Source organism: Cibotium barometz, chromosome 51, assembly GCF_041138505.1.
Source record: "Cibotium barometz isolate CiBa-2024 chromosome 51, ASM4113850v1, whole genome shotgun sequence".
Classification (NCBI taxonomy): Eukaryota; Viridiplantae; Streptophyta; class Polypodiopsida; order Cyatheales; family Cibotiaceae; genus Cibotium; species Cibotium barometz.
Genome location: NC_141096.1, coordinates 33,230,563 through 33,374,741, shown reverse-complemented (window position 1 = coordinate 33,374,741; position 144,179 = coordinate 33,230,563). Strand labels below are relative to the sequence as shown.

At 41.8% G+C, this 144,179-nt stretch overlaps 1 protein-coding gene across 8 annotated transcripts; it reads left to right on the top strand.

Moving 5' to 3' along the window:
* The first annotated feature begins 89,738 nt into the window (after positions 1-89,738).
* LOC147609554 (heparanase-like protein 3) lies at positions 89,739-134,254 on the top strand. 8 transcript variants are annotated; one of them, XM_086787546.1, is made up of 9 exons: positions 89,739-90,309; positions 93,212-93,248; positions 103,362-103,542; positions 103,645-103,790; positions 130,384-130,617; positions 130,709-130,898; positions 131,920-132,045; positions 132,151-132,250; positions 133,829-134,254. In XM_086787546.1, the coding sequence occupies exons 1-9, from the start codon at positions 90,076-90,078 to the stop codon at positions 134,216-134,218; spliced, it is 1,638 nt and encodes a 545-aa protein (XP_086643672.1). In that variant the 5' UTR covers positions 89,739-90,075; the 3' UTR covers positions 134,219-134,254. The 8 variants fall into 8 exon arrangements, with proteins under 8 accessions (XP_086643672.1, XP_086643676.1, XP_086643671.1 ...); XM_086787550.1 differs by having other exon boundaries at positions 89,865-90,309; positions 130,384-130,485; positions 131,911-132,045; XM_086787545.1 differs by having other exon boundaries at positions 89,865-90,309; positions 131,911-132,045.
* Positions 134,255-144,179: the final 9,925 nt, after the last annotated feature.

Sequence of the window (144,179 nt, the reverse complement as noted above, 5' to 3'; positions counted from 1 at the left end):
GCCTCCACTACGGCTTTTGATCCATTGTTACCAATAGAGATCTCCATTTGCTAAAATCTAAATTGAAAATCTTTAAACTTTGCAAAATCTCTTTATATCTTAGTCAAGATGTTTCATAACCCTGTATACCAACCATTGGGAATTTCTTTCAAGCACATTTCTCTGCTGTTTAATAGTTAATATAGTCAAGGTATTAAAATAATTTTTGTTTGATTATCCTCTTAGGTCATATATTCTGTCTATAGAGCTTACTCTACAATTAAAAAAATAATATAACAAATGTGGAACATGTTGAGAGATAAAGAAAGTAAGAGCCACAGAATAAAAAAGAAAGGGAGATATAAAGACTTCGAGAAAAAGGAAGTGGTCTAACAAAGAAAAAGTTTATAGTTTAAATTTCACTTATGTGCACACACAAAACTATTAAACGTGGCAAAGATTGTAATTACGTAAACATTTACCATAAAAATCATCAATATCAAAACACCCATAAGATAGAAAGAGATATAGAAAGTATTTTAATGTGCAGTATATCACCAAGCATCTTAACTCCAACTTCACAAATAGATAGAGACAGAAGTGTAACAATAAAACTAATCTCAAGTTGAGGAGAGAATGGTATTCGAAACCACCAACTTTGATGCTATCGTCCTTGTGCTTGCCTGTACACAATCACACACAAACATCAAAGCCATTATAACTCTTATGGTCTCTCTATTTTTCTCACCCTGTCCTAGCTACATTTCACACCAAATACAAAAAAAAAAAGACAGAGTAGCTATATGTAGACATCAATCAATAATCTTCAAGATTATTACATTATCTTTATCAATTTCCTTAACGGAATGCACTTTAGTATTTCCCTAAAAATGAAGCACTTTTCCTCGGAGCTACTACATCTGCTATCCACAATGTAAAAGCCATCTACTAATCCCAATGCCTCTTTGATTAAGAGGAGCTTGAGATTGTCATCTAGCCTATATAAGGGGTCTAAGACTATATAAATATAGCGTGGATTGGGATCATCCCATCCATCAAATCCAAGAACTTCCCATTTTTGGCTAGGTTGGTATCCAAAAAAACCCAATTGTGGCATCTCCTCAAAGAAGATTGTATCTGACAATTTATTATTGTCATAGGTCAACTTTAGAATGTCTAATGCTATGATCTGCATAAAAAATAATCAAACTATACATTAATAACAATCATGAAAAGAATGAGACAAACAAACACAATATTTTATTTTAAAAAACATACATATATAAGTAAGTTGATGCATGACTACTATGTGCAAGTGTATGAATCATAATTGTAACTACTATATGCGTGTGCATGGGTGTAAGAATCATGATTGTAACTACTATATGCGTGTGCATGGGTGTAAGAATCATGATTGTAACTACTATATGCAGTCTTGTAATTGAGTTGTTGAGATATCGAGCTCAACTAGTGCTACCGTGGACATTGATGACCCACCTGGGTGATAGCTTTCGCATCTACACCACTAGCATGGTTGGTGAGATTATGGGTGATATGCGGCCAGTGGGATGACAAGCTGTGTGACAGCTATTTTGGATTACTAGAGACTGGCATAGTTATAGTGCCAGCTCATTTAGTAGGGTTCACATTATGGATCGACTATTGTATGTTTTAGTAGATGAGTACTAACCCATATAGTGTGTACTCTTATCTTTATGTTATGTTGGTTGAGTAGAGAAGAAGAAGATAGAAGAAAATTCATCCATCCATCTCTCTCGTGTCTTGCTCTCTCTTGTGTGTGTGTGTGTGTTTGCTTTCTAGGGTTTGAAGCTCTCCCTCTCCCCCACATTCTCTTTATGGTATCAGAGCCTGGTTCGTGTGAGAGCTGAGGAGGCAAGCAACAGGCAAGAACAAGTATGGAAAGGAAGCGGTACTACATGGGTAACAGCATCATCATCTCTTTCCCCTTCTTGGTTTAGGTACAACAGCCTCTCAATAGCACTGGGAGCTACACATCTCCAATTGAGGAGCTGTTTCCGTGGGAGCGGAGTTGCACAGGGCTCGTTTCGGACAGAATTTTTTTCGCCAGAATCATGTTTCGGGCGTGTTACGAGCCCCGTTTCGTCACTGCAAGGTATTTTCGGGTAGTTTTCTAGAAGTTCTGGTAGAGAACTGTTTCTGCTCGAAATCTGGTTATTGTAGTGCAGCAGTGCATTTTGGAAGTGCAGACAAGGTTTGCACATGTATTGTTGATACTGGGTGTATGTACATGTACTCTGGTCACATTTGGTGACACAGGTTGTGCTGAAGTACCGCTGCTATAGCAGTTACAGGAGATACTGCTGTATTACAGGTTGCATATAGAAGTTGTCTGTTTGCAGGTTATTTGATTGTTGTAAGAAAACATGTCTGACGAAAGTAATCAGATTGTTAGTGAGAGAAGCTGGATAAGAATAACTTCCATGCTTGGAAGTTCAGAATGACCAACTTCCTATGGGTAAAGGATTTTGGGATTATGAAGAAGGAGACAATGAGGAGCCTCTAGAGTTATCTGAGGAGAATGCCACTCGTACAGATATAAAGGCATTCAAGGATTGGAATCAGGGTGCAAGAAAAGTCATGTACTAGCTTTCAATTAGTGTTACAGAAACTATGATAGGACACATACAGGATGCAAACACTCCAGCAGTTGCATGGCAGAATCTGGTTTAGATGTTCCAAACTAACACAAAGGTAAGGAAGTTGTAGTTAAAGCAAGAGTTGCATACTGTGGAAAAGAAAAGCATGTTCATCAATGAATATGCCTTAAAGATCAAGGGCATTGTTGAATCCCTTGGGTCTATTAATGTATCAGTGGAGGATGATGATTTGGTGAGTGTCTGTTTGAATGGGCTTGGCAAAGAGTACAAGCCATTCAAGACCTCCATTGCAGTTAGGGAGAATATTCCCAACTTTTGTGACTTGATACCTATGTTGATCATAGAAGAAAAGGCTTTAAGTAAGGATTCTTCTTCACAAAGCAAGAACACAACAGGTCTTCTACTCTAATTTAGGTAAAGGTAGAGGTAGAGGCCGTGGTCGAGGCCAAGGTGGTGGCTGACAAGGAAATCAGAATTCTAGACAACAACAGTCCAATGATTCACAGCAACAATCATACACAGGTGGAAGAGGCCAATCTAGAGGCAGGGGGAGCCAAAGAGGCTGAGGTGGTTGGCAAAGAAATCAAAATGCAAATATAATAGAGTGCTATTACTGTGGCAAACCAAGACACATTGCAAAGAGCTGTTATAAAAAGCAGAATGACATTAAAAGTGGAAAGTTGCAATAAGGCAACTATGCATCATCTAGCAAACATGGAGGTGATGATAGAAGTGAGAAGCTGTTTGTGATGCAGCACATACTTAGTTCCATAACAGGGGACGTGTCAAGATCTCAAGATATATGGTATGTGTATTCTAACGTCTCTAACCACATCACCAGTCATGCTGAGTGGTTTAGAGATATGCAGAAAATTGAAAAACCAGGTTATGTAGAAACAGGTGATGATACTGCGCATCCCATTGCGCATGTTGGTAAAGTGTCATTGTCTATGCAAGATGGCAAAATGAAGTACTTGACTGATGTACTTCATGTTGTTCTAAATATTACAAAGAACTTGGTTTCTGTTGGACAGATGGTTGAGCAGGGTCTGAAAGTGAGGTTTAATCCTCAAGGATGTTTTGTGGAAGACTTCAAAAATGTCGCTTGGTTGCAAAGGGTAACAGAAATGGTAGGATGTTTACTTTGGATGTGAACATGCCTGAGATAAAGGCAGCCATGTTTGCACATGGAAAAGGTGTCATTGCAAATATTGACATATGGCACACAAGCGCATTGGTCATATGAATATACAGTGACTGAAGTCTATGCAAGCCCACAATATTGTTGCAGGTTTGCCAAAGTTTAAGATTGACGGTATGCATAAGGTATGTGAAGCATGCTAACTTGGTAAACAGGCCAAACATGCTTTCCCACATGAAAAGCACGTCAGTGCAAGGCCATTGGATGTCATACATTCAGATGTATGGGGATCGACCAAGACTGCAACAATTGCAGGTACTTTGTTACATTCATTGATGACCACACTAGGAAAGTGTGGGTTTTTTTCATGAAGGAGAAAAGTGAGGTGTTTGCTCACTTTCAGAGATTTAAAGCCTTGGTCGAGAAGGAAAAAGGCATGCAAATAAATTGCCTAATACCAGATGGTGGGGGAGAATATTTCTCCAATGAGTTCAACGATTTCCTGAGAAAGCAGGGAATCAAGAGGTAGTTTACGTGTAGGTACACTCCGCAACATAATGGTGTTGCAGAAAGGAAAAACAGGCACATTGCAGAAGTGGCACGTGCCTTGATGGCTAAAAAGAATATGCCACATTACTTTTGGGCAGAAGTAGTAGCAACTGCTGTGTACATTATAAATAGGACACCTACTGCAGCTATTCATGGTATGACTCCTGAACAGAAGTTTACAGACCGGATATGTCTCACTTGAAAGTATTTGGGTGTATTGCATATATACATGTTCTAGATGAAGTGAGAACAAAGTTAGATCTAAAGGCTGAGAAATATATCTTCATTGGTTATGCTATGGAGAAAAAAGGTTATAGATGCTATAACCCTACCACTCGTGAGATGCGAGTAAGCATAGATGTTATCTTCGATGAGATGAGTATTAGCTGGTATGCACGAGTAGTGAAGGCAACAGAAGATCCAGATGTAAGAAGTGGTGATGTTGCACCACATGTAGAGCAACAATCACAGGTGTTGAGTGGACATGGGGAGTCCTCGAGCAGTGGATCCAATGTTAGCCCATGGTAGGCAGGTTGAGGAATGATGCAGGTACACATGTATTACAAAAAGGGAAGGAAAAGGTAGATCAACCTTTTGTGCCTGATCTATCAGCAGGTTACTCATATGTGGATGGTGACTCTAGTGGCTCTAAGCAGAGCCTTGATTAGGAAATTCTAACTTTATGAATTTCATTCCTTCCTAACCACAATAGATTAAGAAATAGTTCTTACGAGATTATCAGGATTTTATAAAAATACTCTTCTTCCACTAATCCAATTTTGGGTAAATATCAATTTGGTGATTTATCCACATAAAAATATCTAAGAATATTCTTTCCACCAATTTAATTATCAACCCTAATTTTCTAGGTGAAATTATGGTGAAAATTCCTCTTTTCACAATTAATTTAAACCTTTTTCTACTTAAAATAACATAAAAATTCCTCTTTTAATTATATACAAATATCCATTTTTTTGAATATGCCAAAATTTCTCTTTTTGCATTTAAATGATTGAATTCCAAATGTCATGGGAATTCCACTTTTATCATTTCAAAACTCTTATACATAAAATAAATTTATCAAAAATTTATCTTTTTAAATTGAATAAACATATCCATTATTTTGAATATGCCAAAAATTTCTCTTTTTGTATTTAAATGATTGAATTCCAAATGTCATGGGAATTCCTCTTTTATCATTTAAAAATTCTTATACATAAAATAAATTTATCAAAAAATTATCTTTTTAAATTAAATAAAAATATCTATTATTTTAAATATGCCAAAAATTTCTTTTTTTGCATTTAAATGATTGAATTCTAAATGTCATGGAAATTCCTCTTTTATCCTTTAAAAAAAATTTATGCATAAAATAAATTTATCTAAAATTTCTCTTTTTCTTAAAAGTATTCTTTCCTAAATATGGTCAAAATCATTCTTTTTGCTTTAAATTTCTAAACCTACAATATGGTAGGAGTTCTTCTTTTAATATTATGCATAAAAATGAGATATGTATTTTTTTCAAAAAAATTTACCATAGCTTTGTTGCTATTATTGATAATTTTTAATTTTCCTAAAAGAATAAAACCTTGTAATGAAAATATGATAGAAGATCTACTTTTAAGCTTAAATCTAAACTATGAATTTAAATCATAATTTTAACCATAATCATAAACTTAATTATGATTATCCCACTAGATTAAGCTAATTCCATTATTCCTCTTTTTCCAATTTGATAGGATAATCTATTTCTCATTTAGAATCAATTAAAGTAGTTTTTAACTACTTATAAATAATCTAAAAGAAATAACCATTATTTTGTTAACACAAAATCATGAAAATACCATTTTCTTAATCTCTAGCTTATCAAGCCTAGAGTTTGGTTTTGAAATAAGAAATTATCAATAAGAAGCATTCTTTTGCTAAAGAATTAGCCATAGAGATGACTATTCTTTTTGAGAGAGAGATATCCATAAGAAAGCATTCTAAATAAACATAAAGATTAACTTTTTCTTGATTACACATTAAGATTCTTAGGAAAAGCTTGATTGGAATTAAAACAATCATTTAGAAAACTTCTCAAGCTTGAGAGGGGTTGAGAAGAGAAGTCATTTGAGGAAATTAACAAAAAACCATCAAAATCCATTCTTACCTCAAGGATTAGCTTGTTTCTTTCTCTAGAAGTGAAGCCCCCAACCAATCAATTGGTTAGCAAGAGGAGAAGAGATCTCCAAGAGAGAGAGAAGCTCCAAGCTCCCGAAAAGTAGAGGAAGATTAAGGGATAATAAAAAATAGCGTGGTATAGCTCAAAGATGAGAATACGAAGGAATGAGGGTCTATTTATAGGTGAGGGAGGTCCAACTCGACAGTAGCTGGTACAATAGGTTTGGGGGAGGCATACTTCAAAAACATCCAAATTGTATCAGCTCTGAAACTATATACATAGTTCGAGAGCTGAAGCTATCCTCTCATCTGCAATGAGATATGATGATTTAGAACACTTTGTACCAATATCAATTATTTTGAAGCTAAATGAAAATTATTTTTTCTTACAAGCTTTGACTGTCCTATCTCAAAATAGCTTGAAAGTATATATTTGGCACTGATCAGCACTCTCCAGCCGCCCCGCAGCTACTTGAATCATTTTGTTGTGGTGTCTGTACAGTTAGAAAGTTATGTTAGAAACTGTTAATATCTGAACAAAACAAAATTAATGACTTTCTACCTCTAAATCTAATGGCTCTATTGAATCCAAAAGATTAACATTAGGAGGATAGTGATCCAATGCATCTAGAAGCCTTCTAATACAACTGCAATACATATAATTCAGTTAGTGTGCATTAAATCAAAATAATGAAGTTTAAAGTTAAAAATAGCACACACATCTCTTACAATTTCAGCTCTCTGTGTGTGTTTTTAAGAGAGTTGAATAAAAAGCATTGCTTCTGCTGGATGTCAATAGAAGCAAAGCTCCAGTGGTCACTGCGTAAGGAAAAAAGCATTAAGAAATCAAAGGCTACAAGAGTTCTCAATCTTGAAGAAAAATCCCAAAAGAAGCAGTCACCCACATACTTGTTATAGTATGGAAGTAGCAAAATATCGACAACATCAAAATCGCAGTGTCTGAACCAATTGGAAATATCCATGGGAGTTTCCTTTGGATCTCTTAACTTGAAGGAAACGGCAGGATCAATAATATGAGCTGTATGCTGTACAGCGTGGTTAAGCCAGCTTCTCATCATGCTGCATTGGACCAAACAATAATTAGGGTAGGGTGTAAAGGAGGTACAAGAAGGATTGTTTTGCAAACAAATGTAAAATAAAAGACACTTACTAGAGCATTGCAAGAATGATAGTATCTGAGCAATACTCATTCTTATGAGCCAATGCTGCCAAGCATGGTTTTGTCAAGTCAAAATTATTCACTGAAGTTTCATCCTCAATATGGACAACTATGTTAGGGCCCAGCTCCTGCAACCTTCTCTGTATCTGCAGCTCCATCTGTACATTCTCCACATCTATAACAGATTTGGATTCTTTTATTTGCTGCTTCAGTGACTCCTCATAAGCAGCTTTCCCTCTGCTCATTGAGTGGGTTACTTCAACAGCCTTAACCTCATCTACCTTCAACTTTCTTGTAGGTGGAATTAATAATATGTCTCTCATTTTGATGTCCTGCTATTCCACAGGATGGACCAGCTTGTTATACCTCCATCTCACTCTGGACAAAGTGTTGAAGTCTTTGGCCATCAGAGTTACCCTGTGAGCATGGGCTGCTACCAACATTGCATCTTCAAAATATTTCTCCAAGTAATCCTCTGCCATTTCCTGTAAGGAAAGAATGGCAGTCCTGTTCCACCTGAAACCAAGGTGCCAACTATCACATATGTCTCTCACTAGTCTCTGAAAAGGTGCCTTGGGGATTGCAAAGCCTATAGCTTTTTGTTGCTTCCTGATCTCCTTTAGCACACCTGCACCATGTTTCAATCTCTTGGCCTTTTGCTGGAGCAAGCTCATTGGCTTCCCCTTCCTGCCATGTGCAACTCTTCCCTTTGGTGGAGGCACACTAGCTGCCCCAGCTGCTGCTGCTGCTGCAAGCCCTAGCCCCTTGCCAGCCCTCCTTGCAGTTGACTTGGTTCTTGCCATCACTCTGACAAGCTGCATACAAAGCAATGGAAAGAGATTATAGCCATGGAGCACATGGAATGATACAAGAAGGCAATGACAGGGGTGGATGAAGCAACATTTATAAATTTGCAACAAAACGCGATTTTGACAGTTTGAAATTCCTAACAGCTCACTCTTGCGTTTTCCTGCAAATACCTGAAGTAACATGCTATTACATTCCTACATTGATTTCTCTGTCTTTACAACTAAAAACAATATGGATTGAGTTTATACAAGGAGTGTACAGCCTTGGATAGCTTAGAAAGACACAAAATCACAATGATAGGGGTGGATGAAGCAACAATTTTATATTTGCAACAAAATGCGATTTGGGCTGTTTGAAGTTCCTAAAGCCTTCTCCTCGCGTTTTCCTGCAAATTCATGAGGCAGCATACTAGAACATGCCTTCAGTCATTTCACTGTATTTGCAACTTGGTGCAAGATGGATTGAGTCTATGGAAGGCAAGAAGTGATCAATCTCTCACTCAACCAGCCCAATTCAAAAGTCTTCCTGCTTGTGGTTGCAATGGAAAAAGCTAAGGAATGCATATAATATTTATCTTAATATCTAAGCTATATCACATCACTCAGTACCTTATCCTCATATACTATTAAACAGGAAGAAAAGGATATATAGAGTCTTACTGACCTGGAAGCTATCTGTAGGTGTGCTGTGCTGGTGATGAGTACCCTATGCTAGGGATGAATCTTTGCTGCTGGTCAGGATGCTGATGGTGCAGAGTAGGGAGGTAGAGAGGCAAGAGAGGGGAGGGCCTAGATAGGAGAGATTAAACAGGAGGGAAGAGATTAATACAAAATACAAACAAAGAAACTAATAAATACCACACGTGTGGAATGGAGTCGTTTTTCACACGTGTGGAATGGAGTCGTTTTTTCACACGTGTGGATGGGACCCAGATATCTTGGAGTTTGAAACTTGGCACGTGTGAATGGCACTTTTTGCCTTGGAACTTGTGCCAATCATGATTTCATAATCAGATCCATAAACACTCTTCCCTCCCCATCTTTCATCCCTGCCAGCACCCTCCCGTCATCCTTTTCCTTCTCCCTCTGATCCCTTCCTACCCAACACACTCCATCTAGACTGCAACCTGCCTGAAGACTACTACCACTGCTAGATCTCCAGGTTACCTAGGCTGTAGCTCAAGTTTGGAAGAGAGCAGAAGAATCACTAGTGCAACTCCAACAGCATGGAAAAGGAAAAGAAAGGTCAGAGATCTATATTCTTTTCAATGTTTTTTGATAGATATTTCTTCCATCCATAGAATTCTTGAATCTTACTGCCCAGGAATCTGGTACATCACCCTAGGATTTGATTGGAGATGGATATCAATAGGACCTAGAAGTTTGCAACAAAATGCGAGGAGAGTGCTTAACATTTTCCAAATGGCCCTATATCGCGTTTTCCTACAAATTCTTATATTAGTTTTGGTTTTCATTTCTTCCTCATTGTTTTGCTCTCTTCGACCCTGGGGAATTCTTCCTAGTATCATCTACTGTCCAGGACATTGTGAAATGATCCTAGCATTTGATTGGAGATGGATATCAATAGAAATGGAGAATTTGCAACAAAATGCGATGCGAGGAGAGTACTTGACATTTTCCAAATGGCCCTACATCGCGTTTTCTTGCAAATTCGTGTGTCCCTTTTGGTTTTCACTTCTTCCTCATTGTTTTGCTTTCTTTGGCCCTGGGGATTTCTTCCTTGATGATGAGAAAAGTTTTTGCTTTGGAACAGTTGATTCTCAGGCCCCTCCTTTCAAGAGGAAGCTAGACTTTTCTGCTGCTATACTTAGACCACAGCAATCACCAGGTGAGTCATGTGTGCTCATGAAGAGAGTTGTTTGGTGATATCCTATACATTCCCTGATTGCATATGTCAGCATATAGAATTAATGATATATAAATTTTTGTTCAGGCAAAAGCAAGAGACTGGAGCAGAAAGCTGAGTCTTCCCTTGCAAAACAAAAGGAACCAGAAGAGGACAAATCTCCAGATTTGCTCCTATTTGGCTTTCTTCACAAGTGCAAGGCTCAAAGGAACTTCCACATATACCACAATATTTTCAACAGGGAGTTCACTATGAGCTCTGTATTGGAGCATCACAAAGATTTTCTTTCAGACCATTGGGATACCTTCAAACAACTGATAGAGGCAGGAAGAATTGTGGAAGGTGAAAAGGTTTTTGTGCATATAAATCATATTGTCTCCAGTGATGATAGGCTGAGGTACCATGTGAATAGAAGATTTGACAGCCTGCCTGAGGGATATAAGCACCATGGCATTCCTTATGTACATTGTCTTCCATCAGCACTCTCTAGAAGAGCAAGGACAGGAGGCTGAAGAAGAAGACACATATGTAGCAGAGGAAAAAGAGGATGTTCCTGTGGCAACAGAAATGGCAGAGCAGGAAGAAGATATCAACCTCTAAGATGAGGGGCTGCAAGTGGCTGCTCTTGACCTTGTTCAACTGAGGACTGAAACTCTTAGGGCAGCATAGCCAGTTGAAGATTTTGATGTTCAGAGCAGCAACTATGTAGTGCCCATGCTATGAATCTCTCAGCACTATATAAGGGAAAGCTTAAAGAAGAGGCTGGACTGGAGGGGAGAGGAATAAATCTTTGGAAAGATGAACTTCTTGTTGCTGATGAAAATGAGAAGATATGATCTTGTTACTTCAAATCAAATACTTTATCTTGTGTTTAAATGCTTTGTAGTTGTGTATTATTGTCTCACTCCAATCTTTTGATATGTGGCAGCTACAAATTGAGGATGACACATTCCTCTAGAGAACAAGTGGAAGCAGGCCGGCTGGGTTTGGCAAAATGTCAAACCTAGCTCATTATATTCATGATCTAGGCAGTGCTAAGATCTTGATTTACCATAGGCAGTTGAGCAACAATGGAGAAGCCATTGTTTACTTCTTTAAATGTTTGTCTAGGGTTTTAGGTGGACATGATCTTTCATGGCAAAAGGAAAAGATCATTTTAATAGAGAGGTTGTCTGCCATAGATATATTTGGGGATTATGTGAATAAGCAGGCCTCTAGGGCCTCTTACTTTTTGTCTTACACTTCTTATGCATTAGCATGTGGTGTTAAGGAGCCCAAATGTCTGGAGGGCTATGGAAAACACAAGCTCATAAGGTTTCGAGAGCCACCCATGATTGCATCAGGCGACACAATCCAAGAAGAAGAACACGTGGAGATAGCTGAAGGATACCCCTCCCAGACAAGCAACAGAGGCAAGCATTGATAAACATACAGTCGACATCAAGCCAACAAGGAAGAAAAAGAGTCCAATCAAGATCAAAAAGAGAGTTCCGATTGGCAGGCTCTGGGAGTAATAGGATTTAGTCATCAAATATATCACAAACATTATGTTGAAGTTGAACTGATTTGTACAAAGTCTTTGATCCTCATCAGTTCCTTGTCCGTACGGACGATCGGTACCCTTTTGCATTTGTTCCATCACCGTACGACACTTCAGTAGAGTCTTCCCACACTCAGTAGCTTCTAAAAGCGTTTGACACTCAGTACCTTATTGGTAAGGATCAATAGTGTGTCTAGCATAATTAAGTAGTATTGATTGAATTTTTTGTGTGTAGCTCATGGATGTATTGATGCTTGTTAACATAGATCACATGTTTCACAAAAGAAATACTTTTGATGGAGTCTCAAAACATATAGGCACAACACCAAGAGTCACTTGTTCCACAAAATAAAAATCTATTGATTGAGTTTGAAAACATGTGGACATAACACCAATAAGTTACAAACTGCTATTCATGTTTACTTGTCCATTTATGGTTTCTAAATATCTTCGAATCCCTCCATTGTCTATGTCTCTCTGCTGCCATTGAATTGTCCAAAGTTTGTCTTCATCTTTGCTTTTGGGCTAGAATAAAAGCAAGCTTGACTTTGGAACTAGTAACTTTTCTTTTAGCATGCAGAATGCCTCGGTAAAACCATTGGAAGACTTCCTTCAGACTATTTGCCTTTTGACTCCCTCCGTAGTGTTGTGTGTGTCTGAAAAATGCATTACGTGCCATGTAGTGAGACTTCTCCATGCCTTGGGTAGACCAAATTGCTGGGCATCCATACTTTTTGACAAAATAGGGAAGGTGGTTGTAGATGATATGTTGTTTTCACAGAGACATAAGAATGCATAGTAAGTTATAAAAAAAAAGAGGATCACACTTAAGAAGACAGAACTTTACCATGTAGTGAGTTATATTGCAGGCTGTCCACGCGTCTTTCATTGACTTCCCAAAATGTTTAATTGTCTCTTCAAAGTTCTTGTTACATTGTCACAGAACATGAAGAGTTGATTAAGAGACCTCCACACCTCTGCCTTCACATTTCGTGCTTCCCCATCTGCTTCATGATCTTTCACGGCATTATGGACTTACTTCCACAATCCATAATTAATCCTTGAAATTGTTCTACCTTGCCTTACTTGCTTACTACTGTGTTTGGGTCGAGACAAGAATCTTCTTGCCTTAACACCACCAATAGAGGGCTTGATTGGTACCTCCTTGCCATTGGTAGACTTTTTAAAATCCTTTGTGATATGAACATCACCTCCATGCAGACCTATATCGGATAACACTTTTTCCAATGCTTGAAGAGCATCCTTTCTATTTTTTTCGGGACGGAGTTTCCAAGAAAATCCAATATACAAAAATACCAATTTCTCAATAATTCAACATAGAGCATGCAATGTGCATATGTGAACATTACATAGTGGAATGTCAAGAATGGCCTTGAAGTCAGGGTCAACTTTATCTCTATTAGGTGCTCTCTTCCACCATTTGGAATCCATTACTTGAGTTGATTCTTTGCAGTAAAGACAAGGAGACTTTGAGTTGCCGCCTTTACTAACGTTATACATGCACTTAAGTGTTTTAAGATCCCCCGCCATGTGCCACTCTACTTGAAAATCACCTTTTCTTGCAACATGGAGATTCTCTCCTTGCACTTGTCTTTTAATTATTCTTGGTATTTCTGTGTGGTGAAACACCCAATCTAGTGTTTCATGGCCTTCTGTCTTCACCTGTGATTATAGAAAACAAAAGTCTTACTATAAAAGATTTGAAAACAATGACTAAAATCAAGTACGAAACAAAAAATGATCATACTTGGAACGAGCCTAACCACCATATGTGTTTCTCCGACTGCACACTAAAATACTTCGAACTCGCTTCAGTCACCCCAATGATGTATCAAGTGCTCCATTCATCAATGTAATAGTAATCCTTTCCATTTTCTTTTCCTTTACAACCTCACACTCATCCACCAGTTTGATAACAAATTTCAAAATGCCTTTGCACTCCTCAAATGTTATTCCATAAAACTCGACCATTCTTCTTTGAAGTTGTTGTAGATCTACAAATATATTGTTCCAAGGGTCATACACAGTGGTTCCTTTACCACCATAAAATATTTCTTCAATATGGATATATTGCCCAATAAACTCATCTATACTTTCATTCAAATGACCTCTTATCCTCCACACGGTTGCTGGATTTGGTAGTAAAACTCGTTTAATCCTTTGATCTCTCAAAGTTGAGGATATCGCATGGAAAATCGAACTATATCCCTTCCTACTAACTCCACTAATATCAAGAGTCTCTTGGATTGTAGTGCCATCAACTTGATTATTGGATATAAAGTCCTCTACAACATTCTGTTTGATTGTTTTGTATTTTTTTTCTTCAATCAAACCTTTTGCTACACCACAAGAAAGCAATCCTTTCATTTGTTTAACAGGAAGAAGATTGGGATCCATATTTTCTTTTGCAGGCTCCAATAGTTTCCTATAGTAACAACACAATATGCCTATATTATTCAACACCTCCATTCTTGTTTTGCGTTAATGGTGGACAAAATAGATATAGTCATTTGAGAGCCTTTTTGAGTATAAAAAATGAAAAATTTCAAACTAGCCTTGCTTCCTGAATTCTTCGCTTGCATCCACCAGTTCCCAGCCTTCAAAATTGCAATGTTTTTAATCTTCCTGCTTCGTTGTCTGTCTCCAAGCACGCTTCTCTTCCTTCTTGCTCTTGTCAACTCTTTTTTACTCTTTGAATGCTCCTCAATTTTATTCTGCAACTGCTGCACCAATTTTGCACGAATGGCTATCTCTTGTATCCTGGCCCCCTTTTCTTGTAGGTACATCGTTTTATATGTTTCTGCAAATGCAGACTGCGCTGAAATATAACCAAGAAGTCCATTTTGTCCATCGCCTGTGCAAACCTCAGTAGTGTGGTTGGATTAACAAATGGAGGCATAGAGTTTTTTACTAGACATTTTGGATATATGCTTCCATCGCACCATAAGTCAATATGTTGAAGCCCTTCTCTTCTCATATTTTCCCGTGTTGTTGAGCATTCAGCACCGTATCCTTTCGTCTTTTTTGTGTAGGAGCTCGACGTATCACTATTAAGCCCATAGATCTGGTTCTCATTCATAGGATTCGCAACAACAAGGATGCATTTAATCTTAATGTCAACAATATGCTTTGAGAAGCTACCTTGTAATTGGATCTGTGTTTTTAGCTTAGGTTTGGTTGTAGATTGTAAGGAGCTTTGTTTCTGGTTATTGTTGCAGTAGACCTTCAAGTATTTGATAGCAGTGGCGTGCAAAATGGATCTAAATTTTGCCTAGCACTTGGTGTAATGCACTATCTATCGTGTATTTCATGGTTTCATAATGCTATATCTGATATGTGATATTCTATTTTGACCATGATTTGCATTGTGCGAATTTTTAAGTTTCCAAATTTGCAAGTAGTTTTGTTGAGGATGAATTCAAAATGCGCAATCACGTACACGTCGGTGATCAGTTGTACATGGGCCGATGCACTATATCTTTACTGTATTTTGTGGTTTGGCAATACTAAATCCGATATGCAAAATTCCATTTTACCCATGATTTATATTTTGTGAATTTTTAAGTTTCCAATGTCTCATGTAGCTTGGTTGACAATACATTTAATATGCAATTGCGCACACTCGTGGTGAATTTTTCTGTTATCAGTAAAGTATAATCTCGTTAATGCTTTTGACTTTCGAGAAAAAAGATTGAACCATCAGTTTTATAAATCAAAATCTGGTGAAACTTCACCCACATGCCGAGCATCATAAAAACTCATGGATAATAAAAAATTGGCCCCATTAGAAGCCTCTGGGACACCTGTCCGGAGGCTCGCGTCTAGGGCCCTGAATCCCCAGATTCAAGGCCTCAGACGTGGCGGCGAGCCTCCGGACAGGTGTCCCAGAGGCTTCTGATGGGTCCAATATTTTTTGGGGTGGTTGATGTGTCCTAGAGGAGTCCACAGGTAAAGTTTCAGGTCAATCGGATCACTGGTTATATTTTTTCAAAGCCTGGATACATTAATTCAAGTTTATGGATTTTTAAAAAGTTTGGCTATAAGTTGAAAGTTTCACCTCATTTTACACATTTGAGTTTTGAGTTTTGAGTTCTCACTCTTGGAAGACATGGCACGCACCAAGCAAGCGGCCGAAGATTCCCCCCTAGAAATCCCGTGCAGAGGCAACCTCCCCTAGCTCCACCACCACCACATCCACTGCCACCACCACCACACTAGCATCGCAAGCGTCGATGGAGGCCAGGCATAGTGGCTCTTCGAGAGATCCGCCATTACCAGAAGACCATGCACCTCCTAATACCAAAGGCTTTATTCCAAAAGCTAGTGCAGGAGATTATGGAGCGCATACTGATTAGGAACAGCAGGAGGAACTTCCCAGATAGATCACACGTGGAACAACCCGATCACTGGATTGCCCAGGCCCTCCTTGCACTACAAGAAGCTGCTGAAGCCTTCCTCATCGACTTGTTTGGAGACTCAGTGTATGCAACGGTGCATGCAAGGAGGGTCACCGTCTCACCGACAGGGATCTACGCATAGTGAGGTTCTTTCAGCGATGGTGGAGGGATAGTCCCGGTGGCGGAGATCAACTACGATAGGGGTGTACTACTTTGACATATGTGGAATGTAGCTTCTGAAGAGATTTTGTAAAACCCTTATTGTAATGGATCCCATGTACATTGCTATGAATATGAATACAAATTTTTTTGCGTGCGTCTTATTTTTGTTTAGTCGCTTGTTATTTATCTTATTTATTTCTTTGAGTTATCCTTACATGCGTTTGGACGAATACATGTTGCGTTTGGACGAATACATGTTGCGCATGAATTCGATAAAGCACTATGTATTAAATTTAGGGTACAAATCGTGTTGCGTATAAATTCGATAAATAAACATTACATTCAAATAAAAAACAATAATAAAGGACACGTATCACAAACTACATGGCACACAAATCCAAAAAACATCGATTTTCATTGCTTCAAGAGAAGATTACAAAGTGCATTACATCGGTAAAGAGATATCATCAGGCAATAAGTACATCTACTCTCTCCTAGGCTTCTTGGAGCTAGGCTCCCCATGGTCAGAGCTATTCTTAATCATAGGAATCAATACATTTTGCCCCTGTAGTTCCTGCCTAATTACAGTGGGGTCTTCAACACCAGCAACCATGCCACGGGCCACCATGGAGAAGACCTAGTATTTGTGAATAAGTAGAGCAGCTTCGAACGTCGAAGCAACACTACTTTTTCCAAGCTAGAGTTGGTCGGGATGGTCTTGAAGGGCCCAGCCTTTGTTAGTGCCCTCAACTTCAGGAAGTTCTCAGCAAAAGAAGGAGAGCATGTCTTATGAAATACAACAATGTCGCTGACAAGCTGCCCAATGTACTCCTTCAATGCCGAGTCGTCTTGCATCGTTCCTTGGCCACCAGATCGGCCACCTTGCCTGGATGAAAACTCATCTATATAGATAATGTCCTGCGTCGCACAAGTTCAGTATCAGACTCACTATGCATGGAGTGTGCTAAAGATATATACATCGATTTTTGATGCAACTTGACTAGCAGGGCCTCTAGGGCATTGGGACCCCCCCATCAAATTTTGCCGGCATCGGGCCCCCAGAGTAGCCCTGGCCGGAGGCTCGCGTCTGGGGGCCTGAATCTGCAGATTGAGGCCCCCAGACGTGAGCCTCCGCCGGGGCCCCAGGGGGGCTGCAGATTCAGGCCCCCAAACGCGAGCCTCTGACCAGGGCTGCTGCTCTGCAGATTCAGGCCCCCAGACGCGAGCCTCCGGCCAGCAGGGCTGCTCTGGGGGCCCGATGCCGATAAAATTTAATGGGGGGGTCCCAATGCCCTAGAGGCCCTATTGGTCAAGTTGCATCGAAAATCGAAAACATTACCTTCTTGTTGAAATTTGAGCAAAATGATGAGCTATGGTGGATCAAACACTAGAATCAACATAATTAACAAGGTGATTAGCAAGTGATTAAGATGTAATTAGTGAATAATTAGCACATAGATTAATGTAGGCATGGATACTCAAAAACCAGCAAATTCTCATTAGGGCTATGCCTCAATTTATAGAGTTTACATCAAGCATCAAATCCCATTGATTTCTCCATGATTCACTCCCAGAATATCTCCACCTTTTACCTGATTCTCTCCACCTCTTCTCTTTTCCCTGAATATCTCCCAGAATAACTCCACACTCCTAAATTCTCTCATGCTACCCTTTATTCTCTCCTAGTAGATTCTTCTCACCTTTTCACAAGTTCTTTCACAATTACATCTCCTCTTTTACAGCCTCTAACCAAGAGCTTGTTCCCACACACACCCTATTCACTTGTATATTTCAACACCTCCCCTCAAGTGAATAATCCTAGCACACCTGGACCCTGTATCAAGTTTCCCTCTTACTTGATAGCCCGCGACCAGTGCCTCAAGTCCCTAAACTCCATAGTCCTTGACACTCTCTCTCTCTATGTGTCCAAGGCTACTATAAGTGCCCGCGACCTTGACTAAAGTGCTCACACATACATCTACCACTTGGCCTACATCATCGATGACTCAAAGGTGGTTTTACTTTATTGGGGCAGGTTACATTGGGTTGTGGGTTCTCTCTCTCTCTCTCTCTCTCTCTCTCTCTCTCTCTCTCTCTCTCTCTCTCTCTCTCTCTCTCTCTCTCTTTCTCAGAAAAGATGATCCGACTCCACTTCCCTTGGAGCCTCCATGAAGTTTGCCGATGTCGTTCCTTCTTCACTGGGTTTGCTGTAGCAGTCTCTCGCCATGTGTCCTGGCTTACATGGTTTTTGTCTGCCATGTATAAAACTGTTCCCCATTAAATTTGGCTATTTCCTGTGCTGAATTCATGGTGATGTGAAGGGGGTCTTACCTCTTGATCCAAATTCAAGATTCAAGGGCAGTGTCTACCCTTTTACAACTCAATCTGGTGTTTAATAGATGATTACAATAATTTTATCAGCATAAAATCACCAGAAATTACATTAAATTAAGGGTAACCAATTTGTACGGGATGGTTGGAGTACCAAACCAACTCCGATTTGCAATCTGAAGCTTTAGGGATCTGTATCAGATACCTAATGGTTAATTTGAACCCTCAATTACACCAAAGTACAATGATTAGCTCACTGATTAGCAAATTAATGCTCTGGTTTGTGTGCAAAAAACAGAGTATGCGGGGAGCCCAGATCTGGTGCCTTCCACTTCAAATGAGCTCAAATGCTTTCAAAGGCATCAATAGCAATGAGTCTAGTAGAGGATTAAGCCAAGAAACACAAGATTTGACCAAATAATGAAAGCTTAATCTCTGTTTTACCAAAGTCACCTGCAGATTTGATGAAGAGCTTTGATCTCAAAGTAGACTTGATGAAATTGATTTCTGTCTTCACCAGCTTGTAGAGCATGCTTGATTACCCCTTGGGCTAGGAGGAATTGAAGCAATTTGACTTGATGAAGTAGCAATGGCAAAATCTGCAGAGAAAAAAGGCACCGGCAAAAAACGCGAAATCTCTTGAATCCTTCGGCAGTTTGCTGCGCCGTTTCGATGGGCTTGAAGCTAGATGTGTAGGCTAGCTTGTGTTAAAAGGGCAAGACCTAATGTTGACTGTGCATGGAGAATGGAGTCCTCCACTGGCTGGGGGTGAAGGGGAGAAGTGAAAACTCACTAAAAAACTTGATTTTTTTGCTAATTACCTACTAATCTTGATTAATCAACTAATGGGGTCATAAACCTGGTTGATTCTAGGCATGGCTCTAATACCATGTTGAAATTTGAGCAAAATGATGAGCTATGGTGGATCAAACACTAGAATCAACATAATTAACAAGGTGATTAGCAAGTGATTAAGACGTAATTAGTGAATAATTAGCACATAGATTAATGTAGGCATGGATACTCAAAAACCAGCAAATTCTCATTAGGGCTATGCCTCAATTTATAGAGTTTACATCAAGCATCAAATCCCATTGATTTCTCCATGATTCACTCCCAGAATATCTCCACCTTTTACCTGATTCTCTCCACCTCTTCTCTTTTCCCTGAATATCTCCCAGAATAACTCCACACTCCTAAATTCTCTCATGCTACCCTTTATTCTCTCCCAGTAGATTCTTCTCACCTTTTCACAAGTTCTTTCACAATTACATCTCCTCTTTTACAGCCTCTAACCAAGAGCTTGTTCCCACACACACCCTATTCACTTGTATATTTCAACACTTCTCTGCATCATCTATCTGCCGCTATAATGGAGCATCCAGGTCTGCTCCTGCAATCGGGCCGCCCTCGTCTCTCTCCTGGGAAGGTATTGTGTATTCGGATCGAGGACCAAAAAGGCTTTCTTGCAAGCATTCAAACTCCTCATCAGTGATGTCATACTCTGGCGAACGCAAGGATTCCACTATCTCAAGGATATGTGGAGAAGCACTTTGCTTACATGTCACGGATTGCTCACTACTACGAGTCCTGACTTTTCTATTATCTAACTTGAAATAGAAGTTTCACAGGGGCTCATTGGACATTAATTGGATTTCTTATCTCAGAAAAAAATGGGCCAATGACTCTCTACGCTGACTACAAAAGGACAAGATAACCACATCTATGAGAGCTGTATGTGTCTCATCTCGGGTATCTTGATCCAAGCTGATCCACTCCCCTCACAAAATGGGCCAATGACTCTCTGCGCTGACTACAAAAGGATTATGACCATTCCACAAGATAACCACATCTATGAGAGCTGTATGTGTCTCATCTCGGGTATCTTGATCCAAGCTGATCCACTCCCCTCACAAAAGTCGCCATCTTCTATATCGAAAGCGAACACACAGAGTTTGTCTAGCAATGAAATACCTATAATCAAAACAAAAATAATGGTAAGTAAATGTGACTAACACAATAGTTTATCTAAGCAATACCTATGTCAATTAAATCGAGGCATACAAAATAGTAAAAATGATTTACCTGAATGTAAGATCAGATTGGTTGACCCTGCACTCAATCGTCTCATCAAAATGTGTTCTTTTGACTCACCAAGACTCACCCAATAGCTGACTCACCCATTCCTCGGATGGACACTTGCATTGATAAGTAATCTTTGTTTTCTTCAGAACATCACATGAACCAAACAAATGTGCAAACAATGAGAATGGAATAAACCAACTAAGATGAACATCTCTGGAGCCTGTGGTGGGTTTCATAGCACTATTGATGTTAGATTTTATCTTAGGCTTACATGCTCCTAACAACTCCAAGCTACCAATCAACCATTCACCCCACTAGTAGTAGATAGTGGCGGTCGGCAATGGGATATGCTGCAATCTCTGGCTTTCTACTACATACAATGAATTATAAAAAAAGATATTTGAGTTGCAAGTTGACTTGCAGAGTTATTATCATAGATCAAAGAACCTATATCTTCATGCCAAACATGTATCGTGCCGCTCAAACATTCCACATTCTGCCATTCATGCAAAGTCAATGGATATAGAGCTGTCAATAAAACAATATTGTGTTAGAACAATGCAAAGATTTTTTAAAGACAACTTCGATGCAAAAGAACAAACAATGATAAAATTTAAAAACTTACTGTTTTGTTTAAAATTTGCAATGTAGTTCTCGTCGTGTACAGAGATTTGTTTGTGCATATAAACATGTTGGATCAACACTTCTGCTATTGTACTTGTTCCATTAAACACTTTTCTAAACTCTAAAATTCTACCTTTCCGGGGTCTGCAACATCCTTATGCTTGACCTTAAAACTCCCTTGAGTACTTGGGCACATCAAAATCTAATCCAACTTATAGTACTTATCACAAATCCAATTACTGCCACTATCTTTCTTGTTGAAGACCTCCACTACAAGTATGTTACTGATGTTTTTCCTCCGTGAAGACATCTATAATAACCAAATACAAAAGTTACCTATCAGCATGTTTTTATGTGATTTTATTATTACATGTAAGTAAATTTGTCCATATATAAAATCATTACTATAAACATATTATGTAATATAGCTCTGATACTATCTCATGCTATTTTATGGTTCCAGAATGTAAAAAAATTATCCTAACGAGATCATAAACTAACAAAATCTTTTCTTGTTCATAGCATTATAATTTTGGATTCTAAATACAAGAATGTATTAACCTTACAAACTTAATGTTCAAATCTACACTAGATATTTCTTTCCATCGATCCTACCTAGATGTTAACAACAATAATTCATTAAAAAAACTTACAAATGAAACAAAATTTCACATTTAATCCCTGTAGAGAGCAACGTACCTGAGAATCTTTGTAGCCCTCAATCATAAGGCTATAAGAAAAGAAACAGATTTCTAGATAATAGGTGTGTCTCACTGAGTTGGAGGCCTAAGATACAATAGTAATAGGTAGTTGAACTCAAAATGTGTGTAATTTGTGAATGTTCTCTCCAAATGAAATGAAATTTAACCATGGAGCAATTTTTAACAAAAAACATTGTACCTGTAATTCTTTTCACAAAGAAGCCCAGAGATGTTCAACAGGAAGTTGACTTATAACAAGACCATTGCTCTCCTTGACTGACAAATTCTTGGAGTACAAAAAAAAAAAGAAAAGAAATCTCAGGTCAAAGCATGCATATGACTTACATAGGCTTTGTCCAAATGAGTTGAAGGTTAACCATGGAGCAACATTAAAAAATGACAATATACCTGTGGCTTCTCTTTGCAGAGAAGCCCAAAGATGTTGAAGAAGTTGAGTTTTTAGAAAATCATTGTTCTTCACCCTCGAAGATTCTTGGAGTACAAGAACAAAAGAAAGCTCAGTATGCATATAACTTGCATACATTTTGTCCAAACGAGATGAAATTTAACTATGGAGCAACAAAAAAACAAGACAACATACCTATAACTTTATTTACAGAGAAACCCTAAGATGTTGAAGACGAAGTTGAGTGTTTAAAAGATCATTGTTCCTGACTGTAAGAGACTCATAGAGTACCAAAACAAAAGAAAGCACATGTCAAAGAATGCACATAACTTGCACAGGTTTTGTCCAAAAATGAGATAAAACTTTACCATAGAGCATCCATGGAAGAGAACAATATACCTGTAAAGTTTTGTGAAGAAAATCTTAGGGCTTTGGTAGAACAAGCTCTACTCTCATAAAACATGTGAAACTCACACTGTGTTTGTGTAGATGAAATGAAATTTCACAAGGTTACAGATAGGGCAAGCAACAATGAGGCTGAGAAGAAGCGGGGAAAGAGATATGATAAATTTGAGTTTCGCCTAAGAAAGAGGGGAAAACTGAAAAGGGGAGATTTGAAAAGTCAAACATAAAAAAATAAGAAAATGAAAATTCGAGTCACAAACTTAAGTTCAGTATATTTTTATTTGAAGAAAATCCTTAGGAATCAAAGCTAGAAGTAAACCAAATAATTTTGGTTAGACTTCGACTGTGAGAATGGCGGCGGCTAGTAAACTACTTGCCCATCTCTCAAATCCGAATTAAGCAAAAACCTCGAGACCAATTCCAAATTCTTGACACAAATAATAGACTACCGTTGAATTAGCGTAATTTTCCCTTAACCGAAATCACCAAGTATCTAGTTGGAAATTCAGTCAAATGATGGGTAGATTACCCTGATAAGAGATCAATGATTCTCATTAAGAAAATCTGGATTACGAGAAAAGGGTTTTGTGGAACCAATCTCGAACCAAGAACTCTACTTGCATAGAACCTCTATTTTCTTTTAAAGGACTGTTTTACGCCAGAATGCTGGAGGAAGCATTTGGTATGTGATTAGCTAAGGAGAGAGTCATTGCAACAGGTGGCAGGGAGTCGTCGAGGAATGTCGCTCGCGGAAAAGTGTGCCGAGGTCGTGAGCAGCCTCGATATGGTTAAAATGGTGCGCTGTACCGGTACGATGGGCGAGGACCGACGAAGCGGTCCCTCAGTGAAGTGCCAGGACACCTAAGTAGGATCCTAGAGGGTTCTAAATAGGTGATGCATGGGCTCGCAGTTGCTAGGACACCCATGCGTACGTCGAGGAAGATACGGATGAATTGAAAAGAATTACTTTTGTGAACTAAATTTTGATATTGGATCTCGTTGGTTGACCAGCTGGTCTTCAATGGAGAGTCCAGATAATATATTTTGTAAATCAATGGACTCAATATTTTGGAGGATTATGATCAGTAATACTATGATTTCATTGAAAGATTGTTTTAAAGACAATCGAATCTGTTAAAATGGCAATTTTATATTGGGTGTGTAAGTGGTATGACTACCTTGAATTTTGCTTAAAGCGCCAACTAGGTGGCCTGGGAACTCTTTTCCTTGGTACCCGGGCAGAACATAACCAAAATTTTATAAAGGAATCCCATCAATACAGTGGTTGGGCGGTTGGCTAACCCTGGATCGGCGGGGGATTCCAGCGATACAAATAGTTACGATTAAGTTACGTTAGTTAGATTAAGTCTTAGGAAGATCCTTGTTCTGTGGGAGGGAATCAACGGCTATGCTTCGCTAAAGGGGAAAAAAAGCGGTGATTCTATGGACCAAGTGCAAGTCTCTTCCTTGATCTGACCATGTGACTTTCGGGTTCGGTTGGATCAGTTTGGATAGTTAAGACTTTGACTCGTTAGATCAATTCTCCCGTTAGATGATTTTCCCAACGGAATCGCCCATGCCTTCCAAGCGAGGGAAGTTTTTCCGGGTTCGGTTTTGGAGGAACCGTCGAGCTAGTCTCTTATCCGGATATCCGTGGGAGCAAAGCCCCGAGTGTGCATCCCTGCCCCACGCGAGAGACTGACGTTGCTTCCGCCCGCCAGCACCCTCGAAGGGGGCATCGTGGAGGGGACGGGGATCTCACAGCTGGTATCAGAGCTTTGTTGAAAGCTAATAAGAAAAAATGAATTCTTATCAGAAATTTATAATAAAAACTCAAAAAGAGCATTTACCTATTGTATTTTCATTCCTTAAGCTTCATTAATGAAGATTTCTAATAAAAGAATTTGGTTTTTTAGATGGAAGTTCCATGCTTATTCGGTATTCCCGATCTCACTCAGTCACAGGATATGACTGCTTTCGCCTTCGAGCATATCATCTCCTCCGTTACTACGACTTGAACGAGCTGAGCCAGATGCGCAAGCCATTTCAAGGATTTATATTTTCCAGACCCAACGGAGAGACGGCAGCACAAGTGGTTTGTAGGGCAGTATGTCCACGCCTCTTGCGACTAGCGTGTGATGCTGAGGGAAAATATCTCGTTGGCCATGATTTTGATGAGCCTAAAAGTGATTCATGGTGAAAATTTTATATTACCCTACACCTCAAGATTTTAGACTTTCCTGCCATATCTATTCCAAAGAATAAGATAGTAGCCCCTTTGGAGGGAACATTTGTATCGGGGCATGTCTGTAGCCTAGTATCATCGTCATATATTTCCTGAGGAGGTTTTGACTTTCTAGAGCCGAGATGATCTATGTACATATTGCAACCTTTATATAAATGAAGAAATGTTTTGTGGAAAATTCCCTGTTATATAAGTGATTGTTTATGACGAATTGATGAAAGCAAGATCTGTTACTCAGACATATGTCATAAATCTCCAATAAGATCGTTTATTTTGTTTAAGTCTTAGGATCTCGTTGACGAAATCAAAATAAAAATTTAATAGTGTATCATTTTTGGCAGAATCATGAGGCGAGCAAACCGTGGTGGCCGACAGCCAGATCCTCTCACTGATGTGAGGAAGAGCTTGACCCCGATGTTCACAAGGACCTTCACAAAATTCAGCCAAGACCCTTCAAGGGTGAAGAGGAGAACTTGGGCGAGGCTATGGAGAAGTGGGTCAAAGCCATGGAGGAATATTTTGATGTCACTGGTGGATACAACGAGAGGAGCAAAATGGCTCTCGCTAGGTTGAAGATAGTGGAAACAGCTAGGGTGACATGGAGAAACCATTGCGATACCAACCATCTAGATAGGAACACCTAGTCCTGGAACGATCTCAAAGTATATCTAAGGAAGAGATTTTGTCCCCCCGAATTTTTAGAAACCAAGATGAATGAATTCTTAGAGCTAAACCAGCGGAGCAAAACTATTGAAGAATATCATCATCAAGCATTTGCTCTTCTCCTCAAGTACTCACCACTACTAGATGAAGAGCAACTTATGGCCAGGTTCATTCGGGGAATGAACGAACCTTTAGACACCCTGGTCAAGAATGCCAAGCCAGTTTCCATGGTTGAAGCTGTAAGAATGGCGAAGGACTTCGCTAAAGCCTTCATCGTTAAAGTCCCACTAGAGCCAGCTCCCTCATCCTTCAAGAGATTCAAAACACCGGGAAGTTCTTCCAACCTTCCGCCTCCAAAAGACACCAAGGTCCCAATAAGAATCTGGAGACAAGAAGTTTCAGAAATGAAGGAAGACCTTTTCCTCGAAGCTCTTTCTCAGGAACTCTGGCTCTTTCAAGAATGCAGAGGGAAGAGCTTCGAAGTGAGAATAGGTGTTTTGGTTGTCAGGGTTTTGGACACCAGCTCAAGGATTGCCCATCTCCTTTTGGGCCAAGGAAGCTAGGGTCCCAAAGTTCAGAGACAAACTCCTTCCTATCAGTCCAATCAGGGTCCCCCATGCCAAAATCAGGGTAATCCCAGAAGAGTGCCAGCTCAGCCCCTGTAGCCTCCATGCAAAGCAGCCTCCGAACTCCCTCCAAGAATTGAGGAAACCAAAGAGAGGGAGTTCCACCTCAAACTGTAGTCTCTAGAGTCGTCACTATAGCTGAGGAAGTGGAGGAAGAAAAAGGACAGATCTATGCGCCGCAACTGAGCATCAGCGAAAGAATCATGAATTTTCAGTCCTCTAGACTCCAACAGAGTACCAAGGTAATCAATTCAAGCTTTTGATTGATTCAGGCAGTACTCATTCTTTTATTTCCCCAGGATGTCTGCGTAAGTTAGTCATAAATCAAAAATCAAGGAAACCTATGCAAGTGGAATTGGCCAGTGGAAATATTCTTTTCACACACCTTGAGACAGACCTTATTTAGTTTAGTCTAGATGGGAATGCAACAGATTGCGAGTTGAGAGTCCTACCCTTGGGAATCTATGATGGAATCCTTGGAATGGATTGGCTCCATAAGAACTAGGCAGACATTCCTTGTTACAATGGAGCCATCTCTTTCCTTGACCTTAACGGGAATAAAGTTTAAGGAACTGGAATTTCTGGATCCCTTGTTTTGCAATTAGTCAAAGCTTCTAAATTGTTAAAAGGGCTCAGAAAGAGGCAAGTTGTTTATGTCGTTAAGATGAATCCGGTAGACATAAAATGCAAGGCTAAAGAATCAGAGTCGTTAAGTGAGTATGCAGATGTGTTCCCTGAAGAGCTGACTGAGATGCCTCCGACTCGTGAAGTAGATCATGAGATCGAGTTAACCCCCGGAGCTCAGCTAGTAGCCGAGCGTGCATACAAAATACCAGTCCCTGAAGCTATACAACTTAAGCAACAGTTAAGACAATTGTTAGAACATGGATTCGTCAGACCCAGTGTCTCACCTTGGGGTGCTCCCGTTCTCTTTCCCAGAAGAAGGAAGATGGAACTTTAAGACTCTGTAATGACTATACTGAGGATTGAATCAATTAACAATTAAGAATAAGTATCCTATCCCTAGGATCGATGAACTTCTAGATCGGTTAAGTGGAACCCAAATGTTCACAAAGATAGATCTCAAATCCGGGTACTACCGGATTAGAATCAAGGAACATGACATCCCGAAGACTACATTCAATAGTCGCTATGGGCATTATGAGTTCACAGTCATGCCGTTTGGATTGACTAATACCCCAACGACGCTTAATCGTCTTATGTAGGATATTCTCAGAGAATACTTGGATGATTTTGTTCTTGTCTTCTTTGATGACATCTTGGTATACTCAAAGAATGCTGCAGATCATGAAGATCATGTGCGCAAGGTCCTGGAAATCCTAAGGAAGCACCAACAATTTGAAAAAAAGAGCAAGTGTTCTTTCTCTGTTAACCAGTTCAAAATAAATTCTTCAATGTGCATAAGGAATCAATTAAAAATAATATAAGGGACCTTAGCCTAAGGGTCTAGATTTTTAGAAATTTTTGGATTATGGTCCAATTAAGTTTTCAATGGGCCAATAGGATTAATCCAAGTGTTGGGATGAGATAAATCCAAAGAATAAAAGAAAATACCCAAAAATAAGTAAATGCTCACATAAGATGAAGAGTTGACTGAACAAGGTTTACTAGTTAAAAATTAAAAGATAGTACTAAAAAAATGAGATATTTTGGAGAAATGATGAATTTTTGACACCTTGGTAAAGGAGAGGGGGACCTTTGAGGTAGGCACCTTTTTCACATGTGTGGAAGGGTTTTTAAATTCAAAAAATTGTGATATTTTTATCTCTCCTCTCTCTTGGATCAAACTGGATAAAAAAGGGAGCCAAACTGGTCCAAATCTTGTCCAAATTGAGTCAAACTGAAGCTGGAAAATTCTAGAACCTAGTTGGACTTAGTTAGTGGCCTCCCTCACCTGTAAATAGACCCTCATTCCATTGTATTTTTATCTTTGAGCTATACCATGCTAGTATTACATTAAAATAATCAGATTTTCTATTATCCCTCAATTTTCCTCTACTTTTCGGGAGCTTGGAGCTTCTATCTCTCTCTTCAACAACTCTTGGAGATCTCTTCTCCTCTTGCTAACCAATTGATTGGTTGGGGGCTTCACTTCTGAGAAAGAAACAAGCTAATCCTTGAGGTAAGAATGGATTTTTATGGTTTTTTGTAAATTTCCTCAAATGACTTCTCTTCTCAACTCCTCTCAAGCTTGAGAAAATTTCTAAATGATTGTTTTAATTCAAATCAAGATTTTTCTAAGAATCTTAATGTGTAATCAAGAAAAAGTTAATCTTTATACTTATTTAGAATGCTTTCTTATGTATATCTCTCTCTCAAAAAGATTAGTCATCTCGATGGCTAATTCTTTTGCAAAAGAATGCTTCTCATTGATAATTTCTTATTTCAAAACCAAACTCCAGGCGCTTGATAAGCTAGAGATTAAGAAAATGGTATTTTCATGATTTTGTGTTAACAAAATAATGGTTATTTCTTTTAGATCATTTATAAGTAGTTAAAAACTACTTTAATTGATTCTAAATGAGAAATAGATTATCCTATCAAATTAGAAAAAGAGGAATAATGGAATTAGCTTAATCTAGTGAAATAATCATAATTAAGTTTATAATTATGGTTAAAATTATGATTTGAATTCATAGTTTAGATTTAAGCTTAAAAGTAGATCTTCTATCATATTTTCATTACAAGGTTTTATTCTTTTAGGAAAATTAAAAATTATCAGTAATAAATAGCAGCGAAGCTATGGTAAATTTTTTTGAAAAAAATACATATCTTATTTTTATGCATAATACTAAAAGAAGAACTCCTACCATATTGTAGGTTTAGAAATTTAAAGCAAAAAGAATGATTTTGACCATATTTAGAAAAGAATACTTTTTGTAATTATGTATAATTATTTAATTAAGAAAAAGTGAAATTTTTGATAAATTTATTTTATGCATAAGAATTTTTGAAATGATAAAAGAGGAATTCCCATGACATTTAGAATTTAATCATTTAAATGCAAAAAGAGGAATTTTTGGTATATTCAAAATGATGGATATTTTTATTTAATTTAAAAAGAGAAATTTTTAATAAATTTATTTTATGTGTAAGAGTTTTTAAATGATAAATGGGAAATTTCCATGACATTTGGAATTCAATCATTTAAATAAAAAAAGAGGAATTTTTGGCATATTCAAAATAATGGATATTTCTATTTAATTAAAAAAGAGAAATTTTTGATAAATTTATTTTATGTATAAGAATTTTTAAATGATAAAAGAGGAATTCCCATGACATTTTAAATTCAATCATTTAAATGCAAAAAGTGGAATTTTGGCATATTCAAAAAAATGGATATTTGTATATAATTAAAAGAGGAATTTTTATGTTATTTTAAGTTGAAAAAGGTTTAAATTAATTTTGATGACAAAAGAGGAATTTTCACCATAATTTCACCTAGAAAATTAGGGTTGATAAATAAATTGGTGGAAAGAATATTATTAGATATTGTTGTGGATAAATCACCAAATTGATATTTACCCAAAATTGGATTAGTGTGGAAGAAGAGTATTTTTATAAAATCCTGGTATTCTCGTAAGAACTATTTCTTAATCTATTGTGGTTAGGAAGGAATGAAATTCATAAAGTTAGAATTTCCCTTACAGTTAGAATTTCCCTTACAGTTAGAAGTTCAGTATATTTTTATCTAAAAAGAAAATCCTTAGGAATCGAAGTTAGAAGTAAACCGAATAATTTTGGTTAGACCCCGACTGTGAGAATGGCGATGGCCAGTAAACTACTTGCCCATCTCTCGAATCTGAATCAAGCAAAAACCTCGAGACCAATTCCAAATTCTTGACACAAAGAATAGACTACTGTTGAATTGGCGTAATTTTTCCTTAACCGAAATCACCAAGAATCTAGTTGGAAATTCAATCAAATGATGGGTAGATTACCCTGATGAGAGATCAATGATTCTCATTAGAAAAATCAAGATTACGAGAAAAGGGTTTTGTGGAACCAATCTCGAATCGGGAACTCTACTTTCATAGAACCTCTGTTTTCTTTTAAAGGACTGTTTTACGCCAGAATGCTGGAGGAACCATTTGGTATGTGATTAAATAAGGAGAGACTCGTTGCAACAGCTGGTGGGCAGGGAGTCGTCGAGGGACGTCGCTCGCGCCAAAGCCTGTCGCGTTTTGACCAGCCGCGGTATGGTTAAAATGGTGTGCTTCCGTATGATGGGTGAGGACCGACGAAGCGATCCCTGAGTGAAGTGCTAGGACACCTAAGTAGGATTCTAGAGGGTTTTGACCAGGTGATGCATGGGCTCGCGGTTGCTAGGACACCCATGCATACGTCGAGAAAAATATGGATGAACTGAAAAGAATTACTTTTGTGAACTAAATTTTGATATTGGATCTCGTTTTGGTTGACCAGCTGGTCTTCAATGGAGAGTCCGGATGATATTTTGTAAATCAATGGACTCAATATTTTGGAGAATTATGATTAGTAATGCTATGATTTCATTGAAAGATTGTTTTAAAGACAACCAAATTTGTTAAAATGGCAATTTGCATTCTTTGAAACAATAGGAACTTTCTTGGATCTCAGTACCACCTATCACCCCAAAACGGATGGCCAGACCAAAAGAGTGAATCAGGTAATAGAAGATATCCTTCGGTCATGCTGTGTGGCAGGGAACCCAAGAAGTGGTTAAGCCATTTGCATTTGGTTGAATTTGCTTACAATGCTTCTTATTATCGAAGCATCGGGATGAGCCCTTTCAAAGCTCTGTATGGAGAAGATTGCCTTACACCATTGACTTGGTCCGACCCATTGACTTGGTCCGACCCATTGAATTTGCATCTGGTTGAATTTGCTTACAATGCTTCTTATCATCGAAGCATTGGGATGAGCCCTTTCAAAGCTTTGTATGGACAAGATTGCCTTATACCATTGACTTGGTCTGCCGACCCATTGATCAGAGTCAAAATGTCCAGACAAATGCTTGATGACATGGACCAGCAAATGCAATCAATCCATAAAGATATTAAGGTAGCCCAAATTGGGAAAAGTAGTATGCAGATAAAAAGAGATCAAAGAGAGAGTTTGAAGAATTAGATATGGTCTTCATTCGAGTACGACCAAAAAGAAGTTCCTTATCTTTAGGGAAGTACAAGAAGATCTCTTTGAGATACTGTGGACCGTATGCTGTTATAAAGAAAGTAGGCGATCTAGCTTATAAACTTCTTCTGCCTCCCCATCTCAAGGTACATAATGTATTCCACATCAGTTTGCTTAAGAAATATGTACCCAGCCCGAGTCACGTGCTTGATGATGAACAATTGATTTCTCCGACTCAAGGCGAACCTGAAGAAATCCTTGATGCTCAGGACAAGGTTCTTAGGAGCAGAGTCCTCAAAGAGTTTTTAGTCAAGTGGAAGTTCTTCCCTCTAGAAGATGCCACCTAGGAGAAAGAAGAAGAGATGGTAAAAGATTACCCCCACTTTGCGAGATGAGGACATCTCGCGTTTTTTAAGTGGGAGAGGATGTAAGATTCCTCCTCCTGAGCTTGAATAATGAATAAACTTTTACTTCAATCCCTTGTAATCATTCCCTATTTCAGAATGCAAGAAAATATTGTCTTTCCTTGTTTCTGCCTAGAGAGAAGAAAAATTATAGAGAGAGATAATTTAATATTGAGATATTTTTGGATATAAAAATTCTCCTAATATCTAAAATATATTTCCTTGAAACAAAAGTTCAAAATAAATTCTCCAATGTGCATTAGGAATCAATTAAAAATAATATAAGGGACCTTTATCTAAGGGTCTAGATTTTTAGAAATTTCTGGATTATGGTCTAATTAAGGTTCCAATGGGCCAATAGGATTAATCCAAGTGTTGGGATGAGATAAATCCAAAGAATAAAAAAAATACCCAAAAATGAGTAAATGCTCACATAAGATGAAGATTTGACTAAACAAGGTTTACTAGTTAAAAATTAAGAGATACTACTAAAAAAATGAGATATTTTGGAGAAATGATGAATTTTTTACACCTTGGTAAGGAGAGGGGGACCTTTGAGGTAGGTGCCTTTTTCACATGTGTGGAAGGGTTTTTTAATTCAAAAAATTGTGATATTCTAATCTCTCCTCTCTCCTAGATCAAACTGGATTAAAAACGGAGCCAAACTAGTCCAAATCTTATCCAAATTGAGTCAAACTAAAGCTAGAAAATTCTAGAACCCAGTTGGACTTAGTTAGTGGCCTCCCTCACCTATAAATAGACCCTCATTCCTTTGTATTCTCATCTTTGAGCTATACCATGCCAGTATTACATTAAAATAATCATATTTTCTATTATCCCTTAATTTTTCTCTACTTTTCGGGAGCTTGGAGCTTCTCTCTCTCTTCAACAACTCTTGGAGATCTCTTCTCCTCTTACTAACCAATTGATTGGTTGGGGGCTTCACTTTTGACAAAGAAACAAGCTAATCCTTTAGGTAAGAATGGATTTTTATGGTTTTTTTTTAATTTTCTCAAATGACTTCTCTTCTCAACCCCTCTCAAGCTTGAGAAGTTTTCTAAATGATTGTTTTAATTCAAATCAAGCTTTCCCCAAGAATCTTAATGTGTAATCAAGAAAAAGTTAATCTTTATGCTTATTTAGAATGCTTTCTTATGTATATATCTCTCTTAAAAAGAATAGTCATCTCTATGGCTAATTCTTTAGCAAAAGAATGCTTCTCATTGATAATTTCTTATTTCAAAACTAAACTCTAGGCTTGATAAGCTAGAGATTAAGAAAATGGTATTTTCATGATTTTGTGTTAACAAAATAATGGTTATTTCTTTTAGATTATTTATAAGTAGTTAAAAACTACTTTAATTGATTCTAAATGAGAAATAGATTATCCTATCAAATTGGAAAAAGAGGAATAATGGAATTAGCTTAATCTAGTGGGATAATCATAATTAAGTTTATGATTATGGTTAAAACTATGATTTAAATTCATAGTTTAGATTTAAGCTTAAAAGTAGATCTTCTATCATATTTTCATTGCAAGGTTTTATTCTTTTAGGAAAATTAAAAATTATCAGTAATAGCCAGTGAAGCTATGGCAAAAAGAAGAACTCCTACCATATTGTAGGTTTAGAAATTTAAAGCAAAAAGAATGATTTTGACCATATTTAGGAAAGAATACTTTTTTGTAATTATGTATAATTACGTAATTAAGAAAAAGAGAAATTTGTGATAAATTTATTTTATGTATAAGAACTTTTTAAATGATAAAAGAGAAATTCCCATGACATTTAGAATTTAATCATTTAAATGCAAAAAGAGGAATTTTCACCATAATTCCACCTAGAAAATTAGGGTTGATAATTAAATTGGTGGAAAGAATATTCTTAGATATTTTTATGTGGATAAATCACCAAATTGATATTTACCCAAAATTGGATTAGTGGAAGAAGAGTATTTTTATGAAATCCTGATATTCTCATAAGAACTATTTCTTAATCTATTGTGGTTAAGAAGGAATGAAATTCATAAAGTTAAAATTTCTCTTACAATTAGAAGTTCAGTATATTTTTATCTAAAGAAAATCCTTAGGAATCAAAGTTAGAAGTAAATCGAATAATTTTGGTTAGACCCCGATTGTGAGAATGGCAGCCAGTAAACTACTTGCCCATCTTTCGAATATGAATCAAGCAAAAACCTCAAGACGGATTCCAAATTCTTGACACAAAGAATAGACTACCGTTGAATTAGCATAATTTTCCCTTAACTGAAATCACCAAGAATCTAGTTGGAAATTCAGTCAAATGATGGGTAGATTACCCTGATGAGAGATCAATGATTCTCTCATTAAGAAAATCTAGATTATGAGAAAAGGGTTTTGTGAAACCAATCTCGAATCGAGAACTCTACTTGCATGGAACCTCTATTCTTTTTTAAAGGACTGTTTTACGCCAGAATGCTGGAGGAAGCATTTTGTATGTGATTAAATAAGGAGAGACTCCTTGAGAGCTGGCGGGGAGTTGTTGGAATTAGGGTTGCAGGAATGCACACACAACTTCAAGAAGATGAGGAAGCTTGAGCACAACACAGTAGTGTATTATGAGTGCCAAACATGAAAGATAACAAGCCCTAGAAGATAATGGGCGTATATACAATGCACGGGGGAAAAAACCTCCTAGTGAGGGAAAAAGTGCCCCGGCGGTCCTAAGTGTGTTCACACACATCACTACTATAATATGGTAACAAATCCCCCCTGGAGTGATGCGGTGAACAAGAGCTAGCACTCATGTATAGGGAAGTGTCTAGCTATGTGGACGAATCCACAAAAGGGAGTAAGCCCAAAGCTTTGCGAAAAGCTTCGAACTTCTCACGAGGCAGAGCCTTTGTGAAAAGGTCTGCAAGGTTATCCTGTGTTGGCACATAAGCCAAACTGATCTCTCCTGCAGAGAGTCTCTCCCTGACATAATGGTAGTGCACCTCAATGTGCTTCGTACGAGCATGGAACACTGGGTTCCGCGCAACTGCCAATGCGCTCTGACTGTCAGTGAAGATGGTGGTGGCAGATGGCTGCCCAACACCCAAATCAGCCATAAGGCGTCTGAGCCACACACACTCAACCGTAGCTGTGAAAGCTGCCCTGTACTCAGCTTCACAACTAGAAGTGGCCACAGTAGGCTGCTTCTTGCTCAACCATGATATGCATGAGCTTCCAAGCATGAAGCAAAAACCACTCGTGGACACGCGTGTGTCATAACAACCAGCCCAGTCAGAATCTGAAAAAGCATGTAAATCTGGCGGCAATGATCCCCCCTTGGGATAAAACAACCCAAGATGCCGAGTACCACTCAAATAGCGAAAGATACGCTTCACTGCCTGCCAATGCTTAATGCCTGGGCTATGCATAAATCTGCTCACCTGTGAGACTGCAAACTGAATGTCTGGCCTCGTAATGCATACATAAATGAGGCAACCAACAGCTGTCTGATAGAGTGTGACATCAAAGTGATCTCCAGCATCATGAAGACTCAACTTCAAACCTGTCTCCATTGGAGTAGCAATAGGCTTGTAGTCTTCAAGGCCAAATCTCCGCAACAATGTTTCAATATACTTTGTCTGACACAAAGCAATACCTCCATCACACTGCTTAAATTGTATCCCCAAATAATGATGCAAATGCCCCAAATCTGACATCTCAAAAGAGGCATTCAAATCAGCCTTAAAATCAGCAATATGACTCTTATTTGGTCCTGTGAGCAGCATGTCATCGACATAGAGAGCAATGATTAGATGTACACCATCCACACGTTTAACATACAAAGTGCTTTCTGTTGGACTATTCTGAAACCCATGTGCAGTCAAATATGCATGTATTTTTTCATACCAAGCTCGTGGAGCTTGCTTTAAACCATATAAAGCCTTTTTTAATTTGCACACTTTGTTTTCCTGCCCTCTTTGAACAAAACCACGAGGCTGCGATACATACACCTCCTCATGCAAATCTCCATTTAAGAACGCAGTCTTTATGTCCAGCTGATGTACATTCCAACCATTATGAGCTGCTAATGCACAGATGCTACGAACAGTGGTCATACGACATGTGGGAGCAAAAGTCTCATCAAAATCAATGCCCTTCTCTTGAGCATAACCTTTTGCAACAAGCCTAGCCTTATGGCGATCCACTGTGCCATCAGGCTTACGCTTCAATTTGTATACCCACTTAGTGCCAATGGCCTTCTTGCCAGGGGGCAAGTCACATAAAGACCATGTACCATTCTTCATAATAGCATCGTATTCTGCTTGCATAGCAGCCATCCAATTTTCTGAACTTTGTGCCTCATCAAATGAAACAGGCTCACTTTCATCGCACATACTAGAAACAGCCAATGCATAACAATCTGACGCATAAGAGGCACCATGAGAGCCAGAACGAGTGCGACTAGACAAAGGGGCATCCAACTTGCTGTCACGCAAAGTCTGCACCAGCCATCTAGGCATATTCCTAGAGCCCTCAATCTCTTGTCTCTCATCCTCAAGTGCATCATGCACATCTGCATCAGATATAGGCTGATCTGTGTCATCATTTAAAACCTGCATAGGCTGAAAAACTGCCTCATGAGGTATTGCACTTGACTGTGCACCACTGAAAAGAGGCAACAATGTATCATAGACATCACGTGAGCTGATATCTGTCTCCTTAGTACATGAAACCAAGGGCTGAACTGCATCTTCCACAAATACAACATCACGGCTAACCAAAATGCGCTTTGTCTGTGGATGATACAAACGATAGCCTTTGCTCTCAGCACTATATCCAACAAAAATACATTTGACAGCTTTGTCATCCAATTTTCTGCGATGTTGCACAGGCACTAATGCATATGCCAGGCAACCAAAAACACGTAAATGGCCAACAGATGGCTTGCGGCCATGCCAAGCCTCATATGGAGTGACAACCTGTAATGCTTTGGTGGGACACCTGTTTAGTACATAAGTGGCACACATGACAGCCTCAAGCCAAAAACCATGTGGTAGACTTTGACTCTTAACCATACATCTTGCCATTTCCATGAGAGATCTGTTTTTTCTCTCAGCCACACCATTTTGCTGTGGTGTATACGGCACTGTACATTGGTGTTTTATCCCACGCTCAGCCAGAAATGCATTAAATTCTGAAGACATATACTCCCCCCCTCGATCTGAACGGAGGGTGCCCATCTTACTTTCTGACACATTTTCAGCCATAACCAAAAACTGTTTGAAGCACAAAAACACTTCGGACTTTGCCTTCAAAGGATATACCCATGCATGCCTGGTAAAATCATCAATGAAAGTCACGAAGTAAAGGTAGTTTCCAAATGATGGAGTTTGCATGGGACCACAAACATCACTGTGAACAAGCTGCAATCTGCGTTCAGCTCTCACTGATCCATCTTTGGGAAAGGAAGCACGCTGCATTTTACCCAATATGCAGCCCTCACAAACATGCTTGACAGGTGCCTCAAGCTTAGGCAAAGAAGACACCATTTCAGATTTCTGCAGGCGCAGCAAACTTGCAAAATTCAGATGACCAAAACGTGCATGCCACAGTTTTGCATTTGAAATAGCCTGCGTATCCATAATAGCACATGCTGAATCCTCTACACATTTGCCATCCATATTGAGCTTATACAGCCCTCGACATAGTGAACCAGATGCTACAATGATGTCACCACAAGAGAGATCATGAACAGTACATCTGTCATCCACAAATTTTACAACCAAACCTGTTTTGGCAAATGCGGAGACTGACAGCAGATTCTTTTTGATCCCTGGCACATACAATGCATCAAAAAGTGTAAAGGTGTTGCCATTTGCAACATTCAGCACAATCTGTCCAACTCCTTTAACGGGATAAGAGGAGTTATTGGCACAAGTGACAGTATTCCCTGTGGGAGCAGACTCAAGGAAAGTGAATAAACTGCGCTGCGAGGTGATATGCTTAGTGGCACCACTGTCAAAGTACCATACATCTGAATCTACTGCAGACATACATGTGTCATGCAAAGATGGGTCATAACTGCACTGCGCATTGAATGCCCATTCTGTATCCAGCACAACATTAGCAGATTCATTGTTAGAAGGAGAGGCATCTGCAACAGCCATACCAGCCTCTTTCTTCTTAGTCTCTTTCGCAGCCAGCTTAGGACACGCTTTGATGACATGATCATTTCCCTTACAGTACTTGCAAAATGTCTTCTGTTTGTCACCCTTCTTCTCATCTTTGTCTTCCTTCTTTGGTTGCGCAGCATTTGCAGATTTCTGCTTACTAGAAGAAAAGCCAGCTTTACCTTTCCCGCTTCTCTGACTAGCAACGAAAGCTTGATCTGCGACACGCATAATATTCCTGTTTTGCCTTGACTGGTCTTCTTGCAGCAAAACAGAAACTAACTCCTCAAATGATAAGGCATTGGGATTGCCTTTCATCATCAAGCGAAGAGTGGAAGCAAAACCCTGATAAGAATCTGGTAGACCATTCAAAACAGTCTGCACAAGTGAACTGTCTGACAGGATTTCATCTGCAGAAATGAGCTGCTCTTTGAAATCCTTGATCTTTGTCAAAAAGCTATCCATAGAATCACCTTCGTTCATATTCTCATTCTCCAACTGTTTTCGGAGATAAGCAACACGAGCCTCATTTCTTGCCTGATACAATGTGGCAAGTACATCCCAAGCATCCTTAGAAGTCCTGCAGGAGCGAATATGTGGGATAATGGTACGTTTGACAGACAGCGCAATCAAGGCATGAGCCTGCGCATCTCTACCATCCCAACGAATCTGCTCTGCTGAAAGTGGTGGTTCTCGAACAGCTGCTACAGCACTTGTGCCTGCACCATCATCAACAGTACCTGTTTCTGATGTGTTTGCAGCATTCCCAGCCACAATAGGACGTGCATCAATTCCCTGCACAATATTCCATAACCCCTTTGCTACCAATACATGTCGCATCATATATGCCCACAATGGATAGTTGGTGCCATCCAACTTATCCTCAGCAGCCAACATGCGGAATACATCATTGTTGTCAGCCATGGCCAATGACTGTACCACTAGATGTAAATGCTGTCTGCAAGAGGTAAACCTGTATAAAATCGACCTGTGCTATATAGCACAGCCCAAAACAGACGAATGGGCACCTGTCCTGCAGATTTTAATCTTGACAGAAAATCTGCACAGTAGGACGATTTTGCCTACGCAGTACTTGGAATGCAAAAACGGAGGGCGAAATGACTTCAGATCAAAATTCTAAAACGACCGAGCCCTACGGGCTCGCCCACGGCATATACTAACCTGCAGACGCTCGTGAAACCTCGTTGCAATCGGAGGAGATGAAGCGGCGGGTGCTGGTGATGCTGCCCGGGAGGAGGAAGCCTGCTCTGATACCAATTGTTGGAATTAGGGTTGCAGGAATGCACACACAACTTCAAGAAGATGAGGAAGCTTGAGCACAACACAGTAGTGTATTATGAGTGCCAAACATGAAAGATAACAAGCCCTAGAAGATAATGGGCGTATATACAATGCACGGGGGAAAAAACCTCCTAGTGAGGGAAAAAGTGCCCCGGCGGTCCTAAGTGTGTTCACACACATCACTACTATAATATGGTAACAGGAGTCATCAAGGGACGTCGCTCGCGTAAAGCCTGCCGAGGTCTCGACCAGCCTCGGTATGGTTAAAATGGTGCGCTTCCGCTATGATAGGCGAAGACCGACGAAGCGGTCCCTGAGTGAACTGCTAGGACACCTAAGTAGGATCCTAGAGGGTTCTGACCAGGTGATGCACGAGCTTGCGGTTGCTAGGACACCCATGCGTACGTCGAGGAAGATACGGATGAACTAAAAAGAATTACTTTTGTGAACTAAATTTTGATATTGGATCTCGTTAGTTGACCAGCTCTGTTGGTCTTCAATGGAGAGTCCAGATGATATATTTTGTAAATCAATGGACTCAATATTTTGGAGTATTGCTACCCTTCTGATGCAGGAAAGCAAGACTCCTCAGGAAATGAGTCGAGTTCTTGGGTACAAATTGGATGAAGGATGCATATATTATAATAATCGGCTATATATTCCCAATGATGATGGAATGAAGGGAAGGATTCTAATTGAAGCCCATGATAGCCTGATAGCTGGACATCCAGAGTTTATAAAAACCTATATGTCTGTGAAGAAAAGCTTCTTCTGGCCAGGACTCAAAAAGGATGTACTTGATCATGTGTAGCAATGCTTAATGTGTCAGAGAGTCAAGGTAGAGAGAGTCAAGATGCCAGGAAAACTGTAGCCTCTAGACATTCCACAGATGAAGTGGGAATGTATCAGTATGGGCTTTGTCATCACTGGACTCCCTTCAGTGCAGTGCAATCAAGTTATAACTCCATTTTTGTGGTAGTTGACAGACTAACCAAAGTTGCCCATCTGATTCTAGTGAAAGAAACATACACTGCAGTGGATGTTGCCAGAGTTTTCCTTAAAGAAGAGATCTTCAAATTACATGGCTTACCCAAGAGGATAGTAAGTGACAGAGATCCCAAGTTCACATCGAAATTCTGGATTACATTCTTTGAAGCAATAGGAACTTTCTTGGATCTCAGTACAGCCTATCACCCCAAAACAGATGGCCAGACTGAAAGAGTGAATCAGGTCATAGAAGATATCCTTCAGTCATGCTGTGGTGGAAGGGAACCCAAGAAGTGGTTAAGCCATTTGCAATTTGTTTACAATGCTTCTTATCATCGAAGCATTGGGATGAGCCCTTTCAAAGCTCTGTATGGACAAGATTGCCTTATACCATTGACTTGGTCCGACCCATTGATCAGAGTCGAAATGTCTAGACAGATGCTTGATGACATGGACCAGCAAATGCAATCACTCCGTAAAGATATTAAGGTAGCCCAAGATAGGCAAAAGTAGTATGCATATAAAAAGAGATGAGAGAGAGAGTTTGAAGAATCAGATATGGTCTTCATTCGAGTACGACCAAAAAGAAGTTCCTTATCTTTAGGGAAGTACAAGAAGCTCTCTCCCAGATACTGTGGACCGTATGTTGTTATAAAGAAAGTAGGCGATCTAGCTTATAAACTTCTTCTGCCTCCCCATCTCAAGGTACATAATGTATTCCACATCAGTTTGCTTAAGAAATATGTACCCAGCTCGAGTCACGTGCTTGATGATAAACAATTGATTTCTTCGACACAAGGCCAGATGGTACTCCAACCTGAAGAAATCCTTGATTTTCGGGAGAAGGTTCTCAGGAGGAGCAAAGTCCTCAGAGAGTTTTTAGTCAAGTGGAAGTTCTTCCCTCTAGAAGATGCCACTTGGGAGAAAGAAGAAGAGATGGTAAAAGATTACCCCCACTTTGCGGGATGAGGACATCTCGCGTTTTTTAAGTGGGAGAGGATGTAATATTCCTCCTGAGCCTGAATAATGAATAAGCTTTTATTAAGAGACTAAGGTTGAGTAGAAGGGTGAGAGAAGGGTGTGAGTGTGAACAAGTGGACCTCAAGTCCATTCACACTCACACCCTTCTCTCACCCTTCTACTCAACCTTAGTCTCTTAATTACGTCTACAGTCCGCCGGCGACGCCCTTCTGCTGCAGCCATGGCCGTACAGCAATACGCCGTGTATAGGCGTTTTCTGACTGAAGTGCCTTAGGGCTTTTGAAGCCCAAGGTCTCTATTACCTACAGCTCAAAGTTGAGCTTCAACCGCCCACTGTAGCGCCGGCTGGAAGCAAAAGACCAGGCGCCATTTTTTTCTCATCATTCAAGCTTTCCATTAAAGCTTGGATTTTTGGGTTTTTGCTCTCTCTAATCATCTCTCCCTTCCACTAACCACTCAAGTGTGAGAGTGCATTAGTATTACTGGTCCTAATCTTGATTTTGAAGTGTTTTCCATCTACATGAGGTAGCCATAAACCTCATACCCGTCAAGCTTCAACACCGACATCAAGTTTTAAGCTTTCAAAGTGATTAAAGTGTGCTTCTAAGCACTAATTGTGTTGTTTAACACTAATCACTCTATTAATCCAACAAAGGGAGGTTATCTTAAAGTGTTTTTAAACACTCATAGTGTTATTAAACACTAATGGTGAGTTAATCACCAAAATAAGTGTTATTTTACACTAAAAATGTGCTTTTTAGCACTAATTATGTTTTATACACACAAATGGTGATATTAATCATCAACTAAAGTGTTGCTAAACACTAAGGTGGTCTTAATCATCAAAGGAGGAGGTCATCTACATTACGGAGGCTCTTCTTCATCAACATGGAGGCCGGGGGCACACACCATAAGTGCTACATTTCAAGCCTTCATCAACAAACCGCTTCTTCCAAAGAAATGGTGCAACCATGAACCAATTGTTTTCATCTCATAAGCTAAAGAGGTGGAAGAATTCTGGTTTTTTATCATAAAACTCAGATTTTTGAGTGTTCTTAAAGTTGGGCACATGTACATTAAAAGTGCTCATCTTCAATGCTTATGTATATTACCCTTGAGGCTCTTATTTGTAAAAGACATAGGCATGCCATAAGCCATATGTTCTCGTTTCCCAAGCCCGAGGCACTTCATTCCGCTGCATATTCTGATTTTTCATCGTATAAGATGAGTTGTAACAATGAGCATAGAATCCCTAAGTGCCCTACCTTATTGGTTGTCATGATTTTAAGCATTTTTTGGCATTACTTTTGTAAGAGGCATTGGCAACATTATGAGCCATGTCCTCTCCTTCTTGAGCCAAAGATGATAATCCTTATTTTTTTGAGTATTTACCTCAACAATTTACTCACTTTCACTAAGCTTGAATCTTCAAACCCTAATGGGTATCTTGTAACTAACATGCATAAAAGCTATTGTAATTGTGGAGTAGACACTGCCCTTGACCAATGCATAAGGCAAGTGGTAAGACCCTCCCTTTCCCTTCCCCATTTAAATCTACCTCATCACTCATGGAGGAGATATGGTATTCAAGGACGCATAAAGCATGTTGGAGGACCATCTAAAAGCAAACCACTTAAGCAATGGTGGCAGCCTGCTTATGATCATTGTGTGAGAATGATCAAGGTGGAAAGCATATGGTGGAAGCAATGGCATGTATCTCTCAAGCATGTCATCTACAAGAAGCCAAGCAACAAACACAAAGAGTGGGGTGCACCATCATTGAGGTGTACATCTTCATTGACAACAAATAAAGACTTAGATGGCATCAATGTAATAGCCTCTAAGGCTCTAGGAACACATTTGTAAATCCTAGATAATCACACCTATATTCCAAACCTTGTACGCCTAATGTTATAAAGGCATCTTATGTCCAATACCACCTATTCCATCCTTCCATAGTTGGTATTGAGGGGGGGTATTAAGAGACTAAGGTTGAGTAGAAGGGTGAGAGAAGGGTGTGAGTGTGAATGGACTTGAGGTCCACTTGTTCACCTATTTAAAGGTGAGGCCATGAGGCATTTTGCATGAGAGCAAGGCCTAGTTGTATGTATAAGCAACTTAATAAGCAAGAGTTCTTTCTTTTATTTTGTGAGTCCCTCTCCTCCACACACCTGATCTATCATGAGCACCACGTTTTCTCATCATTGTTCACCTATTTAAAGGTGAGGCCATGAGGCATTTTGCATGAGAGCAAGGCCTAGTTGTATGTATAAGCAACTTAATAAGCAAGAGTTCTTTCTTGTATTTTGTGAGTCCCTCTCCTCCACACACTTGATCTATCATGAGCACCACGTTTTCTCATCACCTCATGGCCTCACCTTTAAATAGGTGAACAAGTGGACCTCAAGTCCATTCACACTCACACCCTTCTCTCACCCTTCTACTCAACCTTAGTCTCTTAATAAACAAGTGGACCTCAAGTCCATTCACACTCACACCCTTCTCTCACCCTTCTACTCAACCTTAGTCTCTTAATAGCTTTTACCTCAATCCCCTGTAATCATTCCCTATTTCAGAATGCAAGAAAATATTGTTTTTTCTTGTTTCTGTCTAGAGAGAAGAAAAATTATAGAGAGAGGTAATTCAATATTGAGATATTTTTGGATATAAAAATTCTCCTAATATCTAAAATATATTTTCCTAAAACAAAAGTTTAAAATAAATTCTCCAATGTGCATTAGGAATCAATTAAAAATAATATAAGGGACCTTAGCCTAAGGGTCTAGATTTTTAAAAATTTCTGGATTATGGTCTAATTAAGGTTCCAATGGGCCAATAGGATTAATCCAAGTGTTGGGATGAGATAAATCCAAAAAATAAAATAAAATACCCAAGATGAGTAAATGCTCATATAAGATGAAGAGTTGACTGAGTATAAGGTTTATTAGTTAAAAATTAAGAGATATTACTAAAAAAGTGAGATATTTTAGAGAAATAATGAATTTTTGACACCTTGGTAAGGAGAGGGGGACCTTTGAGGTAGGTGCCTTTTTCACATGTATGGAAGGGTTTTTAATTCAAAAAATTATGCTATTTTTCTCTCCTCTCTCCTGGATCAAACTAGATAAAAAAGGGAGCCAAACTGGTCCAAATCTTGTCCAAATTGAGTCAAACTGAAGCTAGAAAATTCTAGAACCCAGTTGCACTTTATTAGTGGCCTCCCTCACCTATAAATAGACCCTCATTCCTTTGTATTCTTATATTTGAGCTATACCATGCCAGGATTACATTAAAATAATCATATTTTCTATTATCCCTTAATTTTCCTCTACTTTTCGGGAGCTTTGAGCTTCTCTCTCCCTTCAACAACTCTTGGAGATCTCTTCCCCTCTTGCTAACCAATTGATTGGTTGGGGGCTTCACTTTTGAGAAAGAAACAAGCTAATCCTTGAGGTAAGAATAGATTTTTTTGGTTTTTTGTTAATTTTCTCGAATGACTTCTCTTCTCAACCACTCTCAAGCTTGAGAAGTTTTCTAAATGATTGTTTTAATTCAAATCAAGCTTTCCCTAAGAATCTTAATGTGTAATCAAGAAAAAGTTAATCTTTATGCTTATTTAGAATGCTTTCTTATGTATATCTCTCTCTCAAAAAGAATAGTCATCTCTATGGCTAATTCTTTAGCAAAAGAATGCTTCTCATTGATAATATCTTATTTCAAAACCAAACTCTAGGCTTGATAAGCTAGAGATTAAGAAAATGGTATTTTTATGATTTAGTATTAACAAAATAATGGTTATTTCTTTTAGATTATTTATAAGTAGTTAAAAACTACTTTAAGTGATTCTAAATGAGAAATAGATTATCCTATCAAATTGAAAAAAGAGGAATAATGGAATTAGCTTAATCTAGTGAGATAATCATAATTAAGCTTATGATTGTGGTTAAAATTATTATTTAAATTCATAGTTTAGATTTAAGCTTAAAAGTAGATCTTCTATCATATTTTCATTACAAGGTTTTATTCTTTTAGGAAAATTAAAAATTATCAGTAATAGCAGCGAAGCTATGGTAATTTTTTCTAGAAAAAATACTTATTTTATTTTTATGCATAATACTAAAAGAAGAACTCCTACCATATTGTAGGTTTAGAAATTTAAAGCAAAAAGAATGATTTTGACCATATTTAGGAAAGAATACTTTTTTGTAATTATGTATTAAGAAAAAGAAAAAATTTTATAAATTTATTTTATGCATAAGAAGTTTTAAAATGATAAAAGAGGAATTCCCATGACATTTAGAATTCAATCATTTAAATGCAAAAAGAGGAATTTTTGGCATATTTAAAATAATGGATATTTTTATTTAATTTAAAAAGAGAAATTTTTGATAAATTTATTTTATGTATAAGAATTTTTAAATGATAAAAGAGGAATTCCCCTAATATTTGGAATTCAATCATTTAAATACAAAAAGAAAATTTTTTGGCATATTCAAAATAATGGATATTTTTATTTAATTGAAAAACAAAAATTTTTGATAAATTTATTTTGTGTATAAGAATTTTTAAATGATAAAAGAGGAATTCCCATGACATTTGGAATTCAATCATTTGAATGCAAAAAGAGGAATTTTGGCATATTAAAAAAAATAGATATTTGTATATAATTAAAAGAGAAATTTTTATGGTGTTTTAAGTAGAAAAAAGAGGAATTTTCACCATAATTCCACCTGGAAAATTAGGGTTGATAATTAAATTGGTGGAAAGAATATTCTTAGATATTTTTATATGGATAAATCACCAACTTGATATTTACCCAAAATTGGATTAGTGTGGAAGAAGAGTATTTTTATAAAATCCTGATATTCTCGTAAGAACTATTTCTTAATCTATTGTGGTTAGGAAGGAATGAAATTCATAAAGTTAGAATTTTCCTTACAGTTAGAAGTTCAATATATTTTTATCTGAAGAAAATCCTTAGGAATCAAAGTTAGAAGTAAACCGAATAATTTTGGATAGACCCCGACTGTGAGAATGGCGGCCAGTAAACTACTTGCCCATCTCTCGAAAATCTGAATCAAGCAAAAACCTCGAGACCAATTCCAAATTCTTGACACAAAGAATAGACTACCGTTGAATCAGCAGAATTTTCCCTTAACCGAAATCACCAAGAATCTAGTTGGAAATTCAGTCAAATGATTGGTAGATTACCCTGGTGAGAGGTCAATGATTCTCATTAAGAAAATCTGGATTACGGGAAAAGGGTTTTGTGGAACCAATCTCGAACCCGGAACTCTACTTGCATAGAACCTCTGTTTTCTTTTAAAGGATTGTTTTACGCCAAAATGCTGCAGGAAGCATTTGGTATGTGATTAACTAAGGATTGTTTTACGCCAAAATGCTGGAGGAAGCATGGTATGTGATTAACTAAGGAGAGACTTGGACTTGTTGCAACAGCTGGTGGGGAGTCGTCGAGGGACGTCGCTCGTGGCAAAGCATGTCGAGGTCTTGACCAGCCTCAATATAGTTAAAATGGTGTGCTTCTGGTACGATGGGCGAGGACCAACGAAGCGGTCCCTAAGTGAAGTGCTAGGACACCTCAGTAGGATCCTAGAGGGTTCTGACCAGGTGATGCATGGGCTCGCAGTTGCTAGGACACCCATGCATACGTTGAGGAAGATACGGATGAACTGACCAGAATTACTTTTGTGAACTAAATTTTTGAATGATCCCTGCCCCCTCCGCGCAACAAATTCGGGGATGTTAGTAGCGGAAGTAGCACTTCTTGCTGCGCAGGACAGAGCCTCTCACTCGGGGCCTCGTCCCACGGATATCTAGACAAGAGAGTAATCCCTCGGTTCTTCCAAAATCGAACCCGGAAAAACTTCCCTTGCCCAGAAAGCACGTTCGATTCCTCCATGATATTTTTATTCTAATGTAGTCAAGGTCGTTACTAACCAAACTGATCTGACCGAACCCGTAAGTCACATGGTCAGATCAAGGAAAAGTCTTGCACTTGGATCATAGAGACCAACGCTTTTTTCCTCATCGAGAGGCACATCCGTTGATTCTTTTCCATAGAACAAGGACTGTCCAGGATTTACTTCATCTATCGTACCATAACAGAATTGAGTCTCATTTTAGGGATCCATCAGTCTAGCCTAACCCCATCCAATCCCATGGGTTAAGGAATTTGGTTAGGTTTTGTCCTGAGTACCAAGGAATAGAGTTCCCAAGCCCCCTAGCCGGGATCTTCATGCAAACTTCAAGCTAGTCACACCACTTACACACCCAATATGAAATTGCCTTTTTTACCGATTCAACTGTCTATAAAATAATCTTTTAATGAAATCATAGTATCATTGATCATAATCCTCCAAAATAGCCGGTTGATTTCTAGTTTTCGATCATTCCTTCATCGGTGTACCTATGGCATCATTGGCAACCAGAACACTCATCACCTGTCCACTCAAGGGCCTTTTCAATAGTTCCTAGCTCATAGTACCCAGAAATATATTCACTTATAAAAATCCAGATGGACTCTCCTTTAAAGATCAGCAAGACCAACCAACAGATCCATATAAAAGAGCCATGGACTCATCCGTTTTGAGGACCAGCAAAGTCAATCAACCAGATCCACGCCCGAATTCAAAAAACAACTCTTACTCCTTGTTCCAATATCTTTCTCGACGCACGCATGGGTATCTTCGGCGACCCAGAGCCCGAGCACCGTATGGTCAGCACCCTCTAGGATCCTTTACAGGTCACCTAGCGCTTCACTCATAGGCCGCTTCCTTAGTCCCTCATCCACGGTACCGGAAGCTCACCATTTAAATCGAACCGAGGCTGGTCAAGACCTCGGCCGACCTTGCTATGCGAGATGTCCTCCATTGACTCTCTATCAACTGTTGCAACTTTATCACTTAGGTCTCCACAACCTCATTCTCACAAGACGATCAAAATGCTTCCCCAGCATTCTTGACATAAAATAGTCATTTAAAAACAGGTCATAAATACAGTTTCTATAACGAACTCTCGTCTTTCCACATTGTTCCACATCAATCCACATTACTTAATCCAAGTCCAATCATTTGTATTCCCATCGTCATTCATCCATTCTCATCCAATCACATCATTTTCCATCTCATCATATCTTTCCACATTTATGCTCATCACATCTCATCCACTCGCATCTACCCATATCCACATCTCATCGCATCACATTCATTCACATCTCATCCATTCATATCTACCCCGATCCACATCACATCACATCACATCACATTCATTTCTTCTCACATCCCATTCATTCACATCCATCTCGATTCACATCCCATCACATCTCATCCATTCACATCACATCTCAATCATTCACATCTATCCCGATTCACATCCATTCACATCACATATCATCCATTCACATCACATATCATCCATTCACATCTATCCCTATTTACATCATATCACATCACATCCATTTCACATCACATCTCATTCATTCACATCCCGATTAACATCTCGTCCATTCACATCATATATCATCCATTCACATCACATCTCATTCATTCACATCCCGATTCATCCATTCACATCATATATCATCCATTCACATCTATCCCAATTTACATCATATCACATCACATCCATTTCACATCACATCTCACCCATTCATACTTATCCGACTCACATCTCATCACATCCATTCACATTCATCACATTCATTGTATCCCCATTCCATCACATACATTCTATCCACATTACATCACATCCACATCATATCTCATTCATACACATGCCATCTCATTTATCCACATCCATCCAATCATTCACATGCACGACTATCCACATCTATCCATACATTCATATCTATCACTTAACATCCACACATATTCACATCACATCTCATCTCTTTACATCACATCACATTCACATCCACATCTCTTTACATTACATCACATCTCATCCACATCCATAGCACATTCACATCCACATCTCTTTTTATCTCATCACATCTCATCCACATCCGCATCACTTTCATATTCACATCCCTTTATATTACATCACATCCTTTCACATCCACATCCACATTCATTTACATCACATTCTTTCACATACACATCCACATTTATTTACATCACATTCTTTCACATACACATCCACATCCATTTACTTCATATTCTTTCACATACACATCCACATTTATTTACATCACATTCTTTCACATACACATCCACATTTATTTACATCACATTCTTTCACATACACATCCACATCCATTTACATTATATTCTTTCACATACACATCCACATCCATTTACTTCCCATCTCATCCTTTCACATATCCTCTCATCTCATTCTCATCTCATCATTCACATCCACATCCATTTACTTCACATCTCATCCTTTCACATATCCTCTCATCTCATTCTCATCTCATCATTCACATCCATATCCATTTACTTCACATCTCATCCTCACTCATTTTCATCACACCACATCCTATCACATCCCATTCACATCATATCGCATCCTATCGCATCCTATTTACATCTTATCACATTCATTCACATCCTATTTACATCTTATGGCATCCTATCGCATCCTATTTACATCTTATCACATCTATTCACATCCCATCGCATCCTATTTACATCTTATCACATCCATTCACATCCCATTTACATATTATCACATCCATTCACATCCTATCGCATCCAATTTACATCTTATCACATCCATTCACATCCTATTCCCATTTAGCAGCTTTTCCTACTTCGATACCGATAATAAGACTTTTTCTAAATTTCTTCCAATTGCTTGGTCTAGATAAAGGTTCTTTTTCTCGACGACTATTTCCATATTCTTTCTCAATTTCTCAAATGAATTATATTCAATATTCCTCTTTTGAATAAAAGAATTCATGGGATTTACAAAAATCAATTCTACCAATATTTCCACTTTTGATAAATATTCATAAATTGAATTATACTAAAAATTTCTCCTTTTTTCATTTAATTTCTTGGATCTCAAATACCATGGGAATTCCTCTTTTTGCATTTAATTAATTGCATTCCAATGTCATGGGAATTCCTCTTTTATCATAAAATAAATCTATGTAAAGTTCCTCTTTTCTTTAATAAAATATCCATTAATTCAATATGCCAAGAATTTCACTTTTACTATTTGAATGATTGAATTCCAAATGTCATGAGAATTCCTCTTTTATCATTTAAATATTTCTCATACATAAAATAAATTTATCTAAAATTCATCTTTGAATTTAAATAAAATATCCATTAATTCCAATATGCTAGAAATTTCACTTCTCCCATTTAAATGATTGAATTCCAAATGTCATAGAAATTCCTCTTTTATTATTTAAATATTTCTCATGCATAAAATAAATTTATCTAAAATTCATCTTTGAATTTAAATAAAATATCCATTAATTCCAATATGCTAGGAATTTCACTTCTCCCATTTAAATGATTGAATTCCAAATGTCATAGGAATTCCTCTTTTATCATTTAAATATTTCTCATGCATAAAATAAATTTATCTAAAATTTATCTTTGAATTTAAATAAAATATCCATTAATTCCAATATGCTAGGAGTTTCACTTCTCCCATTTAAATGACTGAATTCCAAATGTCATAGGAATTCCTCTTTTATCATTTAAATAAAATTACCATAATTTTCTCTTTTCTTAATTATTTAACTATACATAAACCTTAAAAATTAGTTTTTCATTGAATGTGATGAAAATCATTCTTTTAACCTAGGATATTCAATCCTAGAATATGGTAGGAAGTCCTCTTTTCATGTTATGCATAAGAATGAATTATGTATCAATTTCTTAAAAATTTTGCCATAGCTCCGCTGCTATTATTGATAATTTTTAATATTTTTGAAAAGAATAAGACTTAGTAATGTAATTATGATAGTATAACTATCTTTTAGCCTTAAATCTAATTTACGGATTTAACTCATAAAATTACCATAATTTACTAGCATATAAGTATAAGAAACCATTTTCTTAACCTCTAGCTTCACAAGCCTAGAGTTTGATTTGTGAATTGAGAATTTCTCCATGAGAAGCATCAATTGAATAGAGAATTGGTCATAGGAATGACCATTCTTTGGGGGAGAGAGAGAGATAAACATAAAAGCATCCTAATTTAAGCATAAATGTAAACTTTTCTTAATTATTCATTACAACTATTAAGAAAAGCTTGATTTGCATTATAACCACTTAATTAAAAACTTCTCAAGCTTGAGAGGGGTTGAGAAGTGAGAAACATTGAGAATAGTAGAGAAAAACCATAAAATTACACTTTACCTCTTGTTTTTGCTTGCTTCTGTACCTTAGAAGAAGCCCCCAACCAATCAAATGGTTAGTGCGTAGAAAGGAAAGCTCCAATGATGGTTGAAGAGAGAGAGAGGGTCCACTCTCTCCAAAAGTAGAGGATTTTTAAGGGATAATAAAAAATATCATTATTTTAGTATAATACTGGCATGGTATAGTTCACATATTTTTTTACAAAAGACTAAGGATCTATTTATAGGTGAGAGAGGCCTCTAACTAAGTCCAACTAGGTTCTAGTATTTTCCAGGTTCAATTTGGCTGAATTTGGACAAGATTTGTGGCTCCCTTTTGATTTGGTTTGATCCAGGAGAGAGGAGAGATAAAAATATCACAATTTTAAATTCCACCACATGTGTGAAATAGGCGCCTCCTTGAACCCCCCTTTTCCTTACCAAGTGTCAAAAATGTATCATTATACTAAAATATCTCATTTTTTATTAATATCTCATAGTTTTTAACTAATAAACCTTGTACTATACTCAGTCAACTCTTCATCTTATGTGAGCATTTACTCATTTTTGGGTATTTTCTTTTATTCTTTGGATTTATCTCATCCAAACACTTGGATTAATCTTATTGGCTCATAGGAACCTTAATTGGACCATAATCCAAATATTTCAGAAAAACTTGACCCTTAGGCTAAGGTCCTTTTATACACATTTTCAATTAATTCCAAATGTACATTGGAAAGTTCTTTTTGAATTTTTGTTTTAGGGAAAACCATTTTAGACACTAGGAGGATTCTTATATCCAAAAATATCTCAATTTTGGATTACCTCTCTCTAGACATTTTCTCTCTCCATGCCAAAACAGGGTAAAACATGATCTTTCTTCTATTTCAGAGAGGGGAATAATTACAAGATTAGAAGGGGAGGTTCTTACACTTGTACACCTCAAAAGCTGGAGGGAGGAATCTTACAATTTTGATATTGGATCTCGTTGGTTGACTAGCTGGTCTTCAATGGAGAGTCGGGATGATATATTTTGTAAATCAATGGACTCAATAGTTTGGACGATTATGATCAGTAATACTATGATTTCATTGAAAGATTGTTTTAAAGACAGCCGAATCTGTTTAAATGGCAATTTCATATTGGGTGTGTAAGTGGTATGACTACCTTGAATTTTGCTTGAAGCGCCAGCTAGGGGGCCTGGGAACTCTTTTCCTCGGTACTCGGGCAAAACATAACCAAATTTTTATTAAGGAATCCCACTAATACAGTGGTTGGGCGGTTGGCTAACCCATGGGCCGATTGGATCGAGGTATTCTTCTGATATAAATAGTTACGTTAGCTAGATTAAGTCGTAGGAAGACCCTTGTTCTGTGGGAGGGAATAAGCGGCTATGCCTCACTAAAGGGGGAAAAAAGCGGTGATTCTATGGACCAAGTGCAAGTCTCTTCCTTGATCTGACCATGTGACTTTCGGGTTTGGTCGGATCAGTTTGGATAGTTAAGACTTTGACTCGTTAGATCAATTCTCACGTTAGATGACTTTCCTGGCAGAATCGCTCGTGCCTTCCGGGCGAGGGAAGTTTTTCCAGGTTCGGTTTTGGAGGAACCGCCAGAATAGTCTCTTGTCTAGATATCCGTGGGTGGGCGAGGCCCCGACGAGTGTGAATCCCTACCCTGCGCGAGAGACTGACGCTGCTTCTGTTGCCAACGCTCTCGGGGGGGGGGGGGGGGGCATCATAGAGGGGGCGGGGATCTCACAAAAGTGGTGCCCCTTATCTTGCAACTACCTTGGAATCACTTCCCATATTTTCTTCTATGGGAAAAACGCTCTTTTATGCAAAATAACTCATAAGCATGTAGGGATTTTCACAATATAGATTTAAAAATATATGTAGTTATGTCTTGTCCACTTTAAAAATATATGTCATTCTATCTTGACCAAAATATATGTAGTTCTATCTTGACCACTTTTAAAGTTAAAATATTAGTATCACCATTGTAACCAATATTTATAGTTATACCTTGACTACATTAAAAGTCAAAATCTTGGTGTCACCATTGAAACAAATCTCACTTCTCTTCGTGTAAACATTGAAACAAATGTTTTTGGAGAGGCATTAGAGGTAGAGGTATTAAGTGTGCTGGTGGTAGAGTACAGAGGTACAGGCCTTATGTATTGGTGGAGGTTATCAGTAGAAAGTTATATTTTGTGGAAAAACTACCAACGTAAAGGCTTTTGAATTTGAGGGTGAGGTGAGGTGGTTTAGGCTCTTCAACAAGATCAGATTTCTCATTCACAAGGATAATGTTAATATAAGGATGGATCTTACATTTAAGGGACATTCATGATGCTGAGAGGCTTTGTTAGTTGAAGGTGTAGTGGTTGGAATGAGTGTAGGTGTTAATTCTTCTTTGCCATAAAGTATCACGTATGATGTGGTGTTTTAGTTTCACATCATCACCTTATCTTGGTAGCCCTTTATTGGATGTGACATTCTAATACATCCTTGAATATTAAATCTTCTATTTTCTATTGGAATGCTAAGCCCATAGTTTTAAGTGAAGTGACTTTTGGAAACACGGTTGCAAGAATGCACGTGTGCACGCGTACACACACACACACACACACACAGTGGAGAAGCTCAAGGGAGTACACAATGAGATAATAGACAGATAATGAATGTGTGCTGTACAAAGATGATAAGTGTACCCCAAGATGAGTGTATACTAGTATGGGGTAAAAAACCTCCTAAAAAGGGAAAAGTGCCCCGGCTGGGGCGGTCCTAGTGTGTTCACACACATCACTACCAAATATGGCTATAAATACCCCTTGGGAGTGATGGGGGGGAAAACCTCCTAAAGAGGAAAAAAGTACCCTGGGCTTGATCCTAGTGTGTTCACACACATCACTACCAAATATGGCTATAAATCCCCCTAGGAGTGATAAGTATACCCCAAGATGGGTGTATACTAGTAGGGGGGGGGGGAATCTCCTAAAGATGGAAAAAGTGCCCCAGTCGGTCCTAGTGTGTTTTCACACATCACTATCAAATATGGCTATAAATCTCCCCTAGGAGTGATGATATTGTGACACGAAGTTGGGGTTTGGACTTCGGTCACTTCTCAGAATCAAAACACACTTGTATAAAACCTCACAGCCTCCTCACCTCCCTTTCTCTCCCTAGATTAAAATAAAGATATACACATCAAAGGTGAGATCATAATTCATGGAAGGAAAGATGAAAGGCTCCGGAGAAGCAAGAATTTCAGCCAGTCTTGCAGCTCCAAACAAGAGGGCGATTCTTTGTTGGAAGAAAATCTTCCGACTCAGGATTATGTGAACGGAAACATACGGGGAATATTGGTAAGGTTCATCCGTTCGAATTGGGTGATTTGGACGGAACATATTAAAGCAAATGAATATAGCAATCACTTACAAGAGGATAAGACACATGGGGTTTGCCTTTTGATAAGAGATTAGGAGGAATTAATCATGATTAAGAAGAAAGAATGGCCAAAAAGCTATAAAAACAGAGATACACAGAGAATTGCAGTTTTAAATCCATAAAGGCTGTGCAAGAGAGGATTATATAGATGCGTAGAGCTTGAAGAGAGCTTCGCGCCTATATAAAAACTTTCAAAAACGGTCAACCGAGCGAAAAGTTATGAGCATTTTACTGCAAGACTATAAAACTGCCAAAATTCTATAAAAATAGAGATACACAGAGAATTGCAGTTTTAAATCCATAAATACTGTGCAAGAGAGGATTATATAGATGCGTAGAGCTTGAAGAGAGCTTCGCGCCTATATAAAAACTTTCAAAAACGGGCAACCGAGCGAAAAGTTATGAGCATTTTACTACAAGACTATAAAACTGCCAAAATTTGCCTAAAAATCAGCAACTTTGGGAGAAATTCTAATCATCAATGAAGTAAGGGATTAAGAAATTAGTTACATAAGTGGAAAGAGCATAGAAAGAGCTTCCTAGCCATATGATCAATTTGAGAAACCAACACCCGAGTGATGAGTAATTACCGGTTGAAATTTGGATATTGGACCACAAAAACTGCACTTCTCTCTCTTTGCATGAAACCTCAATTTTCACATAGCCTCTTGCCTCTCATCTCCTTCATGATTCAAGCTAGACGGTAAGGGTTAACATTGCTCAGCGGACAATCGTGAAGATTTACCTATGGTCCCCAAAGTCTTTCCACATGCTCATTACTGCTAAAACCATTGGTACCTCCAAAGGAGGGCGGCAATAAGGCAAGGGCTACCTTGAGAAGTCACAGGCCCGCCAAGATAATAACTCCTTATCCCCCTTACCATGAATCATCAAAGAGGTCCAAAATTGGGTTAAGCATGAGGAGCTAATGCTAAATGAGACATTCACATGTAAAGAGAGTGTTTGAATAAGGGTTTGAAAGAGAATGGCAATGACACAAAATGCTCAATTGAGGAGGCTCATTCCTTGATTTGAAAGGGAGAGGAGGGCTCCTTTTATAGGTGGAGAATCACCCTCTCTTCCATTGTTACAAATTACAACATAAAAATCTTCAACCCTTCAGTGACATAAGGGTAGATGTCACCATCAATTGTCCTCTTAGGCTAAGTCTTCTATTGATTATAAAATTGAAGACTTTTTGACTTTGAGAGAGTGATGAGATAATAGCCAAGTCTAAGTGGCATCTAGGTGGAGATCCCACTTACACATGGCGGAATTCTCCTCTTCCATGTAGGCATTCTAGAAGAATCTTTCCCAATTATGCACCTACACACACTCCTCCACATGCCTTCCACACTCCCCAACTTGTAGCCTTATGGTGAATACCATATTAATAATACAATAAAAATCCATGTGAGCATAAAGGCCACTTTTATTTTCCACATCACTAGCCTATCTACCATACCAAAGTATTTATCAAGCATACTTGTGGCATTTACAATGTGTGCACCCTAAATCAAGTAAAACCATTATATTTGAAGATAGAATGTTGTTATCGGGGTAGCCGCCAAGCCGCCGCATCACCACGCCGTTATTCCATTGTGGGCGCCGCAATCTTCTTGGACAAGCTTCCACCTTATTACCATTGCGAAACCATCAAAATATGCACAAAATTGACAATGAAAGATATCAATTTTTCACGTCACATCTTTCCCCCCCCAGCAGATCCTCCATGCTTGTCTGGGGGGTCTGCTGGCCATGGTGCTCGAGGGTAGAATATCTTTAGCCGGTACTCATTGGCACGTCCGGGAACCTCCTGGCCACTTGCATCCTCTAGAAGATAGGTGTTATTTTTGAACTTTCGCTTTATCCTGAAGGGGCCTTCCCAGCGTCGAAGAAGCTTCTTATCTAGCCGTTTCTCCACGCGGCCATCATACCTCATGACTAAGCTTCCTTGCTTGAGTTCTGGCTTCTTCTTCTTCTTCGTGAGAGTGTCATGCCTTGCCTTGCGCCGTTGTTGTGCAGCCTCCAGATTTTGAAGTGCCTGAAGTCGCCTCTCATCCAAGATCTCCAGTTGTGCTAGGCGTTAGGCATGTGTTTCTTCTTCATTATTCAAGCGTGCAAAAGATGTGCGAAGGCTTGTGATTTCCAATTCTATTGGCAAAATAGCCTCCATTTCATAAACTAACTGAAAAGGTGTGAAACCAAGAGAGAGTTTGTGAGTTGTCCTATAGGCCCATAGGACCTCTGGCAAATACACATCCCACTTTCTCTTCATAGTATCCACTAGCTTAGACAAAGATCCACAAAGTAGTCCATTAGTTTTTTCTACTAAACCATTACATTGGGGATAATAGGGAGTTGACATAGCATGCTTTATTTTTAATTTCTGCACCAAAGCTTCAATCAAGTCATTCCTGAAAGACCTCCCCCCATCTGTAAGGATTTCTAATGGACACCCAAATCGGGCACTATGTATTCCCTGAGAAAAGATGCCACAGCCACTGCTTTATTATTGACCATTGCCTTTGCTTCTGCCCACCTTGTTGCATAATCTGTGGCCACCAATATGTAATACTTTCCATGTGAGGAACGAGGAAGTGGGCCCACAAAATCTAATCCCCACCTTTCAAATGGACCATATGCTGGGATAGGGTTTAAGGGTCCGGGAACCAATTGCTTATGCCCATATGCCTGGCATACTTCACAGCTTCTGCACCACTCATGGACATCTTTGCTGAGTCGAGGCCAATAATACCCTGTGTTAAGGATCCTCCGAGTTGTGCTGGCTGAGGCAAAGTGACCTGAACATTCATGACATAATTCCATAATCCTTTTAGACTCCTCTAGGCCCACTACCCTCCTAAGAATCTTATCCTTACCTTGCTTGTAAAGAACATCCCCTAGAATTGTGTAAGGATGAGCTTTCCTGGTAAGCCTTTGCTTCTGTTGAGGATTCAATCCAGGAGGGAAGTATCCTGTATCTAAATAGTGTTGAACGTCTTGGAGCTCAGGCCAACCTGTGTCCATTAATGCAAGAGTAGCTTCTTTGAAAGAAGCCAAGGTTTTAGTATCCCATTCATCAGCCTTTTGATTATCCTTCCTGTTCACATGCACAAATTTACAAAACCCAAAAGCTTCTTTCAACTTCATTGCCCTTTTATACAATTCTTGGAGATTAGGACTCCTTGCCTTATACTCTCCTTTCATTTGTCGGATGACCAATTGTGAATCCCCTTTAACCTCTACCTCTTCAATTCCATCTTTTATGCAATCTTCTAATCCCCAAATTAATGCATTGTACTCAGCCACATTATTTGATATAGCCTTTGGAAATTCCCTACCCTTGGCCCATACCTCTTTTCCTTCTGGATCGAATAAAACTATCCCCCCAGCCCCACATTGCCTGGAAGGGCTAAAGGCTCCATCAAAGTGCATAGTGAAAGCAGTTGGTGGCGTTTCCAAATCTTCATATACTTCTTCCTTTGCACCTGTTCCTTCTTCCTCTTCCTTCCTGGTAAGCAAATCTGCAAGAGAGGCCCTAGTGGTGTTTTCTGTGATAAAAGTGAAAGAGAATTCTTGAAGCTCACAAATCCACTTTGCAAACTTTCCTCCTGCAGGATTGGGCTTGCGGACTAAGAATTGTAAATAAGGTTGAGATGTGAGGAAGAAAAAAGGGCGAGGTAACAAGTATGACCGGAACTTCTTTACTGCAAAAACAAGAGACAAACCACCTTTCTCCATTTCACCATACTTCTCCTCGGCATCAGTGAGTTGTCGGCTTGCATAATACACTGGTTGCATACGCCCTTGCTCTCCCTTTTGCAAGAGAATAGCACCCACTGAATGTGATGAGACACTTGGGTTCACATAAAAGTCCTCCCCCCACTTAGGAGGCTGAACAATTGGACTTTGACTCATGCATTCCTTGAGCAAACAAAAAGATTGAATTTGATCGGGCCCCCATTGGAAAGAAACATTTTTCTTTGTTAACAGATTTATAGGATACATCTTTTCAGAGAACATGTCAACAAAGCGTTGGTAATACTTTGTTTTACCCAAAATCCTCCTTACCTCCCTTACATTGGTAGGTGGTGGGAGGGCCACAATTGCCTGCACCTTCTCAGGATCCATCTCTATGCCTTCTTCTGAGATAACATGTCCCAAGAGAACCACCTTCCTTCGTGCCAAGCGGCATTTTCCAGGATTAAGACACCCTTTTGCATCATCAATACTTTGCAAGGCCAACCTCAACTTTTCCAAGTGATCCACGCGGCTTGAATAAATGCAAAAATCATCCAGAAAGACCCTTATAAACTTCCCCAAGTAAGGTGCAAATACCTGACTCATGAAGCGTTGAAAAATTGCTGGTGCATTGGTCAAGCCAAATGGCATCACCCTATAGGCATACACTCCCCAAGGGGTGATAAATGAGGTTTTCCTTTGATCTTCTTCACAAATCCGGATTTGAAAGTATCCAGAGTATCCATCACACACTGAATACAATTCATGACCTGCAACTTGATCCAAAATCTCATCCTGAAAGGGTAGAGGATAATAATCCCTCTTTGTGCATGCATTCAAAGGGCGAAAGTCCACACACACACGCCATTTTCCATCCTTTTTGGGGGTGACTACAACTGGGGAAATCCACTCTGAATTCTCTACTGGAAAAATAAAACCAGCTTCCAGCAAATTAGTTACCTCCTTCTTAAGCACCTCTGCTTGCACTACTCCCAAACGCCTTAGCCGCTGCACCACTGGCTTACTTTGGGGCTTGAGATCAATCTTGTGCTCTACTAGGGTAACTTGGCGTACTTGTGAGTAGCTGTTTGCAAAAAGGTTAGGAAATCCATCCAACATTTTTAAGTAATTCTCCCTTTCAGTACCTGCTATGGACTCATCAAGAAGAAGTTCATTCTGTTGGTGAAGACTAGTGAGGTCCACATCTCCTTTCTTGCACATGGTTGAAGAAGCTTCCCCTTCCAAGGCTCCATTGTCTTCAGCATCCCCTCGATCCCTTCCTAAGGAAAGACCAAATGCAACTCCCTCCACCTCTCCTTCTGAGATGGAATCCTCGGAGCTACCACTTGTCTCTTCTTCATCGGATGACTCTGACTCTGAACTTTCGGAAGTTGAAGGTTCACCTCTTACCACTTTCTTGCAACGACTCTTGATGTTGTAGTGGACCTTCTTATTCTCACCTTGTAGAATAAGATCACCTGTCTCCCACTTCTGAATCGCCTTCACTTGGCGAAGCCATGGCCTACCCAATATCAATGGGTAAGCCCTAGCATCAGGCTTTGTAGGAATGACCTGAAAAGTTGTAGGCACAGAAATACCACATACATCCACTCCCAAATTCCTGACAATTCCTAAGGTTTTCACCTTAGTATTATCAGCAAGTTTGATGCGATAGGGAGAGTTGGTAGAAGACAACTTTAAATCAGCATCTTTCATTGTTTTTTCACTCATGACATTGATTGATGCACCTCCATCAATGTATGCATTAGAAATTGTCTGCCCCTCAATGATGACATCAATCACAGGCACATCATCTCCTACATCAATATCCACCTTCTGAACCATAGGAGTCCCATTATCCCTCTTCTTCTTTTTCTTAGATTCCCTTGTGCTAGCCAGCTTACCCCATTCCTTTCTGAGCTTAGGAGAGAGTGCCAAAAGCTGCCCAAATGTGATTTGTGCCGTTTTCTCCCTAAGATCTGTCAAGAGGTCATAACTAAGAGATCCTTGTCCAAGAGGAAAATCAGATTGTCCAATTTTTCTCCTAGATGACTTCTTCTTCTTCTTATTTTTCTCCTCTTCTTCAGATTTATCTTCTTGTTCTTCTTCTTCATGGCTTCTAGTTTTACGACCCCTTTTTGCCATTAATGGCATCAATGTTTCCTCTTCTTCTTCTGAGCATGTTTCCTCTAAAAGTGCTAAACTTTTATCCTCACTTTTCCTCAACTTTGGACACTCAGTACGATAGTGCCCCTTCTCTTGACATTCATAGCATGTGACACTACTTCTATCCCTAGGTTTATCCTCAGCTCGTGGAACCCTAGGTGGCCTTGCATTGACTAAGTGTAACTTTAAATCAGCAAATTCTGCCATAAGTTGTGCAATGTTATGATCCAAGGATGGAGCTTGTACCTGAGATGTTGAGGCTATCTCTACTCGTGGTGGGTTGGCACACTTGGAGAAGATTGGAATGTGGACTCAATATGAAGAGTGGCCTCCTTCTTCAAAGCAATACGAAGGGCCTCTTTAAAACTAGTGGGATCTTTGCTAAGAACTTTTCCATGCAAACGGGGATCCAAAGCCCTGATAAACTTGCTCATCTTAAGGTGCTCCATTGCTAAAGAACTCTTTGAATCTTCCATAGAAGGTGAAGAAGAAGAAGCAACAACATGTAAAGCAGCTTGTTGATATTTGATAAATAAGGCTTCATACCTCACTGAAAAGGCAGAAACTGACTCTCCATCCTTTTGGAAAATTTGATCCAATTGCAATAGTAAAGCATTTGGCGACTCCACTGTCCCAAATCTCTCCTTCATTGCTTTGGTCAACCTTTCCCAATCATTCTTGGACTCCTCTGGCAAAGCCTCATGCCAAGTTAAGGCCATACCCTCCAAGAAATCTGGAAGTATTTTTGCCCTCTCCTTCATAGACCAACCCGTCAAGCGACATGCTCGGTTAAACTCTCGGAGATAACTCCCCGGGTCTTCTCCTTCCGATCCACGGAACACCGGAATGTTGAACATCTTGCACCAAAAGATGAGTAGTGACAAGGGAAATTTACTTGTTTCCAAACAACTTTCCTTTAATCATGCGGGGCCTTGAGGTTAAAATAGAATAATTCTAAGTAAAACCTGCCCGCCGTCTCCACCAAAAGATGTGACACGAAGTTGGGGTTTGGACTTCGGTCACTTCTCAGAATCAAAACACACTTGTATAAAACTTCACAGCCTCCTCACCTCCCTTTCTCTCCCTAGATTAAAATAAAGATATACACATCAAAGGTGAGATCATAATTCATGGAAGGAAAGATGAAAGGCTCCGGAGAAGCAAGAATTTCAGCCAGTCTTGCAGCTCCAAACAAGAGGGCGATGCTTTGTTGGAAGAAAATCTTCCGACTCAGGATTATGTGAACGGAAACATACGGGGAATATTGGTAAGGTTCATCCGTTCGAATTGGGCGATTTGGACGGAACATATTAAAGCAAATGAATATAGCAATCACTTACAAGAGGATAAGACACATGGGGTTTGCCTTTTGATAAGAGATTAGGAGGAATTAATCATGATTAAGAAGAAAGAATGGCCAAAAAGCTATAAAAACAGAGATACACAGAGAATTGCAGTTTTAAATCCATAAAGGCTGTGCAAGAGAGGATTATATAGATGCGTAGAGCTTGAAGAGAGCTTCGCGCCTATATAAAAACTTTCAAAAACGGTCAACCGAGCGAAAAGTTATGAGCATTTTACTGCAAGACTATAAAACTGCCAAAATTCTATAAAAACAGAGATACACAGAGAATTGCAGTTTTAAATCCATAAAGGCTGTGCAAGAGAGGATTATATAGATGCGTAGAGCTTGAAGAGAGCTTCGCGCCTATATAGAAACTTTCAAAAACGGGCAACCGAGCGAAAAGTTATGAGCATTTTACTACAAGACTATAAAACTGCCAAAATTTGCCTAAAAATTAGCAACTTTGGGAGAAATTCTAATCATCAATAAAGTAAGGGATTAAGAAATTAGTTACATAAGTGGAAAGAGCATAGAAAGAGCTTCCTAGCCATATGATCAATTTGAGAAACCAACACCCGAGTGATGAGTAATTACCGGTTGAAATTTGGATATTGGACCACAAAAACTGCACTTCTCTCTCTTTGCATGAAACCTCAATTTTCACATAGCCTCTTGCCTCTCATCTCCTTCATGATTCAAGCTAGACGGTAAGGGTTAACATTGCTCAGCGGACAATCGTGAAGATTTACCTATGGTCCCCAAAGTCTTTCCACATGCTCATTACCGCTAAAACCATTGGTACCTCCAAGGAGGGCGGCAACAATAAGGCAAGGGCTACCTTGAGAAGTCACAGGCCCGCCAAGATAATAACTCCTTATCCCCCTTACCATGAATCATCAAAGAGGTCCAAAATTGGGTTAAGCATGAGGAGCTAATGCTAAATGAGACATTCACATGTAAAGAGAGTGTTTGAATAAGGGTTTGAAAGAGAATGGCAATGACACAAAATGCTCAATTGAGGAGGCTCATTCCTTGATTTGAAAGGGAGAGGAGGGCTCCTTTTATAGGTGGAGAATCACCCTCTCTTCCATTGTTACAAATTACAACATAAAAATCTTCAACCCTTCAGTGACATAAGGGTAGATGTCACCATCAATTGTCCTCTTAGGCTAAGTCTTCTATTGATTATAAAATTGAAGACTTTTTGACTTTGAGAGTGTGATGAGATAATAGCCAAGTCTAAGTGGCATCTAGGTGGAGATCCCACTTACACATGGCGGAATTCTCCTCTTCCATGTAGGCATTCTAGAAGAATCTTTCCCAATTATGCACCTACACACACTCCTCCACATGCCTTCCACACTCCCCAACTTGTAGCCTTATGGTGAATACCATATTAATAATACAATAAAAATCCATGTGAGCATAAAGGCCACTTTTATTTTCCACATCACTAGCCTATCTACCATACCAAAGTATTTATCAAGCATACTTGTGGCATTTACAATGTGTGCACCCTAAATCAAGTAAAACCATTATATTTGAAGATAGAATGTTGTTATCGGGATAGCCGCCAAGCCGCCGCATCACCACGCCGTTATTCCATTGTGGGCGCCGCAATCTTCTTGGACAAGCTTCCACCTTATTACCATTGCGAAACCATCAAAATATGCACAAAATTGACAATGAAAGATATCAATTTTTCACGTCACAATATGAAGAAGGGATGAGTTGGCACTAAAAGTAGAGTGATGTGCCAGGCTCTTTGGACTATGAGAGGGAGCCTAGACCAATCCCCAAAGGGAAGTAAGTTCAAAGCTTTGCAAAAGGTTTCAAACTTCTCTTGTGAGAGAGCCTTCATGAATAAATCTGCCATGTTGTCATGTGTTGGCACATAAGCCAAGCTGATCTCCCCTGCATGATGATGCACCTTAATGTGCTTTATGCGAGCATGAAAAATGGGATTCCTTGCAAGTGCCATAGCACTCTAACTGGCAATAAAGACGGTAGTGGCTAACAACTCTCACCAAATACCAAATCAGTAAATAAGGTGCCTGTGCCAAACACACTCAGTTGTAGCTGTAAAAGGCTGCCTTTTGTACTCAGCTTCAAAGTTAGAAGTGGCCACTGTGGGTTACTTCTTGTTGAGCCTTGATATACATGAATCACCAAGGAAAAAGAAAAAACCACAAATGGACACTTGTGTGTCTTAAGATCCCACCCAGTATGAGTCTAAAAAGCAAAAACCACAAATGGACACTTGTGTGCCACCCAGTATGAGTCTATAAATGCACTGTGATTTACCCCCTTGGGATAAAATAACCCAAAGTGATTGGTGCCCTTTAGGTAATGGGACAGTATGAGTTTATAAATGCATGCAGGTGTAATTTACCCCCTTGGGATAAAGATCCCACCCAGCATGAGTCTATAAATGCATGCAGCTATGATTTACCCCCTTGGGATAAAACAAACCAAAGTGATTGGTGCCCTTTAGGTAACATGACATCCATTTGATAGACTGCCAATCCTTTGTGCCTGAGCTCCCACCTGGGCTATGCATAAATCTACTCAATACTAAGACATCGTATTGAATGTCAAGCCTGGTGTTACATAAGGAGATAAGGCATCAACTAGATTCTTGATACATGCTAGCATCAAAAGGGTCACCTGCATCTTTAAGACTAAGTCGTAACCAAGATCCATTGATGTAGCAACAGGTTTGCAGTCTCCAAGATTGAACCTCTTTAATAATGCCTCTATGTATTGCGTCTATAGCATAACAAGGCCATCGTTACGCTGCCGAAACTCAATTCCCAAATAATAGTGTAACAAGCCAAGATCTGACATTTTAAAAGACCACTATAAATAAGCTATAAAAGCTGAAATATGATCATCATCAGTGCCTGTGAGCAGCATGTTATCAACGTATAGCACGATGACCAAAAATTTATCTTAAGTCCTCTTAATGTAGAGAGTACTATCATCAGTAGGACAGTTGCAAAAACCTTGTGCAACCAAGTATGCATGTACCTTCTCATACCATGCTTTGGGAGCTTGCCAAGACCATACAAAGCTTTTTTTAATATGCATACCATGCTTTGGGAGCCTGCTAAGACCATACAAAGCTTTTTTCAATATGCATACTTTTGATTCTTAACCTTTCTAAATAAAACAATGAGGCTAAGTTTCATAGACCTCCTCCTCATGAAAATCTCCATTCAAAAAAGTAGTTTTGATCTTTAAATGACGTATATTCCAACCTTTATGCATGATACTCTACATGGAATTCAGTGTGCTAAAGAGCCTAAGATAGTCCTACAACACACTCAGGCATAAGATGCATTCATATGGATTGGATGTAAGATAATAGATTGTTTCTAGCAGTGTCATATCAGATATGCATCGTGCCACTTCTCACATACTTCAAATTCATCGTTCTTTGGGCACTTCAACGAGGTTTGTGAGGAGACAGAGCTTGGAGAGTGGAGTTGAGGGTGCTCTATTGGGCTAGTAGTGGTCGTGCACCTAGATTCATGTGTCTATTAGACCCTGAGATGAGGGAAATGATAGAGAGTTTTTGGGAGGAGCATTGTCATGCATCACCAGAGTACAAGAAGGCATTGTAACATAGGGTTCATTGTGGTGAGGAGTACATAGTGCATGGGGATTTCTTTCTTGAGATGACACATAAAGAGTTGTACTTTGAGTTTAGGTTTTCACACCTGAGATCACCATCAACCAACGTTCATTCCAGGCTTGCAAGCCTTGGTTTGTGCGCTACTTGAGGTAATGTGACACATGTCTTTGTAGGTACCACATTGGATTACAAATTTTGTATGATGTCTTTCATGGCACATCTAGGCATCGGGGGGTGGTGCCTCATAGTCGGAGGGATTTGATTCACTTGCTATTATGCCCATGAGCAGAGGATGCTATCTACCATGGGATGGCTTGTGTCATGGAGACATGTACCTTCTTGTGTGGCAGCTTGGCCATGCTTCACTTGTGCAATGAGGATTCTTCTCGGTGTGACGAGATGGTGACATGGTGACATTATGAGTATGTGACACATGGGGAGTCAAGGAGATTCACTTATGCTTCACTTTAGCAAATAATAATTCCCCAGTGAGGATGAGAAGTGGTGACATGGTGACAGTATGAGTATGTGACACATGGGGAGTCGAGGAGTTTACAACTAGTGGAGCATTATTTGGCACACGGGCGAGTTCATGAGAACATTGACATCTTATGTCTATGACTATGTATAACATACTCATGGTGCCAATTGGCAACACTCCTTGTAGCACTTTCCTACTACTATAGTTGTCTCTGTGATTGACTTCATAGATAACTACACACTTGCACCCCAGTAGGAGATTTGGTCAGAGTACTACACGTTCACACCATAGCAGATGTTTAAGTCAGAGTACTACTTTTTTAGTAGGTTTTTCTTGAAACATTGCCTCATTCTCAATTTAAGGCCTTCTAGATATTTTATATTACTATTGTCTAAATCTAACATTTCCCATTCTTGGGTGCTTGATTAGGTGGCCACCATCATGGTGCATATTAGTTATCGGGACATGCAGTGTGGTGGCAGTGGGGCGAGTACCCGAAAGGATTGAGTCATCATTAGAGAGTATCACTTTTACATTAGTGATATTGCTCTCATAGCATCCACTTTATGCAGCATTTCTTCCATCATCATGTGATGACTTTTTGAGAGAGTGTCGGGTCACATGGACATGGTGGTGGATATGGTCAAATGGATGTTGGGCATAGTTTAAGAGTGCTCATTAGTTTTACTGGATATATTCTTGGCATCACATGATAGGTTACTAGGTGATTTGGAGCTTCTTCAAGATAGGGCATGCAAAGGGAGAGCATGATGGTGGTGTAGGTGTGTGTGTCAAATGTGTTGAGATAGTGAGTGCATGGCAGGTAGTGGATTAGTTTAACCATTTATGCTACCTCTTCCTTCCCTCATTGAGATGCTAGGATTGTTAAGAGGTTATTTTGGTGTGTTGATAGTAGTGACATTCATGGTGTTTTCTAGACTGTGTGAAAGTGGATGGCACACTTAAGCTGCACTCCATCATGAGCACATCATATAACAACCCCACCATCTTCACACGATGTTGCCACTCATGCTTTTATGGGCCATGCATCAATGGTGAGTGATGACTACTCATCTCACTGTGTGAGATGCGAGAGTGGGGTGATCCTTGGTTTGAGCAGGTGTTAAGGCTAGATCAAGGAACATTACCCCACTGTTAATCCTCACACACTACCTTGTTGAGATATTGAGCTCATCTAGTGAGGCGGTGGACACTGATGACCTGCATGGGGGATAGGTCCCACACACACACCACTGGCATGGTTGGTGAGATCATGGGTGATATGCGGCCAGTGGGATGACAGGCTGTGTGACAGCCATTCTAGAGACTGGCATAGTTATAACGCCAGCTCATTTAGTTGGGTTCACACTATAGAGAACCCTAGTATGTATTTGGTTGAGTACCTTTTCATATGTGTGTACTCTTATCTTTGTATATGGAGTGTTGAGTGGAGTGAAGAAGAAGAAGATTTTCAGCCTCTCACCTTGTGTGTTCTCTATTAGAGTTTTGTGAGTGTGTGTGTGCTTGCAAGAGCTCAAGCTCTCTTCTTCCATGCATCTTTTCATGGTATCAGAGCTTGGTTCATGATAAGGGCTGAGGTGCAAGCAAGAGAAGCACAGTAAGCGGTACGAGGGTAAGAGCTTCAACTACTCTTTCCTATTTGTGTTGGTGACTATACCCTTGTCGGGAGCTCTACGGGAGGCACCGGAAAACGATCTATGATTGAGGAGCTTTCTTCGTGGGAGGCAAAGCTATAGGGCAACTATACTATCCTATCGGACTACCTTTTTTGGGCCGAAAACGCGTTTCGAGCGCGTCAGGACCTCCGTTTTCGGAAAGCGAGCGATTTCGAGCACTGCGGATAAGTCATCGATTCTCTGCAAAACTCTGTTTTAAGAACTACAGGAAGACAGATTGGCTGTACAGACACTGTGTGTGCTGCAAGGAGGTTAACAGTTGCCATTGGGTGTATGTATGCACATTGAGGTCACTGGTTGTGACATTTGAGTGTAGTACAGTACCGCTACAGAAAATACAGCAGTTTGTGCAGGACAAACCAGAGTGCTATTTTTGGTAAATTTGTGTGTCTGGCAAGATGTCAAATGATGGCATAAACCAGATTGTTGTTGAGAAGCTTGATAAGAACAACTTCCATGCTTGGAGGTTCAGGTTGACGAATTTCCTGATGGAAAAGGGTTATTGGGACTACATAGAAGGTGAGCATGAAGAGGCACCGGAGATACCGAAGATCAATCCGACTGCTGCAGATGTGAAAGAGTTCAAGGATTAGAACCAAGGAGCCAGAAAAGTTATTTATTGGCTCTCTACTATCAGTATACAGGACACCATGATTGGGCACATTCAGGATGCCAAGTCCCCCAAGGAGGCGTGGGACACCTTGGTAAAACTCTATGAAACAAATACCAAGGCACGCAAGAAACAGTTAAAGAATGAACTTCATACTGTGGAGAAAAAGAGTATGAATGTGAATGACTATGCATTGAAGATAAAGGGTATTGTGGAATCCCTTGCATCTATTGGTGTTTCAGTAGATAATGATGATAAGGTGGAAGTTTGTCTACATGGTCTTGGGCCACAATACAAGGCGTTCAAGACGTCTATTTAGACTTGGGAAAACATTCTCAATTTTACAAATTTGGTATCTATGTTGATTATAGAAGAGAAGAGATTGGGTAAAGACCAACAGTCTTCATAAAACAAAAACAGTTCAGAGTAGCAGGCCTTCTACACAAGTTCAGGAAGAGGATGAGGTAGAGGAGGCCGTGGACACGGTCAAGGAGGTGGCCGAACAGGTAATCAGAATTATGGCTAGCAGCAGCAACAACAACAGTCCTAGAATTCACAACAACAACATGCAGGTGGAAGAGGCCAATTCAGAGGCAGGGGGAGTCAAAGAGGTCGTGGAAATTGGCAAAGGTAGTATAATGATACACGTGGATGCTTTTATTGTGGGGTAAGCTTGGACATGTACAGGCAGATTGTTATAAGAAGCAGGCTGACATGCAAAATGGGAAATTGCAGCAAAACAACTATGCATCCTCTAGCAGAAACAATGAGGATAATGAAAGGTTGTTTGTTATGCAGCATGTCGTTAATGCCATGTCTGAAAATGTTGAAGCAGCACATAAAGATGATGTATGGTATGTTGATTCAGGTGCTTCGAACCACATGACAATTCATGGGGAGTGGTTCAAGGAGATGAAAAACCTTGAAAGACCAGGTTTTGTGGAAACAGGGGATGACACTGCTCATCCAATTGCCCATGTTGGAGATGTGCCATTGTCTATGCAGGATGGTAAAGTGAAGTACCTTGCAGATGTACTTCATGTTCCGAACATAACAAAGAATCTGGTTTCAATTGGCCAAATGATTGAGCGGGGTTTGCAGGTTCGGTTTAACCCTGATGGTTGTTATGTTGAAGACTTTAAAGACAAGTGCAAGTTGGTTGCAAAAGGCAACAGAGTGGGCAGAATGTTTACATTGAATGTAAACATGCCTGAAGTGAGTGCTGCAATGTTTACAAATGGTTCAGGAATTGTTGCAGACACAGACATTTGGCATAAAAGAATTGGACATGTGAATGTGTAGAGAATGAAGTCTATGCAGACTAAAGGAATTGTGATAGGGCTGCCAAAATTTAAAGTTGAAGGTATGCAGAGAATATGTGAAGCATGCCAATTTGGAAAGCAAACAAAGCATATATTTCCACGTAACAGAAATGTGAGCAGAAATGCACTAGATGTTGTGCATTCAGATCTACAAAGACCATGTCTATGGGAGACTGCGCAGCAGGTATTATGTGACATTTATTGATGACCACACAAGGAAAGTGTGGGTATACTTCATGAAGGAGAAGGGTGAGGTGTTCACTCACTTTCAGAATTTCAGAGTTATGGTTGAAAAGCAAACAAGGAAATATGTAAAGTGCCTAAGGTCAAATGGAGGGGGAGAGTACTTCTCTAATGATTTCTCTGAATTTTTGAAGAAAAATGGTATTCAGAGACAGTTTACATGCAGATACACTCCGCAGCAAAATGGAGTTGCTGAGAGCGGAAAAACAGGCACATTGCTGAGATTGCACGAGCATTGATGGAAGAGAAGAATATGTCGCATAGCTATTGGGCTGAGGCTGTTTCTATAGCAATTTACATCATGAACAGGACTCCAACTACAGCCATACATGATGTAACTCCAGAGGAGAGGTTTACTGGCACAAAACCTGATTTGTCTCATCTGAAAGTCTTTGGATACATTGCATATGTGCATGTGCCAAATGAGCTGAGAACTAAGCTGGATCCAAAAGCTGAAAAATGTGTGTTTATTGGATATTCCCTTGAGAAAAAGGGATACAGGTGTTATAACCCTGCTACACGTGAGTTGAGGGTAAGCAGGGATGTTGTCTGATGAGATGAGCGACTGGTATGTTGCTGAAAAAGAAGCTGTTGGGACTGATGTGAGTGGAAATGTGGTTGCACAAAATGCAAGTCAGCAATCACAGTCTTTAAGTGGCCCAAGAGAGTCCTCATCTAGTGGTTTAGTTGATAGACCATGGAGTGGCAGGCTGCGCCATAATACCAGTCCTACATATCACATAAAGGCAAAGAGAAAGTGGTTGAGCGCCTTAGTATGCCTGACATTTCTGCAGGGCATTCTCATGTTGATGGAGAGTCTAGTGGCTCAGAGATGAGCCTTGATGAGGAGCTTGGGATACCAGCTACTATGAGAACACCTGGTGTAAAGAAGGCTATGGAAGCCATGAATGCAAAGCTGCGAAGATCTGGAAGAGCGAAGAATCCTATGCAAAGGTTTACCTATGATGGTTATGTGGCACATCACTATGCATACATGGCAAAGGTTGTGCAGGTTGTAGAGCCCACATGCATTGATGAGGCCGTTGGAAATGTGTGTTGGGAGAAAGCTATGGATGAGGAGATGGATGCACTATATGAAAATGAGACTTGGGATTTAGTGCAATTGCCTAAAGGCAAGAAAGCCATTGGATGCAAATGGGTGTACAAAGTAAAACATAACAGTGATGGAAGCATAAGCAGGTACAAGGCTAGATTGGTAGCCAAAGGATATGCACAAACATATGGCATTGATTATGAGGAAACTTTCAGCCCAGTTGCCAAGATGGCAACAGTGAGAATTGTGATAGCAGTGGCTGCATCAAAGCAATGGTCTTTACATCATATGGATGTAAAGAATGCATTCTTGCATGGGGATTTGCAAGAAGAGGTGTATATGTTGCAGCCACCTAGTTATGAGGATATGAGTCACCCCGAGCATGTGTGCAGGTTGAAGAAATCCTTGTATGGCTTAAAACAAGCACCAAGAGCATGGTCTAACAAGATTTCTAAATATCTTGTCACTATTGGCTTTCATGTAGCCAAGGCAGATTTCTTGCTGTATGTGAAACACATTGATAGAGGGGTTGTGCTTGTTGTCATCTATGTAGATGACCTGATCATTACGGGGGACCATGATGCAAAGATCTTTGATGTAAAGATCTTGCTTAGACAGAAGTTTGAGATGAAGGATCTGGGGAAGCTCAGATATTTCTTGGGCATTGAGGTGATTAGGTCACCACATGGTATTGGATTACTGCAGAGACATTATGGCTTGGACATGTTGTCCAAGTATAGTATGACAGGCTGTAAGCCTATCTCAATGCCATTGGATCAGAATGGCAAGTTGAGTGCAGATTCAAGAGAGATTTTGGAGGATCCTACTATGTATAGGTGCATAGTAGGAAGCTTGATCTACATGATGATCACCAGACCAGATTTGAGCTATACTGTTGGTTGGTGAGTCAGTTTATGCAGGTTCCACGGAAGTCGCATTTGGATGCATTGAGACGCATACTGAGGTATGTGAGGTCTACTTTGCATTGTGGACTATTTTATGAAACTAGGACAAAGATATGTGTACATGGGTACGCAGATGCTGATTGGGCTGGTAGTATCTCAGATAGAAGATCTACTAGTGGCTTCATGTTTTCTTTGGGGAGTGCTGCTGTGACTTGGAGCAGCAAGAAGCAGCCTACGGTTGCTCTATCCAGTACAAAGGCCGAGTACAGAGGTGCTGCTATGGCAGCATGTGAGGTAGCTTGGTTAAGAAAGCTACTTGCAGATTTACGTCTATCTGTGATCAAACCACTCTCCATGGCATGTCATGTGGTTTGATGCACCTAAATCCATATACCATGTTTCATCACTCTCTTTACATGACTTCATAGTGCCCATCACATGCTTCATAGCAAACAAATGATCTATATGTCCCTCATTGCTAGATGATGCATAGTTACCATGTTGCACTCTACCACCACAAAGATCATTCTGCTTTTTATAGTAATCTCTAGCCATATTTCCAAGTTTACCATAATAATGACACTCAATGCTATTCATATTCTACTTTTATGGTTGCCAATGACCTCTACCACGAGATCCAGATCTCCCTCTAGCATGAGGGTAAAAACCTCTACCACCATGTGTACCAAATGATGGATGTGAATCTTGTTGTTGTGGTGGTGGCCTATCATGCCAACCACATCCACATGTATGTCCTCTCAAACTAGATCTCCCCCTACCTCTAACACCTCTCTGAGTGTAAAATGCTTGGTCCCTTGCATGCCCATTGGTACTAGATGATGTACCTAAATGAAGTTTCATTTCCTCCACAATAAGCAAAGAGACCAACTCATCAAAATCTAGGGGATCACCACCTCTAACCTTGATAAAGGTTTCAAATTCCTTATAGTCTTTTCCTAGACCATTCAATGTGATGGCAACCAAATCATCATCTTCCATAGGTGCACCAATATATGCAAGTGCATCTCCACATCAAGTTAATCTCCTGCACATAGTCATTTATGTTCATGTTGTTCCATGTCACACTATGTATCTTTTGTTTTAACTGCATCTTCTTTACTTGAGTAGTTGTATCATAGAACTTCACCAATGTATCCCATGTGACCTTGGGATTGTTTGTATCCTGGATATGGCATAAAATTCCATCTGTTGCACAAATCAAGAAGTAATGTAGCACTTTGAATGCTCTTCTCATCTAGTTCCTATGTGTTGAAGCTGAGTTGGATTGCATTAACTGTTAGAACCCTTGGCTTTGTCTCCTCACCTGTCACCAAATTCCAAATCCCTTTGCCTTCTTTCAAGAAGTTCATCATGCAATACTTCCAAATCCAGAAGTTGTTTCTATTGAGATTTTCTCCAACAATCTTCACTCATCTTGCTGTGCAAAATGTTCACTAAGTACACCAACCAATCAACTCAAACACTCATATATACATGTGCTTGATCACCAATACTGTCCACGCTCCCACAGTTTTTATTACGACACAATTTGAGACTCAAAACCACTGTAAAACACACTTGGCACCGCTCGAAAATTCTAAGAAACACATTCAAAACAATCCTCCATGCCCACAATGACCTCATTCACATATAGATACATCACTTATGCATATAGATACATGCATACATCACTTATGCATATAGATACATGCATACATCACTTATGCATATAGATACATGCATACATCACTTATGCATATTATATGCTTTACTTGAGATTGCTTCCCACAAATCCCATTTCTCAAATCCATCCAAGAATAGCACTCTATTTTAGTATTTATTGATCTGCAACACCTTCAAGCTTACAACCATCAAATGAGAATAGCTTGTAGTGTCCAAAACCAGTCAAAGAGTGCTCTCTATTTGCATTTGTAGGTTTACAAGCCACAATTTTGGTTTGTTGTGCACACATCTAGCTCATAGCTACACCATTTTTTGCTCAGTCATGCTAATTAGCTTGAGTTTTAGCTAACTAGTAGGTGCACTTAGTTAATATGAGGTTAATCTCGGCATAGGTGCACTTAGTTAATATGAGGTTAATCTCGGCATAGGTGCACTTAGTTAATATGAGGTTAATCTCGGCATAGGGGCTTTGTTTCAATTCTGCACTAATCTACACAATAGACCATCTCCGGTTCGTTTTGATTGTTGTAGCTTCCACAAGCTTGCCATAGCTCAATGGCAAGATTAACAACGCTAATATCAAGACCTAATGATAGTGTTTAATGTGCCAAATCACCTCCTTTATGGTCTGCTACTCCTATGCATAGTGTCTCTACTGGTAACGCTAAAAATCAAGCTGCCAACTATTCATTTTGTTGATGTAGGGGCCCCAATACTTGCTATCTTCAAATAAAGGTGTTTAGGGCTTCCAAAGATTTCCAAAAATGGCACCCACTACAACAACCACTATCGATTTTATGCATACATAGCTATATGGCGCTTTTACCCTCTTGTTGAGCTTCTAGTTTCTAAATTTATCTTCCCACCACAAGTGATTCATTTGTTGCTACAATCATAGATTTGAGTGCTCAATCAATTCCTATTGAGGTATGCATCCAAATATCAAGCCCACAATACATTTGCTCCTCCACAACTTCCATGGAAAGCTTCAAAATCATAATTTTCTTTTGCTTGGGACTGCCACTTCTTTTGCTTGGGACTTCCATGGAAAGCTTCAAAACCATAATTTTCTTTTACTTGGGAGTGTCACTTCTTTGCTGCAATCTATCTGAAAATACTTACAATCAGCATAAGAGGACTAGAATCACTCTCTAGTAGGGCCAAGCTCTCAGATCTGGTTGATTTGGTGTGCTCCACAACTTCCAGCTCCTCTCCACATAGCTTCTTGCTTCTTTGTAGCTTCTTCTTCCCTCTTTCTCATAGACCCTAATGAAAGTAGCCTAAGCTCTAATACCATAAAAAGAGAATAAAGGGGGACATAAGAGAAATGCCAATGATGATGGGTTTTAGGTGTCATCCAACCCCTTTCTTGGTCTTTCTCCTATACCTTGATATGGGTACAAAGAGATTATCTTTGGGCATATCTTCAAGGAGGTTTTTCTTCAACTTAATGTAGCTATGGTTTCCTCTAAACATCGTGGGATAAGACCCTTGACTAAACTCACACTGCTTTAAGTCTCACATGTTTCATGGGATGATGTGGCTAAGTTATCCTCCCATATTTGGTTCCTAAGTGCGCTCGTAGCAAATATTTATTCCCTTTTTTAGCCTTTGTTTCCTACACCAAGTGACTTGGTTTTCCTCATCTTTGTCTTCATCATTTTCTTGATCTTCTAGAATAGGGTCAAGCTCTTGTTACTAGACTTGCGAGTGGGTAACTTAGAATTCTACTTCCTTCTTAGGGTCAACATCCACCTTTTATTTCTAATTTTTGTTCATGTATGGCTTCCTCATCAACATTAAATATCCATTCCATTCATACATCTACTCCAAGTATGTTCACCAAAGTAGAAGGTTTTGTTCTTACATTTGGAGGTTGTGAAGCCATAAGACCTACACTACATATATTGAGATTAGTATTTCCTAACCTTGTTCAAGCATTCAAAAAGAATACAATGATTTCCTCCATACCCATAACATTCCATGGGATTCCTTGTGTTGCTTCATACACAAGTTCATCCTCCATGAAGTACATTACATTGGCATTCTTAGTGTGTAACCTTAGTGTGTATTGTGGCATACGCAAGGATGCAATTGCCATGTTCATCCTCTATGTAGTATAGTACAATATTGTGTTGCTATATACACAGGGATGTAACTACCATGTTCATCCTCCATGTACTATAGTACATTGGCATTTTGCTCCACATTATATGTGATGCAACTACACCGTTCATCCTCCATGCAAGACAAGACATTAGCATCTTGCTCCACATATTTCTCTGCTTCCTCATGTCATGTTAGTAATTCGTGTTATATTTTGTTATTGTTATAGAAAGATAAGTGGGTTTGAACACATACCTCTTGGATAAGCTTCATTAGCTTGAGGTATAAGGCTCTTGGTATTATACATGAGATCATTGTCACCCTTGGAATTGTTGTGATGTTTGCCTTCTTGCCCCATACATGCAATTTTAAGTGTCATGGTTTCCCACTCTATCACAAATTTGATAGTAGTATCTTCTTGATCTAGAGCAAGGACACTCACTGGCAGTATGATTTCCACCACATATTGAAGACCATAGTAATTCACATTAATGATGTAGATTTGGTGTGGAGAACATTATCCCCTTTAATTTCTCCTACAATAGTGTCCCAATGTCTTCTTTAACTACCTTTGTTTTAATATGTCTTCTTGTGTATCCTCCTTCCATGAGTGTCCCAATTTATTCTTCAACTGCCTTTGTCACACTGTATCTTCTTGTGTATCCTCCTTCCACCACTAGAATGTGAAGTTGTAGATAAACCCTCATCATCAATATCTCTATCATCATAGTCTATGATGGTTCTTTGGAAAATATCATCAAGCGTGGTTAAAACTTTGACCTCCTTCATTCTTTATGCTTCCCTCATGATTCTTTGATTCATCCCAACCACGAAGTATTTCTTTAATGCATTATTCCTAGGCCTTTCATCATCTAGACACTTTGCACTAAGGCTTTGAATTTCAGCAACGTAATCTCTTACCTTGTCCCTTTTTTTTGCTCTATTTCTCACAATTAGAGATTGGTTGGTCCTAAAAGTTTGTAGGTTGGAAGCTTGTGCAAGGTACCCCATGTCTTTGTGGCTTTAGGTATATTTGCATACTAATCACTTGCATTACCTGTAAGCACAATGGAAATTCTCTTGTGTGTAAATTTCTCTAATTGGTAAACCCTTCATTTAGAGCAAGTGGTCTTAAAGTACTTTAGAGGATCACCAAAGACGTGCATATTTTTGCATATGTTTGGTTATAATCAAGGGTTTTGGGATATTTCTTACCATTGGGTACCTTTCCCTCTAAAAAATATTTTGATTCAAAATTAAAGAGTTGATGATTTTTGAACACTATACCCTCAGGCTGCCTAGAATCCATTCTTGTGAACTCTTTCAACTTGTTAGTAGCCATAGTGTACACAATTTCTTTTGTTCACCTATTAAGGTGTTGACTGGTGAGGGTTGTTTATGTAATGATTGTGGAGCTAGTTGTGACTCCATATCTCTACTTCATGCATGTCATATAAAAACAAGTTATTCTAGACTTTCTTGTTTTTTCACTTCTTGCCTGGTACATTGTAAATGAGGTTTTTGCCTCCAATTAGGCTGATTTTCTTTGTTTAATGCTATGACCTAGTACTTTCATGGCCTTAGCCACACAATGACATGATTCTCCCCGACAGGTGCACAAATGTATTTCTTAGACACCATTATGGTGTGATTGGATAAAGCCAATCACGTGTGTTTCCTAGGGTTCATGGTCATTAGCAGAAACAAGAGTGACTACACTATTATGATGTGATTGGACAAGGCCAAATGTGTCCCAAAAGTGCATGCTTGGACAGTGACCCATTCCTCCCTCTTCTAGATGTCACCTAGAAGAGTTGGTGCTATGTGTAACAACACCATAATTTTACTTACTATACCACTCATTAGTGGCAACAAGTGGCTACAATATTATGGTGTGATTTGACAAGGCCTAAGGTGTCCCATAAGTGTGCACTTAGATGGTGACCCGTTCCTCCCTCTTCTAGATGTCACCTTGAAGAGTTAGTGCCATGTGTGATAACACCATGAGTTTACTTACTCCTACTCTTAAATGTTTGCACACATTCTCCTTCTTCCTAAATTATATGTTTTGATTCTAAGATCGTATTCCACTAAAGGGCAATCATAAGGACTCTAGATCTCCTTAAAGTTGCAATTTGCTAAGGGCTAAGGTTTGTCTCTCCCATAGTAGTGCAATGTGATGTGGCACTTGGTAGTGCAATATGGCATTGTACTCGTCGTTAGTGTGCTTTTCAGTGTGGCTCTTCTTTCTACAGGTTAGTGCAGTGTGGCATCGTACTCGTCGGTGTGCTATATGGTGTGGCTTTTCTTTCTACAAGTTAGTGTGGTGTGGCATCGTACTCATTGGTGTGCTATATGTGGTGGCTCTGGCTAATTTGTTTTTCTACATGTTATAATTTATCTAGGATTTCTTCCTCTCTCTTTCCTTGCATCCATTATCCTCCAAATTCCTTAAGAATTGCACATTGAGAGTGGGTTTTCACCTCCTAATGGTCTCACACTGCTTCTCTTTCTCTCACTCTCTTCTCTTTCCTTTTCCCAATCACTCATCACAGCTATCCTAACTCCTCCCATGGTTCCACTCCTTTCACTCGTATATGCAACTCAGGCAAGTGGGAAGTCCATTATCTCAAGAAGCTCCTTATGCATTTTTCTTCTTTATAGCCATACATGAAGCATAATGCTTGGGCTGATCTCTTCTCTATTCACACAAATTCCATATACTAGAGCTTAAATAGGAGCTAAATCACAAGAACACAATGATGCAATCAAACCACATAGAAATGTTTACAACAGAGGGAAACAAGCATCATTAGCAAGAGGGTACAAGGAAAAATAACATAAAATTAAAGATAAATCATATATGAGGTAGTAATATAGCATTTCACACTTAAGCTTAAAAATCACTTATACCTTAATCTATTTTCCTACTCCAAAAATAACATAAAATTAATGATAACACATATATGAGGTAGTGATATGGTCGTTTCACACTTAAGCTAAAAATTTACTTATACCTTAACCATACCTTAATCTAGTTTTCTACTGCAAAAATTCTCCAAAATAAAGAAGTTTATGGCACATTATCAATGGCATATCCTTATGCCATCATGCGCTTCGATGAGCATAATTACTCGTCATCCAAGACAAAATTACTTTTTGTTAAATTACACATATGACATTGGAAACCTATCTTGATGTAGATACTTCATTAACCCTACTTATGTTGGATTTACAATTTTTACCTGGATTGAGAGCACCCATCCCATAGTGTAATGGTACCTAAAAATTGTGTTTCACCATCAAATCTTAGAGATTAGCTCAAATTTTATTCTTGTACCCACACGTGGTTAGGGACAACTTAGTCCAAACTGACATTTCCTTTTTTTTTTTGACAAAAGATCCTTCTATTAGTTAATGAAAAACAATCACGATGGGCCAAATACAACCACAAAGGGCTAGATACAACCTCACCTCATGTATAGGGCGGGGATCAAATAATCAAAGGGGCCACTATGTGAGGAGAAGGTTATCTCATAGAGGGGGAGGGGGGGTGGGCCCCCCACCATCCTCCTCATACGCCCTGACAACCTCAGCCTCTGTGGCCCAAGCAACGGTGCCCCAAGAAATGATCTGGGTTGAGGTTCATGAAGATGCAAAGAATCCACTGCCACACCTACTAAGCCTTCTGGCAATCCCAAAGACAATGTCATTGAGACTCCTAAGGGTGGCTGCCTCTCGTGAAGGCTGCTTGTTGACCTCCAATGGCCAACCACGTGCCAACCGCCAAGCTCTTGTGTGCCATTAGCCAGAGAAAGATGGTGATCTTTCAAGGCCAAAAACTGTCCCAAAGCCTCTTCCAAAAAACTGAGAGGAAACACTGAGAGAGGCCTTGTGATATGTACTGCTATCATCTAAATTCTGCAGCCTGGCCGTGCTATATATACGAAAAGGGGACATCTAGTGTCTCCTCTCGATCAACAGGATCATGCCAAGTCCACTATCTCAGGTCCAACTGGAGGCATGAGAGGTCAACTCTCCCATGTCCATAGCTGGTGCCAGAATCTCTCCCTGGCCACCTTGGCTGGTGCAAGGTCTATGTGCCACTCTCGTGCATGAAATCCAATCACCATCACCGTCTATAAGGTGTAGCCACTGAAATCCTCCAAGGGGGGCTCAAATCTCTCTAGTCTACCATGGGAACCAATAGAAAAAGTGAGCAAACCACTACCCTCGTCCGCTCCAAGGACTGCCAAAAGGATATCATGCCTGGTAAACACACCTAGGCACATTGGGGGAGTCGGGTCTATGATAGGGGTTAGCCACTCCTAAGAAATAGCAGAGTTGATGTCGATGCTGAGCCTGTCTCTACCCCGGATCCCATTCAGGCTTCCCTCCTAAACCTATGAGGGTAACTGCATGTGTGCAAGCCAATCTCCAAGGGACCTGGCAGGTCCTATGCTCAACGCGCCGCCCCATGATACGTGAGGTCAAGACCCCAACACATGGCCACTGGGTAAATGGATCAGGGGATTCCAAACCAATGGTTGCCAAAGATGCTCCTTTGAGGCTACCAGGTTGCCAAAGACACTCTTCTGAGGCTACTGGAGCTATCTACCTAAGGGCAGGCCTGAGGTGCTCCCAAGCTCGAAGTAAACTTGCTGCAAATCTATCCTCAAAAGTTAGGCTAAATTTACAAGCCTGCATCTCTGTGAAGATCCGTCTGGTCTACAGCCAAGGCCCCCCTAGGCTCGAGGTGCAGGTTGAAATCCGAGCCAAGAGGAAGTCCTTCCAAGGCTTGCCCCATCGGGAAGAAGTCCTCTAACAATCAGCTTGCCTAGCAGGGCTTGGCTCTAAATAGTAGGGTCAATATGCCTAGACCCCCTCTACGTCGTGGTTGAATGATCACTTTCCATGCCACCTTGGCCCTGACAGGCCTCCCGTCTCACTACTGACCCATAAGAAGTTCCGGATCAAATGTTGTACCTGGCAAATACATGCTTGAGAGAAGGCCCATCAAGAAGTGATGTACCACATGGTGGAAAGAAGGACCTAGTTCGCCCCACCACCACTCTATCAACTAGGGAGAGCCTTGCACGGCTCTAGTACAAAAGCTTCTTCCGAATGCTCAGAAGAAGAGGGGCGAGCTACTGCTCCAAAGAGATATCGATGCCCACCTGGCATCCGAGATAGCAAATTGGAGTGCCATGCGCCTCCATCACTTGTGGGGATAATGGGCCACCTGCGACGACGAGAGATCATAAAAAATAAGTGGCGATGACTCTCATAGCAGGGGGGTCAAAAATGATGGCTCCATCCTGGCTGCGCAACCTGTGAATACCATCTCTCCTCATGTGGAGACCTACTATCCTCATGTGGAGACCTACTATCTCAAAGAAGTCTCTCATGACTCTATCACCAGCCTGGGTCCAAAAGGAAGCCCTAGCATCATATCTTAACTCCACCCTCCTCTCCTCGATGGATCTAATCTTCGTGCGGGCATCAATAAGCTGACTCTCAATCCAAGGGCTATCTGGGGACTCTCCTGAAGCCGCTAAAGAGAAGCAAGACCCCTCCTCAACTCCTCTCCTGCTCACAAATCCTTCCAATTTGCTCTGAGCTACCTCCTGTAAAAAAATTGCTAATCTCACCAAGGCCCGCATCCAAGGTGCACGCAACAGAGCCTAAAATAAAGTCCAATACCACCCAAATCTACTCTATCCTGCTTGAAGATCTTAGGGTCTTGAATAAGGATGTCCGGAATCTTAGAGATCGCGTGCATGTCTTGGCCTATAGGGGTGCCCTAATCTTCTAGTTTTAGTTTATGGAACTTTTAGTTTCTTATCTTCTTCAAAGAAAGAGGATTCAACCCTTTCAAGAGTAAGGTTTGGAAGATTAGTAAGAGTTGTTACCACCGAAGGAAACTCTATTGCATGCTTTTGATTAAGACCGCAATTGCATCTTTCTCATCCCCACGGGTGCCTTGATACCTGCAAGCTGCATCATAATGCTCTTCATCTTACCTACATGTTCCACAAATGAGTCTTTAAACTCCATATCTAGCCCAAAGAACTACATTTTCAGGTTTATTTCTGAATTTTTTGCCCTATCTCCAAATACCTTTTCTAGCTCATCCCAAGCTTCCTTGGCATGCTCCTTGTTGCTAATATGATGAATGATGTTATCCCCAAGGCTTAACCCAATGATGCCCATGGTTTTTCTATCCTTTTTTATCCATGCTTTGACTTCATCATCACTCCTTTCATCAAGTTCATCTCCATTTCCTAACCCCCAAAGTTCCTTTTGCATAAGCATACACATTACATTTGTTTACCATGTATGAGAAGTCACTTCCTTTTGTTTCACTAGGTCGTTTTCTCCCAAATAAGAAGTCATCATTTGGTGCATAGATTTGGGCCGATTTGTAGCGAGAAATTATATTTCCACATACTAATCTCTGCTAATGCTGAATGCTGAGAGTGAAGTGGTGACCTTGCTTTGATACCAAGATAAAATTGTGCAGCATAAGTTAGGCAAGATATGTCCTAAGAGATGAAAGAAAATGTGAGCCATGGTGGATAGAATGCGGAAAAATACATTGTTAGAGCAATACATTAGTGCTAATAGATGTAATTAAGATATGGATCAAGCCTAATCACATGCTCACGTTTTTGCATTAAGAAAATGAGTTTGATAAATCCATTTATAGCTCTCATAGAGCTTTCACCCACATGCTCCATGCACCCTTGTACTATCCTCCATGTGTTCATAAATACCCACATGCCTTGAGCCCCCTTGCACTTTCCATGTGCCTACTTTTTTACCATTGACTCCCTTTTACATTCATCCATTCACATGCCCAAATAACCCTAGCCTTCATCCATTCCTATTTCATGACATTGTAGGCTTTATCTACCTTTCTCTCACATACATGTGCCCCATACATGACATGACAAGCACCAATTTCAACAAGATCTTGGGGGCTAGGGACTTTGGCAGGAGAGCCTGGGGAAGCGGCGATGTTCATCTCTACCAACACTCTGATAATGTATGGATCAAGTGGTGAATAGAGCTTGCTGACTACCTCCGCTCCTCCGAGTCGAATGCTATTGGAGGGCGGCGAGAGTGCTTTGGAGAGAGGCGGAGGGAGGAGGGAGTACTAGCTCGAAGGAAGAGGAGGGGGCAGAGGGGACCACTGCAGGAAATATCAAAGGCGAGGATAGGGGAGGACTGGGAGGGGGGGAGGAGGCATAGGGGGTGGGGAGGCAGAGAGGAAGGAGAAAGGAGTGGCTAGGAGTGATCCATTAAAGAAGGAGGTTGATGGAGAGGCCTCCTCGGGGGTTCAGTGGGGCCAACCCTAGAAACTAAGAACCAAAGGAGGAATCTTGGTGGGAAAGTAGCTGCCAAACCAAAGGGGCTGGTGGAGAGACCCTCTCCGTTGACTAGAGGGAGCCCATCGCCACCAGGTGGGTGCTGTGATAAGTGCTCAAACTGGTTCTCTGACAGAACCGAATCCTCTTAAACTCAGCGAGCTTGGCACACATGGCAACGCTCAGCTCTAGTAGTCGGTTGACCGCTTGGGCATGGGCCAACCGTCTGCCAATCTTTGATAGAGCAAGGTCGTCCCACAACCAAATCCTAGTGCTCTACTGCTTGAGAGCTTGCCTTTCTCTCTATCCCCTGGTGAGGATTTGAATGGGGATTGGGGGGACCACTGTGGAGGCGGTCTCTTGGCCTGGCGCGCCGAGAGAAATCTCTAGCGAGGTGGCCCATCTGCCTGCAAATGAAACATTGGCTCGGGATGCTTGAGTACTCCACTCATTAAATGATGGGGTCATCCCAAAGACATGGGATATATATATGACATGAGGCACTATCTTCGGCAAGTCAATACAAATGTGAAGGGGATGGAATCCTGGTCACCCATGCGAGAGCCGAGACAACAGTGGAGGGGAATCCATCATCGGGAAGCAGATTGTCACTGGGAAGCTCGAAACCCACCACCAGAGGGTCGGACACGGGGTTGAAGACATGCTGCCACCATGCAAAGAAGACCTGGGCTGTATACAGTGCAACATGGCTCAGTTGCATGACTCAATCGAACACCGCTGACGAGTTGAACTCAACCCAATAGTAGCCACAACCTAGAGGATGGATGTCTATGATCTTAGAAAGCCCACCGATGAGGATCACCTGCAAAATATCTCTAAGTTATACGCAGCCTATAAATGGCTACCGACAATCTTGCATACCAGAGTGGAGGCCTCTAATGATGCAAGATTCATAGCGAGAAGCTGAAGGTTTGCTTGATGCAAGATTCATAGCGAGAGAAGCTGAAGGATAAACTAATGATGACCTCGATCGGCGAGAGGACGGAGTGGCTGCCATGGAGTCCTCCTGAGGGGGGGGGGGTAAAAGACCATAACGTGCCGAGACTTGCCGAGTGAAGGAAACCCCAAGAATTGAGAGAGCTGCTTGACAAAGACGGAGAGGGCGAAAGAAACGGAGGAGAGGCTTAGAGGAGGAAAGGAGAGACATGGGAGGGGGGTGGAAGGTGGGAGAAGAGAGCAAGAAACAAAAAAGGGGAAGGGTGGCAAGCTAAAAAAGATGGAGGAGCTGGGGCAAGGTGGACAAGCAAGTAGGAGGGGGGGGCACAAGTGAAAAGAGGGAGGGAGGGGCGAGGGGGGGGAGGGCACTGGCAAAGAGGGGGGACGAGGGGCAGGCGGTGGGGGGGCACGCTAGCAGAAAGGGGAGGCAAAGAAGGCAAGTGCTGAGAGGGGGGGGACGCATCAGAACTAGGGGGAAAGTAGGCAAAATAGGGGGGAAGGTAGGTGAAGCGGGGGCTAGAAGGGGGAAACATGAGGAAGAAGGGGGGGAACAGATGGAGGCGAGGAGGGGCGTAGGCACAAACTTAGGAGGGGGGACATTTTGTATTTTTCATAGGCAACCTTTGTTAAACAAGGTAAATGCAACAAATGTTAAAATGAAAGAGGTATAAAGTCCACTAAATGGCACATCCTTTGAAATGAAATATTTTTGACCCATGACTTATGCCATCTAGTGTTGACATGGTTACCAAGTGACACAAATATACAATTCTTAATCACTAATGTAACTTATCAATGTTGTTGAAAGTGTCTCTGTTCCAAAAGAACAAGAGCTTAAATCATGAAAAGGTAAAGCGGATGTGCCAAAAGATCAACAAAGAGGGAAAAAAAGGATTATGCTTTGGAATTGTCAATTGTCAAAAAAGAAAAAGAATATGAATTGATCTTTGGGTAAATGAACAAAGCCATTTTCCTTCATATTTACACCTTTTCCTACATGTAGATGAATATTTACACCTTTTCCTTCATATTTACACCTTTTCCTACATGTAGATGAATATTCATATATCTCTTGCAATATGTTGGTTTTTAGATTTCAACTTTTGAAAGAAAAATCTCCTATTGTTGACATTATAAACTCTTTCACATCAATAACCTAAAGGTGGTTAAAATAATGAGTTTGTTTATTAAAAGGTGGTTAAAATCATCAAAGAGAAACATTGCACCAAAGTTTTTATGCCCACTAAACCTAAAGGCTATATGCAAAATATGAGTTTGTTTGTTAAAAGATGGTCATCTCAAAGAGAAACGTTGCACCAAAGTTTTTATGCCCACTAAACATAAGAGTCAATCCATGTATTCGAATTGTAATAGACTTAAATGGTATAGAAGAAAGATGGATAAACCCAAGAATAACTTTTATACAAATAAGAGAGGTTGGATTTGATAAACATATGGCCATGCATGAAAAGATCTTTACTTGATGTGTTGGCTAATACATCAAAAGTCAAAATATATCGCCTACATTAAAGAGTCAAGTTTAGGGATTGAACAAATATGGAATCTAAAACATCATACTTAATAGGGGCATGTTTAACATTCCTTGTCCATGAGAGCTTTTTAAGGTCTTGTTTCAAAATTTGGTACATAGAAGAAAACATGCCTCAAAATGAATATTATTAACAAGTAAGAATTTTTGAAATATAAACAAAGATTTTTGTTTAAAGTTCAAAAGAACTTTTGAACTATAAACAAAGACTTTTGTCTAATGGCATAATTCAAGATAGGAAAGACACACTTACTAAGGGTTTTAGTTCAAATAAAGGATATTTGAATTTATAAAAAACGTGACTCTAATCAATAACACATAATTATATACGACATTTTGGTGGCTTGGATGTAATTATAGCAAGTGGAGATTTCTTTCAATCAAACAAATAATAAATGTATAAGGAAACTAACAAATAACTTGTTTCTCCCTTATTTGTTTTTCACTAACAAATATGAGTTTACACAATGAAAATGTGTGTTAAGAAGAGCAGGCCTTGCTACAAATCTAAATCTCAAATTGTAAATTCTAGTTAAAATATGTTTTGATGGTCTAGAGAATGGTGTATATGAAATTCTAAATTCCCAATCTTTCCATAACAACATTCTTTGGATTGAGGTTCAAATTCATAGAATAGGAAATAATTTATGTTATAACTTGCCTTACAAAACAAATGGACTCTAATAATCACACTAGAAAAAGATACACAGCTCACACTTTCAATAGAACCCCATTTAAAATATGACTTGCATGTGCCTAAACCATGCATCAAGAAAAGAGGATTGAAGCTAAATAAGAGGGTCATGGGCATCAAATATACATAACTGATCCATGACCACATCCTAGTTGAATGCTCCTAGTTAGTTTAAGAGTGCCACTTTTCTCGGTTCTAAATGCCATTTTCCAAACTTAGGTATTTATATGTAATTCATCTTATCAATGTCCAAAGTTGGGTCTTTATACGTAATTCATCTTATCAATGTCCTTGTCATTTTCCAAAGTTAGTTCTTTATAAGTAATTCATCTTATCAATGTCCTTGTCATTTTTCAAAGTTAGTTCTTTATAAGTAATTCATCTTATCAATGTCCTTGTCATTTTTCAAAGTTAGTTCTTTATAAGTAATTCATCTTATCAATGTCCTTGGCATTTTCCAAAGTTAATTCTTTATAAGTGTTTCATCTTATTAATGTCCTTACTTCTACTTGTAGAAAGCATCTTTTCGTGGTTCTAAATGCAAAGTTAGTCCTTTATAAGCAATTAATCTTATCAATGCCCTTATGTATACTTGTAGGAATCATCTTCTCATTAATCATAGATTCTAGCTTTAAGTTACATATTCTAGGCTTGAGGGAAGATATCACCTCTATTGGAAGGAAATAGAGAGGAAATCGGGATGGCAGAGTTGAATGTAGGTTAAGTCTTTGTGTATCTTCCTCATGTTCACCCTCCAACCAACCTTCATGGTTCTATCTTCAAGCTTCAAAATATAAAATGAAACCACTTCCCAAAAGTTCCTTAGGTGGAGAATAGTGGAAAACAAAAATGTCAAATTGTAAAAGTGCAAGCATGTGTGCGTGTGTGATTGTGTGACGTGGGAGGGATGAAGAGTCAAGACTCCATAAAATAACGTAGAGAAAAGGTCATGCCACCAAGCTTCAAAATATAAAATGAAACCACTTCCTAAAAGTTCCTTAGGTGGACAATGGTGGAAAATAAAAATGTCAAATTGTAAAAGTACAAGCATGTGTGAGTGTGTGATAGTGTGACGTGGGAGGGATGAAGAGTCAAGACTCCTTAAAATAACGTAGAGAAAAGGTCATGCCATATTCAAGATTGAAGTAATCATTTCACCAAACCCAATGTTAAAGGTGGATGGGAGCCACTTTATAAAAGTTGCTTGCTAGTAAAATGGCAGAATATTTTTGTTAGGAGTCAAAAAAAGTTGCTTGCTAGTCAAATGCAAGAATATTTTTTTTGAGCCTTGTGCCTAAAGGCTTAAGGTTTGGTGGCAATGGGTGCTTTTTTTACATAAATGTTTTGTGGTGTTATAAAACAACCATCCTTTAGTTTCTTCCATAGAAGTGTTTAGAAACTATAATTTATTTAGTGTATTTTTCATGGCTAAAATTGAAAAATATCGGTTGAAATTATTGCTTGCCATGAAAATAAGGGTTGATATTTTGAGATTGGAAAAACTGATCAAGGTAAAGACCTCTCCTTTTTTCTATTAGTTGGGAATACCTTTTTTTCCTAGGATTGAGCTTTGTGCATTTATGAAAAAGGAATTGATGAACAAAACCAATGAGAAAATGCTCATGCAACTTTGTACAAAGGCCCAAATTTTGTCCCTTCTTGATCTTTTCAAGTGCATGTGCTTAAATAATCATATACTTTTACATAAATAAGTATTTCACTCAATGGCCAACGATTGCTTTTTTGGTGACTTGTGCATTCATACTATTGTCATATTCTCTTGTGTATCCACATACATGCAAATCTACACGCAAATCCACATATTCTCTGGTGTATCCACATACACACAAATCTACATAGGTAGAATCATAATGAAGCTAAATGGAATCCCCCACGAGGGCAAGGAAAGGAGTGAACCACTTACTTTAAGGTAAAGGAAAAGTGTTTTTTTTTCTATGAAAATTGAAAGAAAAAGAGAGAAAGAATGTTAGGTTTCTTAGCCTCAAGGCGACCGTGTATGTCATTGGAGGGGTAACTAAATGAAGATGCCCCCTCTTGAACCATGCTTGTCATACCAAAATATGAGCAAGAAGCATGTTACACACTTCAACGTGGAAATTTGACCCTAGGAAGCAAAACACGCAACTTGACCAAGGGTTTGCTCTCTATTAAGGATGGGCCATTTGCAAGTTTAGTGCATATTTGAGGTGTAATGGTTGAAAGAGTAGTAAGTACACATCGATACTTGCCCATCAACAAACCATCACAACACAACTAGGGGAGGGGGCTAGTATAAGAACGACTATTAAAAGACGATGAAATTCCATTTAAGAAAATTACTGGTTATCTACCACATAAAAAGCCTTCCATGAATAGTTGAGGGGGTAGATATGCTATAAAGTTGCACGTGTTTTGAGATTGTCCTTTTAATTCATTTTTGAGGCCCTAGGGGGTCTACACATTAGAGAGCACTTGGACAGACATCCGGACCTTGAATTGTTGAGAAACTTCTCCTTGCCCAAAGTTTTCCACATCCTTGTCAACAACCACCTCATACCCATTTTTTTTCTTCTTCCCCATGGTTGAAGGAGGCTAGCTATAGAAGCAAAATCGGAGCGCACTTTTCAGCCAATTAGATGCTTTCTTCAAGAATGGGCGAGAGTCATGTGTAAGAATTTTCTCGATTGGGCTGACACACACGAGCAATTATGGCATTTTTGATCCGATCAAGAGTTTTTGATCCGATCACATCAAGAGTTAGGCATGGAACATGATTGTTGTTGGTGAAGTGGCAATGTGCAAAAGTATGTTGCACTGTTGACAACCATAATGAAATTTGATGACATGGATGGAGAAACCACTCAACACCCTATGTGTCAACACCCTATGTGTCAGTGTGTATAAGAAGAGCAAAAGTCACGTGTGAAAGGGTCCAAAAATGATGGTTTGTGTGTAAGGCCGTTGGTCATTTCCGGCTCTAGTGAACGTTTTTTTTATTTCAATTTTTCCAGATGCGTACACACACACACACACCCACACCCACACACACACACACACACACTCTCTCTCTCTCTCTCTCTGTGTGTGTGGTGTGTGTGCGCGCCTGTGTGTCCCTCTGTGTGTGCCTGTCTGTCTGTCTCTGAGATCATCGTGGTCTCTACCGCCTCTCTGTGTGTGTCTCGGTTTATAGACACCATCTCTCTCTGTCTCTCTCTCTCTCTCTAAGTACCTATAGACACCATCCTCCCCCCCCCCTCTCTCCGCCATGGCCGCTCTCTTCGCCTTGCTCTCTTGCCTCTTGCATGGAAGCCTCTTGTCCAGGGTAGCTGCTGCTGCCTCGCCGCAAAGAGGGGTGACGCCTGCAGCAGTGATCATCAATGCGCATGCGCCCGTCGCCCAGGTGGACGACGACTACATCTGTGCAACCCTGGATTGGTGGCCCCCTCAAAAGTGCGACTATGGCAGATGCAGCTGGGAGAATGCCTCTTTGCTCACCCTAGTAAAATCATTAAACCCACATAAAGAAGCTACCCCAGTATTGCTTTAATGAAGTTCTTGATGGTAATTTTGATCAATCAAAGTTCTTATAGGTTATTAATTTTGACATAAATACACATAATTCAAGACACAATCAATTAATTTCTCTAGTTTGACGGAAGGTGTGCACAAGTGAAGTTGGGAGGGGTGTATTTTGATCAGACTCTGATTTGACCAATAGAAATCTTGAAGGCATGCAACATATGTTTTTTGTATATACCCTGGCCTTTGGGTGAATACATACAGAGTAATGTGTAAGAAATTATATCGATAGAAACCCGCCTTTGTGGGGAGATTATATCGAATGAAACCCGTCTTTGTAGGGAGATTTTTAGTAAAGTGGAAGTTCTTCCCTCTAGAACACAAGGCGTGCCAAATAACCACGAGACAAAAGAACCCATTGCTTCTTATGAGCTTGAAAACATTCTCTCTTGAGATGTGGCAAGAATCCATAATCCTTACCAAGGGAGTATTGAAGAGGTGAGTACTATACAACCCTTCTAATTGGTGGTCAAGTTAGATTTATGTGTGAGTATAAAGGGACTGTTTTGGGACTGCATGTAGAAGGCTGAAACTGATTACCCCTCTCACATGTATTGTTTCTCTGCCCCCTTCACACCAGACACAAACTATGAGAGATGCAATCTGAAGAGCATGGAAACACCCCTTGAACCTCAAACCCCACCGGTTTGTTGCCTGAATGATGCCCCCCAATGACATGGAGTCACTCCTGGTAGCCTTTTCTCTAGACTGTGGTGCATCAGTGTAGCTAACATCTGTTCGACGTAGCTCTCATTAAGCTTTTTGGATTCATGCCACTGGAATTCCAAAGAGCCATGTGGAATCTATCTGCAAACCCACAGACCCCGTGGTGCCATGCAGACATGGATGCTTGAGAGATGGGTGCAGCAGGGTTAGGTATGCCCGATTTCTTTCTCATCTCTGCAATGTAGAGCTGACCATTCACATAAACAACATATTTGCCCTTGTCCTTTTTTTTCTTGAACCCTGATCATTGCAGTTTTCCTTCCCTCTATCTAAGGCTGGGTGAGGTCCTCATTGACATAGGTGAGAATTTGTTTTAGATTTCATATCTTCCCAAAGACTTCAAGTTGGGCCTCTGCATTTTTAAGTTTGATAGTCAGGGCTTTATCTTTGTTAGGATGGGAACTGTCCATACATTCTCCACATGCTTGATAGTGATCTTCATTTTTTCCTCAAACAACATCCCAAGTGTAGGTCCCACTAGAATTCATGTTACTTTTATATTTAGTGCCTTCTCCTTTGTTCTCTTTTCTTTATTTTTTTTGATGAAAATACTTACTATTAAATATGATTGAAACAACAGAAGCGCCAAGGCTCAAGGAATCAATACACCATGCAGTCTGAATAAACCAGATGCATGCTTGAAAACACCACTAGAGGATGTCTTAGAAAAGTATGGACAATCTGCCAACGGGTGTGCAGCCTAGTGGTGTGGGTTTGTGACTAGGAAGGGGGAGGTCCCGAGATTAAATTCCCACAGGCTCCCCGGTGGCATCTGGCCCCCTTTGCAGCCTTAATTGTACCACCTTTGGGCGAGGACCAAGCCGCCTCCGGGTGGGCACTGAAGTTGCTACTACAGAAGGATCTACTCAGGGCCATAAACTACGGAAATTTTTCCTCTTGCCATTTGAATATTTGGAGGAGCCTTGTATCCTAGACCAAATGGCCATTAGTGATGCAAGAACGGTATGTCTCTCCCTGGCCTCTGTGCATCTGGCTCAATATTTCCAAGATGTGATGCTGGCCAGTGTCTCAATGTCAATAGCAACATGACATGGCCTGATCTATTTTTGAGGAATTTTATTGATCTCCTCTAGAAACACCTTTGCATATCCTATGTCATGTGGAAGCTCTCCCAATGATGCATTCTGGAGGGTCTCCACTTTCTAGTCTAAATCTGAAGCCTCCTGGCATTCTGGACTGTATTATTAATATTTTTTTGTCAAGGTAGCAGTAATGGTTGAATTCGTAGGGGTTACTTGCTCTTTCTTATTCACATGATTCACTCCTCTTCCATTTACTCTTTCCCTTTCTTAATCACATTGCTTCACTTTGTGTGTGTGTGTGTGTGAGAGAGAGAGAGAGAGAGAGAGAGAGAGAGAGAGAGAGAGATCCTGACAAATGGTCTATTGCTTCGGCAAGTTTCTTCTTTGATCGATGCACATGTTATCACCAAGGCGCAAGCTGACCCCTGGTTACATGCTCTTCGTACGGTGGGCATGCCTCATGTGGCCTTTTAGTGTGTGGTCTGACGGCCTCTATGTACATGTTTGTATAGCTGGTCATGCAACCTTTGCTTTGTATTACATTTTCGTAATCTAATCAACCAACCATTACGAGAGAGAGAGAGAGAGAGAGAGAGAGAGAGAGATCATATTAACATCCAGAGGGGACAAAGATGAACCATGAGACCAAAATACAAGAATTAGGTTGTGAAGACCGCCGACGTGATTAGCTATCAAGATGAAGATCTACTAATTGCCTTGTGTAGCTGTATGGTCTAAAAATACACTGAAAGTATGCTAGTTTGGAGGTACAAAATTCTAGGATGATGGCTCTTTCTCTAGAAGCACTTCCCACTTGCCCAATTTTCGAATTGTCTGACCTTTGTCGGGAGAGAGAGAGAGAGAGAGAGAGGGAGAGAGGGAGAGGTGTTATTTATGTTTATGAGTTTGTGTTGAGTGGTAAAGTTTTGAAAGTATTTGAGAGACTTTGTAGCGAGCTTAAGGCATTCCACTCTACATGCTAATCTTCAACATAAGCATTATTTGTATTTTAGTGAGTACCTTGATAAAGCTGAACTCTTTGATTTTCTGCAGAACTTGACACATCCGATGCTGAGAAATGCTGTCAAAGGTTTGAACTCTTATTTTTGCCAATATTGAGCTTCAGTTATACGTGCTGCCTTCCCAGTTTGGAATTTCTTAATAGCCCAATAGCCAGTGAGTATGAAACATGCAAGTGGTAGTTTTTGAATAAACCCTTTGGATGCTTGATAAAAGTACCATAATGTGTGTGTGTGTGTGTGTGAGAGAGAGAGAGAGAGAGAGAGAGAGAGAGAGAGAGAGAAAGAAAGAAAGATATATTAATGTCTACAAGAGGCCAAAGTCGGCCTATGAGACAAAAAATAATACAACTGTGTTCTTTCGGTCATCGGAAGAAAAGAAAAGTGTGCATGTGTCTGGATACAACTGTGAATCATCATGGATCGGTGGAGCCCATATACAAACAATATAAAGGGGGATGGGGATGTGGATGGAGTGCTAAGGCAAGATGCATCTCTATATGCTGAAGGGGTAGTACAAGCATGCTATGCAGATCTATGTCTAACTCCATCCAGTGCCATAAGAGGGATATAAGATATCATACATCGCCGATGCTGAGGCTGTGAATGGCGTGAACATGTCCCCTCCTGAGGCTGAATGAAAGCGAGCTAGCCTCTCCTGTGTCTCCATCTGGTGTCTCATCCGGATGGATAGCTGCTATCTCTCGGTGACGGAGTCAGGGTGCTCTATGTCCAGTCTGTCTAGGTCTCCTCCTGGCTCTCAATTCCTCTGCTCTCTGTGTGGTCACCCCATGTGGTACATCAGCTGGCACTGGCATAGCTCTCTGGAAGAAATCTGTGAGCTAGGATTGTCTCCCACCCCTAGTGGGAGCGGGTGTCTGGAGGAGTCTCTCTCAAGAACTACGAAGCTCTAGTAGTAGTCCGAGGCCTCCATCAACTGATGTAGTGAAGAGTGCTCCTCAAACAATCTTGCATATCTATCTCTGACCCCTGGTGGGCTCTACATCTACATACAAAGTGATCCTCAGTCTCCACCTCCTCGCGGCACAATCTGCATATCCGCTCGGCTCTGGGAACCCGTGCCGCTCTCCCAGCCTCTATCTCTAGCTGATGTGATGAGACTCGTAGCTGTCCAATAGCAACGCGCGAGAGCTGTGTGGCATGTATACATCCATATACCGCGGTCGCTGTATAAACCCATCCCCTGAGATGCTCATAAAGTGGTCTCTGTAATACAGCATCTTCGGTGGTAGTGGGCCCTCGGGTGCTGTCCATGTCTCCTGTATGTAGCACTGCCATATGTCCTGTCTCGTCACTTTGTTCCTCTCATTGAGAGAGAGGTAACCCCGTGGAGCAGACTGATCATACTGAAAAGGTGGCAACCGCTCAATGTCTATCCCATGATGTGAGAACCAATGTAGCATCTGTGCATACCAAGATCCAGTGTGTCCAGCCTCGGCCAGCTGTCTAGATGCCTCAAAAGCTCGGTGGGATAATCTCTCCGTGGGCATCTCCCTCAGAGAGAGAGAGAGAGTTATATTAACGTCTACAAAAGGCCAAAATGTGACCTATGAGACCAAAAGATTACATCATGTCCATGGAATACATCATCATGGATATTAAAAATAAAAGAAAGGAACAAGAGCTCTAATGCCAAAGCTGATCCCAATACAAAGAGCGTCAAGCTCTCACATCACCCTAAAATATCCCGTGTAGGGCGCTGCATCATGGTACCCAATGTAGTAAAGCTGAGCCGGCGGGCCTTGTGGTGGTGGGAAACGATGGCTCTGGTTCTCTTGTGGTGACATGAGCGTGGGCGGGGGCCATGGGGTCGGGGGCGTTGGGCTCTGCATAGCTCAATGGCTCCGTCTAGTGTCACTTCTCTCGGCTAGGCTCTTGCATCAACCTGGAGGGCGAGTGTAGTGGTGGATCTGCTCTTGGAGCTCTAGTCTAGAAGAAGTCAGTGAGAGCTATTTGCGTTGGTCCTCGGGTTTTGAAGACTTTTGTCGCGAAGAAATGCGACAAATCGAAGATCTTTTCACTCCAAGAACTTCCATCGCGAAGACTTCCGTTGTCATCGACTCTACTTGCAATTGGTAAGCTTTAATGCTTAAATATGGAAGCAAGTAGCAGGAGGGAGGAACCGGATTACAAGATCACATACCCTGTGTAGTGTTCTCTTGTCCTACGTGCTCTCTTGCAGATTGTTGCTACCATGTGTTGGTGGAACAATAGAGAGCAGATGGTAGGGAACATGGGCACTTGAGAGAGTAGTGTGGATTGCAAGTCTACATCGACAACCACTTGTTTGCAAACTGTATTCATATGCATTGGTATGGAAATTTGGTCAGAAATGCCCATGACACTATGTACTTGATTCTCCCAAGATCAATATACTTTATTTGAGGGGGGGTCGGCCGTTCCGGCTCATTGTGTGTCTCTTGTCAATTCAGCAATTTACTTCTTGTATTTGAGCAAGTGTCCATCAAATCTTAGTGTATTTAAGTGTATTGATTAGCATTGTGTTCAACCAAGTTGCAACAATCCTCATTGGACCAAGCCTAGTATTCCTCCATACTACATCTCCTCAATCTCCCTCCAGGCATGATAGAGTAAATGATGCAATCTGTAGCCTCTTGGCCCGGGAGAGCAATGACCTGCAGAGGTATGTCTATCCTCGAAAAAACTCCTAGCCAACTTGGATGATAGTCTCCATGCAAGGTCCCAGAGAGCCACTCATGCAGAATAGCTGCATCAATCTGATCAATACGATTGCGAGAACCCCTAAGATACTGAATGGATGCAGCTCTTCGATCCTCCAAAAGACTCTTAAAGGTCTTCCAAGCAAGAATTGCGTATGCACATCTCTCCCATCCTGACCACTCCATATAACGAGATGCACCAAGTGGCCGACCGGCCTCATCCTTGATGAGCTCATTCCACATAATAGGTTGTCGGTCAGCCTCATCCAAAGACCTAGGAAGCCTTTGTCGCAAAAAAGATCTCATGCTTCTCCATGCTCTGACAATGGTTGCAATAAGAGGGGAAGATGGTGCCCTGATATTAGCCTCTGTGAACAAAAATTGTGTTCTGGGCATCCAGTCTCTCCTGACCCAGGGTGTACATCTGGAAATCTGAGACAAGAAAAAATCCTTCCAAGGCTCAGTGTCAGGTAGAAAACCTCTGACCACAAGTTTGCAGAGCAACGCCCTGCACTGAACATCCGGATCAATAATATTCAAGCCCCCCTCTTGTTTGGGCTCAATAACTGTGAGCCAAGCTACCCTGGCACGAGTGTCTGAGGTGCCATCCAAACCCGACCAGAGAAAATTGCAGATCAATCTCTGCAATTGACCAATGCACGCACGAGAGAAGCACCAACAAGAGGCAATAAACCAAGCTGAGGCAAGCAATACCTAATTAGCACCAAAGCTCTGGAAGCTAAATCTAATCTCTTGGAGCTCCAATGAAGGAGCTTCTTCCGGATACTCATAAGTACTGGAGCAAGCTGCTGTGCGGGAGAAATATCAATCCCAACCTGGCATCCCAAATATCTAGCAGTGCATCCTCTACTGATCCAAGTAAAACCAAGCTCTGCACCGCCATGTTGCCTCAAAGAAGAGGAACCGCCTCTTAACAACTAGAACAAATGATTTGGTGTATGTGGCAGCCAACTTGTGCCTTTTGGCTCAAGTTGCAAGTGGTAATCTTGACAATGAGAGCTTCATATCCATGAAAGGACATTCGGATTCAGATTCTGATGAGCTTCTAGCTTCACTAGCTCACGATGCAACTACGAATGAGAGTTTGGATGATATTCTAAGCTCTATTTGACATTCTCCTTTTTAGAGTGCCTTAATAGCTCTTTATATTCATTTCCTTAGTTATCCAAGCCCTCTGTTGTACCCTTGTTTTCTTCATGAGAAATCTGTGAACATGGCTAGCTGCTGCTACTTTTGAAAATTGTTCTCTTTGAAGTTTTTCCCAATTTGTACGCTCTAAATTTATTGCATTCTTTACTCTATGTCTATCTTGTAATTGTTTCGCAACATAATTAATGTCTCATTTCTATCGAAACTCTATCTCATGATGACATGTCGTTCCCATTGCCGTTCCGAGTACAAACGTCTCTGTTCCCCGTTCCGAAGTCGGGCCTCATTCCCGTTCCGTGTTCCATGTGACTATGCTTTGAATGCCTCCTCTTGTGTTTGCATCCTTGATTCTCTTTATTTGGATGCAGAGACCTCACTTGTGATCAGAGAGATTTGGAGGTCATGTGATGATCTTGACCCTCGCCACAGGGTTACCATGGCTCTCGAAAGGACCAGCCAGCACTATCAGTCTGTTGCGTTAGCCAAGAAACAAGTGATCTTGGAAAAGGAGAGAGCTATCAGATAGAGGATTGCAGCGCTTTAGAGGAAACATGAGAAGCATCCTCATTCTCCTTGGATTTTAGATCTTTTATCTACAATCAGAGCTGAGCTGTAGGTGGTCGGATAGGCGTTTTGAGTTCTCATTTCACGCTACTGAGGCATTCTGGGTACAGATGGGTGGCAGATGCAACACACAATTCTTCTCTTCACATAGACCTACCCATAGTAGCAGGGAATCTGTCAGGTGTTTGAAGGAGTCGGTGGGAGTGATTCAGAATGAACTGGATACGGTGAGGAGTATTGCCTCAGACTTTTATCAGATTTTGTTGTCTGTAGAGGCACCCTCTCTGCACAGAGATGTTGCATAGCAGAAAGTTTGGGAGTGCATGCCCAAACTCATTACAGATGATATGTGTTCCTCTTTGGATGCTCCTTTCTTGAAGGATGAGTTGAGGCTGGCTTTGCTGACTCTCCCAAAAGGAAAATGCCCTGGGGATGATGGTCTCTCCCTATCTTTCTTTATTCTGTTCGGGGATCACATTGGGGATGAGATCACTTTTGCCTTGCAGGAGATGTGGTGTATAGGTATGATGCCACCCCATCTTACGGAGGGCATCTTACGGAGGGCCTTATCCACCTTATCCCAAAAGGTGGGGATAAGACCAACCTCAGGCAATGGAGGCCGATTATGTTATTAGGTTCTGCATATAAAATCCTAGCTAAGGCTCTGAGCATGAGTTTGCAACTGGTCCTCCACAGGATCATTCATGACACAGAATGGTTTTCTCCAAGGAAGGAGTATTTTTGATAACATTTTTTCAGTTTGGGAAGCTATTGAGTGGGCTAAGGCTAGCCACCGAACCCTTGCCATCCTTTTGTTGGATTTTGAAAAAGCATACGACACAGTGTATTGGGGTTTTTTGGAAGGCACAATGGCACATATGGGATTCTCCTAGGATTGGATTAGAGGGATCTCTTGCCTTTATAGGGAGGCCCATAGCATGGTGTTGGCCTGTGGGGGATGGGGTGAGCGCTTTCAGATTTCTCGCTTGGTGCAGCAGGGTTGTCCCCTTGCTCCCCTACTTTTTTCTCATTGTGGCAGAGGCCATGAGCAGATTTCTTCGGGCCACCCCAGGTGTCACGGGTCTCAGATCGCCTTTATGCACAGAGGATGAGCTTGTGGATTCAGAGTTAGCAGATGACACTGCAATGTTTCTAGAGGTCTCACATGCTTGTGTTTGTGCTTTCGGACAGCCCTGGATATGTTTTCTTTGGCTGCAGGTGCCAACATTGATTGGCACAAGTCTGTCGGATTTTGGGTCAGTGATTCCCCAAAGATAGATTGGGGCTTAGTTAGATGTGGGGTTTACTTGGATTGAGAGAGGATGTACTGCCAGGTACCAAGTTGGCATTGACATTTCCCCAGCATAGTAGTTTGCACATGTACTCATGAGCATTAAGAGCAAACTTCAGCATTGGAGCAGCAGGAAGCTTGATCTGGCATCCAAATGCAAATGGAGGTGGTGAATACACCTCAAAGGTTTTTGAGCATTTCTTGAGGAAGCATGGAATAAGAAGACATTTGACTTGCAGGTATACACCTCAGCAGAATGGTGTGGCCTGAGAGAAAGAATAGAGTCATATGTGAAGTGGCTAGGGCGATGCTCAATGAAAAGAGCATGCCAGATTACTATTGGGCAGAAGCATGTGCTACTGCAGTGTATATACTGAACAAAACACCTACAGCAGCCATTCATGGAAGCATGCCAGAGATGCGGCTTACAGGTTATAGGCCAGATATTGGACATTCATCACCTCGTGTTGGGTTTGTCATAGAGGATGCATTGGCCAACTTCGCCGCCTCATTAGGAACTTTGTGGTCAGGATTGGATGGCAATGCACACACCTAGGCTAGAGTTGCTTGGGAAACCATTATCAGACCTAAGCATGAGGGGGGATTGAATATCATTGACCCAGAGGTGCAGTGTAAGGCGTTGCTTTGCAAGTTGATTGTCCAAGGATTTCTTCCTGGCACTACCTTGGAAGGACTTTGTCCGAGGATTTCTTCCTAGCACTGAGCTGGTTCATCACCTCGTGTTGTGTTTGTCATAGAGGACGCATTGGCCAACTTCGCTGCCTCATTAGGAACTTTTTGTGGTCAGGGTTGGATGGCACTGCACACACCTAGGCTAGAGTTGCATGGGAAACCATTATTAGACCTAAGCATGAGGGGGGATTGAATATCATTGACCCGAGAGGTGCAGTGTAAGGCGTTGCTTTGCAAGTTGATTGTCCAAGGCTTTCTTCCTAGCACTGAGCCTTGGAAGGACTTTCTCATGGCAACAAGTTATGACATGCACACCAGCCAGGGGTGGTGAGTGGCTCTACAGCTCATGGTTCATCTTTTCTGAGGCAGATCATCGCCCCCCTTCCTCCCCTTTGGTTAGGTCCCTTCTTCGTTATAGACAACCCATTTTGTGGAAGGATTTGATCGTGAATGAGCATGGTAGATCTCTTGGTGCTGCCACACATATCCATTGGGCTGCTTGGGAGATGTTTTTTCCTTTTGTCTTGGAGTGGAAGAGGTTTAAGAGCCTCACGGAGGATCAGAGGGTTGGCCTTACTCAGCACTTGAGGGGAGCTTGTCGGAGGATTATGCAAATTGATGCAGCCATACCCAACCATTGGGTTATAGGGGCTTTTCTGGATGGATCTCCTCACTTGTGGTTTGGGGTTTTTTTAGGGACCGGGGTTCTCCCCTCGCCAGGGAAGGGTGAGATACCATTTTTCTTTTCTGTTCACAATGGGTGGAAGTTGGAGAAATGTGTTGTGCAGGATATGGTTGAGGGCCCCGTGGTTTGGCCCATGAGAGTTGCTGTCAGAGTAGGGAAGCACTTTCATATTGAACCCCCCCCCCATGATTACAGCCTTTGGCTCTTTGGTGGATGCCCTATCAAACATTTGCCTTGGGATGCCGGTGAGTGGGAATGGATGGATGTCACCAATCGGATGAAAAGTTTGCCTTTCCATATCTACACTATGAGGAATGCCAGGCAGCTTGTCTCGGGACAGATTCAGAGAGTCCTACCCTTAGACCTCATTGGGAGTCCTATGGTATTACCTCTGACATTCAGAGGAGTTTTTGGCAGAGGCTATGGCACTCTTACAGGAAGGCACAAATCTCCTCATTCTTTTGGATTTCACTACATGGTGGACTGGCCACCAACCAGTGGAGATCGGTTGTTGGTGTTAGGCCAACTTGCCTGAGATGTGCAGGAGCTTCAGAGACAGTTTATCACTGCCTATGGGAATGCAGGGAAGCACAGAGGATTTGGACTGTTATAGCACACCTATTTGGCAGGATTAGTAAGGATGCCTACATATCTTTTTGGTGCTATCATTTGCTTGACTCAGTTGGCGGTCCCCAGCTTAGGTATGAGGGGGATGACAGGAGTCGCACCATTTTGATCAGACAAGGTGTTGCTCAGCGGGGTTGCCTTCAGGATTTGCTAGATTTAGGATACGCCCCGCCGGCACAAAGATTGGACAGTGCATGGGAGATTATTGCTAGTATTACAGCCTGGCACATCTGGAAGGCTAGATGCACTGAGGCCATAGAGGGTACTATTGTCTTGGACACATAGGGGGTGGGGGAGGGCGTGCCTAGTGCCTAGTAAAATACACTTTGGCGTTGTTTCCTCAACCTATGCCAGGACTCCTCAGAGTTGCCGCTCAAGAAGAGTTGGTATATCTCCCAGTATTGTTTTATCACACATGCTCGTTTCTTGCAGTGAGTGAGAGAGAGGTTAATCCTTTGAGTGAATATATTTAAATGGAGTGATTACACTGTTGACGACCATGTTTTCCTTTGGGAGACGCAGTGGTCTAGGTGGTAGTAAAGACCTGCTTTGGATCCATAATAGAGTGAGACAAGCTCACCTAAGGTATCCATGGTGTAGAGAGAAGAATGGAAAAACCCATGGTTGTCACGGTACGAAAATACGATACCGTACGGGAATTTTTGGTACGATATGAAATTTTCGGATACCGTATGATAAAATACGGTTTTTATTTTTTACACTTACAACCTATGGAGCTTCAAGCTTGAATGTGAGGGAAGGTTGGGAGGGGAGGAGTCTACAGTGCTTGAGGAACCAGAACATGGATATGTGTCTCTCCCGGTTGGATCTCCCGATTGTCTCCAAAAAAGAACGTGGATGGGTAATGCAATACCAAAGGTCTCCCAGTGTAGCGTTTATGACTAAGGGACCGTCCTTGCACAAATACGAGGAGTGCATCTAGGGTGATAAGTTTAGGGACTCCTCTCTAGATCAAAATGGCCATATCCAAATCTTCTCCCTTGTGCATAACTTGAGAATCTAATTGTCTAGCCTACCTATACCAGGGATCCCCAAGTGATGTAGCAAGATTCTCTCATCCTACCAATCAAGTGTACACTACCAGTCTACCTCGCCAGATTTTTTAGGTCTCTCAACAACCCCATATGGAATACTGAGTGGACACAAAAGTTGCGAAGTATTGCGAGCATTTGGGATCTTCGTAAAGCACGGTTTCTATATTTTTTTTAGGATTTGGTTTTTTTTTTCCAAGGGAAAAATTTTGGGAAAAAAAAAACTCGTACCGTACAAAATCGTATGAATTCGTACTGTATCGTACCGTACGAACCTGTTCGTACGCATACGAGAAACAACTATTTGAATGTGGTTTGACATGTTCTCTTAAACACGTCTTCCTGCATGTGCATTAGGCCTATTGTGGCAGCCGGGTAGAGAATTCTTTGTTTGGGTTGAGAGAGGCAATTGGACTGGAGGTTGACTGACATTTTTCATGCAGAATGATTGCGCTCTTAACGACCATGGTTGACCTTTGGATTCCTGTTATAGTATGCGTGTTAGAGTGAGATAGGCTTGGGCAGGGTGCAACATAGGATTTTTGAAATAGGAATCTACTTTTCCTTTCACTAGTGCTAAGCTGGGAAACTTCTGGCATTCCACATATTGTCTGCAGAGTTGGTCTGCATGAGTCTCCCTATACAGACATTTGAAGTTGGAGTGCTTTCTTCTTGCACGTGTCATCCGTTGTGTGAGCTAGGGTGGAGAATTTCTTGTTTAGTTGAGAGGTCATGGTTGGAGAGGAATGATTGTTAACAGAATTGACCAATGCTCAGAGCCGGTTGTGAGCAAGTGTTACATGCAATGGTTGAGGTGGTGAGGACGATCTTTATGAAGTGTGTGAGAGACTCATCAAGGTGTTTAGGACCATCTCTATGTAGAGTGTAAGAGACTCACGCAAGGTCTTCCTGGTGTGCAGTATAGGATTCTTTAAATAGATGGTTACCTTTGACTGGGGTTTAGGTTAGGTAGGTGTCAGCACCCGCATACTGTAGTTTGGTGTGTCCTCTTGTGCACGCAACAGGATTGCAAAACTTTGATTTAAAAAAAAAATATCAAATGGGGCAGGAACATTCTGCATACTGTGGTTTGGTGTGTCCTCTTGTGCATGCAACAGGATTGCAAAACTTGGATTTAAAAAATATATATCAAATGGGGCAGGAACATTCATCTCCTGCTGGACTTCACTAGTACTGAGGGAGCTGATTGTTTTTGTTTATTGTGCATGTGTAAAAAAGCTTTATGCTTTTTACCCATTTATCTCCTTTACCTTGTGCTATTATTGTGTATTTAAGACTTTCTTCTATCTTTACCTTTCCTTTCTCCCATCATGCTGCGTGATTTGACTGTGACAGTAAAGGCCATCATGAGAATGCTAACTTCAGAACTTTTATTCCAGCATTCTCACCTTTGAAAATAAGGTTAGGAGGAACCTTACAAGACAAAGTGATCTACAACGTTGGGCAGCCTTCAATATCTTGTATCTCCTTTTCACAAACACATTCCATGTTTGGGTTCTCTGATGGGTGCCTTCCTATGTGGCGGTGGAATTCTCTTGTCCAATTCTTTCAAGAAACAAAGTTAGTCATTGCAAAATCCTGTCTATATATAATCATCTTTGATCTATCTGGATCTTTCCCTTAGTCTAAAGACTAAAACTCACCATGTGCGAGTTTGTGCAGATCCGAGGTTGCATTTGGGGTCAATGCTTTATATGGACGACACTATGAGAACGGGCACTATGCAGGACCTTGGAATTCAAGCAATGCACGGGATTTTATTCAATATACTGTAGATAAGGGCCTTGAGATGAATGCATGGGAGTTTGGTGAGCTTCTTCTTTTAGCTGATGATTTATCAGACCCTTTTGGGTGTGACCGTGTATGTAACCGCATGTTTTAAACAAGTGTATGTCTCTATCTCTTGTCCTTTTAACATATACTCCCTCCCCGTGTATATGAAGCAAGCAATCATGGACATGCTAAATTGGCCTTTGCAGGCACTTTACACTTACAGTAGACATAAACCTGAAGTGAGTTAAGATTATTACTTTACCCCGAATCAGGAATTTTTGAAATGAAGGATCAAAAAACAGGCTGAAAAGCAGGGTTGGTTGAGATGCTATTCTAGTGTATGAATATATATATGCCAGCTTGTGAAAGGGTTGTGAAGGTTGATCATGTAGGTGGGGTTGTCACTGGCAACGCTGAAATCACGGGCACCTGAGATGAGGACCTTGTACCTGCCGCAGGATGACCTGGCTGTGAGTGGATGAGTAGAGAGCTGAGACTTGCAAATGAGGTGACAGCTCAAGTGCTGAAGGTGTTAACCTAGGACCAAGAGGTCCTGGGTTCAAAACCCCGCTTGGTGCTTTCTCTGCGGCATTGCCTACGGGCGGTGAAAAATCAATAACTACGGGAGGATCTTGGGCCTACGGCCAGTGGGGGAGAGCTGAGACTTCTTGTAGCCAAGCTACTGAGAAGCTCATCCGAACAGTACTTTGTTATAGGCCTTCTCAAGTTCATAACCTGTGCTAGGTCTTGACTCTGACTCTCATTTGTTACAGTGGCATTCCAAAAGGTGAAGATGTTATTCAGAATGGTGTGTCTGCGTGCCGTGAATTATGTCTAGGAGGTAAGTGTGCAGTTGAAGGCTATGCCTTTGCCAAGATTTTTGAAACTGCACTTAACACACAAATGAGGGATCTCCTAGCAGTGTCCTTGCTTCTTAAGAATCAGGTGAATGAGACCCTTGGAAAGACACTTGTGCACAGTACCTTCCTGCATGATCTCATTGAAGGACAATTATAAGTTGCCCTCCAAGAGGGCCCATCATTCATAAGAGCTCAAAAAAAGAGACAGGTAGCCCATCGTTCCGAGGTACTTCCCTTGGGGGACAGCCTGGAGTGCTTTGGAAAAGCTTCTCAATGGTGGAAGGAGACTCGAGAAAGGCCAGAAGAGACGTAAAACCACCAGACAGTTCTGCTACCAATATTCTGTTGTGCCTGGTCTTGCCAGGCACAACAGGGGAAATCTTGATCGACCAAGACGAGGGAGTAGTGGCATTCTCTCAAACACTGGGAGGGTGGCACAGTCGGGTCCTCTAAGCTGGTTGATGCCGTCCTCTATGTTTTTTTTACCCACTCGCCTTTGGCCCGAGATCCTCCCATAGTTACTGTTTTTCACCGCCCATAGGCTCTTTTTATTTGCCCATAGGATCATAGGTCCTAGGCAAACACCTTCACCACTTGGGCTATCACCTCATTGGTGCTGTAGCATGCGCCGAGCTAGGACCGTGTGAAACAACAAAGCCTTTCTTTAAACCTCAGTTTAGTGAGTCTTTAGCAATCCTTTAAAACAGCATACATGAACCTGAAAATAGATGTAGTAGATACGACACTAGATGGGGTCCTGAATTACCCACTGAAAGTATTTGCTTTATTTCTTCTTCTGGAGAACTGTAAACAAGCTGAACTGTGTCCACAAGACTGAGTGGACAAACGGATTGACTGATTGACCACCAAACGCAAGGACAAAGCGACCAAACACTGGGCAAAACTGTGCATAAGCCTTAGGCGACTTTGAAGGATTTTTGACTGATGTTTTTGGGACCGAATATGCCTTGCCTATTTATATGACTCCAGGGTGCAGGTCGGCTGCCCCTACAGCGAGTTGGCTGGCAGAAATTGTCCACGACTGGCATTTAATGCCAGTCAGCTGCAGCAAACTGCTCATGACTAGCATTAATTGCTAGTCGGCTGCCTGAACTGAGTCAGGTGGCTGGTTGGCTGGTTGGCTGGCTGCCTGACCTGGACGATAGGAGCCCCAAGCCATATGGGTCTTGGCCGACAGCCTGCACAGGCCATAAGGCCTCTTGCCTTGCCTTCAAAGGTGGCTAGGTAGTTGGCTTACCCCCTTGCAAGGCTAGCCCACCTTGGGGGCTGCCTTGGGGCTGGCTCCCTCTACATGAAGAGCATCTACATGATCTAATGCCTCTATTGCTATCGTTGACATCTACATGCCCTATATGATGAACACTTGCTGAATTCTCCACAGTGGGTTAAGATGACTGACATGACACTCTAATTGACCTACGTAGCTCCTGCCTGACATGTCCCAGACTGGGCTCACACAAATAAATCCTAAAAGGTACTACTTCTGTACATGATTCTTGCACTGTTGATGAGCCAATGTGTCACCGTGTACCATAGTGCATGGGTGCACGTGACATTCCCTTGTGCTTAGCTTGGCGGCAGGTTCATCGCTTTGAGGTAGTCCGCCGATAAATGTGGATCTCGAGGATGAATTCTTCATCTAGCCAAACGGCTTCATGGGTCCCTCAATCTTTGAACTTGGTATAAAATTGGCGAAGATGTCGTCCAGAACCATGCTTCTCGTGATGTAGAAGGATTTGCTTAGGCTCTATCACCTCTGCTTCATCAGCCATTTCTGGCTGCTGCTCTTCTGGAACATTCTGCAATGACGGTCCAATATAAGGCTTTAACCAAGAGATGTGGAGGACGTTGTGCATCATCCAATTGCTTGGCAATCTGAGTTGCATGGCGACGTCGCTTATCTTCTTTATGATGGGAAAAGGACCAAAACTTTTGAATGACAATTTTGGACAACTCTTGCCCACTTTCTTGAGTCTTTACTTTATGATCCTTAAATATACCCATTCACCTTCTTTAAAATTGACGTCTCTTCGTGACTTATTTGCTTGTTTGGTGTAAGCCTCGCGAGCTTTGTTAGACGCTCTTTGACGGACTCAATGATAGCTGAAAAAGTTTATGTCGTCTTGTTGGCTTCCAAGGAAGGAGAGATCATCCTCGTGAGAAGGGATGAAAATCTTCGACCAAAGGCTGCCTCGTACGAAGTTCTGCCAACAGTGGATGAGTGAGTCTCATTGAGAGTCGCCTGTACCAACGGGAGATGAAGCTCCCACTTCGACTGTTGATCATGGCAGTACGCTTTAAGCACATCGAAAGCCAATTGATTGTAATTCTCGATTTGGCCATCGGTTTGGGAATAGAATGCACTGGACAATTGCAATTTGGTACCAAAGTTGTCGAACAGAGCTCGCCAGAAGTGAGATGTAAACTTTGGGTCCCAATTTGAAGTAATGGTCTGTGGCAAACCACAAACTGGATACCAATGTCGAAGAAAGAGCCAGGCTATATCTTTTGCTGGGTTGTTTGTTTGCATGGTATAAGCAGATAAAATTTACTGAACCTATCAACTGTCGTCATACACCGAGTATTCCGAGATCCAATAGATGCGGGAAGGAATCCATTGAAATGTCGTGAAATGGATCCTCAGGAACGGGCAATGGCTAAAGCAACCCTGCCTGTTTGGTATGAAATACTTTCACTTTTTGACATATGGGACATTGAGAAACATAGTTGTACACATCCCTGCGCATCTTCGGCCAATAAAACGATCTTTCTAACTTCTCCAAGGTACTGTTGATCTTGCGATGACCACAAACAAGTGAACCATGGGCATCATGGAGGAGTGCCGGTCTTTTCTCCCTGACGACACATAGTTGAGCCAACTGTCCTGAATGGTGTAATGACCTGGTTCTGAGTAAAGGGCCATATTGTACGGAGTTCCAAATTCTGGACAATCTATATATGGTGTTTTCATACTGTCTAAATCTTTTCCTTGTATCTCTAACACAGTGGACTCCTGTATTGTCTGAATACTATACTATCTTTGCGACTCAGAGCGTCCGCCACGGGGTTGTTCTCACCCGGTACATACTCAATCATTCCTCGAAATTGTTGGAACAACTGACTCCACTGATGCTGTCTATCGCTCCACTGGGCACATGGCATAGTTTGCAACCACTTCAAGGCCTGGTGGTCTGTCTTCACAATAAATTCCCTTCCATAAAGAAAAGGTTGCCATTGCTTCAAGGCTGTGATAACCCCTGGCAACTCTGTCCTATACATAATAATTTTTTTTGCATCATTCAACTTTCTGCTGTAATACGCCACTGGTGTGCCTTCTTGTTGCAAAACTGCTCCTATGGCGAGATTACTAGTATCGTTGATTACCTCAAAAGGGTCATCCCATGATGTGAGTTTAAGAATAGGTGCTTCGGAAGTTGCCTTTCGCAAAGCAAAGAAAGCCTCTAAAGCCTTACCTATAATTGAAATTTTTGTCTTCTAGTCTTCACACCCTTGAGCAAATTTGTCAATGGTGCTGCAAGGTTAGAAAACTGATCCATATGTGAGCTATATACTTGGCACAAGCCCACGAAGGAACGTATCTATTGGGCTGTCTTTGGAACGTCCCAATCGAGGATTGCCTTTATCTTTTCAGGATCAAGGCGAATGCCATCGGAACCTATCACATAGCCTAGGCACTGAACTTCTTGAACTCCAAATATGCTCTTCTTCGCATTAATGTAGAGTTTGTTGTCTCGCAAGAGCTGCAAGACCTTCTGCACATCTTTCACGTGCTACTTTGCAGTGGTGGAAAAAATAAGAATGTCACCCAAAAAAATGAAAAGACATATACCGATGAGTACGACAAAGACTCGTGACATCATCTTGTTGAATGTTGCCGGTGCATTGTTCAAACCAAAAGGCATGCCCACAAACTCATAATGCCCTCGTTCTGTTCAAAAGGCAATCTTTGGGATATCGGCCTCGAAAATCCTGACTTGATGATAGCTACTTTTGAGGTCGATCTTTGTAAAGTATTGAGCACCATTGAGCCTTTCAAGGATGTACTCTATCCTTGGCATTGGGAACTTATTCTTGATTCTCAACTTGTTCAAGGCTCGGTAATCCATACAGAAACGTACGGTCTTATCTTTCTTCTGCACAAACAGAATCAGTGCAGCAAATGGAGAGGAAAAAGGCCTGATGAAACTAGACCTTGGCAACTGTGCTAGTTGTGTCTCCAACTCAGCTTCCAACGCCTTGGAAAGACGATACAGAAACTTACTGGGTGACTCAGCTCCAGGTACCAATGAGGATGAGAGGGTGGGGGTCTTGGTGGAAGATCATCCTTCAACATGATGTCTTGAAACCGTTGGAGGAGGCCGGTCATCTGAGTTCTAATGGAGTTGCGGTGAATGTCACTATCTGTTGTGGGCGGACATAGATCATCGCACACTCAATTCCCTTTCTGATAGCTCTACTGGCTTGAAGGTGGGAAATAAGTGGAATACCTGAATACTCCGATCCTCGCGAATGATAGTAGGCTCAGGTAAACCTTCGACGATTGTGAAGGTGTCTTGTCTCCAATCAGGAATGGGCGCATAGTGGCGGAACCACTGAATCCCAAGAATCATGTCGCACTGTGGGGCGAGACAATGAAGTCCCTCTGAAACTGAGCCTTCTGAACTGTGAAGGTATACTGTTAAGCTTTCTGAGAAATATGAGTACATAGGCTGGGAGTGAACCTGTCCACGTCCAAATGGTATGGCACAAGGGCACATTTCATCTTGGTCGCCAACTGCAAAGAGATGGCATCTTCTGAACTGCCCATGTCGAAGAGAACAACAAACTGTTGTCCCTTCGCGGTGCCATAAGCTCTGATAAGACTTCAACTTTGCTCTCCTGCTTATCATCGAATACCATTGCGAGTACCGCATTCAAAGCGGGCAAAAGTTAAACGTCATTGGTGGTTGAGGGTGAGGGTGGAGGGGGTGGTACAGTTGTGGCGGTAGCCACTGTAGAGGCTGGTTGTTTGCTCTTTTGCACCTGCCATTTGGTACAATCCTTCTTGGCATGTCCCGTGTGGTGGTAGAAAAAACAACGGTTCTCTTTGAAGTACCATTCCTTCTCATCTGATTGCAGGAATCCTCTAGTAAGGCCCTCCTTGATCTTTCTTCAGGGGTCTTCTTAGGTCCATCTTGTCACTCGTTTCTCGGAGCTATTCTGGCCCTTTCTCTTTTGATCCTTGTTGTTGTTGGGAGCCCCCATACCTGACTGCTGGGAAGACGCTTGGTTCTGCTGGTTGGTCTGCGTCTACTGTGGTTTGGGGGTCTTGGGCTTGCCTCCATTGGGCATCATCTCATGATTCTGTGCAAGAGTCAAAGCTCCGAGGTTCAAAATTCCGAACGGGAAATCGAATGTTTGGATCCAATCCCCGAATGAACTGCTTGAGCTTCTCCTCCTCAGACTTCCCCAACTGTTGAGGTGATGTGATCACCTTGTTGGAGTAAGTGAGCACAGGGGAACCGTTTTGGGTGAGTTTGTAGAACTCATCTTCTAGATTTGTTGTGTACTGCGGTCCGCGGAGATAGAAACGTGGTCTTCAAATCTGACACAAAAGTGTCCCAATCATAGTCTAGTAAGCTAGTGTAAGGATCTTTAGGCAAGACTGACCTGACACTGGGAGACTGACCTACGTAGCTCGTGCTTGTCCCGGACTGGGCTCACAAAGGGGTCACGGCATACGACAAATAAATCCTAAAAGGTACTACTTCTGTACATGATTCTTGCACTGTTGATGAGCTAGTGTGTCATCGTGTACCACAGTGCATGGGTGCACGTGACAGGTGCCATCCTTTGTGTTGTGTCCCAGAGATGCAAAGAAATTGTCGCAATGCACAACGGAAATAAAGATAACTATTGTAGAGAGCAAAAACGCAGAAAAGAGAGAGAGAGAGAAGTTGTATAAACTTTGCTATATACACTAGAAAATCATGTGATACAAGAGAAATGTGGGGGGCAGGGCCAATATATATGGCCCTTGGTTGCTGGTCGGCTAGCCCAAAAACAGCTGACAGCAGTCAGAGAAGCTCATGAGCAGCAAACAACTCAGTCAGCCAGGAGAGGCAGTCGGCCAGCCAGCACTGAGGAAGAAGTCGGGTAGCACCAGTCCAGTCGGCCAGCAGTAGACACAGCCGACAGCCCTCCCACAGCTAGCAAAAAATGGAAAAATACTATGGAAGTGAGGAAAAATGGGGGAACACCTAAAATGGCAGGCACACCCACAACAGAGGCCCTGATCTTAAACCAATTGCAGGGACGTAAAGAACACGAGAGGAATGCTTCCCTCCTTTGCCATCGAGAATGATCTCATTGCTGCCCTCACTATGAATCGGTATAGTGGAATTGTAGCCAACTGACTGCCGTTTAAGATCCTGAAAAATCTCTCGTGAAGGAGTCATGTTCCAAGAATCCGCTCCCGAGTATCCCTGGCGGTGAAACGAACTGCCTCCTCGCTCAAAGAAGATGAAGCATCTGTGTCCAAAATCTCCAAGTGCACAAAGGCTGGAGTCTTTGCAGCTAAAGCTGAAGAATTAGCACTCTTCGAGGTACTCCGCTTCAAACCGGCCTCTGGTAGAAACCAAAGTGCGGTAGACTAGCAGTCACCCAATCCAATTGTAGTCCATACAAAAAAAACAAATAAACAGGAGCTAGAGTGCTCCAAAACAAAAAGGAGAACGACACCTGTTGGTCCCAAAGCTTGGCGCCCCTTTCGGTACTTTATTCAATTTCAATGGAAAGATTTAGATAATTACAACATGGCCATCCATGGCTCGTATGTCTGCAAGTCCAATCTGCCAATCCTCAGTACCTCTTAGCATAGAGGTTACACAGCCTTGTGTCCCAAGAACACCACACTGTTATCACCTCTAATCTGCTAAGTCTGTACATCCATGAGGCTTTGAATAAGCATCTGGCTGAACCATGCACATATTCATAATCTCAGCCATGAAAACCAGTCCACAAACTCATCCAAAACAGCCCACAAACTTGTCTTGTTTCCAGCCTCTGAAGTGCCAAACCCTTCCTCTCACAAAGGGCTAGAGAGAACCACTCTAGAGCAGTCTTGAGCCAGTGAAAAGAGAGACTTCAAAAGACATCACCTGCAGTCCCACTTGCTCACAAAGAAAGAGAAACTTACAGTCTTGATGTCGGTTTCCACAAGGAAGAAAAGACTCGAGGAAAAGCCCCGAACTGTCTTGTCCTCTTGTCTTGCAGACGGAAGAGGGAGAATACTTGTGAGAGAACCTGCTGTCCAGCCTTATGTTCCCTTCTCACAACTCACACTTCCCAACTGACAACCATCTTCTTGCCAAAAGCAAAGGAGAGAGAAAGAGGTGAACCTGTAGGCGCCTGTTTGCTCTGCAGCCAGTAGCCAACCAGCGCTCCAAGAACTAAAGAGAGAGAGAGAGAGAAAAGAGTCTTGAATCTCTGTTCTGTAGTACAGCCAGCAATCAGCCTTTATGATCTCCCTCTTGAAACCAGTCCTGAATTCTGCGCTGCCTACCTACAGTCCCTCCAGAAGGCAAGCATGAAAGAAGCGCAGCCCTGCAGCCCCTGAAAGAAACGCAGCCCTGCAGCACCTGCCTGTATGCGCCTTTTTTTTTCAGAAAGATCTCCACGCTGCCTGCAAATAGTGCCGCTTGTCTACTCTCTCTCCAAAAGCCAGAAAAAAGAGGGGCGCCGCCTGCAGCCTGTATAAGCGCTTCCTTTTTCAGAAATTCCCCCACGCCTGCAGTCCATGCTGCCTGCCACCTTGCTCTTTCTAAAAGCAAGAGAGAGAGAAAAAAAAGGAGAGAGGCGTGTACTTCCAAAAATGGAGTAACCCTCCCCAAACTTATCCTAGGGGCCCTCATAAAGTTTATTAAGACTTTCCTAGGGACCACTTATGCCTAGTGGCCACCCAAGGTTATAAAGATTAAAAACTTTATTCCCTTGGTCCCCCTTCACACTTGGGGGTCCACACTCAAGTATGAATCATTAAATGTTTATCTTGCTCACCGACCACCATGCCCACACTTCTGCTGTACCAATTTTACAGAGTCATGACATAACCCCCTCTTGAAAAATGGCAAGCATCCTTGATTGCAATCTGGTGATACAGCAAGACATCCAAAGTGAAAAGTACAATATGGCAAGATCAGCGTCCCAATCTCTCTAAGCCATGCATATGTAGCAACATTCACTACGAACCAATGGTGTAGTAATAGTCATGACATAACCCCCTCTTGAAAAATGGCAAGCGTCCTTGATTGCAATCTGGTGATACAGCAAGACATCCAAAGTGAAAAGTACAATATGGCAAGATCAGCGTCCCAATCTCTCTAAGCCATGCATATGTAGCAACATTCACTACGAACCAATGGTGTAGTAATAGTCCAAGTTGTATACCATTGTGAACCGTACACAACCACAACATCCAATGTGACTAGTACACATATATCATAGAAGTCCCACAAACAGATGTACTGTCAGCCATCAGTACCTTCGGGTGAGACAAAAGCTGCACCAAGCGACCTCTAGATGTCATCTGAGCCTGTCTGTATCAAGGGAGCGGAGGTGCTATCCCCCTCTTGAGTATCAGGCAATGCTCTAGACCCATGCTCTGCTGAATCTGAATGAGCCGTAACAAGAGTCAGCTCCAACTCAAAGGCATCGAGATAAAGCTGCAAAACCTGAGGTGAATCTGCTAAGTCACCTTCCTCCATCCACTTCGCATCCATCGGTGAATAGTTCTTGAACTTCACAAGATAGCGACGGGAAACTTTACCTCGTACCTTTCTTTCCTTATGTGCCAGTATCTGCTCTGGAATAAGAACCTCATCAAGTTCCTCAACTTCCGGTTGAGCCTCATCTGATACATCCCCACGGAAAGGTCTAAGTAGACTCACATGAAATGCATTGTGAATCCTCCAGTGATCTGGTAGCTTCAAACGATAGGCCACCTCACCAATCTTTTCCAATACTTGAAAAGGTCCATAATAGCACATGCTCAACTTAAGGAATAAGCACTCTTTACCCTTCATCTTTTTGAGCCTTGCTTTCTCAAATCGCAAAAGAACCCAATCACCCAATGCAAACTCTAATGCACGTCTGTGACGGTCTGCTGCTTTCTTTTGCTTTTGTTGAGTTTTTTGGAGTGCCAACTTAACTCTCCTATAAGCTTCATTCATATTCTCCACATACTGGTCACCTCAAAGATTTTATCCTGTGTGCGCAAAATAGGTGGTACCTTCTTCCGTCCTTCCACAATCTCAAAAGATGCCTTGCCCGTTGAGATATGGACGGTGTGGTTATCAGCAAACTCCACCAAAGGAAGATACTTTTCCCATTGTTGCTTGTGCTCTGACACATAACACTTAAGAAGATCTAACACTATGGAATTAGCCTCTTCCGATTGACCATCTATCTGTGGATGAAACAATGATGAAAACTTGAGAGTTGTACCCATGTTGTCAAACAACCCTCTCCAAAATAAACTCGTCATCCGTGGATCACGGTCACTAATGATAGATGAAGGCATGCCATGATACTTGAAGATGTTCGCCATGAACAACTTCACCATGTGATCAACTTTGATCGTCTTACACACGGGAATGAAATGAGCCTGCTTACTGAACCTGCATATGATAGTCCAAATGCCATCATTCCCCGTTTGTGTCCTTGGAAGATCAAATATAAAATCCATGGCAATGCTTTCCCATGGTCTATCTGGAATAGGTAAAGGCTGAAGTAACCCTGGTCTCTTTTGACGGTCAAACTTCACCTTCTGACATACGATGCATTGTCTAACAAAAGCATCAACATCTCTTCTCAAGGTCGGTCAATAAAAGAAAGCCTCAACTGTCTTTACCGTGGCGTCAATACCTCTATGACGTGCATACGGTGGAGCATGACTTTCAATCATAACCTTGAGTCGTAACTACCTAGTAACACAGTCTACCATGCATCGACAAAAAGCCATCCTTGAGAGTATAATGATCATGCCGTTGACCCTCAGACATCTGATCATAGACCCTTCCAAAATCCTCATCCTGGGCATACTGCTCTTTCATCTCATCAAGCTCATGATGATAAGCAAGTGAAACTGCTGCGACCTATGGCTCGCGTGACAAGGCATCTGCCACAACATTCTTTTTGCCTTCCACATGTACAATCTGAAAGTGGAACATAGACAAAGTTGGTCCATCTCATATGCTTCTCAGAAAGTTTAGTTTGCATGAGGAAATAACGCAAGGTTTGATGATCTGTCTGCACAATGAAATCAGCCCCAAGCAAATAGTGTTTCCATGTAGAAAGAGCGCGAATTACAGCCAACATCTCTTTCTCATAAAACGGTAAATGCTTCTTGGCATTCTGTAATATACGACTCTCATAGGCTATCACATGTCCTTCCTGCATGAGAACTGCCCCAATGCTGTTCCCACATGCATCACACTGGACAACAAAAGCCTTCAGGAGATCCGGTAATACCAATACGGGATCCGAAGTAAGCTTTTCTTTAAGCTTTTTAAAGGCTGCAATTTCCCGATCAGCCCATCGAAACGGAGTTCCCTTCTTTGTTAAAGCATGAAGGGGTGAAGCAATCTCAGCAAAATACCGTATGTACTGCCTGTAATAAGAACACAATCCCAAAAAGCTGCGTACATCATGCACGGTCCTCAAATCTAGCCAATTGAGAATTGCTTCCACTTTCGAAGGATCCATACGGACTCCATCTTTAGACACGATATGCCCCAAGAAGTGTATCTCTTCCAAGAAGAACTCACTCTTCTTGCCATTAATGACCAACCTATGCTTCCAGAGTTCTTCAAACACAATGGCCAAATGCTTCCTATGCTCCTCCTCTGCACGTGAATGCACAATCATATCATCAAAGAATGTGCCCACAAACGCTCTATGAGACCGGAAAATCTTGTCCATCATCCTGTTAAATGTGGCAGGAGCATTTGTCAAACCAAAGGACATGATCAAGAACTCATATAGCCCAAAAGTGGTCCGAAATGCTGTCTTATGCACATCCTCGGGTCTAATGCGTATATGATGATACCCGCTTTTCAAGTCTATCCGACTAAAGACTGTGGAGCCCTGTAAGTGGTCCAATACGTCATCGATCCTCAGAATAGGAAATCGATTCTTGATGGTGTTCTTGTTTAGCACCCTGTAATCTATACACATGCGCCAAGAAACATCTTTCTTTTGCACTAAGAGCACAGGTGAGCAAAAGGGTGATAAGCTAGGCTGAATCAACCCCTTTTTTAACAACTCCTGTACCTGGCTCATAATTTCCTCTTGTTGGGCTGCACTAACACGGTACGACGGTCTATTTGGTGGAATACTCCCCGGAATAAGATCAATAGTATGATATTCTGGCCTTTCCGGAGGAAGTTCTCTTGGCAATGACTCGGAAAAATAATATTGGAACTCACGTAAGAAATCAGTCCTGTCTTTATCTAACATAGACAAATTAGAATTAGACTCATCATCTTTTGCATCCTTTACAAAAACCAAGTACGCGGAAAGATGCTTTTTCATTACTGATGAAATGGCCGAAGCTGATACAATAGGAACAGATTCCCCTTTAAGCTTTACATCCAAAATATGCTCTTTCCCTCTATGAGTCAAACTAATCTTCTTGTTGTACGTATCCACCACCGCATGTACTCTATGGCACCATGGCATACCCAATAAAACATCACATCCATCAAGTGGCATGATAAAGAACTCCTCACTGTCCACATAACCCTGCACATGAAGCCTCAGCTTCCCATGCTATCATTACATCCACCTCAAATGTAGATGTGAGCCACACGGAAGAGAAAACATGTTTAACCTGTATCCAAGTAGATGATGCTACGCCCTGCAAAAGAAGAGTGGACCACCACTGCAAGGCATTGCCCTTGAGAAAAGTCGCAGCTTTTCTCACCTTAGAGGATTCCGTGTAATTTCCACCAGAAAAAGCAGCATCAAACTGCTGTAAAAAGGTAAGTGCCTTTAGCTTGTCTTTGGCCCCGCTGAATGTGTCAAATTTCACTGCAGCTCCCCCTTCCTTATAATCCTTCGCCTTACCCATAGATGTTAGATTATCGTAAGGAAGTGGCTTCACAAGATTGCTACCCCCAGCATTCATGCCCATCATAGGGTCAACATTGCCAATTCCCACACCTGGCATATCATGCATTCCTGCTGATCCCCCCATGTTTCCAAACATACCACTATGCATACCAGGCTGCATGCCCCCATACATGTTTCCTTGCATTTCGGGCTGCATACCACCATACATATTCCCCTGCATACGAGGCTGAAAATTAGCTCCAAAATTCCCTTGCATTCCGATGCCTCCCTGAGGGTATCCCCCAGTCATTGATTGGAACACGGAACCACCGCCAAAATAGCCTGGATGCATAGACTGCTGCGGAATAGGTGGCTGTCCGAAAAAGAAACTCTGTGGGTTTGCACCAAAAGTGTTCTAACGGTCCAAAAGCAGGATCATGTGGGAAGGCACCACTATTGCCCTGAGGTGGGTTCCTATAACGCTCTTTCTTCTTCTTCTTCTTAGGTTCAAAAGGGGCTCTCATAAATTCAGCAAACTTCTCACTTTGTGTGAGCTGCATGAACACATCCACTGCCCCTGCCAAACGAGCTTTAAACTGGGCATCATCTTCCTCTTGACTTGGCATGTCTTCTGGCTGCGTTACATCTTCATAACGTGCATCTTCTGCAGCCTGTTCTCCTACAAGTATATCCTCAGATTCATTTCTCTCAGGAGAGGTTTCCTGCTCTTTCTCATCATCATAAAAAAAGTCATCTTCTGTGTCTGACATCTTGCTGAAATTTTTAGCAATAGCTTTCCTCGAGACAACCACGAGCTCACCCCCTTAAGAAAGTTGATGATGGTCCCGGCAACAACGGAACCTTGAAACCGGCCTCTGGTAGAAACCAAAGTGCGGTAGACTAGCAGTCACCCAATCCAATTGTAGTCCAGGCAAAAAAAACAAATAAACAGGAGCTAGAGTGCTCCAAAACAAAAAGGAGAACAACACCTGTTGGCCCCAAAGCTTGGCGCCCCTTTCGATATTTCTTTATTCAATTTCAATGGAAAGATTTAGATGATTACAACATGGCCATCCATGGCTCGTATGTCTGCAAGTCCAATCTGCCAATCCTCAGTACCTCTTAGCATAGAGGTTACACAACCTTGTGTCCCAAGAACACCACACTGTTATCACCTCTAATCTGCTAAGTCTGTACACATCCATGAGGCTTTGAATAAGCATCTGACTGAACCATGCACATAGCCATAATCTCAGCCATGAAAACTAGTCCACAAACTCATCCAAAACAGCCCACAAACTTGTCTTGTTTCCAGCCTCTGAAGTGCCAAACCCTTCCTCTCACAAAGGGCTAGAGCGAACCACTCTAGAGCAGTCTTGAGCCAATGAAAAGAGAGACTTCAAAAGACATCACCTGCAGTCCCACTTGCTCACAAAGAAAGAGAAACTTACAGTCTTGATGTCAGTTTCCACAAGGAAGAAAAGACTCGAGGAAAAGCCCCGAACTGTCTTGTCCTCTTGTCTTGCAGCCGGAAGAGGGAGAATACTTGTGAGAGAACCTGCTGTCCAGCCTTATGTTCCCTTCTCACAACTCACACTTCCCAACTGACAACCATCTTCTTGCCAAAAGCAAAGGAGAGAGAAAGAGGTGAACCTGTAGGCGCCTGTTTGCTCTGCAGTCAGTAGCCGACCAGCTCTTCAAGAACTAAAGAGACACAGAGAGAGAAAAGAGTCTTGAATCTCTGTTCTGTTGCACAGCCAGCAATCAGCCTTGATGATCTCCCTCTTGAAACCAGTCCTGAATTCTGCGCTGCCTACCTACAGTCCCTCCAGAAGGCAAGCATGAAAGAAGCGCAGCCCTGCAGCCCCTGAAAAAAATGCAGCCCTGCAGCACCTGCCTGTATGCGCCTTTTTTTTCCAGAAAGATCTCCACGCTGCCTGCAAATAGTGCCGCCTGTCTACTCTCTCTCCAAAAGCCAGAACAAAGAGGGGCGCCGCCTGCTGCAGCCTGTATAAGCGCTTCCTTTTTCAGAAATTCCCCCATGCCTGCAGTCCACGCTGCCTGCCACCTTGCTCTTTCTAAAAGCAAGAGGAGAGAAAAAAAAAGGAGAGAGGCGTGTACTTCCAAAAATGGAGTAACCCTCCCCAAACTTATCCTAGGGGCCCTCATAAAGTTTATTAAGACTTTCCTAGGGACCACTTATGCCTAGTGGCCACCCAAGGTTATAAAGATTAAAAACTTTATTCCCTTGGTCCCCCTTCACACTTGGGGGTCCACACTCAAGTATGAATCATTAAATGTTTATCTTGCTCACCAACCACCATGCCCACACTTGTGCTGTACCAATTTCACAGGGTCATGACACCGCTTAGGACATTTTCGCCAATAGTGGCGTTTCTCGCCACAATTGTTACAGGTCCGATCGGCCTTCAATTTGTCATGGTCTGAGTCGGGCTCCTTCTCAGAAGACTTCTCTGATGAAGACTTCCCGTTGCCCTAATTGTTGTTGTTACGGCCTTTCGACCGTTGGCCAGCCAAGGCCTCAGAACCTCCACCCTGTGGAGGGTTCGTAAAACGCTCTTCTGGCTGAGCCTGCCAACGGTGATCAAAGAGGAGTAAAATGCTGAGTACTGAGAGAGCAAATGGCCATGTACTCTAAAGATATCTTCTTCCTAGCCCAAAGAACCTCCTGCTGCAACTTTGATGTGCTCCCGTATCATCGAAGACTTTGTAGGGTTCATCACCCGGATTTGCAATTCCAAGGAGATCCGCTTCATGGGTGACACTTGTTATGCAGAGAAGCCAAATGCTGCCAAATCCCTTTGGCCAGCATCATATGTTTAATATGATTAATCACATGTGGTGTGCAATTAAGGAAGATGAAAGAACGCACATGGGCATTGACACGATTCCACGACTGTGCCTGAGCCTCCTCTTCTTTCCGAGTAGAGGGTAAAAGCTCCATGTCCTCCGACTCCGACCGTGGAACACCAACCACAATGAAATCAGCCAAGTCATAAGACTCCAAGATAGACTCCATCATTACCTTCCATATTTCGTAGTTGTTCCCATCCAACTGTCGATCCATTGAATGTGGGGAGAGTAGGGATCTTCACGTGCTTCTCAGCCATCTCAAGCAAGTCTGCCATTTCAAGGGTCTTGTGAAGGGAGGGTGGGTGGGAAAAAAATGAAGAAGAGGCTACAAATAGTATGCAAGGTGGCTGTCCAACGGTGATGGCTGCCTTCTACCCGATCTCCAACTCCCGAACAGCCCAAGCAATCTCCAATCATCAGAAAACCCTCAAGCTTCCATTGTCTCCAAGCTTCAAGCCACCTGGGGCTCTAATACCATGTCAGAATGCACAGCGGAAATGAAGACAACTGATGTAGAGAGCAAAATGCAGAAAAGAGAGAGAGAGAGACGCTGTATAAACTCTGCTATATACACTAGAAAATCTTGGAATGTGATACAAGAGAAGTGTGGGGGGCAGGGCCAATATATATGGCCCCAGGCTGCTGGTCGGCTAGCCCAAAAACAGCCTACAACAGCCAGAGATGCTCACGACCAGCAAACAACTCAGTCGGCCAAGAGAAAGGCAGTCAGCCAGCACTGAGGAAGAAGTTGGGTAGCACCAGTCCAGTCGGCCAACAGTAGACACAGCTGATAGCCCTCCCACAGCTAGCAAAAAATGGGAAAATACTATGGAAAGTGAGGAAAAATGGGGGAACACCTAAAATGGGCGGGCACACCCACAACAGAGGCCCTGGTGTATACTATACAGATAGGAGATGACTGCTAAAACAGAAATCCCCTATGACCCTATACATGTGTCCAAAAGGAAGCACGGGCGTGGTGACAATACTTGGTCTTCATGTTCTTGAGAGCCTCAGTGGAGGTGGCGGTTCGGCAGGCTCTTCAATGGTAAAAGGAAACTCCAAGAAGGCAAGAAGACTTAGAACGACCTCACGAGTCTGCTACCAACGTGCTCTTGTGCCTAGTCTTGCTGGGGGAAATTGCGGTCCATCTCCAGCGGAGCCTTGATGCAAGGTCTGTTGGGGACTGCTCCTGAAGGCACTGGAGAGAGGCTAGACCCTAGTGTAGGTTGTGCTCTTAATTCCTTGAAAGCTCGTAATGGTGTAAAGAAAAGAGCTAAGCTATAGCTCCCCGTACTACTGTGTATCCCCCTCCCTGCCTGTGCACCTGTGTGCCTCCTCCTTCCAGCCCTCCTGTGCGCCATTCACCATGCCCCCCGTCCTTTCTAATCTCCGTACTGCTGTGCACCTGTGCACCTCCTTCCAGCCTTTCTGCCAGCGATTTTCTTGCCCACCATTCACCCTCTCTACACACTTCTCCTCCTCCATCCCCTTCATGGCTGTGCACTTCTCCTCCTGCCCTCCTTTCACCTCGCGCTGCCAGTCATCCTGGCTGCCATCCAGCCCTTCCTTCACTCCCGCCCTCCTCATTTCTGCTTACCTGTGCGCTTCTGCCTTCCAGCTCTTCCTCCTGCCCCTTCCGCTTTGTTGCCTGCCCCAAAATTCTTAGCGTGTTCAAGTCCCTTGATTGGCATTATGGCTTCTGGCCCAAGCTAATCCTTTTCCACTCCCACACGTTGTGAGAACTATCAAATTTTCACAAGCCGAGCTTCCAAAGTGACATCGACAATGAAATGAAGACTACTCTCATCATGGCTCTCACCCTACCCATTTGCGAGTTATAAATTGGCTTCTGGTAGCCCTCGTGGCCCATCGCGTAGTAGAGAAAGTGTTAGACAGTACTCTGGGCACACTTCACTTACATTCTTCTATGGTGGGGTGGATTGCCTCTGACTTTTATTGTCATGTGCAAGCATTGCCATGGACATTCTCTGGAGCTAGTCCAGAAGGGGCAGCCAGAAAAAGATGTAAGAAAACCAGAGTTTAGGAGCATGCTACAGTTTTGGGCTAGTGTTGGACTTGGAGCAAGGCATGGAAGACTTGGAAGAGGCTGTCGGCTGCACACAGAGGCTGTCGGCTGAACCAGATTGGAGGCGGCTGCAGGCGCATCATGGCATGTGGATTTATGGACCAGTCGGCTGGCCGACCAGCAGTCGGCCAGCAGTCCAATGAATTAAAGAGGCCTATAAATAGGCATAGGTGCTCATTGAGTAGATCATTCTCTCCCTTATGGAGTGGGTCAAGAACTAGGACTGTTTTGGTGTACTACACCTTTTCAAGAAGGCAGCCTATGGCTGTAGATTAGGGTACCTTTTTGTACTATATGAATATACTGAATTTCCAGCTCTCTCTCTCTCTCTCTCTCTCTGCCATTTCGCCTCTGCCGCCCCTTTCCACAGTTCGCCTCTGCTCTGCTCGCTACTTCGCCTCTGCCCGCCAGTTCGCCTGTGGCCGCCTCTCTCATTTCGCCTGTGCTCTGCTCCCTATTTCGCCTCTGCCCGCCAGTTCGCCTGTGTAAGCCATTTCGCTGCTGCCGCCCCTTTCCACAGTTCGCCTCTGCTCTGCTCGCTACTTCGCCTCTGCCCGCCAGTTCGCCTGTGTAAGCCACTTCGCCTGTGGCGCCTCCCCTCAGTTCGCCTGTGTAAGCCACTTTCGCCTGTGTAAGCCATTTCGCTGCTGCCGCCCCTTTCCACAGTTCGCCTCTGCTCTGCTCGCTACTTCGCCTCTGCCCGCCAGTTCGCCCGTGTAAGCCACTTCGCCTGTGGCGCCTCCCCTCAGTTCGCGTGTGTAAGCCACTTTCGCCTGTGTAAGCCATTTCGCTGCTGCCGCCCCTTTCCACAGTTCGCCTCTGCTCTGCTCGCTACTTCGCCTCTGCCCGCCAGTTCGCCCGTGTAAGCCACTTCGCCTGTGGCGGCCCCCCTTTCCCCACCCACCCTTGCCCAGGCCCCCAAGGCAGCAACATAACTCTCTCTCTCTCTCTCTCCTCCCTGCCTGTGGGAAGGACTGCAGAGTGATCTGGAGGAATGGCCCCGAGTCTCCAAGAGAAACTCGAGGCCCTCGAGATGGCAATGAAGGCACTAATCAAGGAGAACAAGAAGACAGCCGATTCCAACCTCAATGAGGTGGAAAACAAACTACATCGGCACATCATAGCTCTCGAAGCACGGGTCACAAACCTCGAACAAGAGAACACAGCACTCAAGGAGGAGGTGAGTGCATTGAAAGTGGAAATGGTAGCCATCAAGAATGATGAGAAGGAAGAAGGGGAGATCAATGACAACACTCTCACGGCCATCAAAGAAGAGATCTCCAAGGAGATCACAAAGGACATGGAGGGAAAGCTCGAAGCCAAGCAGTTAGGATGGGTCGAGGTGGTGAAGAAGAACATCCGAAAAGAAGTGAGGGAGGAGACTCAAAGGGAAGAACACCAAATCATTCACACCACCATTGAGGAGGAGAAGATGAGGCATGCTCGCCGCCTCAACATTCGAGTCACAGGTATAGCCGAGACACCCGACTCCACCCCCGAGAAAGATGGACAGCTTCTATGCATGAAGCTCGGCTACAAGGAAGAGCACCCTCTCCCCTTCACCAAAGCGTGGAGAGCCGGGAAAGACTCAACACGCAAGCGAGCCCTCATCCTGCAGTTTGCAGGAGAGACGGAGAGGGTCACCTTCATGAGGAAGAGGGTCGTACTACGGGGTTTAGAGGGAGCTCCTATTTTCTTGGATGATGATCTCACGAGGATGCAGCTTGAGCATAGGAGAACTTGCATGCCACGAGTCTTACACGCGAGGAGAGAAGGCAAGAAGGCCTTCTATCGAGATGGTCGGGTCATCATTGATGGCCGGCCCATGGATTAGCGGTTTGGGGTCTATGGGACACAGACCAGGCCACTGACAGAGATACACATGGCAGTATGGAACTGTAATGGTTCACTATGGGTGCAGCCTGGACGACTGGAGCATGTTATGGTGGGGAGAGACATCATACTTCTGACAGAGACACATCAGAGCCCAGAGAGAGGGCTACCTCGAGTAGAGGGATTCCAGTGGGAGTCAGCATACAGGAGGACCACACGCCAGGGTACCTCGAGAGGGTCGGGGGGAGTAGCAGTCCTCTTCAGACGGGAGCTACAGGGGAGACTGAGAGTGGTAGCACAGGATCCAGAGGCTAGATACATGTGGATCAGCTTACAGCTCTCACAGGACAGGGTTATATACATAGCTTTATGTTACTTTTCTCCATCAGGATCCTCCTATGTCATTACAGAGGACATGCCACAGGAGGAGGAGACAGGAGCCTCGCCATACACTTGTCTGTCTCAGAGGAGATTATGCATTATTCTACACTAGGGGAAGTATTTCTTACGGGCGACTTCAATGCCCACACACAGAGCAGACAGTGTGAGGTGTATGACTATGATGACATGGAGATCCTCCACCCTGTGGATCCAGATGAGATAGGGGCTAGTCGGGCATCAGAGGACACTGGACCAGATAGAGGACATTATGGGGACCACTTACTAGAGTTGGGAGCCAGGCATCGTCTCGTTATTTATAACGGGATGCTACAGTGGCCGGGATCAGGAGGGCTGACATGCTTTCCACATGGGGGTCATACACGGACCGGAGGCACGGTGGTAGACTACATTATGGGGTCTTTGGAGGCATCACAGCTTGTCACCTCATTCTCCATTCCACCTCGTCCTATTGGGGCAGATCATACATACTTGGCATTTTCACTAGCCGGATCACCAGTATCACCAGGCCCCCACATACCGACGCCACACACTACCATCTACTTCACACATGACATGGCAGATATATACACTGGCAGAGTAGAGGATGGGCTCCTACTCATGGATCCCCTGGCACCTATGGATACCATTACAGCCCAGCTCGCATCACTCCTACACACGGCTGCATTACAGAGCTTCCCACATCGTGTACACTCAGGAGAGCTTGCGAGACCTGGGACTATGCCCCAGAACAGATGGTATGATGACGAGTGCAGAGCCCTATACTCACGGCTGCGCATACAGAGAGCCTTGGGAGCCATCACAGAGCAGGAGTCGAGGAGAGAGATGAGGAGACTTACTCGCCGCAAAAGGCGGGCCTTCGCAGAGATACAGGAGCTAGAGATCTTTCATTTCTTCATGAGTAGAGATAGCCCTGTCTCATGGCGGCACTTTAGAGAGCCCCGGACCCCGACACCTATTGCAGACCCACAGACATGGCACACATATGCAGAGGGACTATACCATGCCCCACAGCAGCCACCTATACCTCAGCCACAGGAGCCTCGACCTACCACAGCTAGCTTCTTTACCCACTCGATGGTACAGGAAGCTATCCGCCGCCTACAGCATGGACGGGCCGCCGACCATATGGGCCTGCAGGGTGAGCATCTCATATATGCAGTAGATTCTTTAGCTCCTTTTCTTGCACACCTGTTTAACAGGGCACTAGCAGAGGGTTTGCCTGCAGAGTGGACGATGCATACCATTGTGCCGATTCACAAAACAGGGGATATGCTCGATCCGAGCAACTACAGGACGGTTATGGTTGGCCACGTGCTGGCCAAACTGTATGGTGCAGTGCTGGAGCAGGAGCTTAGCTTATATGCTGAGCGAGCAGGTTTACGCTCATCAGGGCAGGCAGGCTTCAGGAGAGCTTTCTCTACCACCGACCATGTATTCACTTTGAGATGTATGATTGATCAGGCCAGAGTGAGGAAGAGAAAGCTCTATTGCTGCTTCGTGGATTTCCGCAAGGCATTTGACACAGTACCACGAGAGAGGCTCTTTCAGCGCCTGCAGTCTCTTGGCATACCAGCAGATATGACATGGGGCATCTATGCATTATATGAGCAGGTTTTTGGGCGAGTCAGATGTCCAGGAGGTATGTCTGAGACTATTGCTAGCACCATTGGTGTGAAGCAGGGATGCCCACTTTCCCCCACGCTATTTGGGTTATACATTGATGAGGTGGCTGACTTCATTACACGGGGAGGCGGAGATGGAGTTGATTTAGCAGGTACCTCAGTACATATTATGCTCTATGCTGATGATATTGTATTAGTGTCTGAGTCTCCAGGTGGTCTACAGCAGCATTTACATGCACTCCATGATTTTTGCACACAGAGGGGTCTTACTGTGAACCTTGGGAAAACCAAGGTTATGGTCTTTCATACATAGAGACAGGGCAGGAGTCAGCTGACATTTACTCTCGCAGGATGCCAGGTGGAGGTGGTGACATCATACGTGTACCTAGGGGTTACCTTCTCTGCAGTAGCCACACGCTTCACCATGGGTTCAGCAGCCAGAGCTAGATTGACACGGGGATATGCAGCATTGGCTATGCTAGAGAGACAATGCCACCAGGCGCATTTTCAGGAGCCCCGGACGAAGGGGTGGCTATTTGACACATTAGTCACACCGGCATTGATGTATGGAGCAGCGGTATGGGCGCCAGGCCTTGCTACCCATTGGTGGACACAGATAGAGAGACCACAGGCCCTCATGATGGCACGCATGATACGCAGCAAATCGTCAGTACCTCATGACATTATCCGAGCAGAGTTTGCTGCGCCTCCTATGATGGTAGAGGCCATATTTCAGACTATATGCCTGCTAGACAGATTCAGAGAGATGCCACAGGACAGATTGTCATACAGAGCTTTTGAGGCATCTAGACAGCTGGCTGAGGCAGGAGACAGAGGATCATGGTATGCACAGGTCACACATTGGTTCTCACAGCATGGCCTAGACATGGATCATCTACCACCATTCCAGTATGATAGGGATGCACCACATATCCGTCTCTCTCATAGTGAGAGGAACAGAGTATTGAGACAGGATCTATGGCAGCTCTATACACGAGAGACATGGATATCGCCTACACAGCCTCTTCCACCGAAGATGCTATACTACAGAGATCACTTCATGAGTATCACTGATGATGGATTTATAGAGAGGCCTAGATACATGGAGGGCTTTTTATCACACGGCTCCCGAGTGGCTATTGGTCAACTCAGAGTTTCATCACACCGATTGGAGATTGAGACTGGCAGAGCAGCACGGATCCCCCGAGAGGAGAGGGTATGCAGATTGTGCAGAGAGGAGGTGGAGAGTGAGGAGCATTATGTATGCAGATGCAGAGCATATACAGCCATCAGAGAGAGATATCCCATTCTATTCAGAGAGCCACGTTCCCTACACCAGATCTTTGAGGCAGCAGACCAGCGCATACTGGGGAGATACATTCTAGACATACAGCGCCACAGAGAGACATTATTACACGCTCAGACAGCTCCAGAGGGGGGGAGACAGACACAGATTACTGCATTTTTTCAGAGATCCATCCCCCTCCCAGCCCCTACACGGCAGGGAATTACTCTCCAGAGAGCAGAGACACTTAGAGCCCGCAGGAGACAGAGGGCACCTGGCTTTCGGACACCACGCCTATACCAGAGAGAGATGACAGAGATCAGAGCTCAGTTTCACAGAGAGGGTGCGGAGCGACTGGCTCGCTTCAGAGCACACCCAGGCATGTTCTTCAGGGAGCTGTGGACACCCCCTTCACTGATGTATACCATTCTATACCCCCAGTATGGTACAGGATGGAGCTAGCTAGGTTGCATATCATGATTGTATACTCCATGCATATAGCTTTGCATTTTTCTCCTAGTAGTAGAGCTCCATCCCCCGCACACCCAGATTCAGCTTTTTTTTTGTTCAGTACTTTTCATTTTGTTGGGATGACAGAGGATACCCCATACAGGTACTCCGATTTGTCTCATAGGCCGAGTTCGGTCTTTTGGAAGACGTTAATAAAATCTTTCTTTCTTTCTTTCTTTCTCTCTCTCTCTCTCTCTACTCTCCCTTCTGTTTGCGTTTTTGCATCAGCATGTTCTAAGTGGTGTTTAGGACTGAAAGAAGACTCTCAGAGCTTCCACATGTTACATTGATATCAGAGCATCAGGCTCAGCAAAGCTAAACACTGATTCAGTCCCATATGATGGTGTACAGGTCCAAGGACATCTTGTTATAGATAACGAGACCATGTGCAGCTCCCAGCTCTAAGAAATATCTCCCATACACCGTGACCTCCTCACGGTCCTGTGATGATCTCTGCAGCCCTGTGTCAGTGATGTCCAGCTCCTATAGTCTGATAGAGTCGTCCAAATCGAGTAGTGGGACCTATTGACTTCTCGTCCTGGTGTTAAAATCCCCGAGCAGGACTTCCCCCAGCTGTGAGAACTCCATAATATCCCCATATAATGGTAAGTACGGTGACCGGCCATGCTGTGCGGCGTGGTGCAAAATAACACACAGCAATGTGGATGAGTCTATCACTGCCTAGCTATAGCCGCACCCAAAGATACCGAGCATCCTCATCCTTCTAGACGATGCTGAGAATCTGTTGAAGATGGGATCTAAAAAGGATAGCTACCCCTCCAGAGCCACGTACTCCTCTTGATGTGCGGGTCTCGCCTTGAAAAGTTGACTCCCACTCATACCTGGCTATGTGTGGTAAGCCCCTCTTAGGCCTCTAATGAGTCTTTGTATAAAAAATGGCATCCCTGCCTGTGAGAATCTCGCTCAAGCCTCTTGGATTTGACCATAGCATGCCATTGTAGTTCCATACTGCTAAGCTTAGGTGTTTGGTCTCATAGACCCCCCGTCCCTATTTGGGACGGCGCTCGGTGATAATGACCCTACCATCTCTGTAGTGAACTGTCACCATCGCCTCACGCCGGTGTGCCACCTGTAGTGGGGTGAGATTATCTCGCATGTACACATGTGTGCCCTTGAGGGCAGCCCGCCTGTCTAAGAAGGCCTGTCTGCTGGTGGCATTAGGGAATCTAATGATGAGGGGCCGCTCTCGTGTCATATCCTTGCCTGCCCTCCATGTATCCGCAAAGGGGGGGGATCCCGTCCACTCCTAGCATCTGGCAAAGCATCATGGCATCCTCCTTGGGGGAAGCTGCTGCCTGTAGCCCCTGCACTCGCACATGGAGGGCCCTATCCTCTTGCGTTTCTCCTCCTTGAGAGTCTCATGTATGACGCTCTGTGGGGGTTTGTGCTTCTTCACCACCTCCACCCAATCTTTCTTAGTGGTCTGCAGTTCTTCCCGCAGGTCCTTGACTGTAGCCTTTAGGGCTTCCATTTCTGCCCGGAGTTTCCCTGGGGCAGCCTCTGGCATTCCTTGTTGTTGCAGCTGGGTCTCTTTCAACATCTGAATCACCTCCTCCTGGCGGTTCACCCGTGCTGCCAATTCTTCAATCTTATTGGTCTTGACCTGTATCTCCTTGCCAGAGGCCTTTCAACTGTTTTTCATGTTGGTTCAGGACCCTGTCCAGCACCTTCTTCTGTTCGCCCAACAACTTCTTCGTGTTGTCCTCCACTGTCTTGATGTATGCCTCCAGCTCCTGCAAATTCATTGTGGCTATTTCCCCCTGGTTGCTGCCTTGGGGGCCTGAGCAAGGGTGGATGGGAAATGGATGGGTGGAAAAGGGCGCGGAAAAGCCTGCGCACAGAGCAGCGCTGTGGGCCTGCAAAGAGCAGCGCGAAGAGAGAGAAGATGGCGAAGAGCAGTGCGAAGCTAAGTGGGCAGCGCAAAGAGAGAGAAGATGGGTGGAAAAGGGTGCGGAAAAGCCTATGCACAGAGCAGTGCTGGGGGCCTGCGAAGAGCAGCATGAAGCTAGGTGGGCAGCACGAAGAGAGAGAAGATGGCGAAGAGCAGTGCGAAGCTAAGTGGGCAGCGCGAAGAGAGAGAAGATGGCCACCTCCAGCTTCTGCAGATTCATTGGGGGCCTGAGCAAGGGTGGATGGGAAATGGCGCAGAAAAGCCTACCCACAGAGCAGCGCTGGGGGCCTGAGGAAGGGCGCAGACAGCCTACGCACAGAGCAGCGCTGGGGGCCTGCGAAGAGCAGCGCGAAGAGAGAGAAGATGGCGCAAAGCTAAGTGGGCAGCGCGAAGGGAGATAAGATCGCCACCTGCACGAGGCACGATCAGCAGTGGGGCTGAGGGTCACGCCATGGCGCAGAGAGAGAGAGAGAGAGAGAGAGAGAGAGAGAGAGCATACGATAACTGGTGATGTGCACTAAGTCCTCTAAAATCCACTGCATCCCCATCTCTAAAAGCATGATGGATGTCATACAAGTGTGTGCTTGTCTACTTCTTGTCTGAGCATTGAAGTTGAGGATGTCTCCTTGTTGGGAAAACTCCACGATGTCTACAAAGAGAGGAGCATATGATAACTGGCCATCCTGCAATAAATCCAGCAAAAGAGAGAGAGAGAGAGAGAGAGAGAGAGAGAGAAGGTTGTTTTTATGTCTTAAAAAGGCCCACAGGGTCCATGAGACCAAAAGGTATTACAATAAGTCCAGATGGCAGAGAGATTGTCTGGGCACACAAGTATGTTTTAAATGGTTTGATGTTAGGTATGCAGTATAAGTGATATATTAACGTCGGGCGCTTGTTCTAGCGGTTGATAGGGGTGGCTTGTAACCTGGAGGTACCAGGTTCAATCCCCGGCTGAACACCCGATAGTTACCTTGCCCTCACTTTGGGGTCCTCACGGAGTACTTTGCTCCCTTCTAGTAGTCGCCAAAATTTTAAAACAAGTGATGTGTTGAACTAGGAGTCAGCCATTATGACTTAGCCATAACCTCTTTTCCCTGATTTAATGGCAGGTAATGAATTGTCTGGGAATGGTGTTGGAACAAGTATCTCAGCTCAGCAGTATGCAGCTGATGTCAAAGAATTCCGGAAAGTTATACAAGAAATCTATTCAGGTCTCGGACATCGCCCACTCGTCATTGCACCAGATGGATTTTTTGACAAAAGCTGGTTTGAAGAGTTTCTACAAGCTTTGGGGCCAGATGTTTTAGATATTGTTTCCATCCATATTTACAGTCTTGGAACAGGTCAAAAATAAAATAAATAAAGAGTTCAAACTTTTGCATTCTTTTTTCTTTTCTGTTCTTACATGAATATGATGATCCCCATGCTTGCCAGGCGTGGACAGCAACCTTGTGCAGAAAATACTGAATTACTCTTTCCTTGATAGAGAAAGGGTAACATTTGAAAGCCTACACAACATGTTGAGGGAATCAGGCTTCAAGATTAGTTCATGGGTTGGAGAGGCTGGTGGAGCTTCTAACAGCGGGCAGCATCTCGTAACAGATTCCTTTGTTTCTAGCTTCTGGTAAGGCTCTGTACGTTTCTTCTACCAAGATATAGCTCTCATGACTAATGATGGCCAGAGAAACATACACACGAGTGCTAAGGAGGAACATGATGATAAGAAAAAACATTAGGAGCACGAGTATAGGCTGTGAGTGGGTGATAGCACATCCACACTCTAGGAAATGTTGCCTGCCTTGGACAGAGCGAATCCCGACCCCTTGAACGTAATCCCGGATGAGATCGTTCTCGAAGCACCGAGGATGATCTTGGAAGTGGTATATGAACCGACATTCAGCAAAATCGGGTTCCAATCGAGAAAACCGTGTCATACTGCACCCGTAAGCATACGCACCAATTTCAAAGCCAAGTCCCAAGTCTTTGAGACTTAGAGTAAGGGTTTGGTTCCTTGAATTCCCCTGCATTCACAGGAGAAAGTCTGCCTAAGGTACAATTTGGAGAAGAGGTGGCCATGTTACATAATACATCTTAGAGACCTATTCATTAATCAAGATTAAGCATGAAATTATGGAGCCGATAATCTTGCAGTTGAGATCGTAACCAATGGATCTAAGGTACACATATTACTCATCCTTAAACTGCTCTCGGAGAAAGACTACATTAGGGGATGGGGAGGGAAGGTATGGTACTGGATGCTAGATCATTGTGTAGATAGTTAGGGTTTGCTTTAAGGAAAAGGGGCCAGCCCAGCATGTAATGCCAAGACGAAAGGGCCTAGACTCCAAATGCAAAGGAAGGCGGCCCGGTGCCACTGCATCCGCTCCGAATCACCTGTGAGGTGCTTCCAACGTCCTCGCAAAGTATGGATGATGATGTATGTGGACTTGTGGCATATTGACTCATGTGCAAATGCCCCATCATTCAAGTCAAGATCTTCTCTGCTCCCATCTGGAATCCAAAAACAAAGAAAAACAACCGGAACACCTATTTATTTACCAATAATATTTGGAACAAACAATCAGAACGCCTATTTTTAACCAATAATATCTGGATAGTCTTAATCAGTTGTGTAGCTTTGGCAGGTATTTGGATCAGCTAGGGATGGCAGCCAGCTTTGGTACAAAGACTTATTGCAGGCAATCTTTGGTTGGGGGCAATTATGCTCTCCTCAACACTAACAATTTTGAGCCAAATCCGGATTATTACAGGTTATTTCTATGAAAAAAAAACGAAATTTATCACCATCTTAATTCAATCCAAACGACTGCATGATAAGCTCGATGTTTTTTTTTCTTTTTTCGTGGGTATATTAGTGCACTTCTGTGGCACCGTCTTATGGGTAAGAAGGTGCTAGCTGCCAATTCAATCAGCACACCGGATTTACGGACATACGCACATTGTTCTAAGGGTGAGGTACGTGCAGTCCATCCTGTAATTTACTTGAAATATTTATGGCAGTGTGTGTGTGTGTGTGTGAGAGAGAGAGAGAGAGAGAGAGAGAGAGAGAGAGAGAGTGTGTGTGTGTGTGTGTGTGAGTGAGAGAGAGAGAGAGAGAGAGAGTGTGTGTGTGTGTGAGAGAGAGAGAGAGAGAGAGAGAGAGAAAATGAAATGAACTGATATATTAACGTCTCTAAGAGGCCATAATGGCCTATGAGACCAAAACTGAGAGTACATCTGAAGTTGGTGTCTCATCAAAGAGAACAAGACTAAAAAAGTACAATAAACTGATTGTCCTACACTTATAAGAACAGAACTACAATACTCCGAGATGATACTGAGTAGAAAATACTAGAAAATACTGGAAAATGTATATCAGGTAGATCCATGTATGCTGATCAGTTGAAGTGTTGCCCTCTCCTTAGATCAAGTATCTCCGCCATGGGGCTGTCTAGAATGGAGAGGTCATAGAAGCGAGGTAGGCGCCTCCGATGCCGAGCAATAATGGCTCTGATCTGGCGATGGTGAGGATGCCGTGGTCGGGATCTTGGTGGGCGTGGCCGACGAGCACGACATAAGATAACTGCTCTATCAGTGGTGACTCCCTGGGAGCGTGGTCGGTGCTCTGATGGCCCAATGGAGGAGGTATCAGGAGGTGTGTGGGCTGGGTTGCTGGTGCTGGTGCCGAAGAAATCTGTCAGGGTCCTCTGTCTAGGTACATCATGGCTCGGCCTCCTGTCTGCCAAGAGGGTCTCTCTATGTCTCCTCCTGAGCTCAAGTAGAAACAATCCGAGGCATCTCTGATCCTCAAACTCCATGACCCTGTGTAACGGCCCAAAACCCTCTCGGAAGAGGCAGTGCTATCTCCCCCGGATCTCATAATAGACTGTACATCGGCAAATGTAGTGTTCCTCTGTCTCTACCTCCTGGTAGCATAGCTGACAAATGTGGTCATCCACGATCTGATGCACATATCACCCTGTCTCAATCCGCAGCTGGTGTGATGAGGTCCGGATCTGTCTAATGGCACAACGTATCCCATGTGATAGGTGTACATCCATGTACGTCGGGCGGGTGATAAAATCATCCGGTGAGAGGTGTAGAAAATGGCTCTTGTAATGAGTCATTTTCGTGCCCAAGGGCTCAAGGGGGCTAGTCCATGTCCTCTCTGTGTCCACTCTGATGATATCCATCCTGATCACGCGGTTTTGCTTTGAGCGGGTGAGATCCAAAAATGGACAATCCTTTGAGAGAGAGAGAGAGAGAGAGAGAGAGAGAGAGAGAGAGAGAGAGAGATATTGATGACAGTAAAGGATAGAAATCTGTGTGTGTGTGTGTGTGTGTGTGTGTGAGAGAGAGAGAGAGAGAGAGAGAGAGAGAGAGAGAGATTGATGACAGTAAAGGATAAAAAGCTAAGTGTGTGTGTGTGTGTTTGTGTGTGTGTGTGTGTGTGTGTGTGTGTGAGAGAGAGAGAGAGAGAGAGATTGATGACAGTAGAAATCTAACACACACACACACACAGCTAAAATCTCTCTATATACACTGGCTTTGTAGGATGGCATAACCTTGCTCATTCTTAACCTAAATAACAGCACCAAATACCATGTCTCTGTTTCGATAGAGCCACCGCCAGTCACGTCGGACGCAGCGAGTTTGAAGTTGAGACTGTTGAATCTGTCGGCCGTGAAAGCCATGACGACGTTTCTCAAAGCAGCAAAAGCTACAGCACAAGGCAACAACAGGCAAGAATACCATTTGTCAGCAAAGGATGGCGATATACATAGTCAGATTGCCAATCTAAATGGCAAGGATTTACGCGTTACCCACACAGGAGATATACCTGAAATGGTTCCTAAAACTGTCGACATTTCATCACCCATCTCTGTAGCACCCTTGTCCATTGCTTTTGTACAATTCCCCGGGCCTCCTCTTGGATGCTCATGATGATAACTTCCACATTATTCATTGTGAGATTTCACATAGGGGCTGTTTACATGCTTGCTTTTTGATTGCTTTTTTTTAAGGTATGAAAAAACATGCATTGTTTTTGTCAAGACATGTCATTTTGAAGGGTAACCCTCCCCATCAAAAAAATCATCCTTTCTTGTATAGAACATATGATGCTAGTGGCATAACCTAACATATAGCAAAAGACATACATCACAACCATTTTTTTGGCCACGAGTTAGCAACATATATAAGTCGCTTGTGCCCAAGGTTCCATGTTGCCTTAACCATTGCTTTACAAATATCCTTGTCATGTTTTGTAGTCTAAGTAAGTTAGAGTTGTGTCCCGCCTAGGGGCAAGAGGAATACAAACAAAGAGAAGGAGGGGGAGGGGGGGTGGATATTAAAAGCCTCCTAAGTTTTGTTGTCCCATTGGACGAGGAGACAAGGATTGTGGAATGCACGGTGGCTTAAGCAAGATCCTAATCAATAGGAGTAAGCATGATGAATGTAGATAAACAGTGATTAGGGTTAAGCAGGCATGATTAATCAAGAGGTCAGCCTAATGACCATGTAGAGAGTGGAGAAAAACTAGTAAATATTCAATTAGGGCACCAAATGATGGGGCTTTTTAAAAACAACTCAATACGGTGTTGTAGCAACATCTCAATGGAAGATTGGAACTCCCATTAAAGAGCTTGAATAACACTACTTATTGAAACTATACAGAATTGAAGATTTGCTTTGTTCTCCTCAACTAGTAAGAGATTTGACATGAAATTCAACAGAATGAAGGCCCATACCCCATTGCTAAGCAAGACATCCAAGGATATGAAGAAAAGCGTCAGATATATGATCTTCTTGTGTCTTTCATAAATCTTCTCTTCTTGGCTCCTCTACTTGACCATTAGAGCTTAAATTTCATATGCTTGATCCATAACATATTGCTAAAGTAGCCCTAAGAGCATCTTACCAAGTTTATTTGTAGTCGCTAATTTTGGTGAATTTGTCCTTCATGAAGGTAATTGTTGCGACGCGTTTTGTTGCCGATGTGGAGCATCTCGGTGCAAACCATTCTAGTTGTGGATAGAGCTATGAAAGAGCTTTCTTTTCATCTAAAAAGTTTTGATTTTGGTTAAGTATGGAGGGAGATATCATCAAAACATTGAAGGTGCATTTTTTAAAGGGAGGGAAAGAAGTGGTCATGGCTTAATGAAGAGATTAGTGAAACCATGGCTCTAATACCATGTTGAAGTGGTCATGGCTTCATGAAGAGATTAGTGAAACCATGGCTTTGATACCATGTTGAAAGTCATGGTGGCTTAAGCAAGATCCTAATCAAGATGATTAAGTATGATGGATGTAGATGAAGAGTGATTAGGAGTAAGCACACATAATTAATCGAGAGCTCAATATACTGACCATGTAGAGAGTGGAGAAATACATTGGATGCCAACCAATTTATCGGCTTAGTATAAAAGTAATTAAAAAGTGATTAAGAGATACACATCTAAATTAAATTAAAAGTTATATAAAAAAGAGCACCCGTTGCCTAGAATAGAGTGCAAGCTAAGATCCCTTCCACACAAGCTATGGTTGCCTTGAGGTGTGGTCATGCCCAGAAACCTTGTGTCGATTAAGGCCTTTAGACCACGGAACCATACAGCCATATCTCCAATGTCACATGATATTTTGATGTACAATATTATTGCTTGCAAACTTTGATTACAAATTGATGGTTGGCTATCCACCCGTGTACTCTAGGTAAGGAGCTTTGACTTGGTCCAAAATGACCAATTGACCATATCATCTGAGTAGGATCATAATAGTCTACAACAAATTGATATAGAGATTTTGCATAGCTCTCTAGATCCTCAAATGAGTCCCACAACCCATCGAGAACAATGTCTTGTCGGTTCCGATCTAGCACGCACCAATGCAATCACATAGCTTACATATACATCACAGTCACCAAAAACGTTTCGGGTTTTTGACATTTCGGGGCAAAACGTTTCGGCCTTCGGCTAAGAAACGTCAAAGTTTTGTATTTTTTTCTATATAATTTTGCATTGTTAAAGTTTCAAAAAATAGGAACTTTTAACTTTGAGAAATAATTTTCTTAAAGAAACCAAACAAATCAAGAGTTTCTAAAACATTTCGGGGTTTCTCACTCCAGAAACGCGTTTTCATGTGACTATGATATACATGCATCCTATTTGACGGAGTACCAAGTCTACATAAGCCTTCTCCTAACCATCTGGCCACATTGGCTATTATCTAGTGTCTAAGCTAGGAGTTGTTGGGTGCTCACCACAAAAGCTAATCCACATACAAGGGGCCTTACAAAATAGAGCACACATTTGTCACTCATAATAACAACAAGAGGGTGGAGCATTGAACAAATGCTTTTTCAATAGTGAATACACCAACTTAATGGCATTGTTCATGAAGAACTAGTTTGATGTCATGTGAATGGAAAATTTTGAGAATTGATCCTAAAATTTGAAAAGAGAAGGGTTTTACTAAATTTCAGGGATACAAATTTTTGGACTCGTAAGAAAAAAACAAGAATGCTTCACATTTGGTGTTGGAAAAATGTAACTTTTTTTGAACGTTATATACAATATTTATGATTCTTTTACTAAGGTGTAAAATGTAATTATAGAAGCTAGAAAGGATTAATTAAGGAGGTTAGAGAGTGGAACCTAACTAGCGTCCACATGGTCACACTTAAAATATCAATCACCTTGCTCTAGGTAATAAATCTACTACATTGTTTATTTTCTATTGAATACGATAAAATTTGCACTTTATAAGGTTTTTTAAAGGCGTAGTTTTAAATTTTTATCTGGAAATATTTTTGAACTATATGAAAAGTGTGAAATCTTGCATATAGAAGGCTTTTGTATTTGTCGTGAAAATTGTTTTTAGTGGACTCTGTCTTATTACTATTCTAGTGTGGGTGTGGGTAACTCCAGGACAACCTATCAGACTTTCATACATTGTGGATCACTGCCACAAAAGGGGGGTTGAAATGGTGGAGGAAACGTGTGAAATTACAAGGGACAATTCTTTCACCCATCTGAAATTGTAAAAAATGGTTAAAAGAGCGGCAAACACATCGCCACCCTTTTGGACAAAGGGTGGTCAAAAGGGCAAACATATGGCTACCCTTTTGGGGGGGCTATGAGGTGTGATGGTACCGCACCGAGGGGTGGGACGACACGACTCCGAGGGGTTAATGGCACGGTGAGAGAGGGGGGGGCTGCGAGGTGTGAGGGCACCGAATCAAGGGGCGTGGGTGATGACACTACACCGCAGGGGGGTAGGGTGGGACGAGATAGCTCTGTGGGGAGGCTGGTTGCGGGGTGGTGAGGGCACGACACTGGGTAGTCCTTAAGAGAAGTTAGTTTCATAAAGTATGCCTTTTGAATATTATTCTGGACTATCATGAAAGGCGTAGTATATAATATCTTAAAGAGAGAAGAATGATTGCATCGTTGATCTCCCTTCTCCTGTCTCTTAGAATGGCCATGTCTTTAGCTATGGCAATCAACATTCCCTCTCCATGGGTAGACATGATCCACACATTGAAGCCTTGAGACATGCTTGAGAGTGATTGTTCATTTTTTGCATCCAATGTGATCACAGTTTGTTGTGTTTCTTGAGTCCTTTGTTTTGCTATTTTTGAGACTTTTCTAATTTTAAATCAGCAGTTGCCTTTGTTCCTCCATCATACATTTTCCTGATTGGAGCGATATTTAATATTTCAAAGCTTTTTTTAATAATATGTCCATGGGATAGGCTCAATTGACTTATCAAATGTATAACAACGTACTTTCCTTAGACAGTTACATCTTTATCTGCAAGTGTGATTCTATGAGTATGTGTAGACAATATATAACTGACTTGTAGAAACTCGATCAATAATATTCCTGAAGTGTCTCTTGCAAACAATTACCTGTCTCCCTCCTCACGACTATGTTTTTATGTCTCCGATTGAGATACCCTCTTAGGAGAAGAAGGTATATACTGTAGTGTGCTATATACGAAGTATACTTGGTTTTCGGGGTCCGTGATGCGATTCGAGCACTGCAAGGTTTCTGCAGACGTTCTGGAGAGGCGTCATTTTGGATTGGTTCTGCTCGATTTTGGGTGTTTGAGCTAGGGGCGGCAAAGATTTGGTGTGCAGCAGTATCTACAATGTCTTCAACAACATCGACTATCATACTTTTGCTAGTAACACTCTATTCTCTACTCTGTCTTATTTTTCATACACTTTGCAGGTGATTCAGTCAGTTGGCCATCTGTGGTTGCATTCAGTGAATACTAAGTACTTATAGTGTGTTGAAAGATGTTGCATTTGGTAGACAGTCATGCCTAGCAGTAGTGATGTATTCAATATGTTGTCTGCTGAGGACAAACTTGATGGGACTAACTACCCATTGTGGTCCTATATGATGAGGCATGTACTGGTTGCTAAAGGCCTTTGGAATGTGGTCAGTGGTAGTGAAACTCGTCCTGTTTCACAACTACCAGTGCAACCAGGTGCTGCAGGTACATCTGAAGTAGAATCTGATAGAGATGTGGCTCCTCCACATGCACCACCAGTACCTCCCACTGCTACTCAAATGAGATGGGATGGAAGAGATGCATAGGCACAATGTAAGACTTCAAAACAGGCATGGGATGCACTTGCTGCATTATACCAAGTGTGCAATGAAGCACGTGTTGCCTATCTGCGCAAACAATTGGAGTTTGAGCATATGAATGAGGGAGACTTAATGGACAGCTTCTTGAACAAGATCAAAGATTTGAAGGAGCAGCTTGCTAGTGTGGATGAGATATATCCTGACAGTACATTGGTGCCCACAGTTCTCAATGCATTGTCGGATTCTTATCAGAGTTTTGCCTCTACCCTCTTAAACTCATGGATGAAGGGAAATCCAAATGCCCTTACATTTGATGACCTGGTTTCAGTACTCTTGCAAGAAGAACAGTCTAGGCAAAACAGATGTGTTATGTAAGTTGGTGACCAAGCTTTCGTTGCCAGTCCCAGAAAGGCAAAGGTAAAGCTTCTTCTCTTGGTGGCTATAAGCCAAAATTAGAATCCTCAGGTAAGGATGTAGAGAAAGAAGGTGATAAGCCTAAAAAGAAGGTCAAGTGTTACTATTGCAGGAAACCAGGGCACTACATAAATGAGTGCAAGAAAAGGCTAGAGAAGAAGAAGAAAAAAGAATCGGGCATGGTTGTGTGGCTTATGCATCTGCACCAAGTGCAGAGAAGAAGGAATTTGTAAGTTTTGCTCAAGATGATTGGGCATGGACTGTACATTGTATTATGACCCTTCTGTTCATGATGTATGCATGCCAATAGCAGAATCAGATGCTTGGTACTTTGACAGTGGTGCTAGTAAGCACATTACTTCACAAAAAAAATTGTTCTCATCTTTGGAATGTGTCCCAAGTGCAAGAACCGTCACATGTGCAAATGGTTCCTCATATCCTGTCAAAGGAGTTGGTAGAGTTGTGCTCACTCTTGCAAATGGGTGTGCATTTACTCTTTCTAAAGTTTTATATGTGCCAAGCATTAAGAAGAACTTGCTGTCAGTTTTAGCCTTAGCCCTGTCAGGCTTGATGGTGAAATTTGTGGATGATAGATGTAAAGTTCAGGATAGAAAAAATGATGGTTATTCTATCATTGCCTCAGGTACCTTGTTTCATGGCCTATACAAGATAGATGTATTTGAGAAGTTGCAGCATGATGCTTGCTCAGTCTCTACGACTCGTGCTATGAATGATGAAAAATTATGGCATGCACGATTTGGCCATTTGAATTATGGCAGTTTGTTACACCTTTAAAGGCATGATATGGTGTCTGAGTTGCCAACTCTTGAGACCCCTACTAGACATGTATGTGAGGGGTGTATTCTTGGTAAAATGCATCGAGCATTATTTCCAAAGGATGGATTTATGAGAGCTATTAAAAAATTACAACTTATACATAGTGATGTATGTGGTCCTATGAGGATACTATCTCTTGGGGGATATCTCTACTTCATCACTTTTATTGATGATTACTCAAGATATAGCTGGGTGTATCCATTAAACCAGAAGTCAGAGGTTTGTATGTGCTTTAAGCACTTTGTATCCATGGTTGAAAATGCATGTGAATGTAAAGTTGGCACCCTTCGTTCACATCGAGGAGGGGAGTATATGTCCAAGGAATTTCATGCATATATGGTTGAAAAAGGCATAAGGCATCAATGAAGAGTGCCATACACACCTCAGCAAAATGGTGTGGCTGAGAGGAAGAACATGTCTCTCATGGAGATGGCATGATGTATGGTGAAAGCCCAAGATTTGCCTCATGGTTTTTGGTTAGAGGCAACTATGTGCAGAAACTATGTATTGAACAAATGCCCTACCAGGGCCTTGCAGTCTAAAACTCCTTATGAAGCCTAGCATGGCAGAAAGCCTTATGTGACTTATTTGCATGTTTTTGGTTGTATCGCTTATGCTCTTGTGCCTACGCAATAAGCTTGATGATAAGGAAGTTAAATGCATATTTATAGGATACAGTTTAGAAAAAGCAAGGGATATAGACTCTACCATCTAGCCTCAAAGTGGATTTTGGTAAGTAGAGATTTTTTTTTTTGGCTGAAAACTCAGTTCAACCCATGATTTCATGCAAAAAACAGCAGAATGTATGCTCACAGGACATTGATTCGCTCCTACCTTTGTTGAATGGAGGGCAGCCATATGTAGAGCAATTGAATGCTCAACCAAGTGCTGAAATCCAGCCTTTGCAGGTGCAAAATTAGTCTGCAAATCAGCCTTTTGATGAGGAAATTATTGATGTAGTGGATGAGGAGAGAGCAGCCATAGAAGAATCTAGGCATATGCCAAAATGGCTTGTGCAGACATTGAGGGATAGCAAGTTGGCAGCTCCTTTACCTAGCAGAAATCATGCAGGTTCTCATCATGCAGATTATTCTCATGTGGATCATGTTCTCATTTCTACTTTATGTAATGAGGAGGAACCTATTTCCTTTGAGGAAGCATAGGATGATGATCATTGGATGTATGCTATGTAGGATGAGTATAACTCTATACTTAAGAATGACACCTCATATTAGACACAGATCTACCTCATGGCAAGAAGGCCATTGGTACTAAGTGGGTTTACAAGTTAAAACGCAAAGCAGATGGTAGCATTGATTGCTACAAGGCCATACTTGTTGCAAAGGGGTATGCCTAGCAAAAGGGCATTAATTATGATGAGACCTTTGTATCCACATCTCGTATGACTACCATTAGGTATCTCCTTGCTTTGGCAGCACATCATGGGTGGAATGAACATCAGTTGGACATTAAGACTGCATTCTTGAATGGTGATTTACATGAGGAGGTGTATGTATCGCAGTCTCCTGGTTTTGCTATGAAAGGAGAAGAGTCTAAAGTATGCAGGTTGAAAAAGGCCTTTTATGGCCTTAAGTAGGATCCTAGAGCATGGTATGAGAAGATTCATGCATACTTGGTTGCAAATGATTTTTACAACAGTCCAACAGAGAGTACCCTCTATGTGAAGAGGAGTAAGGACACATTTTTGGTCATCGTTATATATGTTGATGACATGCTGCTCACAGGACCCGATATAGATCAGATTTCAGCCTTTAAGGTCATCGTTTGAGATGTCAGATTTGGGGCCCTTGCATTACTATTTAGGGATTCAGTTTATGCAGTGCAATGATAGCATTATTATGTTGCAGTCTAAATATATACAGAATCTATTGAAGAGGTTTAATCTTGAAGACTGTAAACCTATGGAGATAGGTACTCGACTTAGTCTTCAAGATGCAGGAGACTCTTCGAATGCTAGTTTGTATCAGCAGGGTCTTGGATCCCTTCTTTATGTGTGCAACACGAGGCCAAATATACAGTATGTGGTCTCACAGTTAAGTAGATTTATGCATAGCCCAAGTACGAAGCATTGGCAGACTGTTAAGTGGGTTTTTTGCTATTTATAGGGCACTCAATATTTTAGATTATTTTATCCAAAGGGGGGTGAGTCACAGCTGCATGCTTTCAATGATTCAGATTGGGCTGGATGTTATGACACACGAGTGTTCACTAGTGGGTTTTTCTTTCGCCTTGGTGATTCATGTATATCATGGCTCAGCAAGAAGCAGCCTACAGTGACCACTTCCAGCTGTGAAGCTGAGTACAGGGTAACTTTTATAGCTACAGTTGAGTGTGTGTGTGGCTTAGACATCTTATGGTTGATTTGGGTGTTGGACAGTCGTCTAGCACTACGATTTTCACTGGCAGCCAGAGTGCATTAGCAATTGTGAGGAACTCGCAACTGCTAATGCACTGAGAGCCAAGTGCATTAGCAGTTGCGACTCGTACTAAGCACATCGAGGTGCATTACCACTATGTCAGGGAAAGACTCTTTGCAGCAGAGATCAGTTTGGTCTATGTGCCTACACATGACAACATGGCAGATTTATTCATGAAGGCTCTTCCTCATGAAAGGTTCAAAGCTTTTTATAAAGATTTGGGCTTACTACCTTTTCACGATTGATCGGACATACCATGTACATGTTCACATCATCACTCCAAGGGGGATTTGTAGCATTATATGGTAGTGATGTGTGTGAATACACTTAAGACCATCGGGGCACTTTTTCCCTCACTCACTTTCCCCCCTGTGCATCCACTCATTTTGGGGTGTGTACTTATCTTTTGTATCTGGAACACATTTTTTTATTATAATCTAGTGAGTTTGTGTACTCTCAAGCTTCTCTATCTTGTGTGTGTGCATTGTTGCAACCCTAACCCTAATTCCAACACTCTCTGCCACCTCAGACTTTGGAAAGTCCTTGCCATTTTTCATTGTAAATAATGTGATAGCTCTGAGGTTGCATTACTAGCACTTAAGGCAATTACAAGGTATCTAGGTTGTTCTATTATCTCCTCAAATATTTATAGTTGTGGAGAAATATGAAGCTATTAGCATTTTTTGGTATACCTGAGATTTGGGCTATGAGATCATCTTATTTTGTAAATTACATTACTGGATGGTAAGATGGATGTAGATCTCATAGCAGGATATACAAACCATAATGAGATTGAGTCTACAACATCTATTGAAGAGCCATCAACATCCTCAAGAAATCTCAAAGGAAAAGAAGTTTCCAAAAGAGGAAATCATCTTACCAATATACCACTAATGTTTAAACTTTATACAATTGCCTTTAGATATGTAAATTCCATAAGACTTAGTTTTTATAATGCTACTTGAGCTTCAAATTTATCACTTTATTTGCCTCATTGGACTAACTTCATGTATTCCATTGGACTAACTTTATTTGCCTCATTGGACTAACTTCATGTATTCCACCTTCATGTGATGGTCCCTTTTGAAAACCATAGTCAACCTTATCAATGAGATCATTCAATGCCTTGAGAAGACCATATGGTTAAGTTTCCATCTTTGGTAAAGTAAGGTCCATGAGTCTCCAAAATGTGTTACAAAGTAAGGTCCATATCATAAGACAAAAGTACTTTCAAATGTAGTTTTGACACTCCACTCTCTCACTCTGTCTTGTGCCACTCTACTCTTTATGTCTCGTGCTTTACTGCAATCGAACTCTTCTTCTTCTTCTTCTTCTCCTCTCTCTCTCTCTCTCTCTCTCTCTCTCTCTCTGTGTGTGTGTACACCGCTTGCTCAGGAAGCTTGAAGAAGAGAGATATCCTTCCCGACAGTGATGGCGGTTGCAGCCTGCTGATGTGGAGAGGCCTGTCACCATTCCCATCCATATACCTTGATCTCCTCCTGGCCCCTTGCACCCTTCTCTACCCATCGTTGACAGATAAAAGGTCCTTGCTCGAACAGCCTCAGTAAGACTCTGCAGTTGTATCGACTTGACCAGAAGAGCGTGGGTGGCATCCTC

Bases quoted from the DNA above. Each gene is read 5' to 3' on its own strand.
- LOC147609554 (XM_086787545.1), top strand. From the start codon at position 90,076: ATGGCCGCTCTCTTCGCCTTGCTCTCTTGCCTCTTGCATGGAAGCCTC. The intron at 90,310-93,211 runs GTAAAATCATTA...GATTTTCTGCAG, and splicing joins ATGCCTCTTTGCTCACCCTA to AACTTGACACATCCGATGCT. The intron at 93,249-103,361 runs GTTTGAACTCTT...CTTTTATTCCAG, and splicing joins GCTGAGAAATGCTGTCAAAG to CATTCTCACCTTTGAAAATA.